General features: G+C 38.3%; 4 protein-coding genes and 1 long non-coding RNA gene across 6 annotated transcripts; 2 read left to right on the top strand and 3 right to left on the bottom strand.

Moving 5' to 3' along the window:
* Positions 1-294: 294 nt before the first annotated feature.
* pip5kl1 (phosphatidylinositol-4-phosphate 5-kinase-like 1) lies at positions 295-18,037 on the bottom strand. The gene is made up of 10 exons (XM_052095754.1): positions 17,901-18,037; positions 13,738-13,932; positions 11,863-11,913; positions 11,571-11,725; positions 9,911-10,035; positions 9,745-9,779; positions 9,604-9,659; positions 9,021-9,133; positions 8,502-8,664; positions 295-760 (listed from the first exon to the last, which is right to left on the bottom strand). The coding sequence occupies exons 1-10, from the start codon at positions 17,913-17,915 to the stop codon at positions 295-297; spliced, it is 1,374 nt and encodes a 457-aa protein (XP_051951714.1). The 5' UTR covers positions 17,916-18,037.
* A 1,066-nt stretch (positions 18,038-19,103) lies between these two features.
* Positions 19,104-22,004, bottom strand: dpm2 (dolichyl-phosphate mannosyltransferase subunit 2, regulatory). The gene is made up of 4 exons (XM_052095826.1): positions 21,970-22,004; positions 21,347-21,436; positions 19,919-20,021; positions 19,104-19,738 (listed from the first exon to the last, which is right to left on the bottom strand). Exons 1-4 carry the CDS (start codon positions 21,970-21,972, stop codon positions 19,683-19,685), a joined length of 252 nt encoding a protein of 83 aa, XP_051951786.1. The 5' UTR covers positions 21,973-22,004; the 3' UTR covers positions 19,104-19,682.
* LOC127621991 (uncharacterized) lies at positions 20,349-35,353 on the top strand. The gene is made up of 3 exons (XR_007967935.1): positions 20,349-20,913; positions 35,002-35,207; positions 35,319-35,353. It is a non-coding gene; the product is annotated as an uncharacterized LOC127621991 (long non-coding RNA).
* eeig1b (estrogen-induced osteoclastogenesis regulator 1b) lies at positions 22,452-73,103 on the bottom strand. Its single transcript, XM_052095820.1, has 12 exons — positions 72,941-73,103; positions 72,346-72,695; positions 37,149-37,269; positions 36,254-36,283; positions 30,992-31,108; positions 30,325-30,371; positions 29,897-30,051; positions 29,492-29,599; positions 27,124-27,325; positions 26,779-26,900; positions 26,518-26,587; positions 22,452-25,606 (listed from the first exon to the last, which is right to left on the bottom strand). Exons 2-12 carry the CDS (start codon positions 72,489-72,491, stop codon positions 25,561-25,563), a joined length of 1,164 nt encoding a protein of 387 aa, XP_051951780.1. The 5' UTR covers positions 72,492-72,695; positions 72,941-73,103; the 3' UTR covers positions 22,452-25,560.
* A 2,862-nt stretch (positions 73,104-75,965) lies between these two features.
* On the top strand, positions 75,966-101,139 carry slc25a25b (solute carrier family 25 member 25b). Of its 2 annotated transcripts, none has more exons than XM_052112538.1 (10): positions 75,966-76,747; positions 87,543-87,669; positions 88,978-89,065; positions 90,041-90,152; positions 90,969-91,127; positions 95,121-95,273; positions 95,565-95,672; positions 96,877-97,044; positions 97,207-97,357; positions 97,584-101,139. In XM_052112538.1, the coding sequence occupies exons 1-10, from the start codon at positions 76,415-76,417 to the stop codon at positions 97,766-97,768; spliced, it is 1,584 nt and encodes a 527-aa protein (XP_051968498.1). In that variant the 5' UTR covers positions 75,966-76,414; the 3' UTR covers positions 97,769-101,139. The 2 variants fall into 2 exon arrangements, with proteins under 2 accessions (XP_051968498.1, XP_051968507.1); XM_052112547.1 differs by lacking the exon at positions 75,966-76,747 and adding an exon at positions 85,884-86,109.
* The last annotated feature ends 20,757 nt before the right edge of the window (positions 101,140-121,896 follow it).

Here is a 121,896-nt window from a genome sequence, read left to right as displayed (position 1 = left end):
GAAAGTCATAACAGTTTGTGAAAACATGAGAAAATGATGATGGAATTTTAATTTTTGGGTGAACTATCCCTTTAGAGTACAAACATTTCCCTTAAATTACATTCTGGTGTTGGCCTGTGCTTTTGTCATAGTGCATGTACAGTATGGGCATCAGGTGGGTGAGCACACTGGCACATCTGTAATTTATTCTGTCTGGGTTTTAAATATATATATATATATATATATATATATATATATATATATATATATATATATATATATATATATATATATATTTTATTTTTATTTTTTATGTTATTTGGTATGGTTTTGAACCCACTGACATAGCCTGTGACAGTATGCTGGAGGGCTAACCGTGGAGAATGTTTGCCGTGGGTGTCTAAGTCTCTTCCACATATGTTCAAGCCTCTTTTTGAAACCATAAACAGTGAATATGTCAATTATCCCTATGAAGTAACGCTGCTCTGGTCCATCAATGACATGAAGCGGGTTCTTCAAGTTAGGAAGCAGTCTCCGGTTCTGGGTCTGGAACAGTTGCAGATCGGCTGAATCTGCTCCCACCCTGCTAGTTTGCTCAATTTTTTCTTCCTCAAGACTTCCATTGTCTGTTCCACCACTGCCATTGTGTGTTTCTGTTATGTGACACTTTGTTGTTGCACAGTTTAATTCTGAGTAGAGAAGGGTGGAGTCGTCCTCTGACATCACCCCTGGAACAGTGGGTGTATTGACATGTGTTGGACTTGAAGATGCATTTACTGACCTACAGCCGGCCAGATAGGGTGAGAGGAACAGAAATAATAGAACATAGAATACTAGCTGGTTAACTGATTACTATCAATTGAAAATGTACTGGGTTAAAGCTCTTCACTCATCAGTGCAAATACAAAATTAAAACCACCTGCCTAATATTGTGTAGGTCCCCCTCATGCTACCAAAACAGCACTAACACGCATCTCAGAATAGCATTCTGAGATGCTATTCTTCTGACCACAATTATACAGAGTGGTTATCTGAGTTACCGTAGACTTTGTCAGTCTGGCCATTCTCTGTTGACCTCTCTCATCGACAAGGCATTTCCATCCACAGGTCTGCCACTCACTGGATGTATTTTGTTTTTGGCACCATTCTTTGCTCTTTCGATCTCCTGGGATTTCCACAAACAACAGTCTCTAGAATTTACTCAGAATGGTGCTGAAAACAAATAACATCTAGTGAGGGGCAGTTCTGCAGATGGAAAAGCTTTGTTGATGAGAGAGGACAACAGAGGTTGGCCAGACTTGTTTGAACTGACAAAGTCACTATACCATTGTATGATAACTCATATAACAGCTCTGTACAATTGTGGAGAGAAGAATAGCATCTCAGAATGCTATTCTGAAATGTGTGTTGGCTCTATTCTGGTGGCAGAAGGGGGACTTATACAATATTTGGCAGGTGGTGTTAGGCATACCTCGTCTTGTTCTCACGGTTACCCTTTGGTTGTCATTTTTGTCACTTTTGTAATTCCGTAGTTTTCACTTTTGTCCCTTGTTTAGCTCCACAGTCTCCCTGTTAGCGTTCGTGTTCTCCGTTCATTGTTTGCACCTGCCCTCGTTAATTTGCCATTGGTTTCTGTTTATCCCCTTGTTATCTTGTTTGAGTTCTGTTTGTTCATTGGCCCCTTTGTCCTTTGTCCATGTATTTATACCCTGTCTGTTTGTTCAGTCGCTGTCTATCGTTGAATGTTGTTAGCCTGGTATGTGTTCCCTGCCCGTTTTCTCAGTCTTGTGTTTATTTCCCCATTGAGGGTTTTTCTTTGTGTTTGTTCATTTATCTGCTCCAATAAAGTAAGCTTGCATTTAGACCCGCTCTCCTCGTCTGCCTTCGCTGCCTCCATTCGTAACAGAACGATAGACCACCAAATATGGATCTAGCAGCTTACTTTATGGAACTGACCCAGGCGGATTTGACCATCCGTGAATACTCCCACTTCTTTTCCACTGTTGCCATCCACCTCGGCTTCGACGACACATTCCTGAAGACCATCTACCGGCTCGGGCTACCAACACACCGGCAGAGGAAATTGCCGGACTCCGGAGACCTCACGTGGAGGGAGTATGTGAGTCTGGTCTTGAGGGAGCTCGCTGCCGGGGAGCCACCTCTCTCGATCCCGGTTTCCGCCTCTGGGCTTTCCGTGCCGGCCACGGCCAACGAGCCAGCGTTGCCAGCTTCATCCACCCGGAGGAGAAGAAGAAAGGCTTCTGCTCTCCAGTCTCCGTCTGCCACGGTCAGCGAGCCAGAGCCCACGCCTGCCACGGTCAGCGAGCCAGAGCCCACGCCTGCCACGGTCAGCGAGCCGTTAGCCCCCGATGTCAGTGAGCCAGCGCCTGCCGCCTCAGCCATCAGCGAGCCAGCGCCTGTCGCCTCAGCCGTCAGTGAGCCAGCGCCTGTAGCCTCCGACGTCAGCGAGCCAGCGCCTGTAGCCTCCGACGTTTGCGAGCCAGCGCCTGTAGCCTCCGACGTCAGCGAGCCAGCGCCTGTAGCCTCTGACGTCAGCGAGCCAGCGCCTGTAGCCTCCGACGTCAGGGAGCCAGCACCTGTAGACTCCGACGTCAGTGAGCCAGTGCCTGTAGCCTCAACCGTCCCTGAGCCAGCGCCTGTAGCCTCGACCGCCCCTGAGCCAGCACCTGTGGTCTTGTCCGTCCCAGTGCCAGTAGCCATGACCGTCCAAGAGCCAGCGCCAGTAGCCATGACCGTCCAAGAGCCAGCGACAGTAGCCATGACCGTCCGAGAGCCGGCGCCGGTGGCCATGACCGTCCAAGAGCCAGTACCCCCGAGCTTTCCAGAGCTCCGCCTTCCGAGCTTTCCAGAGCTCCGCCTTCCGAGCTGCCCGAGCTTTCCAGAGCTCCGCCTTCCGAGCTTTCCAGAGCTCCGCCTTCCGAGCTTCCCGAGCTTTCCAGAGCTCCGCCTCCCGAGCTTTCCAGAGCTCCGCCTCCCGAGCTTTCCAGAGCTCTGCCTTCCGAGCTTCCCGAGCTTTCCAGAGCTCCGCCTTCCGAGCTTTCCAGAGCTCCGCCTTCCGAGCTTTCCAGGGCTCCGCCTTCCGAGCTTTCCAGGGCTCCGCCCTCCGAGCTTCCTAGAACCCTGTCTTCCGAGCTTCCTGAGCTTCCCAGAGCTCCGCCCTCCGAGCTTTCCAGAGCTCCGCCTTCCGAGTTTCCTGAGCTTTCCAGAGCTCCGCCCTCCGAGCTTCCCAGAGCTCCACCTCTCAAGCCTCTCGAGCCTTCCAGGGCTCCGCCCCTCGAGCCTCTCGGGCCCCTCGAGCCTTCCAGGGCTCCGCCCCTCAAGCCTTCTGCGGCCCTTCTCCCCGAGCCTCCTATGGCTCCGCCTCCCGAGCCTCCTACGGCTCCACCTCCCGAGCCTCCTACGGCTCTGCTCCCAGAGACTCCAGAGCTTTCTAGGGCTCCACCTCGAGCATACTACGGCTCCGCCTCCTGAGCCTCCTACGGCTCCGCCTCCCGAGCCTCCTACGGCTCTGCTCCCAGAGACTTCTGAGCTTTCTGGGGCTCCGCCTCTCGAGCCTCCTACGGCTCCGCCTCCAGAGCCTCCTACGGCTCCATCTCCCGAGCCTCCTACGGCTCAGCTCCCAGAGACTCCAGAGCTTTCTAGGGCTCCACCTATAATTTTTAAATATTTAAAGATAACTATGTATAATTATTAGGGCTGTCAATCGATTAAAATTTTTAACCGAATTAATTACATGTTGTCCCGATTAATTAATCGCGATTAATCGCATATACAAATATTTGCGGAGAAAGCCCCACAATAATTCAATATATAATGATTATACATATTTATATCAATATATAATTATACATAGTTATCTTTAAATATTTAAAAATTATATATATAAAGCACCATACGCCTACCTACTGAGCACAGTCCAAAGGATGTCGACACTGCATGCAATCACTCTAACATTGCTCCACCTGACATACCCACACTCTCAATAAAGCACCCTCTGGGGTGGTAAAGCATTTATCTGTGTCGTGCCTCCTCCTTTCCCCCTTGCCCTGCTACATTGGTGGAGAATGTGGGCAAAAGCGCAGAGGCACGAACAGGCAAAATATTTGGCGCCAACGCCTCCCAAATGGATTGAAGACGTCATCTGGCATCTTGCAAAGGTTTCAGTACGTAAGCGGCAGCTCACAGGACAATTTATTATCAGCCAGACTCGGACTGCAGAAGAATTACTTTACCTTCTAGACTGTTCCTGAGCCAAAACATTTGGCTCAACATCTCCTGACCAAACTCATGCTCAGGATGATGTTGAGGCCTAACTGCATATGTTCAAGGTGGTTGCACGCTGTGAGCTGAGTGGGCTTAAATTACTGCACCTCTTCTTATATGGGAGCCCCAGCTGGTCTACTACTCACTGTCTTTAGCCGCCATGGATGATTATGCCCTTTTGAAAAGAGAAATCTCCAACAGGGTCAGGCTCTTGCCAGTTTGCACTGCTCAGAAGTTCCAGGATTTGGAAGCAAGTGGTGAATCTTTCGTGGCTGGTGAACCTCTGGCTTCTCCCTGACAATACAACTCCAGCAGAAGGCGCCGAAAGAGTGGTAGTTGACTGTATGCTTCGGGCCCTTCCATCGTACTTTGTCGACAAGTTGGATGACAAATCAAGGGACCCTCAATGAGCTAGTGGAAGCTGTAGCATTCTCTGAACCCACCCAAGCGCAGGATGTGGGGGAGAGACCACCGCCATTCCACTGGAGGGTCCCAGGAGAGCGGTGATTCTCAGAAGGTACCATTAAATTGGTGGACCCGCCGGCACCACAGGGAGGCCTAGATGTGCTGATGCCCACAGACCCCAATCCTCCCAAAGCACTGGCCTGGATGGTGGGCTACACTAGGCACCAGAAGCCACCCGCAGGAGCCCCAGAACGAGAGGTCATGGCAATTCTGAACACTGGGAGCTCAATCGGCCTTATACAACCACAGATATTCAGAGAAGAGAAAATGAGACGTGCTCTCCTCCCTATCACTTGCATGCATGGCGATACCCGATATGTGCCCGCCCATATGGTCACAATATCAGCAGGCTCTGGCTCCTGCTCTCTAAAGGTAGGGGTGTAAAAGACTCCCCAAAGACCATTACTGAGGGTCCGTGTCCGGCCGGTCTACCTGGCTACAGAGAGTGAGTCACCAATTTAAAGCATTAATCTACTCCAATCTGTTTCAACAGGTGACCACAGAGGGTCTTCCACAGAGGGTCACTGCTGGGGACAGGTCAGAGTCATGGAGGGCAAGGAGCAACAGCCAGGCCCCTGTTCCCACTGCCAGTCATAGAGTTAGCCTTTGAGCACATAGGCATGGATCTCATAGGGCCTTTGCCAAAGACACATGGAGTTTACATGCACATCTAAGTGACTGCTGACTATGCTACACGTTATACTGAGGCTATTCCCCTCTGCAAAGCTACCTCAGCGAACAATTGCTAAGGAGCTCATCTCCCTCTTCAGTTGGGTTGGCCTCCACAAGGAAATACTGACGGACCAGGGAACCCACTTCATCTCCCGGCTGATGAAAGACCTTTGCAAGCTCTTCAAGATCAAATAGCTACACACCTTGGTCTACCACCTGCAGAGGGACGGCCTGGTGCATCGGTTTAACCAAACCTTAAAGCGGATACTGCGCCAGGTGGTAGTTGAGGATGGGAATGACTGGGACCTCATGCTACCATACATGCTTTTTGGAGTTTGGGAAGTACCCCAAGCATCCTATGGCTTTACCCTGTTTGAGCTGCTGTTTGGCTGACAACTTCAAGGATTGATGGACATGGCGAAGGAAGCCTGGGAGCAACAACCATCTCCCCATTGTGCCATCATCGAGCACACTTAAAGTATGAGGGAGAGCATAAAAAAGATAATATCTCTGGTAAAGTAACACTTGGTGGAAACCCAGCGTGCCCAGCAGCAGATATATGACCAGCCAGCTCAGTCACGTGAGTTCCATTTGAGTGACTGGGTCATTTTTCTCCTTCCCAATGCCTCATGTAAATTTCCGCTATCTTGGCAGGGACCCTATACCATTGTAGTAAACTGGGAAGACAGCAGGCTGAATAGATCTATCACGTAAATCCCATGAAATGCCCGTGGTGGATCTAGGACAAGAGCTTTCACTGGCCCAGTGGAAGGAGTTAGAAACCCTGGTCCATCAATTCATCAACGTGAGATGGGCAGACCAATGTGATCACCCATGATGTCAGGACCCCCCCAGGGATAATCATCAGGCAGCGACCCTATCACGTTTCTGAGGCTTTCCAGCAAGCCATAAAGGAGGAGGTCTAAAGGATGCTAAAATTGTGGGTCATAGAGGAATACAAAAGCTCCTGGTCTAGCACTATTGTTATGGTACTGAAGAGAGATGGCACCTTCCGAAACGACTTCCGACAACTCAATGACATCTAAGGGTTATTGGCTGGTCCTACTGTTAGTGAAGGCTCAGGAGAAGACCGCCTTCAGCACCCCATTGGCCACTGGCAGTATCGGGTCCTTCTCTTCGGCCTTCATGGGGTCCCCGCCATCTTCCAGAGTATGATAAACATAATCCTACGGCCCCACCAACAATATGCTGCTTGCTGAAGCACGGTACCTGGGTTACCATATTGGACGAGGACTGGTATTATCCCAGGAGGAGAAGATAGTGGTGATCAAGAACTTCCCATGCTCTCTAACATAGTCTCAGGTACGTTGCCTTTCTGGGGTTGGCTTGTTACTACAGGTGTTTTATTCATGGTTTCTACTCTGTGGCTTGTCATCATTGGACCTGACCAACCAGAGAAGGTCACCTGGACCGAACAAGAAGAGCAGGCTTTCCAGGTCCTGAAGATGGCTCACCTCAGCCCCTGTGCTACCGACTTCACAGTGCACTTCATCCTGCAAACCAACGCCTCTAACACAGGAGTGAGAGCTGTCCTGTCCCAGTGCACAAGAGGGCAAAAGCAATCTAAGTCATCTATATCAGCCAGAAGCTGAACCCAGACAAAACCAGGTATGCATCCATAGAGAAGGAGGCCCTGGCAATAAAATAGGTGGTCCTAGAATTGCAGTATTACATGCTGGGAAGATCCGTCATTCTCACCACCGACCACACCCCACTCCGGTGGATGGCCCAGGCTAAGGACAAGAATGCCAGGGTGACACATTGGTTCCTTGCAACATCGGGCAGGGTTAGCAAATGACAATGCGGATGGGCTCTCAAGGGTGTTTGTTGGTTGGTCAGGTCTGTTGAGAAGATACCCCCCTCCTCCCCAATACTAACTCTCTGTCTGTTTCCCCAGGGCCAGGATGAAGCTTGGGTTGTGATGCCTATGAATCAATTAGCATCGTCCGTGTCAACCACAATTGGAGGTGCTGCTATGGCTGATGAGGCACACCTGAACTCAGTCCTCTCATCAGCCAGAGGGAGATATAAATGCTGGCGGGATCATCAGTTGAGAGAGAAGGAAGAGCTAACTGTCTCTTTGTTCTCCCCCACAGGCAGAGACTAAAGAAAGGACACCCTTGCTCCCAACCCTGGTTTCACTCACCCTCAAAGTGCCTGAGAAGGGATCTCTTTCACCACCTACATTTATATATACATTTAGTAATTTGTTAATTATGAGATATTTTAGTTATTAATAAGTGTCATTCATTTGAAAATGACATTGAAGCTAAATATGGTTTAAGCTACATGCCTGTCTGCCATTGGCCAAGTGGATAAGAAAGAAAAGGATCGGGAAACAGAGGTTAACATAAACATTAATGTTTACATTAGTGAATTCACAGTCAGTGTGAAGCTTGACATCCTTAAACACTGAACCATGAGAACAATGAAAACATAATCAAACATGAACATTCTGGAGTTAATCATGTTGCTCATATTCTAAATGGACCTCAAATATTGACACAATGTAGATGGAAGCATGTGCAATTCATTCAGTTGTCTGGGTGTGACAGTGCTGTCCACCTGAAAGCATCATATATATGTATCAGACTGTAAGACTATATTTGACCTTGTCTAAAGTATGCATTTTTATACAAATATCAGGACTCCTAATGTAAAAGCCAATCACCTGTAAGATACAGACATTACGTGTCAATCAACTTAAGAATGTGCATGTGCATTAGCCTAAGCCTGGAAAATAGCGTTTCTTAGAACAATCTGAGGTAAAGATGCACAATTTATTATATCAGTGTTGTCAGATTTTACTGCTGATTTGAAATATATTCTTTGATCATAATCTTGACCAACTGTTTTGGAGATTTTCGTATTTCCCATTCAAATAAATAGGAGCCACACTTGAGTGCCACTTGTTTACATAGAAAAATAGCTGCTCGAGAATGTTCCAAAGATGACTGCCGAGTGCACTGACTTGCTAAAAAGACTTTGGCCATACTTAGAGCTAGGAAACAGTAAGACAACACATAAGAATCTCTACATGTTGATCATTGTATTGCATGATCTGTTGCATTTAAGCTCACTTTTTGGTGCGCATGATGAGCGCTGCGAAAGAGAGACTCTGGCTGAGTTCATCCTGATGGAGCGGCTGATGGGCCAGCAGAAAACTGTAGTCCAACACATTGAGCGCCTGAAGAAAGGCTGTGTCAATCTCCACCTGACGAATGAGCCATGGACGCTGCTGATCTGCCATTTACACAATGAAAAACATTTTATTTTAATTATTTAAAAATTATCTTCTTTGACTTCAAAAGGGTTCTCTTATGAAGATGTTCAGTCAGTAATCCTAAAACCACAACAAGGATGTTTATATACAACCATTCATAACAACCATTGTAGTTGTTATGTAGGAACTTGTTAGCAACTCACATTAATAAAGCACACAACAGTTTCAAAATTCATGTTTGAAGTATAAATGTGTGTAATTTATGTTGTTGAAGTAATGAAGTAATGTTTACCACAGACCTTTGTTTTCCTCATAAATTGAAAACCGATATTCCAAAAAACTATTCGAAAATCCAGAGGGAATCTATTGATCTTACCAAGCTTAATGAATTGCCCCTCAAAATTGAGATCCTTCAAAACAACAATGATTTGGCTGCCTTCAGGGGCTGGGTCCGTCCACCGGCTCACCTCACAGCCCTTAATATCATACCTAATGAAAAAATTAATGGAGAGCTAGGGGAGTTAGAAATGAGGAGATGAGAAGAAACTGTGCCACATACGTTTTCTAAGAGGAAGATGGATTGGATTTAATCTACTGTAGGAGAGGTTTATGATAGTTTGTATTAACTTAAGTGTGAGGATTAAGTTCTACTAAACCAAGACTGATGGATGCTACATGTGACCTTTAAGCGAAAAAGAGAAAAAGAAAAGTTAGGAAAGTTATTTTTAAATCATGGGGTCCATCATTCTTACCATTAGTGCCAGTCAAAATTTAAATCTCAAAGGCTAAGCAATTTTATGACCAATAATTCCAAGGATGTGGATTATAGTAGGTCAAGATGAAACTCAAATATCTCTTCAAATTTGATGGAGAGATAAGAAACATAAATTATTTACAAGTTTTTTAACAGACTCCTCACATTTTTCCATTTATAACAAGAAGCATTGATTTAGTCTTACCTAGCAGTGATTCTGTCTTCTGGGTAGAAGACACTATGCATCACAATGAAGTACTTCTGCACACAGAAAACAGTTTTATAAAATGTATCTTCACAATTCATTAAAGGTATTAATAATTAATAAGTAACTGAAAATAGTTACCATCTTCTGATGTGGAATTTTTATCCTGTGAACACCTGTGTCAATGGAACAAAAATGTTACAAGGATATAACATATGTAAGTGCAAAATCTTTTTCTGTCTTTCAAGTAATATTAGTAATATTAAATAAAGGTGTAACAGTAATTTACCCGCTTCTGAGCTCTCACCTAAAAATTTGACAAGCAGAGTGTGTGGATACTTCTCCAGATGTTCCATGTAGATTCTCAAGTTAGACAAGAGAAATCGCACTTCTCTCCTACTCTGTGTCTTTATGAAGAACCTCTTGTCATTACTGAGAAGAGAAGATGCATGAAAGTGTGTTAAAGTCATTATATATTATTCCACAAATCAGAGAACCATTGGCTTGTGCCTCAGAGCGACTGCCCACTCCAATGACACACTATGAATGACATAATCGAGTCAGTTTAAACTACTTCTCTGTTCGTACATGTAGAATATTTTGCAATAAACGTAAAATATATTGTTTCTATACTTATAATCAAAAATCCTTAAAATCAATAGTTTTATATATATTAATTTCCACTCAATGACATCATTCACAATGCTTCATGGGATTGTAGTTTGTGCCCTCATGAAAGACAGTAAGTACCTTTGTCTTTTTGTCTGAATTTCAAATACTTTTTTGACCCAAAGGATTGTAATGTTTAGATTTTTGAGCTGGTTGGATTGGGTCATGGCTTACAACTATTTTAAGATGGATTTTATGAAAAGTCTATAGGAAAAATACTTCCGGAACCCAGGTGGCTGATTAAGTGGGCGGGCACTATTGCTCTTTATTGCTGCTGGATTGTTTTCTGGTTTCAGACTTCATAAGAAGCAACTCTGTATGTAAAAACTACCAATACGAGCGTTCCAGATGGAGAACATCCATTTTAAGTGTAAGTTGCATCTGTTTAGTCTGCTCACTGGGGGTCTAAAAACCAATATTATTTACTTATTTATTTTAAGGCACAAATTTAAATCATGTTTTTTTTTTTTACTGCACTATTATGACTCTTGAGACATTACTATATTGCAGCTTCTTTTTCTGTTATAGCATAATTTTCTGTAAAGCTGCTTTGAAATTATGTGTGTTATGAAAAGCCCTATACAAATACAAATGACTTGACTTGTTGGCTGTCATAACAAATTAAAAGTAGTTAATTTGCTCAATGTAACTAATGTGTTCATCGCTTCACGTCATCCACCCATTCATTAAACTTTGATGGGTGAAGCACTGTCAAAAAACTGTTATTTTGGCACTATGGAGCTAAATGCTTTTGGGCAATTTTTACAAATTTAAAACACTAAATCATATTGTCTCCTAAACATTCACTGATGTGGATGAAAACACTGGAGACCGGAACGTGAAACATTTTTGCGTACAGGAAATGATATAGCATATGTATATAAAAGTCCCTTTTATGCAAGTCATTTAACTTGGCGGCCATCTTGGCATACATTAATTGGGAAAAATTGCCAACTGCAAAACTGCATTTCAATAACATACAGTGTTTTAATTCAGCAATAAAATCTGACAACAATGGTTCCATAAATGTATATTCTTTAGCACAAATCAAGCTAAAATGTTTATTTTTAGGTTGGTCCAGCTAATGCATATATATGTTCAGGAGTAAATTAAACAGTATTATGGCTCTATCAAAAAGGGAAATTGCTCTTTTAACCAGCTTTTAAGGTGGGACGTCCATTCTTACAGCTGCCATATTGAGCATTGCGTTTTCTATCATACAATTTTCTACAAGTGGTCTATTTCCTCCTCCTTACACTTCTATGGTGCATATGCTCCCTGCATTTGTGCTGACTCACGTTAGGAAGAAGTCCGCCTTGCTCTTGGAATTGCTGATGAATTGCAGATAGTTGCCTTCTGAGGAGAGGGATTGCTGATATTCCTTCTCTGTCATCCCAAGGGAGCGTCGCAGAGTGGCAAACACCGGCCCCGCATATGTCTCCATCCTGAAGTCCTTTAAAAAGTCACAAATACAGTACAATTTCAAAATATGCAAACAAGACGTTGCTTAGTCATTATGTCACATTTTTACCAGTCCAGTTCAAAATGTTGAAATGCAGTAAGGAGAGTCCACTTTTACCTGTAACGTACCTTATGGATTTGTGTTACATCAAGACTGTAGTCCTTCTCAGAAAGTTCATCCTAAAAACAAATAATACAATATATAACTAGTAATGATTTTTATATTTTAGTGGATAACATACTTTTGAAGGCATCTGATACAGTGTTTTTCTTTTTGTTGTGTTGAGAGATATACTGCACATTCATGACTCATACTGCTGCATAAGCAGACTGAAGTCAATGCATTCAGGGGTCTGCAACATCATCTGTGTGTGTTTATGTTAGCGAACAAGCAAATGACTATGAGTGCAACTACTCCACATTATAGTTTGAGTAGCTGAAAATCAGGGCAAGCTGCCCCCAGTTTGCCTCAATGACAGGTTGAAGCCTGGGACCATTTGTGCGACTCTCATTAAATGGAAATACGAAGCTACATGCTGGTTTACCTTCCAGGAAAAACAAAGAAACAACGTAAATAGTAAGTCTAACCATTTGTCTTCACACAATTCACTGAAATTCTGTTCAAATCCAGTTTATAATGTCTGTGTACACTCTGATTTTAATGAGTTGATTTGAGATGTAAAAGCCTTACACTGAACATATAGCTTGGGGCACTGGGAGAGACATTATAATGATACAAAAAAAATAAATAATTTAAAAACATTTGATAAGCAAGAGTGAAAACCAATGTCTTAGACATACCAAGTTCAGTTCATAGTGAAAAGGTACCTTCTATATTTTAGAATCATCGCTTAGATATACACTGCATATTATTGGTTATTAAAATACTGAAGGTTCTAATCCAGGATGCGGACTAGTTGATAGATTGTTCTAGTCATAAAACATCCACAATATAGTAACAGCTATGATGCAAAACACCTGTTGACCTATCTGCTGTGTACTGTATAGGACTATGCAGCACCCATAAAGAACATTACGGGACTATTTCTTCTAGAAGAAGGATGGCGCTAAATTAATTTACTTAGTAAAATATAATTGAATGACAGTTTGTGTCCTTAATATTTGCAGATTATTTTTATGTAGTAACCTTTTAATAACAGCAGTAAGCAATTAAGTGTATTAATTTAGCAAAATATCTCATGATTTAAAAGAAGCCACTGATTTTGTGCCCTCTCTCATGGTACTACCATGCACTGTGACGTCCAATACATTGTTTGAATTCTCTGTCCCTCCTCCCCAATGTGTGCAGTACAATGGTGTTTATAACCAAAACACTTGGTTGCTCTTCTACCCCTCTGCTTTGTTTCTCCGGAGCTAATTACCAGGATAAAAACAGCATTAATGAAACTAAATCACTGCAATAGGGTACCCCTTAAGAACCACAAACACACAGTCTCCATGGAAAAACCAGACTAAATATGGCCCTCTCACTGGAGCTTGCCTTCATACTAATTAATGGTAAATGGAACATGTCTGTCTCTTTGGAGGTCTTTTATTATCCCAAAGCTTTTGTCTACCTCATCTTTTGTTTTATTTGCTATTTAATACTAAGTATGGTTATTGCATGACCACAACTCTGTTGATTTCCTTTTGTAAATTTGTTTATAACAATTAGGAGTGGTGTATATGTTAACACTAACTGATTCTAAAAAAATATCTTCAATCAATTAGCAACAATATCAATATCACTGATGAGGAGAGCAGTCTTTTACTGTTTTATGCTGTAGCACACAATCTTGTTGGCAGCTTATTAAGGAAAAATGGCACTGGAAAATCAAAGCAATTTACAGCTGTAATGGTGATTCCTCTATAAATTCCCTTAAGTGATGCCATTTTAGAAAAACATGGTTTCAACAGTGGATTTAATCACTTCGGGAAGATGGAAGAAGTACTATTCAATAGGGACTGAATGAGGTGTAGGTTAATAAACATGGGTATACTCACAGGTAAAGGGTTGTCAATGGTGTTCTGCATGGTGGCACACAGTCCTTCTTTCATCATACAGGTGAGGCTGTAGAACTCATGCTGTTGGTCAATCTCAAACAGACCCAGCATTTTCCACTGTTGCCTCAGCCCTCCCCACCGTCTCCTCTTCATTGCACGGCTGTGTCGACTCACACTTGCCCCTGACATCTCCATCTACAACATACAGTATGATAAACATATACACTTACTGAACACTTTATTAGGAACACCTGTATACCTACTTATTCATAAGATTATCTAATCAGCCAATCATGTTGCAGCAGTGCAATGCATAAAATCATGCAGATGCGGGTCAGGAGCTTCAATTAATGTTCACATTAACTATCAGAGTGGGAAAAAAAATATCTCAGTGATTTCGAGCGTGTCAAGATTGTTGGTGCCGTATGGGCTGGTTTGAGTATTTCTGTAACTGCTGTTCTAGGATTTTCATGCACAACAGTCTCTAGAGTTAACTCAAAATGGTGCCAAAAACAAAAAATATCCAATGACCGGCAATTCTGCGAACAGAAACACATTGTTTATGAGAGAGGTCAAAGGAGAATGGCCAGACTGGTTCGAGCTGACAAAAAGGCTAAGGTAACTCAGATAATCACTCTGTACAATTGTAGAGAGGAATAGCATCTCAGAATGCCCAACACATCAAATCTTGAGACAAATGGGCTACAACAGAAGACCATGTTGGGTGCTTTATTAGGACCATAGTGTTCAAAATAAAGTGCTCAGTGAGCGTATTTGTTATTTACACTTACATAAACACATAAAGCCAAAGATTTAAGATATGCTTGTAAGATCCCTTAAAGACCACAAAAAAAAAAAAAAAAAAAAATGTGTGACTTTAAGGTTCATGTATATTAGCTTTGAAGAAAAATGTATACTATCTATATGCTGGTGCAAATAATAAATTAAAATATTTATTTTCAACAATACTTTTTATTTCTTCAACTTCAGGCATTTAGCTTTCATTATGAATCGTGCATTTATTTTGACAACTAGTTCACTACATGGCCCAATGTGATCGTTAATGTGCAAATTATGGGATTCAATTGTATAAATTATATAAAAATAAAGCTTCAGAGTGGATTAGTGCTCTGCTCTGTCATCTCTCATACAATGCAAATGATTCTCATAGTCTGCTTCAGACATTTATTTAAAGCTCATGCAGCTCATACAGACTAAGATTGCAGCTTTTCATGATTTAATAATCACACTAGGACGTATCCCGATTTTAATTTGATTAGTTGTACATTTCAGTGTAAAAGCAGCAACAGAGCACACTCTCAAATAAGAATGTGAGCATTTGAAAACAGTTGTGTGTCAGTAATACAGTGAGTGGGTATCAGACTGAGTCGGTGCTCGGTACTATCGGTACTGTAGAATCACTGGTACTGTTACATCTTTTTTATTTTTGACACACTATGCTGGTGTACTCCAAAAAGTTGACAAAATGAACTTTTAGCATATATACACACACATTTAAAACTTATTTTTCTTCTGTGATATTGGATAAAATATTTTGATGACTCATCTTGCACAATGAAGATTTTAGTCCAATGAAATACTCTTAGAATGAGCCTCACCAATTTCCTGTTTTTAGAAGAAGAAAAAAATGTAACACATGGCAAAGAAAACTGCATTCATCGACTGATTAGATTTTTTTTTTTTCACCTCCCCCTTTCTCCCTAATTTGGCATGCCCAATTTCCAGTGTGCTCTAGGTCCTCGTGGTGGCGTAGTCACCTCAATCTGGGTAGCGGAGGACGAAGCTCAGTTGCCTCTGCGTCTAAGACCATCAATCCGTGCATCTTATCATGTGGCTTATTGAGCGCGTTACCGCGGAGACCCAGTACGTGTGAGGGCTTCACGCTATTCCCTGCAGCATCCATGCAAAACTCGCCACTCGCGCCACCGAGAGCAAGAACCACACTATAGCAAACACGAGGAGGTTAACCCAACATGACTCTACCAACCCTAGCATCCGGGCCAATTGGTTACTTAGGAAGCCTGACTGGAGTCACTCAGCACGCTGTGTATTCGAACTTGTGACTCAAGGTGTGGTATTCAGCATCTTCACTTGCTGAGCTACCCAGGCACCCCTTGATTTGAGATCTTTAATGATCTTTATACACTCATATAAGTGTAAATTGTAACCTTAATATTATGACAAATGGTTGCTTGGCAAAAATGAAAAAATAAATAAATAAATAAATAAATAAACAAACAAACAAAAAAAAAATGTATACTGGATTCCTGCCCCCTTGAGGGACAAAATACAGGTTTACAATTGTTGTATGGGTCAATGACATGACACCACTGATCTATATATAGATCAGTGCATGACACTCATATTTTTGTCTGAATCTATTAAGTTTTTCAAAAATACATTAAAAAGCAATTTACAAAAAACAATTACTTGAATATACGTCTACTTTGATCAACATATTTTCAATTTCTGAGATCAATGTATTTTTTATATATTTTTTAAAGTAAAAATGTCTAAGTGGTGTAAACATCCAGAGACTTTTATTATTTATTTAAATAAATATAATAAAAGTCTCATTAAAAGCTGAAATTCTTGAAAAAAGAAATGTTGGCATATGTATTTTGGAACAATCTTTTATTATGTTTCCTTAAAAAAAAGAAAAAAGTAAAAAAGAGAGCAGTGAAACAGTTCTGTTTTAAAGCTTGTCCATCAAATAAAATCTGAAACTCTTGAAAAAAGACATTTTGACATAAATATTTTGGAATAATCTGTGTGACACATGTGACATATTTTTTGTCATTATTCTGAAAAGGCACATTTTGATCAGGTCAAATGGAGTAACCCTAAAATATATATTTATGACTCAAAAATTCATGATATTTAAAAAAAATTAAATCCTTGAGAAATATGTTTAAGAACATGTTTTTTAATTATTAAGTTGTGTAAACTCACATGTATTCAAGGTGCAAATTATTTTAACATCTTTTACATAATAATTTATTTCATTTATTTATTTTTTAATGGAAACATTAAAATTGTATGTACTTGGCATGTCTTTTAAACTAGATTTTTAAAAGATTTCTCATTTTTATCACCTCAGACAACCTCATTTGTCAATGACCGGTGTTTTCATAACACCTATTTTCTGTTCTAAAATGGTCTGATGAAGATCATTTTGACCAAAACTTTGTTGCTGTTTTTAAATCAGTAAATGGAAATAGTATAACAGTGTGCAGACCTACTTTTTCAGTCATATTTCAAAGCTTTTTGCCTCGATTCAGCACCTGATGAAAAAGTTTTGAATATGCATGCATTTCCCTCTTTTCTAAAATGACACATAGCACTTAAAATACATAATTCGTTGCACTCAATAATCATAATGTTACAATGACAGATGGTTTTGTCAAAGTAGTAATGGTCATCCACGTTATTGCAACAGGAGATCATGAACTGGTTAGTGTCTGTCTCCTTGACAACAGGAGAAGGAACAAAATCTGTTTCTCTTCAAGTGCCTCAGTTCTCTTCTGCGTAGCTACTCAAAAACGGAAATAATTCGTTATTTAAAATCCTGAATTACCAGTGAGCTCAGTATCACGATGGCACAAATCTGACATGCCTTCAGCTAAAATAAACGGACTGTTCCTTTAAGCCACAAGAATGTTGTTTGACAATAAGGAAACCATAGTAGCAAACCACTGCAGACAACTTTGGCTCATTTTCAAAGTTCAACAAATGCCCATTTGTTTACCCTTCCAGTAGTCATGTGTCTAAATAGTTTTTTAAACAGTCTTAAATGTCAGAGAAAAATGAATCTGACAGACGTGTATTTGTTTTCAATGATGGCAATAAGATGTTCTGAATAATTTCAATATCTCAATTTCATTTGAGCCTTTTTTACGCCACGAAATGCAGGCTACAGCATGGCTTATAAATAGAGACGTTAGTCATTAGCTTCTTGTATAAACAGCAGAATCACTATAACATATGTTCAAAACAATGTATATTTAATTATTGTGAATCTGGAGTACATTGAAACAGAACAAATTCAAACAGGATGCGCACGAGCCCATCAACTGTCTGAGGAACTTGGACATCGGCTGCGAGTTTACCTTGCATTCGACAAATTAAAAGAAACAACATACCTCGGTTTGACTCATTCTGGAAACGCTAATACATGTCCAAGTCTCTGTATGTCGTTGTTGTAAAAATCAGCGCATTCTTACTATCCTCGTGTGACATTACAGTGAGGATGAGAGGGAGAGATTGATGTGCTCGCGCGATCAGTCCTCTTATCTGAGTGAACGCAAGACGACTGCAGCGGCCCATCCCACACTACAGTAGGCTATAAAGTAAACCCGTCTTAGACACGCACTTTAGCAACGAGATGGGCCATGACAATCCAATTTTTTTTTTTTAAATGTAACGTAGGCCTAATTAAGATGCTCTTTGAAGGAATATTGCGGATTCCATACAAGTTCAGTTTAATAAACAGCATTTGTGGCATAATGTTGATTGTCACAACTAAATAAATAAATAGTCTATCTGACGTGCGTGTGTTTACATCTGGAAGACGTATATTTTCCAGGTTGTTTGCTAATCTGCAATACGTCTTTAAGAAGTTTGCTCTCGGATGTCAATAAGATATGCAGCACATGTCTTTCAGAACTTTATGGTTTGGAATGTTTGTTAATCGGATCTTTTTAAGATGTTTAACAGATGTCAATTAGAAAGCGGCGCTTTCCAGATGAAACGCTCTAAGACAGCAGACAGACAAGAGATGCAAGTGTGTGTTATCTGGGTCCTTTTCTTAAAAAAAAATCTGTTTAAACTAAAGGCAGAAATGTAAAGCGTATCATTTTCAGTTTAGGGTAGGTTATATGGTGTTATAACGTCATGGCAACGAAGTTCTAAAATTGGATATAACTTACACAGAAAAGGTTAGTTAGTGATTTTATTACACTTAAATCATGTTAACAGGCATACTGTTTATGTCTTGGCTATCATTTTGATATTATAGTTAGTATTTTAACATTTTCAGGTTGGCCCCAATCACTGTCATTGTAAGTGTCTCACTGTAAAAAGTTTTGCTTTTTTTAGTTATTAATTTTTGTGGTTATCAATATTATGCCACAAATGCTGTTGATCGAGCTTAACTTGTATTGAAGCCAGAATATTCCTTTAATATATATATTTAGCATATACATACATTGTAACATATATTTTGTAGTATACATGTTATAAATACATCTTTTTTTCTATCTATACTTGTCATTTCATTAAAACCATAAGACAAATTATACAATGAAAATATGAAACATATATAATATAGAACTAGAAAGAAATAAAGAAAACACGTAACATTATATAAGGGTTTGCTTATTTCCTGTATAATTTAAAGTTGAATAGTGTGTGATATTACAAAACAGTGCTCACTCACTTTCGAATATTGTCCAGAATTATTATGCAACTGTATTCAAGCATTCATCCTTTAAAATGAAGTCTATTTACAAATAAAGGAAACAGCATTTTCAAAAATGCAAAATATTGGCTTCACTGGTTCCAAAACTTAAAGAATAACAAAAGATGTCCCTTGTCCCATTTCACATTCATCCAGATACAAACTATACTTCACTGACTATGGAAAGAATTATCCAAAGATAAACACCTCATGTCTAGCACAGTCTTAAGACAAGGTTATAAACCCTGGATGGGCAATGCTCATAGACTAACAAGTAACTACATGTTTGGTACTGCCCTGGTTTCTTAATGAAATCAGATGAATTGATGAATTAACTGGAGACCAGGGTGTAGGGCAGCAAGCATTGGAATACATATCCACGTGGCTGTGTACAGGATGTGTTACATGAGTAAATTCATCACCATTTGTTCTTGTGATCAGATGAATCACTACAACCTGGAGAGTCTTAATCAACTTTTTTAGGCTTTCGATTCTTCCATGTTACAACCCCTATGAAGGTGCCTGAAAAAAAGGTATATTAAGTTTACTACAGTAGACATACAGACACATAGAAACTCTGAAAGTAATTTTAATAGTTATCTCCATTAGTGTACCTAATTTTATACTATACTATACAGACAAATGAATAAAACCCCAATGTTCCCCACATCCTTTGTAATACATTAATCTTGCTTTACTCACCAACAAAAAGAATGAGAATTAATGCTGCAACTCCAGGAAGTATGACTGAATATTCACGTGGAAAAAAGTAGCTGTGGATCACATGGTCACTGTCTACAAATGGCTGGAATAAGAAAAGAGATTCTGTCAGTGACTGACAATTTATGGGTTTGTTTTCTTGTATTATTATTTTTTAACAATGCTACTTTCATATACATAATAACATAGAACAGCTTTGTTTCTGGTGAGGCACTTACAAAAGTAAGTTACTTTTCTCTATAGTCATGGTTTAGGCTTCCCTCTCAATAATGAAAAAAAAAATAAAAATAAAAGATTTACATTATAATGTAAGTTTTACTCTCTGACTCTGGAGACTCATACCTCCTACATACATTGAAAGTTTCCAGACCAAAAAGGGAACATCAGTTTTTCAGTTACTTACACATTACATTACAAATCATAAACCACACTCCCATTTTCTAAAAAAAAAAACGTATTTTTCAATAGACACTACACACCTATTCCTGTGCTTAACAGAAGTTGAAAAAAAAAAATTCAGCAGAAATTCAGCATTTTACACAATGTGTTTGGTGGAAAGCAGAATCACCACTGATCTATATATAACATATATTTATATATATAGATCAGTGAGAATCACTCAAAACCATCACGATGTCATCACAACATGAACACGACTTCACCATGTAAATACTATACATGTTCAGACTGCAGGCAAAATCGGATTTTTTCAGGAAGACTATCCGCGCTATTAATTGCAAGTGATCAAATCAGAATTGTCCGTTCAGGCATAACCAACATATCTGCATGGGTTGCTTTGGTAACGACGTAGGTGTATTATTTATTTTTATTTTTATTTTTTTTAACGACGTAGGTGTACCCCACGTGACGATGCTATGGAGGTGCATCATCTCGCTCTCCAGATAAGCGCCCTGTCCAGTCACGGTGCAGAACTCATCCGTCGTACTCGCACAAGAAAAACTCAGCGGAGGAGACAGGTAAATATTGTGATGTTCCGTGCTGCAGTCACCGATTTTTGACGTTATCGTTGTGTGTCGCGTTAATAGTGACGCAAAAGTCCATTTGAAATCCGAACTGAGCAGCCAGAGCGTCCCGACTGAGACGCATCTGAAAAAAAAAAAATCTTATTTCAGTAGCATTTGAAACCACCTCCCGATGTGGTTTGAATCAAATTCGGAAAAATTAGATTACATGTGTTTTTTTGCTGTCCATACTATTAAAAACGCATCTGGATACGCAAAAAAAAAAAATCTGATTTTTAGTGGCAGTCTGAATAAGGGAGTTCTGTGCTTTTGTAGCTACTGCAGTAGCACATTACAGAGTTAGCGCTTGAAAACCGTAATTTTTTTGTAGTTAGATTCCTGACACTTAAATTTTGCTTAAGTTTAAGCATTTAAAAAAAATACTGACCAAAACTATGACCCAAATGGTGTAATATGTAAACAGCAACAGCGTAAAGCCGACAAGTCCCAAGCCAACAGCTTGATCTGCCCCGGTTGCCTGAAAAGAAATGTATGTTTTATTTAGGGGTAAGCACACATTACACTAGAGAACGAGACTGAATGCAAATCATCTAAAAAAAATATATATAAATATATATATATATATATATATATATATATATATATATATATATATATATATATATTGTTTGGTCATTGTCCTCCACACTGAATAAAACAGTGTAATGCAATCTTAAATCTCTAATTTAATTTCATATATGGAGTGTATTTGAAGAGCCGTAAATGAAAGTAAGCTGGTATTGAGATCTGGATGTATGTGGCAGTTGTACACAAAAGCTATTGTAGCTACGGCTAAACGACTTATTTGGTCTAACTGCCTTCACGGGCTCTACAGAGTTCAGCATGAATGTTGTTGTGTAAACTCTTGTGTAGCAAATTCATTATTTTCACAAGAAAGTTAAATAGCACACTACAATTAAGAACTACACGGTGGCCTATAAACAAGTAGAATATTTATAGGTATAATATCTGCTTTCGCATGGAAACGACAAAAAAATGATTCACTCTTACCATAATGGACGTGCCACTTCCTGATTACAAATGGAACTTCCGGGTAAGAAGGGAAGTCGTACTGGGAAATGTAGTTTTTATTTAACCTGTCTTCTGACTTTAGGCCTATTATTCACCAGACGAGGGTGCTAAAAGACAGTTATTACAAATAAGCTGTAATGCATATAACAGGTGGTTCTGGTGAATATATTTATAAGTATATTACAGAACTAATATTTTCATAAAGTCTTTCTTTTGTGTATTATATATTTTACCCTTACAGATTAATTACTGCTAAATGACAATATATCATCAGTGCTAGGTCTGATCTAAACTGGTTATTTATTTTTGATTTATGTGGGATACAGTATATGTGATTTGTCTGCTGACAATAAACAATACATCATTTAAAATGGTAAATTATTGTTCATGTGGATGAGTAATTAGGTATTGTGAGTTCATTACCAAAATAAGTCAGACAACACTGATGTATTATTATCCCAAACATTATCTTTATTTCCCCAAAATAACATATACACCTGACAGTTACTTTAAAGAAAGAAACATTCACATACAAGTGTAGAAATATAATTTAGGTCCATCGAAAGACAGAATTCCTCTCATGCACTGAACCAAACATTAGACCAAGAAAACTTTGAAGCAATATGACATTGCTTATGTGTGATCTTAAAATATAAATATATTTCACCATTTCAGAAAAATAAATTCATTTCCATAGTACTTTAGTGGTAAATTAATTTATATATGTTATGCATTTTTAAAGAAATCAAGAGAATATTGTTTCTTTTGTTGTAATTAATATGGATGCTGAAAGCATTCTGTAAGACTCAAGTGCATAGCTTGCATCTTTTACAATGGTAAAGGACAAACAACGATCACCACTCTGAAGAATGTGTAAGTGAAATTAGTTACTTTTCAGTATTTAAGTGCTGTTGTAGTGAATATATATATACATATATATATATATATGTATGTGTGTGTGTGTGTATAATCTAAGGTTTCAGTATTCTGGAGCTTTCTGTTTTTCAGTATTTCTGTGCTACTCAGTGCAATTATTCCTAAAGATTTTTAGAATTTTTTGCTAAATATTTCAAATCTATTTTGCTTAAAAATCAAAATGTTCTTTTGCTTAATTTCGGATTCCACTTCAAAAATGTCAATGTTTGTGGACTGAACAATATAACACTTTTAAATAAAATAATATAAAAGTAAAGCTCCAGATTACTGAAATGTACATATAACTCTAAATGATAGGGGAATGATAGTCCCTCTTGCTTCCAAAACAATGTTGTTGTTTTTTTATACATAGACTACAATCAGCTTCCTGCAACAGCATCTTAAACCAAGTATACATCTACTCCTCTGCATTAAAAAGATCACAGATTACAGTCAATTGTTACAACAACAAAAAAATAATTTTAAGAGTGAGTAGAGAACGACAATAAGAATCATAGATGAACATTTTTTCATGCCATCTCAATGTTAGACATTATAGAATTATTTAACAACAAGGTTGAAAAAATCCCTCCAGAAATAGTAAAGGTTCCAATGAACCAGCCTGCTGGTTCAAAAATACAGGATGACAGGAAAGAGTTATTATTAGTACAAGTTGCTAATAGCTTCTTTTTTTGGATAGACTACAGAGGTGCAAAGAGTAAACAATGAAAACAATTAGATAATTTTTTCAGTGTCTTCAGAGAATCCCTTTATACTAGCTAAGCGGAAACTTCCAAAACACTAGGCTTTATAGGAGAGCATAACTGTAATTTATTTCTCCCTTTCGAAAATAGTGTTATTTTACATTTCCAGGAGTACTAAAATAAAATATTATTTCGTAATCCTGTAGAAAAGCAGCTGGCTCATGCCACAGACTCAGATGAAGTGTTAATCCAATTTTAAAATGGTGCATGAATAACAAAATGTCCATTAATATGGATTTACTACACTTACAAATGTAACCAGCCTCACCTCTTTATTACAATAGTGAACAGTGATTCAGTTTATGCATGCCATTTTAAGTCACTGAAAAGAATAAAAACATTTTAGGGCAAATTTCCCTTAAAGTATTCATTAAAATGGACAAAATAACAATAACAGGCCTACATTGCACTTTTCTATACTGACAAAACAAAATGTGTGTGAAATGAGTACAGAACTCACAACGTCAGTTTGGAAATCTGCTGAATTCTCTCAGATCAACTGAGAAAGATTCTTCTCAACAATGATCATGACTAGCTAACTAGATAACAAAAAATTAACACAATGGACATGATACAGAAACACAGAATGGAAAACCCAGCTGTATCCCAGTGCACACCAGGTGCTGGCCAGAAATACAGAGTCGGTTATCTTGTGACTACGAGTCACTGTCTCTGATCTAACCCTACAAACAATTCCTCTTTAGAGCTTTGCCCTGTAACATATACAAAAGACATCTAGATAAAATAGTCTTTTGCTCTTTCTCTGTGCCACTTAGCTATTAGCGGCGCAATGTCTTAAAGTGTATTTCTGGGCTGTAAATATGATTATTGTGATACTGACAAGACCCTAACAAGAGAATACCGTATAAATGACTTTACTGTACTGTCATGCATTCAGCTGCATCCAGCTGTATGCTAATAGTGACAATACAGTGCTGTCATAGTCACATGAACATTCACAGCTGAAACCAGCAGCATAGTAATTTAAACAGTGTAACAGAGAGATAAAAAGGGAGACAGAGACACAGATGGGGTATTGTAAAATAGTAGGGAGAAAATGAAAGAAAAAGAATGAGTAAGAAAAAGAAAGTGGCCTGTATATTAATGTCATGTTCACCAGTCCAGCTGGAACATGCAAGCAAACTATTGCCCGGCCCAGACATTTAGGATACTTAAAACGGGTCAGTATGGGGGAATGGCCAAAATAATTTTTCCTAGCCTGACATGTTTGTATGGCCAGCCATATATGACTTCAGGCATATTTTTCAATGTTTAAAACAGGCTAATGGGCTGGCTACAAAGTAGAGTTGACTAAACTGCATCAGTTTTACAAAGTGTACAAGGCAAATAGATTCGAGTTGTTAGTAACCTTAACTGAGCATAAAATACAGGCGTGAAATACAATGTAAAGAAATAAAAATAAAACATTCTACATTCAAATTATTAAATAATATCAGAAAGACTATTTTTAATAAAACGTTGCATTTTTAGTCTAAACCCTTGGGACTGCCCTCAAATTCATATTTCACAGTGTTAGACTGAAGCTCCCTCACGCCTCACTTCTTAAGGCATTTCAAGTAGTTTATATTCCGCAGTAAAACATTAATGAATATTTATTCTTAATTAGAGCAACTGTATCAACAGTATAAAAGTACCCACCTCTATTTTCTACATAATAAGGGTGATAATGTTGTAATATGTGAGTACACCGATTTAAATTCAGTTGAAATAAGAAAGAAAAATCAAATCAAAACCTAAAGAGAAGCAAGATGTTAATTCAGATGCCCATTCTGAATTACACTTCCTGTCTTGCTCTTGTTATCATTTTAAAATAAGAATTGGCAGTGCCTGTACGTGAGAGAGAAAGAGTGACTGCTGTGCCTCCAGAGATCTAATGGCTCTCAATCACCACTGGTTCAAACACACCCGCAGACACCCTGCCAAAAAAAACATGGAATAAAACAATGGTAAAACACACATTTTCAAGATAATTAACAATTTCTTTCAATATATGAGGCATAATATTTTTTATATTATTAATTTATGAATGAATAATTGCAATTCAACCTTAAAATTTCCAGTGTAGCTACTCAAATTAAAGGGATAGTTCACCCAAAAATGAAAATGCTCTCATAATTTTCTCACCCTCATGCCATCTCAGATGTGTATGACTTTTCTTCTTCTGCAGAACACATATGAAGATTTAGAAGACTATCTCCATACAATGCATGTGAATGGTGACCAGTATTTTGAAGCACAAAAAGCAACATAAAAGTAATTCCAGTGGTTTAATCCATGTCTTCTGAAGCAATCCAATCGATGTTTGGGTGAGAACACACCAAAACATAACTTCTATTTTACAGTACACCTTGCCATTGCAATCTCTAGGCACGATTGTGATTTCAAGCTTGATTACACTTCCTAGTTTTTGCCGCTTGCACAGAGCTCTAGATGGTGCTAGGAAGTTTAATAGATCTTGAAATCATGATCGCCAAGGAGACTGCTGTTGTCAAGATATAGTGTATAAAGGAGTTATATCTTGATCTGTTCTCACACAAAACTGATTTGATCGCTTCAGAAGACAGTAAACTACTGGAGTCTTATGGATGACTTTTACGTTGGCTTTATGTCCTTTCTGGAGCCTCAAATATTTGGTCACCATTCACTTGCACAGTATGAACCTACAGAGCTGAAATTCATACAGCCATACACATCTGGCTTGGCATGAGGGTGAGTAAATGATGAAAGAATTTTCATTTTTGGATGAACTAACCCTTTAAGAGTCACATATTTGAACAATGTGTTCTTTACAACAAGAGGTAAAGGATATGAAAGAGCACCAATTTACCTGTTGACCAGCTGGATACCACTTAACGCTGTGGTGCCATCCCTACTAATGAACAGTGTTAAATTGCTGTCTGTGAGAGAAAGAGTGACAAAATATACAGCTTTAGAAATGGGAAGTCTTCACAAGTGGATAATAAGTTGGTAATGCCCTCACAACTGTATCAGTGCTTTAATTGAGAATTAATTACTAACTGATGACTTGGCCACAGTGGAGTTAAATAACACAAAGTATTAAATACTTCTTGATTGCATCTTAATGCACCTTCATTGTTGCTGACATCAGCAAAGTTCTGACTCTGGACAATCTTCTCCACAATATCATCGGCATCAATACGAGTGTCATCCACCCAAGAGGGATGGCTCTCCACAGAGTCCTGTTTTCTCCTATATATATATGTAACATATATACTTAATATACTGTATTTGAAATCAAGACTCAGATTAGTGTCAGGTTATACTGTGTATCTAGCTATATTCCATTGCTGCTAGACTAATATCATTGAATAGATAATATAAACGATTGACCATAATAATTATGTAAACCTTATATAATGATATATCTGCCAGCATTAAAAGTAACCTATGAGTGCTGCCATTAATTCTGCACCTTGCGGGTCTGTTCGGGGGCAGAGCAGGGCGGGGGGGACGTGGGCGTCTCTCTGGTTTTACCAGCTCTTTCTCAGGCTCTACAGAGCTCTCAGTAGCTGTAACCGTCCCACCTGATGTGCTGCTGCTGCTGGTCGAGGTGTTGCGCCTGTGCTGGGAGAGATCCGCTGGGCTGGATGAGCGAGAGTACTCTGTGCTGTAGCCTGTGTGAAGGACAAGCATATACCACAAGACAAGTCTGTGAGTCACTTCTTTGGATGAAGGTCAAAAAGTATGTGAGCTGTTCTTCTCCTTACAGGGTTCTTTTGACCAATGAATATCCATGATTTTTCCAGTCACTTAGAAACCTGGATAAGGAATTATTTTAAATAATTTTCTAGAGATTGCACACACACAAAGAACAATTTCCAGCCAATAAAATATGTTAGAGAGAGAACTATAAAACTGTATATACACAAAAACACAAGACTTTTTCATGGCCTTTTAAGATTTAAAGGAGTTATGTCATGAGAAATTTAATGTTCCTTGATATTTTGATATAAGAGTTAATTCTACTATCAAAACATAATGTAAATTTCTCAACTCAAAACTTAATCCCCAATGCAATAAAAAAAAATTATGAAACCATGCTGCAGAAACTCCTCGTTTTCTACTTCCACGACCTCCCAACGTCATTTGGGGGCCTGGTTATTCATGACCAACTCTACAGCAATAACATAAACGCCTATTTTACGTCATCGCATCCTTGGACCTGCCTACTGGTGCTTCAGATCGTAAACTGAGAGAGAACTAATCAAACAGGCGTAGTATGGCCTCATTATTCCTGAACACCAAAGTGGACCCATCTGGACTATTTTGAATTATTTTTGTATATAAACATGCACTAGACAGACGTCTTTGAACACTGTCATCTATACAATTTTGAAGAGGAGAAGCCATTCTCTTTCATTCAACTGCTGCCTCAGCACAAACTGCTCAACAAACTGTTCTTTCGTCCATCTGCGCTATTTCTAATTGTTGTTGTATATAAACATGCACTAGATGGACATCTTTGATGCATTCCCGGCTTTAGTGCACAATGATACTGTATACATGTGCATTTCACTGTGCTTTGTACTATGAATGTGCGGTTTCTCGGCTCATATCAGCATGGATTGTATTTTTTCAGCTCATATCAGTGTGGATTGCTTGTGAACCAGTCATCATACAATTCAAGCTTTGCAAAGGAACTGTTATTGAAGGATGGGGCAGTTCAAAATAAAGGCCCAGTCGCAAAACTGTGAGAAAACAGTTATCATGACTGTTTGATATTTAATGGCACTGCTGTGCTCACAGTGCGCTATGAGTAAATCCTGAAAAGAAGTAGTATAATATTGTGGAGATGGTTCATTCTCTTCCAAATGAGTTTCAAACATATCTGTATTTGAGGGGATGCATGATGTAAGCCAACCAGATGCTTAGGCCAAAACCGAGGGTTTCAGACAGAAATGACTAAATTCTGACAAAATTATGTAAATTATGTCCTTGTTGCAAAAACACTTTACTAAAATTATCAGGTGGACCTCACTGGAGATAATACAATTAAAAAAACTAAGTCATGACCCCTTTAACTCATTTTCATGACTTTTCCAGGCCTGGAAATACCTTTTTTTAAATTCCATGATTTTTCCAGGAACCCTGTCTTAAGGTTTGGGAAAAAATGAGACACAAACAACTGTCAATTTTCTTTTTTATGCATTTGGTTCAATTTAATGCATTGGTGAGATTAAACTCAAGAATTTATATTCACATTACTTTTGAAAATCCAAGTATTATCCATTATACTTTTTTAAAGTGAAAAAGTACAGTCCCTTCACTTTCCTGAAAATGTATCTCAACCTTTCCTCATTTGTCGCTTTGGATAAAAGCATCTGCTAAATATTTAAAGGTGCTGTAAGCAATTTATTTATGGAATGGTATGCAAATCATTTTCCTTCACCCTGAAAGTTATCATGAAATAAGTCCCTGTGACACCACTAGACTGTAAACAGCAAACAAAGATTTGACCACCGAACATTGATCAGCCAATCAGAAGACTGGATCATTCTGGTTCATAACAACTGTCAGCTGAGGGCGCTATTTTGCTACTGTTGTGTTCGACAACAATGTGAAGAAGCTAAGTCTCAATGCTATCTTTAGATTGAATTTTATTTTAAAGAGGAAGCATGTCTAATATAACGTCTCAGTCTCGTGGTAGTTCCAGAATGGCAAAAATAGCTTACAGCACCTTTAAATGTAAATGTTAAAAGTCTAGTTTGATGCTGCTTTTTTTTACTTTAATCAGCTATAATCTGTACCTGATGTTGCATTGATCGTGCTCTGAGTCCCACCTGAGATTTTGCTCTGCTGGCTAGCAAAGCTGGAGTTCCGTGAGTGTCCTGTGTGAAACACTTCATCTGGACTGGACAGGTTCTCCTCCAAACCCTCCTGAAGACATCCTGAAGACAAACAGTCTGAGTTCAACACCGGCAAAAATATTCTCATCCAAATCGGAGTACTGCAGCATTATTCTGTCTTTATAGGTAGCCCAAGAGTGTAATGGTTAAAGAACACTAATTTAAAAAAGTACATTTAAATGTGTGTGCTTTAATCTGCAGCAGTCTACCTATCCAATTTCATCCAGAGAACATCTAAATTAATACTGTAAATCATTCATTTCTACTTATATTAAGGTTCTTTAGATAATCAGGATCTCAGCCGAGATGGCCAAGGTACAGTTATTGCTGGTGTCTTACCCGAGTTGTTCACAGAAGGTCTGTTTTTGAGTGATCGGCGAGAGTTGCTGCCAACAGATGGCACTGAGTGATCAGCAGTGCCCTCTCCCTTGCAGTCCAGCTGCAGAGAGGGGTCCTGTCCGGCTATGGCAATGGTCTTAGCTGTGCTCACAGGCCTGGGGAAGATGAGAAAGTCATGTTTATATGTAACATATCAGGCAGCAATAGGCACCTATTCTCTATACCAATTAATCTATGTAACACACTACGTTAAGTAAAAAAGAGAGGGGTGCTAAAAAATTAAGCATGGATTGAGACACCAAATTTCCCATCAATGCACTTTCAACTAGAGAGATCCAATCTCCAGTAAAACTTCAGCCTGGAGGTTAAAGGGTTATTCTAAAAAAGTTGAAAAAGTTTTTGTAATCTGACAGAACCAACACACTCACGTTTTAAAGCAGGGATCTCCAGAGAGAAGAGTCATATCAATGGTAACCTGGGAAGAGAGTAGAAGAGATCAAAGAAGAAGATCAAATACCATTATCATAATCATTTATCATTACAATGAGCTTAAATCACTATATAATCTTAAATCACTCTGATTGTGAGAACCTAGACATAAACTCTAGTTAGAAATGAATCAAAATAGCCCAAAATATCCATGATTAAATGTTCTCATGTTTTCTTTCTTTCTTTCAATATTTTCCTTCTGACACATCTCAGAGACAGTGAGTCAGACTGTCATTAAAAGGGACTCATGATGACAGGGTTTGGCCCTTCACATGTCGCCCACACAGTGTGGTTGCTCTAGGTGATTGTTGTGTTTGTGGTGGCGTTGGTGATTCTATACACTATATCTCTATAAACAATCCCACTTCTGATGTCCTTTCTTGTTTTATAATAGATTATTATCTGCTAGGAATGAGAAAGTGGTGGCTGACCCTTTAAAATGAAGGTGAATGGAAACTGGTTAGGCTGGCTTGTTAATGCATTACTGGTTTCATTTATTAAACTGGACATATAGTGTCAATTTTGAATTGAGATAAGGGACAGATATTGCACAACCCTCAAATACACATGCCTAAAAACAAACACCTACACAAAATACATACACACCTTGAGTATGGAGTTGTCCTGTCGAGTGTTCTTGGTGTCGTAGCCCTCCAGTATACAGCAGCGAACAGTGGAGCCTGAACCAGCAAACTCCGCCAAGTTGAGGTCAGCAAAGCCCAGCTGAAGATAGGAGAAAAATATTAAAGCATGATTTCAGCCATACAACAACAAAAAGTGAGCCATGAACTTCCCAAAAGCAGCCCTTCACGGAGCCCTTAAGTTGTTCAACAGTTACCATTAGGTTTGAGTATGACACCAAGAATTGGTCTTGACACAAATCTAGAGCTTAAAATTAACATTATTTTCAACCCATATAGTGCTTTTTCAAGCAATCTTGCTTCTATCTAGCTTTTCTCCCCAACTTGTAGATGATTTACATTTTATTCAGAGTAAAAACAAGAAACAGATGTTCATCTTGGATAAAGACTTGAGAACTGTTAAACTGTAGAACCATTCTGTGTGAACACAGCTGTGCTGCTGTGAGGGTAAGTGTATGGAGAAGAAGGAAAGGGTTAACTCTAAGAGCGCTCTTACATAACTACAGGGATGTGAGTCAATCATGCATAAAATCTTGCCCTGCTCAGTCACTCAGTTAAAGATTGCCTATCACAGAATTGCCATCATGCATTCTCTTCAGCCTCTTCATATATTTCTCTGATCTTCTACGTCTCTTCTTTCTTAATGGGATATCACCTTTTCTTGGTCAAAGGCTTGCATTAACCTTGGTAAATGATTTAAAGGTAGACATAATTTTTCCATTTCCTTTAATGGATAGATGCCCTACACAGAAACACTGCCAGTACTGATGCACGTGACCAACTGGCCTTTAAAAATCATTGATGTGTGATATTGCATCGTGCTCAAGGGATAAAGAATTTCACCACAAACATCCACATTAGACGCATACACATAGAGACTGATATGTTTTATTATCAAATGTTGCCAAAATTTGGAAATAGTGGAAATAGGGTGGAGAGCAGTGTTTCTCAACTGATGGGTCACGACCAAAAAAATGGGTAACAGGTCTGATCTAATATGGTTGTGGTAAATGAATATAAATGCAAATAACCATATAATTGTGCACAGTTAGGATAGCAAAATATGGGCTTATTAACTTTTAAAAGGGAGGAGAAAACACTTTACAAATCTTTTGTTGTTGATGCCAAAGACATCCAAACAAATGCCAACATGAACAGGATACGTGACATCCTCAAAAAACATGGGGGAAAAAACATGCAATGTATTACAAAATCTCTGTGTGTCTAAATAAATGAATTTAAAACTTTAATCAAATGAAAATATAACAATACATTTTCAACATAATATTGTAGTATTTTTGTCAAATAAAGTGCTGCACAACAGCATCACAGTTGTGAGATATTGCTTGAATACAATACAATTACTATTGATTTATTATTATTATTAGTAGTAGTAGTAGTAGTAGATTACAGTGAACATTACTTAACGAAACATAGTGATATATTTCTGTCGTACCTTTTTCCATTTAAATTGAGCTTTTGTTTTGAAGCCCTTTCCATTTTTGTGTGTTTTAAGGGGCGTTCCACCTCCAGAAACTCCAGTCACTGCGTGACTATTTAACTGTAAACAGCTGCTGTTTAAAGAAATAAATATGTAGTCTGTATGAAGTAAATTAATGCTCTGCTCGCGGTCATCTGCTACAAACAGAGCATGCGAGTGCGAGACAAGATATCCAAGTTTATAGCCAAATAGAAAATGTACCTGCATTTGGAGGGTGTTAATTTCAGACCCTGGCCAGATATTTTTTTCATTGGCAGCCCCAAAGAGTTGGAATAATCTCATATTTTTCAATTTGATTCAGTGGGGTTCAAGAACATGTGTGCATTATTAAAAGCAAACAACTGTCGCAGAACATTAGAATGGCTACCACAACAAAGGTACTCATTATTTCTCCCTAAAGGTTATATCCACCCCTCCTTGTGTTTCTCCCTTAATCCTGGTTACAGTCCACAGATTTGACCTTCCTCATTCTCTGATTCTGCTGCTTCAGCAAAGTGTTGTTTCACACTGCTCCTGTTCAGGACGTAAGGGATCATTAAATAAAGAGTAGAGGACACGGATGCACCCTCCCAAACAAAACATCCTCCTGTTACTCAGTCCACATTCTCTGTGCAGTAATTTAGCTATGATGACCCGACCTGTTGATGTGTCAGCAACATCACAGTATATCACATGTATAAACAACCAGCAGCACAGCCAAGTATAAGTGGCATGCTTCACCTGACTAACAAAAACATACCAAAAGTACCATGGCATTACCATGTACCATGTAGTATATTCTTTAAAAAGTACTGTAGTGGTACTATGGTACCTTGATGGTATCATATACGGTATGTAACGTACCATGGTATTTACATGGTAAGTACCAAGGTACTTCCATAATACAACAGTACCTGTCCAAAAGTATATGGTAGTGCCATGGTACAAGTCCAAAAATCATGGTAGTACAAAAGTAATTTTTAGAACTTTTTTGTATATGTATGAATGTTGTAATCTTTGAGTACAATGTTAAATATTAAAGTAGCACTGTATTTCCATCCGATTCAATCACTGTAAAAGTGCACTGCCAGGGTGTGTTTAAATCAAAATAATTAAAAGTTTGTAATTTATACAACAGTGGTTCCAAAATGTTTTTGCCGTAAGTACCCCACACCAAAATCGGTTAGTACCAAGTAATTACTATTGTTGCTGTAATTATAAAATGCGTAAATGTAGAACAGTATAATAAAGCGCTACCGCGAAATCAGTAAGGCTCAAGAACACGGAGCATAAAACCAAAGATGTGTACCAAGGGCTACATATCATTTAAAGTTATTACTAATATATATATATATATATATATATATATATATATATATATATATATATATATATATATATATATATATATATATATATATATATATATATATATATATATATATATATATATACACCAACTAACTGTAAAGAACAGAAAGAAGTATTAAAAGAGATATTATCAATGGCAAATGGATTGCATGGATCTCGTCTTTGGACACACATTAAACAGAAAGAGTCAACTCAAACTTTTACACTCAAAACGCAGTGAAAGGATCACTGTGCTTAACTTTGCAAATTAAAAGATCAATATTGGTATTTTAAGAATCGATATCAAGGTCATTTACATGAAGAATCTAAGAATTAAATGAAAATCTATATTTTTATTCAGCCATAATCCCTGTTATTTTTAACTCCTACATTTTGCTTTATAGGTTTAACAAATTAAAATCTTTTCAAATAACCTCCTTGCTCTGTTGGGAATACAGTATATTATTTAGACTTTATGTGGGGTCTTGTAACTCAAATGGTAAAACATGGCACTACCATTGTTCAGATCTTGGCTTTGATTCCCAGCCAGGGAACACAAAAACTGTATGGCTTGCATTCACTTTGGTCACCATGGGAAAAAAGGTTCTGAAATTGTTTTACATTTGCACTATATGACTAATATATATATATGTATCTTTTGCTTGTCATCATTAAAAGGTCACCTTTTGAGTTAGGCTTTAATTAAGAGGTGTAATACATGAGAAACATCAGGTGACTCAGGGCTATGACTGGTATAACAGTTAAGAGATGTGTTTTCCCACGTCCATTGTTTGTTGACACACAAAAGGGACAGGATGTGTCAGCGGCTCGTGTAATTACTCAAAATATGTGAAAAGCTGGTTATAGCTGAAAAGCTATAACCATTGACCACTTGGATATTTTGTACTATTACAGTAGGATGGCAGCAGGAATGTCTGCTTCTGAATATCCTCAAAATGTGGAAATATTGGAATTACACTTAACTGATTCCTGGGTGGGGCTTGTTTCTATGACAGGCCCAGGCCAGATCATTGAGTTGTCTGTCCTGTGTAGCTAAAATCCCTAACCTCCTATACTCTAGTCACTCATTGCATTACACCCTTTAAACTTGCTTATGCAGTATTTCCTGTATATGTGTGTGGCAGGGCGGAGGGTGGGGCAAGGTGTGCAGCATCACGTCCACCCCAACAGAGCAGCTGTGGCCATCCGCCAGATGATAGAGGATGTGGCGGGGCGTTCCGCCTGCCAGGGTCCGGAGGACTGCCTCCAATCTGCCCGGGGAGGCACAGCTGTTGTCCACTAGAGGGTGGAGGAGTGGCAGAGGACCAAGCTACGGCATATCAGAGAACCGGTGGGTAAAATAGTTTTTTCACTCTCTCCTGGCGCTCCATTGTTAGCCTTTCCCTCTATTTTTAAATATTAGTATTGTTGTTGTGTTTCCCTCCCCTTGTCACCTCCTCAGATCCAGAAAGGTACCCCGGCCTGAAAGAACCTGGGAGGAATGTGGCAGGGTGGAGGGTGGGACCGGGCCGTGATGCTGCACACCCGGCCCCTAATCAGGGTGATCAAGCCAGAGAGAGATAAAGGCGAACGGAGGTGGCAGTTCGAGAGAGAGAGAGAACAACAGGCAGCTTCTCTGTATGTGTTTGTCTTTTTGTTTAAGTTCACCATTAAATATTATTTATATTGTTAAGCTGGTTCTCACCTCCTTCTTTCCCAACTTTTATCCTTTGTTACAATATGGTTTCCAGCTTAGATTGTGTTTATAAACATGTAAGGCCCAAGAAGAAATAGATCTTCCTTAAAACGTGCTGTAAGCATTTTTAGCCATTCAGGAACTTCCGCCAGACCAGCTGTTGAATTAGCCACACACACTCTTTATGCACAGACACAGACACACTAGAAATTATTGTGTTGGAGTAGATGGAGGTTGATGTGTCTAATCATCTGACCCGGAGCATTTTGCAGGAGCAGAACACTGTACCGTCACTTATACATGCAGATATGGGCTGTCCTGTTAATGTGCACAATGATTGACAGGCAGAAAGTCTTCTGATTGGCTAAACAAATAGTATAAACAAAAAGTTTTTTTGTACCTGACCGCAGCAGCAAACATCTTTAACCCTGTCTTTTACTGAGCCTAGAGCTGTTTCAGAGACATGTGTGATATATTTTACTGCACATCTTTCAGTGTTATCAGACAGGTAATAGGGAAGTTTTCTGTATGTCATTTCATATAAAAAGATAATCACTTATAGCACCTTTGAGATTGTGAGAGAGAATTCTGTGATGGATGACACAGTGTTCCCTTAGTGACAGTATGAGAGAAAGAAAAAAATGTGTAGAGAAAGAAACAAGGGAAGAGAGGGAGTGAGAGAGAAAGGGGAAAGCTCCTACCTTTGAAAATGTCTTTCCACCTTTAAGCTCCTGCAAAGACAAAAGAGAGGGTTGGATAGAGAGCAATCTGTTATGCAATATGTTTGACATTGCTATGGTGACGCTATGAGGCAAAGTGAGCAAAGGAAACCATGAGACAGCAGCTACCCTGTATGGAGTAAACCAAACAACAGAGCTCACTGAATGCATGCACAATCTGTTTGTTAAAGGATAGTTCACCCAATATGAAAATTCTGTCATCATCAACCCCATGTGGTTCCAAACCCTATGACTTTCTTTCTCATGTGGAACACAAAAGATGTTAAGCAGAATGTTAGCCTCAGTCACCATTCACTTTCATTACATTTTTCCATACAATACAAGTGAATGGTGACTGAGGCTGTAACTATACATAACATCTACATTTGTATTTCGCAGAAGAAAGTTATACAGGTGTGGCAGGGTGGAGCCGGGTCATGATTCTACACACCTGGTCCCTTATCAGGCTAATTAATCCTCCGAGAGGGATAAAGGCAGACTGCGGAGGATGGTGTGGGAGATAGAGATCGTTTACAGACATGTCCGTCATGTGTGTGTGTTTGTCTTTTGTTAAGTTTCTCATTAAACTATTATTTACATTGCCAAGCCGGTTCTCGCCTCCTCCTTTCCATCGAACTGCTTCACAACAGGTTTAGAAAAATATGAGGGTGCGTAAGAGACAGAATTATAATTTTTTTAGGTGACAATCCCTTCAATCATGACAAATATCCAAAGGCCTTTGAAAATGTATCCATTATATTTTAAATCAAATGTATACATTTCTTTGTAGGACTTTTGGCTAAACAATTGGTTGATCTTTGCTCATTTATAAGAGGTAGTATGGCCGAGATGTAAGTTGTGGGTAAATGTGACTAACCTTACGCACAGACACTCGGCAAATGCAGGGGTCCAGGACCCCCATATTAGGACTGGCACTCATCTTACACACAAAGGAGAACTTCTTTCGCCAGCGAACACAGTTCTCCTGTACCTCTTGTCTGTAGAGAAAGAAAGAGAGCAGGAGAGATATGAATGTAGAAATACTATAATTTTCCTGTAATCATTCTATACATTTGTTAAATTCATCAATGTCATAAAAATTAATTCGTCTTTATGTAAATGATACAACTGTATACTTGCAATCCTCGTAGGAATCATGCACTGAGACACTGTAAAAGCAGTATGTTCCATCAAAACTGTGAAAACTGTTTAATTTGGGTGCTAGCCAGTGTGTACATAAACATAGAAGAAAATGTATTAATTCCAATAACTGTATTGTAGCACTCTTTGGCATTTGCACTCATGTCGAGTCGTGATTATACACATTGGCCAACATATAAACAGCACCAGTAAATGCAGCCAATGGAATATTACTAAGGTAACCACAGATAAAACAAAAAACACAATGAATCAAATGAACAACACAAGCGGATTGGCAACTTAGAGCTCAGAAAATTCATAGGGTCACAGCCCATTGTAAACGACTGGCCATATATGCTGAATAGTTCTGCGCAATTTCGACTAATCACTGGGACTAAATCTCTTTTCAAAACAGTCCATCTTTGCAAAACAACATGACTTTGTCCAGAAAACTAGAGTCCAAAAGAATCTAAAGATCAGAATACAGATGCTGGTCAGACTTCAAATCACAGATCAAGCTGTACTGTGGCAGAAGTCTGTAGTGTGATTGCGTGGCATGAAATGCCAAAGTAATATGATTCATCATCCTCATACTCATCCTTTCATCTCTCTTGCTCCATCCTCTTCTCTCTTCTGCTGAGCTCTTCGATGAAAGTGGGTCAGTGTGTTCTAATTCACTCCTTTCACATTCTGTTTTAGTTTCAATCACATCCTCCTTTATTTCTGCAGCTCTTTTGCATTCCGCCGCACCCTTAGATCTCCCTCAATTTCATTAAGACTCTACAAAGGGTCTTTATCACGTTTCAGAACATTTAAAGAGGTAGTTCAAGCTAAAATTTAAATGCTGTCATTTTTTACTTTACATATTGTACCAAACCCATATGACTTACTTTCCTCCGTGGAACACTGTGTTGACACTGCTCTTTTTCATACAATGAAAGTGAACAGGCACTGAGGTTGTCAGTCCATTTAATTCTACCTCACATCTCCTTGTGTGTTCCACTGAAGGATGGAAGCCATATGGGTTTGAAACGACATGGATGAGTAAAAAACAGAATTTTCATTTCTTTCAATAGTACACCTTTACTAGACCTGCTCCTCAGAATCAGAACCAGAATTTGTTAACAAATTTTGCATCCAGACACAACAACAATCTGTAGAAGTATTATGTGGCCCCTAATATGGAGACTGTAATCACAAAGCCAAGCAATGTTGTGCCTGTCCCACTAGATATAAGCTCTTTTTCTTCATATCACATGGTGATTGAAGGCAGATTTGATGGCCTCCCCCTGTCCTTTATTTACCCTGGGCTTGCTGCCAAGCATCTGTCCCTGATAACCGTCGGCGTGCCAAGGAATATGAGTGCAGATAACAGCATATCCATTACTCAAGTGTGACCCTGAAGAGGCTGTACCACACACACACCAACTATCCATGGGGTGCAAGTCATGTTCAACTCAACTATATATGTCTGACAAAGCAGGTTTCCTACACTTGTATCCTAGACTAAACAGTTATTAAGCCATCAGTTATCTGACCGAGATAGTCTGTCCGAGGCATTTCAAAGCATACTGTTAATAATGTAACCCAAATTATTTCGTGTTTTTACTTGTATTAAATATATTGAAGCTGAGGAGGTCTTCCAATCTCACTTCACATGGCACACAGACATGTCTGGAGGTATGGCCCCTGGCTCAAAGTTCTCTAAGAAACTGAGAAACATCCAATTTCTTTCTTCAGTTGAGTGAGAAAGTGCTTCCTTCCTGTTCTTTTAGCAACACCAGAACTTTACAAGGTCTTCTGCAGCACTCAAGCACCTGCCGCTGCCACACAGCTGGCGAATGACTCATAAAAGATCACAATTAAGACTTTACTGGTGGTCTGAAGATCTGAGAAGAATACATTGCATTGTTTCATCCCTAAATGTTGGAACTAGAAGTAGAACAGGGCCTGGTAGAAATACCCATGAAAAAACAAAAAACATGCACATGATCGTTTTACAGTAATTTGGGATGATGAATCATCAAATGTTCACTAATTAGCTAGCCTAAATCTTTTTCAGTCTTCATGTTTTGCATCTTGATCCATGTCTATTGCCACAACAAGTGCAAATTGTAGTCTGTAAAACCACTATGAAAAGCATGACTAATAATACAAACCAATTAAATCTGATAAGAGCTTTGTGAGGCAGTACAGTTCAGTTTCCTGGTAACTTTGAATTACTGATGCTGAAATCAGTCAGGCTTACAAAAACTCATCTTTCGTTCTAAGGCTAAAGCTCTAAACTGGAACAAGTGCACAAGACAGAGGGATAAATCTCTGTTCCACATTCAATTCATTTGTTAGCATGTCTTTACTTTTGTTTCTTTTAGGGCAAAACAATGATTGTGTTTTGCCCTGACATTATAATCAGCCATTGAGTCAAATGTGTTAATGAGGACATAAAACACACGTGAACCCATAAACAGAGATATGTGTTTTCAAAGATCACAGAGAGCCTGCCTGTGTCTTCCCAATCATACTTTCAGCCATACATAATTTTTTGTTTCCTCTTTTGATTTTCTTTTGTTGCACGGGCAACTTTTGGACAGCGAGTTGAACATGACCCTTTGTAAAAATCCTATGATTACTCTAATTTCTATTGTGAAATTATGTGAGAAAAAATTAATATTTTTTTGGCCGGGGATTCCTCTTGGCCAAAGAGCTTGTAATTTGTGCAACTCTGTTGTGTAGTATGTGTGTGGCTACAACAAGAAGACAACAGATGACAATAAACCTTGTTGTGTAATGTCAGCAGTACAGCAATTCAGGTAGTCTGACATCTACGTAGTGAAAGAGCGTTTTCCACTGAGGTGAAAATCGTAAGATGACTTGAGTCACAACAGATGTTCTTCGTTTATGGTTTATACACTCACCTAAAGGATTATTAGGAACACCATACTAATACTGTGTTTGACCCACTTTCACCTTCAGAACTGCCTTAATTCTACGTGGCATTGATTCAACAAGGTGCTGAAAGCATTCTTTAGAAATGTTGATGGGATAGCATCTTGCAGTTGATGGAGATTTGTGGGATACACATCCAGGGCACGAAGCTCCCGTTCCACCACATCCCAAAGATGCTCTATTGGGTTGAGATCTGGTGACTGTGGGGGCCATTTTAGTACAGTGAACTCATTGTCATGTTCAAGAAACATGGTGGCCATAAAGGGATGGACATGGTCAGAAACAATGCTCAGGTAGTCCGTGGCATGCCCAATTGGCACTAAGGGGCCTAAAGTGTGCCAAGAAAACATCCCCCACACCATTACACCACCACCACCAGCCTGCACAGTGGTAACAAGGCATGATGGATCCGTGTTCTCATTCTGTTTACACCAAATTCTGACTCTACCATCTGAATGTCTCAACAGAAATCGAGACTCATCAGACCAGGCAACATTTTTCCAGTCTTCAACTGTCCAATTTTGGTGAGCTCTTGCAAATTGTAGCCTCTTTTTCCTATTTGTAGTGGAGATGCTGTTGTAGCCCATCCGCCTCAAGGCTGTGCGTGTTGTGGCTTCACAAATGCTTTGCTGCATACCTCGGTTGTAACGAGTGGTAATTTCAGGCAAAGTTGCTCTTCTATCAGCTTGAATCAGTCAGCCCATTCTCCTCTGACCTCTAGCATCAACAAGGCATTTTCGCCCACAGGACTGCCGCATACTGGATGTTTTTCACTTTTCACACCATTCTTTGTAAACCCTAGAAATGGTTGTGCATGAAAATCCCAGTAACTGAGCAGATTGTGAAATACTCAGACCGGCCCGTCTGGCACCAACAACCATGCCACGCTCAAAATTGCTTAAATCACCTTTCTTTCCCATTCTGACATTCAGTTTGGAGTTCAGGAGATTGTCTTGACCAGGACCACACCCCTAAATGCATTGAAGCAACTGCAATGTGATTGGTTGATTAGATAAATTGCATTAATGAGAAATTGAACAGGTGTTCCTAATAATCCTTTAGGTGAGTGTATGTCATTTGATTTGCTCACGTCTCTTACATCATCATCGAGCATCAAATTATCATTCATTTGATACAAATTTAACCATGTATTGTGCTGCAGTTCCTAAAAAAAAGAACTGCTGAATGGCGAGTTGACTACTCAAACTCAAACTTGATTCTCCCCTGATATGCCACATCTACAGAGCCAGAAAAAAAGTTATTTGGCTTTATAATAGATTTGCCAATGCATAGAACACATTTTATATGAGCATTTTATATGGTGGCTCAGTCGTTAGCACTGTTGCCTCACAGCAAGAAGGTCCCGGGTTCGAGTCCCGGCTCAACTGGGCCTTTCTGTGTAGAGTTTGCATGTTCTCCCCGTGTTCGTGTGGGCAAATCCAAAAGCAGGTTAAGTGAATTTTAGACTCTAAATTGCCCCATAGTGTCACCCAGCCACTGAGGGTTGAGTCAGGAAGGGCATCGCAGATGGTCTGTCGTGGCGACCCCTAACGTGAGCAGCCAAAAGAGGAAGATAACAGTTTTATGGAGCCAGAGTCGAAAGTATAGTCCAGATTGATGGTATTACATCTAATTGTGATTCAACAGACAGTTCAAACAGAATGAGAGCAAGTGAAAATATAAAATTACTAAACGAGTAATGAAAAAAACCCACTACGTCCTGCAGCTTTCACGGTGTCAATCACAGATAAATGGCACAACGCCAAATGTGAGACCAGGGCAGCCGTCGGAGAGCTCACAAACGAGTTGCAGTGTAACAACGCTTGAAAATGTTTTGAATTAAATCCAATAATGTCCATAATTGGGATGTTTGTTGTATGATATGGAGAAAAACACAGAAGATAATCAAACATCTTTGGTGTAAATCGGCAACGTTAACTAATCAAACTCCCAGAATCCATGATGATGGGGGTCAGTATAGAATCCAAAACTACAAGTACTACTAGGGCTGATGGGACGAGTAAGAGTAATCTTACTGAGTGCACCTTTAACAATACAATTTTGTTGTAGTTATTTATATTTGGATTTTACTTGGTGAATTTATCCTCATTCTCTTTGCCTCTCTTTACATGCACTGGCGCCTTCCAGTTGGCCCCAGAAGAGTACTGTAAGTTGCTTTGGATAAATATGTCTTTTCAATGACTACTTACTAATTTAATGATCTCCACAATATCTGATACATGTTATGCAGTGGTTTAAAGATTAACAGCTGACCTTATATCACATTTGATAACTGCCATAATAATGTCATGAGACACAATTATGTGACACTCCTTAGTCATAACTTTAATCAAGTGACAACAAGCTCATGAAAGTTTAAACCCTCATAGACCTCATTAAAGTTCAATAAACAAGAATTGGCCCTCTCTGGACTCACGGTTTAAAACAATAATTACATCATTAGGTTGCTCAAGAAGATTTGTTTTGAAATCCCTGCCATGATCATCTGTGGTGTATAGTTGGGTCAGTTATCATGTATTTTGTTCGACTTCCTCTGCAGACGTTGCTCTTAGGCCAAACAAAAACATGCTGTTATGTCTTCCCTTTTATATACGGTCTATAAAGGCCAAGAAGAATTTGAATCAATGTGAACTATCAATGTGAAATTAAATTCTAATTTAGGTATTAACAATGAAATGAAGGTTTAAATATATCCTGCCTCAAAAGTCACTCCTCCATCATCAGGCCAAACTGTTCTTGTTGTGGAACAGGGCCGTTCCATACCAATCTGGGCTCGTTGGCACCTTAATGGTTTCTTTCCATTGTGATGCTGCGAAAACAGGATGAGAATGGACTTACTAAGCATGTGACCAATCAAGAGTCACAACATCACTAAATCGTTCAACTAGCACCGTTTTCTGTTCTGAGCACGGTTGGCTAATCCGGGCTGGGAATAGTTTGTAATGCACTGGACCAAACTGTGCTCAAGTGCAAATGCTACTGGAACGGATACTCACCATGCACAGAACCATTCAGCCCTGATAGAGGACATTTTTTTTAAGTGAGTTTAACTTCAGATTTACATAAAAATACAGGATTGTTACTTGTAAAAAGTACAGCTACCTGTCTGGTAAAGAGTTGATCAGAAGGCAATACTTTTCCTAGTTTATGATGTATGGAAAGCGTGAGTTGTAAAGTTGAACTTGAAGGAATGGACAGAATAAAAAGAGAAGGCAATATGAAAGAGAAGATCTGATTACTGTTTGCCAGTTGTCTTAATTTTGAACTATCATATTAATTTAAATCATAACACATCATAATTCATTTAACACTCCAATATACCTGCAAAAGCTGGAACATGCTTTAAACAAAACAAAAAACCTTTTTCCAAACAAGTCACATTAGGAATTAAATGGAAATTTAGAGAGGTATTATATGACCAGGTCTTTAAAATGTGAACTTTCCACTTGCATTTGTGGCAGACAATTATTGTGTGAAAATCTGAAATGATTCAGGCAATCCTAAAATGTGTCCGAGTGGCATTTCACACCCAATCAAAACATTTGAACTGATATAAAATACCATTAGAATAAAAGCTACCTAAGGCCTCTGACCTTATATGCAAATTACATTTCACACTATTGGCTACATTTCATTGGTTTCTATTCAAGTTTTGCTACTGTTAACATTGGCCTTCTTTGGAATTCAACCATATTCTGAGCAACACTGAAATACTGTGTACACATATAGAGTGTACTCATACTGTATATAAGTGCTATGTATGGAATGATGTAAGGCAGTGAAACAGTAAACCAATGCTTCAAATAGAAAGTAGCCCAATTTCAATAAAATACTCTTCTCCACACACACACACACACACACACACACACACACACACACACACACACACACACACACACACACACACACACGAAATGTAAAGTCAGTCTCTATTGTTATGCAAGACTGATCTCACAGGTGTAACTGTGCTCTGTCATGTCACTGAAGGAAGTTGAACTTTAATGTTACATAATCAAGAGTCCTGTTTCCTGGGACACTCCACTATTGCCCATGAAGGAGGCATGAGCATGCTCAGTGATGTGAGTGCCAATAAGAGCTATTCAACCCAAAGCAAACAGAAACACACTGATAAACTAAGAACAGACACACACCCTCTATCTCTCCTGTCGCTCTCTCTTTGGATCCTACACCCTCAAACTTGTAAAAACCTCAAAGCATGCAGACAGGTGCAAACAGGCTCTGAATGAGCTCAGACTGATGACATGACGAGACATGACGGAGGAAGTCTAAGACACCTGCATGTGAAGAACATGTGTTAATAGAAGACAATGCAAATAATAGCTCACCGCTTTCATAGATGCGGTTTACTTTCTTGACCTCTCCCTCTTAGCAAATTATATTTAAAGGGGCCATATTCTACACTTTTGAAGCATGCCACCGGTTTTATTCAACACTTTTGAAGCATGCCACTGGTATTATTCTACACTTTTGTGTCATGCTCAAGGTTCAGTCAAGATTTATTATTTCATGACTATTTTCCTCCCTCTTTCTGACTTTTAGAATTTAAAGGAATAGTTCACCCAAACATTTAAATTCTCTCATTATTCACTGACCCTGATGCTTCCCAGATGTGTATGACTTTCCTTCTTTAGCAGAACACAAATTAAGAATTTTAGAAGAAGATTGAGCTCTGTCAGGTCCTTATAATAGAAGTACACATGTGCTAGCACTTTGATGGTCCAAAAGTCAAATTCTTCATTTGTGTTTGCTGAAGAAAAACAGTCATACACATCTGGGATGGCATCAGGGTCAGTGAAAATGAGAGAATTTTTATTTTTTAGTGAACTATTCCTTTAACTAGCTATTTTTTCTGTATAAGACACTGATGACCTTTGGGGTATGAATGTTTTATAAGCTTAAATTCCACCACGTCAAAACTAATCCAAAAGATGTAGGCCTATACAGATTCTGAATGCAATAGGAGGAATATATAAATAAATAATGGATGCGAAACTTGACTTTCATCAAGTGCAACACATAGATATCTGTAACATTTGTAATCACCAGTAAACAGAGAGGCAACAGATTCATTCCTCATCTGAAAAACGAGAGAACAGAAATGGTAAAGGGAGTCAAGTTGGAGAGAAGAATAAAAATATGAAAATTATAGAACACACAGGTGATACATTCAGTGGGAAATACATAACTGAGTCCATAAGAAAGAGAGAGGGAAGAGAACAATGAAGTGAACAGAACATGAAACATGAACCAAAAGGAAAATTACACAACATTCAATCAAAACAAGCTGATGACCTATTTCAATGATATACAAATGTCATTCTGTTGCACTGAGGTCATGTAGACTGCAGTAAAGAACAATGGATGTGACAGTGATCACTTGTAAGGCGAGCTCACCAGTAGTGTGTAAAACAGGTGGATGTAGAGGAAATGTACTCACATTTACATGTCAAGTCATTTTAATTTGTATATTGCTTCAAAGCATGTTTGCATATCTATTATGGTGGGGATTTTTCTTTGTCTTTTGTTGTTTTATTCTGAGCTAATCATATTTTCTATCCCTAAGCACTTAGAGCGCATTGGGAATTGGGCATTCCAAATTGGGGTGAATATATACAGTATATATATTTTAATAATTATCTCATTTACTCACCTTTATGCAGTCTCAAACTTATTTGGCAATTTTTATTTTTTTTAATGGAGACACTTGCTCAAGTACGAGGAGGTGTAATCAAGCTTGAAATCATGATGTAATGATGCCAATGAGACTATAATGTTAAGATTTATAGTGAAACATGTGTTACATTTCTCACTCAAAACCAATTTTATTGCTTCAGAAGGCATGGATTAAAACCTTTTTAAATTACCTTTATGCTGCCTTTATGTAATTTTTTGTAGCTTGGAAGTGTTGATCCCCATTGATTTGCATTGTATACATATGCATTCACATCATATGTCCATGTAAAGATCTTCGTTTGTGTTCCACAGAAGAAACAAATTAATTTGAGACAGCATAAAGGGGAGTAAATGATGAGGGCATTATCATTTTTGGGCAAACTATTCTTACAAGACACACTTTGGTCCATTTATTAAGCCATTTTTCAACTATTGGCTGATCTACTCAATATAAGCATAACCAGAACCCCACACACACATATGCTTTTTAATTCATGACAGGGACTTTGTTGATATTTTTCTTACACTGAATTTGATCATTTATATCAACCCTAATATATAGCTACCCCTACCCCTACACCTAACTTACTAATAATATTTTAATGAAAATGTAAAAAATGTATCTTTATTTAGTCATTATCCTGGTGGGGAATATTGGCTATATATTGGCTACAATATAAGCAAACCCTGACCAAAACACACACACACACACACACACACACATGTTGTGTTTCCATGTTTTATGGGGACTTTCCATAGACATAATGGTTTTTATACTGTACAAACTATATATTCTATCCATGACCTAACCTATCCTAAACCTAACCCTCACAGAAAACTTTCTGCATTTTAGATTTTCAAAACATAATTTAGTATGATTTATAAGCTGTTTTCCTCATGGGACTGACAAATGTCCCCACAAGGTCAAAATTTCGGTTTACTATCCTTATGGGGACATTTGGTCCCCACAAAGTGATAAATACACACACACACACACACACACACACACACACACACACACAATGTATGGAGAAACAAATTCCTCACAGTGCTCTTGTTAATGAGATTGAGATGTAATGAGGTGAAAAACATTTCATGTAAATGTCATTCTCTTTTTGTGTGGGGGTTTCTCACAACAGGATGAGGAGACACCGTAGCACTACCGGTCTCGTTAACTGCACCTGGGGTTTATTATTATTTTTATTAATACTGCAACATTCCAATAACCGTCTGTTTTATTATATGTGGCAGTATGTGGGACACAGACACGTGCAGCATCTTAAACGTGGCCAACTCGAGATTATCAATTAATTATTCACAATTCTCTCCAACATGTAAAAAAAAAACGGAGAGAAAAAGAGACACGTGGCTAGGAACTAGAGCGTTTGATATATATTTCATCATCTGGCAGAGTTCATTAGCTTAGCGGAGCATCTTGACTAGAGGAAACTGATCCCTGAATGTGAGCACAGTCACTGACATCAGTATCAGTTATACAGGGTTCCAACTCTTTATAATCAATTAATTTCCATAACTTTTCCCATTACTTTTCAATGCGAATTAATTGCAAAGAAAGAACTCAAAAGATTTATCTAAATATATACTCACTATAGAATTTTTCATGTCATTTTCATGACTTTTTACCTTGTATTAATTTCTATGGATTCTCCATCCCTGGAAACAGTCTGGTTATGACTGTAACCTTGGTTCCCTAAAAGCAGGGAAGGAGATGTTGTGTAAGCTTTAAGCACTACTGATTTCTTGAGAATTAAGGGGCCGAGAAGCGAGTTTTCTTCCCTTCAGTCAAAAAATCCTGATGAAATGGTGCTGTGCTCCAGTTTATATGCCCGCGGTGAAATGCATATCGGGAGCAGAGCATCAAGCACAATCTTCCAATAAATTGGCTTGATTTTAAAGGGCTTCAGAGATCGTCACTCCTGGGAGGAGCTTCCCATAGCATCAGCTACTGACGCATCATCGAAATGAACGTCTTTTTTTATTGTTTTCCTCTTTAAATGACCTAATATTTTTCACGAATGTGGGAACCATGGGGTTAAAATGAAAGATGAAAAGAGATGCATTGGTTCCTGCAACAATTGCACACAGGAAAACTTAAAAGAATGTTCTGGGTTCAATACAACTCATCTATCAACAGTAGCATTAACCACAAAAAGGTTCAGTTCTCTTATAAAAACAAACACAAATCATGTTGACAATAGTGCACTCACAATCTAAGTGTATGGGGTAAGGCAATCTGGAGAGTTTAAAAGCAGAAATGTGAAGCTCATATTTTTGATAATGTGCTTAGAAGTTTTGATAAAAATATTGTTTGTTTGTTTTATCAAACTGAAGGACACATCTAAATTATTAATGCTATAGATGCTTTCGATATATTTTAAGTATTGTATTTATACCAGACCATTCCTTTAAATGGGGGTTAGGTTTTTTTGTTGTTGTTGTTTGGAAAAGAACATATTTTATTTAAGTAAATATGTAAAAGTTACATTCTTGGGTGCCTTTTGGGGCATTTTTTTTTCTTCTAGAATCTAGATCCACAGAGATCTCTACTTGTGTGTAAGGGTGAGGTATGACATTCTCTTGGCGTTAATACAGAACTAGCATTCCAGTCGTTCCAATGAGACCATTAATCTTCTCCCAGAGCAAATACTGCTATCATTCCTCACAAACATCTACACTGTGACTGTTCAACCCCAGAATGAACTATCTCTCTGGGGCCAAAGTCAGAAGACTGACTGACAAAATACAAAGACTATAGAAAATCTGGAATTAATATTGTTGTAATGATGATGATTAAAAAAAACACAGCGAGTGAGTGTTGAGCTTATTCAGTGTTAAGCTTTATTCAACCTGGTTACAGCTACTACTGATTCTACTGCAGTAGATTGAATCAATGCTTGAAACAGAGATATTGTTCAGCAATCTCCCTGGTGCCATTCCATCTTTGCCCTTGTAAGTAAACATAGTGACTAATGCTTTTCGAAATCATCTCATTAAAGTGTATTATTGGTTTTGCAATACCTGCAGACTCAGCTATAGCCTAAATTCCAACCCATGAATGAGTCCATCTGCTTATACAGACCCTTAATCTAGGCCAATCCCATTCTCCTTTTACCTGTTTTGCCACCTACACTCTACACGAAGATGTCGGATCGTGGTACCGTTCACATTACACAACTGTCTGTTTTGTCACTGAAGTCATAGCGTTTTCAAATTACACAACGAATCGGTGACAGGGGTGAACACATTACAAAACATTTCACTATTGACGAATCCCCAACGTAACTGCCTGGACTCCAAATTACATTTCACAACAGAGTACACTCGAGAAGTGATACGAGATACAAAAACAAATGCATGATCATATGTTATGCCTTTCAGAATATGATGTGTATGTTTTTAATCTTATATTTTATTGGTAACAATATGAAAAATTACCTCCTACTGAAAAATCTACCTATTTGCTAACCTGACTGTACAAGAGAATTGGCAATTTCTCTCCAACTCTTCTCTTTCTCCACCCGGTTGTGCTACAGTTCAGATGAAACATTAAATAGGCACTGGTGCTCGTGCCAATGTTCCACAAATTTTTCCTCCATTTTTCGGTCCAATGAGACTTTCTTGATACCGCAGCCATGCTAGTTGATATTCTGTTGCAGGTACATCAGGACTCCTCCCACTGAAACTTCCCGTGCCCCGCTTCCTGCTCTCATTGGCTGTAGGTCAACGCTGCAGTTGTATTCAGTCAAAACATATTTAACATTGCACGATTTGGAATCGCAGACAGGTCCATATTTAACAGTCTAGATATCTCGCCGACACCGGCGACACATCGACGCTTCTCTCAAATCGTGTCTTTGATAGTTCATATATTGTGTTCGTCGCTCATGTGAGCGAGCTCGGATTTGCCTAAAATTTCAGGCTTTTGCCGGCGATCTCCTCAAAACTGTCATCGAGCGAAAATCGGGCTTAAAATCGTGTAGTGTAAACTCAGCATTAGGGAAGGATGCCAAGGTGGTTTTGTAATACAACCCAACCCTGAAAGACAGAACACCAGAATGACTCTTGAAATAGACTTCTCACATGTCCAGGCAGTGACTGACACACACACACACACACACACACACACACACACACACACACACACACACACACACACACACACACACACACACACACACACACACACACACCTCCCAGAAACGTCTTTAAAATGCTGGCATAAAGTACCATATGGGGTGATAACCAAAACACAAATCTACCTCTCTCTCCAGTTGCAATGATCTTAAACATGTTCTAACCAATCTTTTTAAGCCTTCAGCTATCCAAAAGTCAGGATAAATTGGCCTTGCCTGGGGATGCAAAGATTGTATCATACATAGATTGATTGATCTGCACTAAAATTTGATTAATAATCCATTCACCTTGCTGTGAAAGAGAAAGCATTTCATGTGTATTTACTGGCCTGAAGAGAAAAGGTGTATTGCGAATGCCATGATGCTATTGGCTGACCAAATTAACTCCCTTATACACTGAAATTATTTAGTTCATTAACCTTCTGAAATCTCAGAGCTAAATAAATAATATAGCATGCATTATTATTGTTACACACAAAAACACACAAACTCATGTGATCAATAAGTAACATTGAACTATAAATGGATTATTCTGTTCCCAAGGCTGCTCAGTTTAATTAGTGGTCAAAGAGATTTGCGTTAATTAACTACTGAAAGTAAAACTAACAGGAGTTTCATTAATTGCTAACAAAACCTAGTTTATATCCATAGCACAAGCTACAAACCCAAATGCAGATTTCCATAATATTAACCACATTAATGGAATGATTGATCAGTATATTAATGTCACTAAAATTAGGTGCAATTAACCCAACAACTAATGACCACAGAAATGCTGTTGGCACCTCGAATTAAAATCAGCCTTAGAGAAAAAAGACAATTGTCCCCATCTTTTACACTGTTTAGAGAAGACTGTTAAGACTGAGATTGAGCTACATATTTTATGTAAGGCAGCCTGCACAATTGTGTTATCGCAGGGATATCATTCACGTAGGCATACACAAATACACAGACACACTCACAAAAGGCAAAACACAGGATTTGACACGCTGGTGTCAAGAGCACAACCTCTCCCTCAACGTCAGTAAAACCAAGGAGCTTGTTGTGGACTTCAGGAAGAAAGACGGAGAACACAGCCCCATCACCATCAATGGAGCACCGGTGGAGAGAGTCAGCAGTTTCAAGTTCCTCGGTGTCCACATTGCTGAGGAACTCACATGGTCCGTCCACACTGAGGCCGTTGTGAAGAAGGCTCACCAGCGCCTCTTCTTTCTGAGACGGCTGAGGAAGTTTGGAATGAACCACCACATCCTCACACGGTTCTACACCAGCACTGTAGAGAGCATCCTGACTGGCTGCATCACCGCCTGGTACGGCAATAGCACCGCGCACAACTGCAAAGCCCTGCAAAGGGTGGTGCGAACAGCCAGACACATCATCGGAGGTGAGCTTCCCTCCCTCCAGGACATATATAACAGGCGGTGTGTGAAAAAAGCTCGGAGGATCATCAGAGACTCCAGCCACCCGAGTCATGGTCTGTTCTCACTGCTACCATCAGACAGGCAGTATCGCAGCATCAGGACCCGCACCAGCCGACTACATGATAGTAGTACACGACTACTTTTTCCCCCAAGCAATCAGACTGTTGAACACTTGATCTATCAGGATCAATAATTAGCACTGCACTTTATTCAGCTATAATCTCACACTGGACTGTCAACATATTCTCCTCAATATACTACTTCATATATATATATATATATATATATATATATATATATATATTCATATACTCCTTACTTATTGTATTGTATATTGTGTATTCTATATTGTGTGTATTGTCTATAATTATCGTGTTGTGTAAGTATGTTGTTTACTGTAACTGGTATATGTCTCGTCACTGTCATGACTGCTATGTTGCTCGGAACTGCACACAAGAATTTCACCTACTGTTGCACTTGTGTACATGGTAGTGTGACAATACAGTGATTTGATTTGATTTGATTAAAAGGTACAACAGGAAATGGTTCTTTTAATTCAAAAACTGAGGTTTTATATACAGTAATTATGGACACACAGACTCTCCCACAGACTGAACATTGGAACATTGGTTCTTTTACTCTCTGATAAGATATGCAAAAACTAGCCAGGGGCCTCTTGACATCGTCAGTGTTGGCTGTTATGTATGAGACAGGTGTCAATGGAGACCATGCATTTGATATTAAACATGTAACCAACCTTCCAGTGAGATTCACTACTCTCTAGTGCTCATCCATAAAGTTAAAAATATATATATTTACATGTAGTAGTAACAGCAATATTAACCTAATTTTTTTTTTTACTAAAACATTTGATATGAAAAATGAACATGTTTGAGTGATGCAAACTAATGATTGATTTAAAATTTTAAATCGACTCACTTGAATCGACAGATTGAACTGATTTATGGAAATTAATTAAACTTACCAAGTTGAATGCTGTTTTAGCTAGTGAAGTTTAGATGAGAGATGCTATTAAAACATCTGTCTCAACATGCTCATACTCACAAGTTGGAAGACTAAGGAAGCATCGGAAACAAATCTAATGACACACTTTTTAGAAAATTGACAGCCAAATAAAAAGTGAATTAAAATCATCACAATATTTAAAATCACAAAGTTGCTTAATTTATATTCAATACATTAACAAGTCTTACTCTACATACAGTGGCAAGAAAAAGCATGAGAACCCTTTGCAATTACTTGCATTTATGTTAAATTTGTCTTAAATCTGGATGATGTTCATCTAGGTTACAATAATGAACAAACACAATCTGTTTCAACTAATAACACACAAATTATTGTGTGTTCTGGTACATATTTAATACATTATTCATACATTCACAGTGTAGGTTGGAAGTATTTACAGTGAAGTATTTGAAAGCCAATTAATAAAATGAGATTGGAGGTGTGGGTTAGAGCTACTTTGACTTATAAAATGCACTCAAACAATTTGAGTTTGCTATTCACAAGAAGCATTTGATAACATGGACCATGTCTCGCAAAAAAGAGATCTCAGAAGACCTAAGAACTGTTGCTTTGCATAAGGATGGAAAGGGTTTGCAAAGTTATCTCGAAGAGCTTAGATATTCATCTGTCCACAGTTAGACAAACTGTCTATAAATAGATACGATTTAGCACTGTGTTTACTCTCCCTAGAAGTGGCCATCCCGCCAAGGGGCACACAACAGAATGCTCAATGAGGTAAAAAAAAAGAACCCCTGAGAGACAGCTAAATACTTCAAGGAAACATTGAAACTGGTTAACATCTCTGTTCATGAGTCTACTATGCGGAAAACATTAAACATGCATGGTGTCCATTGCAGAACACAACGAAGGAAGCGGCTGCTTTCCAACAAAGACATTGTGGTGCACCTGAAGTTTGCCAAAGACCACATTGACACTCCACAACGCTCCTAGGAAAATGTTTTGTCGACTGATGAAATGAATTGTTTGGAAAGAACATGCAGAACATATGGAGTGAAAAAGGGCACCAACATGAAAACATAATTCCAACGGTGAAGTACAGTGAATGGACCATCATAATTTGGGGCTGCTTTGCTGCATCTGGGTCTGGACCACTTGCCATGAGAGGGAAACATTTTTTTTTTTTTTTAAATGAAGTTTATCAAGATATACTACAGGATAATATCAGGGAGGCTGTGTGCCAGCTGAATCTCAGTGGATGTTGGGTGATACAGCAAGACAATGACCCTAAACATCCAGTTGCCAAACGACCCTAAACAACCCAGTGGCCCTATCAGAACCCAGACCTTAACCCAATAGAGATTAGTGGTCGACCGATATGGTTTTTCGTATATCTGATGCCGATATACAGAGAATAGGGTGGCCGATACAATGCTGATCTATCAAACAATTGATTATAGTAAATAACACAAACATAAAATTACACAAAAATTTTTTATAAACTCTTATTTAACACTATATTTACAAAATTTAACTTTGTAAAAAATAATCTAAAAAAATGATGTATTACAATTGGTAGATTTCTGTTTAGTCATAACATTTTTGTAATTTAATTGCACATGAAGAAATTGGTAATATATTAGGACGGAAATAAGAGTACACACAGTAGTCCAGTAACCATGGATGGCATGTCCATGTTAGCAATCGCATTTTCTCAAAAAATACAGAATCAAACCAATTGTACATACAGTGAATAGTGAATAAGATATTTACTCACAGCACATGTGAAGCACCTTTACTTTGAAGTTGCAGTCACGTGCTCGTGTCCGAGCAGAAATCTCATGACAGTTAAAACTGCCTGGATCACCTGCTTGGTGACAATCATGACTTCAGATATTAGATGAGCGCTCAACGGGGAAAAAACACTGGATTTTCATGAGGTTCATGAATTACATCTGTTTAAACGAGATATCTGCATATTTGCAAATAGTATAATAGAAGTTTTTATTAATATTTGCCTTTTATCATTAGAAAAGAAAGTTGCAGGGAACTGCTGAGGAGAGGCTGATAGAATATGTGCTTTAGAACTAGATATATGAGCACTCCACATGATGCTGGATTTGCTCAAGTTTTGTTGAAATCTGTTTATTGCATCGGTTTAAATGAGATATGAGCATATTTGCAGAACGTATATGATATTAGTTTTATTGATATTTGCCAATTTATCATTAGACAAGTCAGTTAAAAGTTACAAGTTCAACTGTTGAGGAGAGTGGGAATGAAACACTTTAACATTATGAACTCAAATGCGTCTGTGTCGGCTCTGATATGCGGACTGTTCAAATGAGACTGTGTTGCACACTGGTCTATTATTGTAGTAACACATGGCACATAACAACAAAACGAAACATGACTGGTTGTTTACATGTCTCAGTCTCTTCACATGAAAGCAGGTAATTCTCGACACCCTCAAGAAACAAATCGTCCAAACTAGAAAATGTATTGGCCAATGGCGATAATTAAAAAAGTCAGAATATCGGCAGATTTATCAGACTGCAATATATCAGTCAACCACTAATAGAGCTGAAGTGGAATGACTTCAAAAGAGCCGTTCACACCAGACATCCGAAGAATATGGCTGAGCTAAAACAGTTCTGTAAGGAAGAATGATCCAAAATTCCTACTGAACATTGTGCAGGTCTAATCCGCAGCTAACGGAAACACTTGAGGTTACTGCTGCCAAAGGAGGATCGACCGGTTATTAAATCCAGGGGTTCACTTACTTTTTACACAGCACTGTGAATGTTTAATGGGATGTGTTCAATAAAGACATGAAAGATTATAATTGTTTGTATGTTTTAGATTAGTGTTTGTCTATACTTGTGACTTTGATGAAGATGAGATCACTTTTTATGACCATATATGCAGAAAACCAGCCAATTCCAAGTCTAGGTCTCTGCAGGACAGTAATGGGTGTTGTCCAATCTGTGGGCATTTTAAAACCGGGATGGCGTTTCTAAACCATCCAAAGAAAGTAGGGAATCTCAATGTAGTAATCATTGGGCTTTTTAAAACCAAGATGGGCATTTTTTCTTTTTTTCCTTCTATTTATCCCCTTTTCTCCCTAATTTGGAATGCCCAATTCCCACTACTTAGTAGGTCCTCGTGGTGGCGAGGTTACTCACCTCAATACGGGTGGCGGAAGACAAGTCTAATCCGCACATCTTATCACGTGGCTCGATGTGCATGACACCGCGGAGACTACCAGTATGTGGAGGATCATGCTACTCTCCGCGATCCACGCACAATTTACCACGCACCCCACTGAGAGCAAGAATCACTAATCGGGACCACGAGGAGGTTACCCCATGTGACTCTACTCTCCCTAGCAACTGGGACAATTTGGTTGCTTAAGAGACCTGGCTGGAGTCACTCAGCACACAGGATGGGCATTTCTTAACTATCCAATGAAAGTAGGGAATCTCAATAGTTTGAAAATGTCCACTGATTGAGAAAAGCCCATTTTTGTTCTGCAGAGACACAATTTTCGCCAATTCAAAAAGGTTCACATAATTTTTCTTGCCACTGTGTCTATGGAATGGGATTCAGAATCACAAATCAAAAGGTCAAAGCCTCTTAAATGCCATATGTGGACCCTGTGGACTTTGCTTGCCAACAAAACCTTGTTTTGATTGATTTCTGTTTGAATACATGTTGTACGATGTGTTCATAAGGTCAGAGTTCTAAGAACTGTTGGAAGGTTAGTGTTGGAACTGTTAGAAGGTTAGTGTTGAGAAGGCTGAAGATCAAACATAGAGGGATGGGACAGTATATCGAATTTCAAAAAATCACTAACCAAAATAATTGACAAATCTCAGAGGCAAAACTCAATATTTAGAATTCTGCAACATGTTTATCTGTCCATGTGCCCATAAATGAAATTACATCAAAATCTCTGTCACATTTTATACACATGGGTCCTTGAAGTACTTAAAGTGCTAGAATTGAGCTTTTAGAAAATTAAGTAAAAGTTTTGTTGAAAAGTGCTTGAGAATAAAACAGAAAATGTCTTCAAAATGCATTACATCCACGCACTCCACTTTCATTGAATAATGTGTCTTTTAATATCCTTTCTGTTCTTTACAGTCAGTTGTTGATAACAAAAAAGTACAAAGAAACATTACGCAAACCTACGCATCTCACTGGTTCACAAGCGCATTTAAAATACCCTGTGTGGTTGAGACCAGTCCGTGAATTACCGCACCTGCTCTGCCCTCATGCTACTATGATTAAGCAGTGTTGATAACTGACCGTGTAGCGCTGTTTCATTCCGCTTTTTAACCAAGCAAAATGCGCTCCAAATCATACAGATGACAGGGGAAGGCTCATTCATATTCACGAAAAAAGTGCAAACTGATTGTTCAGTGAAACATTGCGATCCTCAGCATCCTATGTTTCAGAAATTAGCTCTCAGGCCACTTGAAATTAAGCGAGTTTGACACATGCTGTTATGCGGTGACATCACTGTGAGTAAGTGCATATATTTGTGTGAATATGGTGGGGACTCTTTCAGTGTACAAAGCGCACAACATTCTGTTGCTGGCAAGCGTTATGTTGTGTCAAGAATATTAGATGAACCATGAGAAATCCCAACAGCACGGCTGCATATAGGGAAAACACTGTAATTTATGTATACATTTTTTTCGTCATACTTTGTCTTTTAAGTGTTATTTTTATTATTATTTTTTTTTTTATAAATAAAACAAAACATGACTGGCCTTTTTTGCCACTTCCAGTTGAAAAGCTTTTTAGGAGAGCTTTTTGTTTGTTTTGAGATTAATCTCACTTATTGTATTGTTTGTGAGTGTGATCCTATTTTTACACTGTTTATAGAGTTCTCGCTCTCACCGCTCTTTTACAGCTGTATTATGCACCCCTGTTTTTGCATAATCAGTGGTTTGCTGGGGTCAAAGTTCAGTTGTCTGATGTGATTCAGGTTTTCACAGAAAATGTGTAGTTTCCCCACTTTGATTACCTCTCTCCCTTTTCAACCCCTTTCATACTTTCCTACATTACTCAGTACTACATGCAGACATTCTAGTGCAAAAGACTCTCCACACTTCATGACCGTTTAATAAACACATCTCCCTTCCACCCCATCAGTCCATTGCTCTTATCATTTTCAGCTCTTAAATCTTTAGTCATCTTGTTTAAAACTCTCCGAAACAATCAAAACAGTGTAGAAAATCCTAAAATGTGATGAACATTATCTCTCTGGCATATGTCCACATCTTCTACAAAGAGACCGTATTTCAATTACAAGCCTGATACAGTATATAATCTTCTATTATGTTAATATAGCCACACCAACCAGCTGCTTGTTTTTTTTTTTGTAAGCTTAGGGCAAACCTTCTACAAAACATACAGTCCCGAACAGGATGATACATGATATTGTCAAAGTTTTTCTCCCAATTTGGAATGCCCAATTCCCACTACTTAGTAGGTCCTTGTGGTGGCATGGTTACTTGCCTCAATCAGGGTGGCGGAGGACAAGTCCAAGTTGCCTCCACTTCTGAGACCGTCAATCCGTACATCTTGTCACGTGGCTTGCTGTGCATGACAATGCGGACTCCCAGCATGTGGAGGGTCATACTACTCCCCGCGATCCACGCACAACTTACCATGCGCCCCATTAAAATTGAGAACCCCTAATTGCGACCATGAGGAGGTTATCCCATGTTACTCTACCCTCCAGCAACCGGGCCAATTTGGTTGCTTGAGAGACCTGGCTGGAGTCACTCATCATGCCCTGGATTCAAACTCACAACTCCAGGGGTGGTTGTCAGCGTCAATACTCACTGAGCTACCCAGGCCCCCCAGATTCTTTATGTCAGTGTACTTGGATAGCCATTTTTAACTATAAAAATGTGGGCGTGTTTTATAGCACAGTGTGGAACTAATACTGTCTGAAGGATTTGGGTTATTTGAAATGAAAGCTCACACCATCAAAGCACAACGTAGGCATCTGGATATTTCATCACTTACACTGAGCCTGAATCAAAGCCTTTGTTCAGCGAGTACCTATGATAATATGAAGAAAACTCTGACACTTAGCAGGCTGTAATGCTCTGCCTGTATTTTTATTGCTGCTGTTTGCCTCAAGTGCCCATTTCTGTTATATTTGCTTTCTGGCACTGAAACACTGAAGAGAATTACAAGAGTGCACCCCACTGTGAAACTAAAAAGCAGGATTTTTGTTTTTTAAATGACTCCCCTCGCATTCTTTTCTCCATAAAGATTTTTTTCCATGTCTTTCCAATGATGGATTTTTGGTTTTGCGTCTTTCTGCACATTAATGCGCCAATCATTGTGCTTCTATCTTGTTTTTGTTCTTCAATCCGTTTCTATCCAGTTCAGATGCTTTTGATGTCATAAACAACAGCAGTGCTCTGATTGCTATATAAGAGCGGCAAATCCGACGTGCTACTCAGAATTTGGTCTGTGCAGCAGACACATTCATGGACTAGCTTGGAGAGCTCTTAAGATCAAAGGTCAAATTCTTTTAAAGTCATGAAATAGGCTGCTGCTCTACAGGGTTGGTCTGCTCAATTCCTCTTTACCACGGAGTCATTATCCCAACCCCCCACCTCGACTCCTGCATATGATCAAAGACACATGTGTTAGCTTGTACCTGGATTTGAGTGCATATGTAACTTGTATACTGTGTCTATGCAAAATAAACATGTGCTATTAAAGTTGAAGTGTGTAATATCTACACTACTAGTATAGGGGAGGGGTAGGCGATATGACCAAAATCTTAGATTATGATATGAGTTTCTCATTTTCTACATTTTTTTCTAAAACAAAATCTATAAAAATATTTTTTATATTAAATAACCATATTGTAATGCCTATTTTTGAATACTTTGTAAATGAAAACTACTTAATCTTACATAATTTTCTCTTTATTTGAAACTTTGTCTATTATAGTCAAAGTAAAAAAAAAAAAAAAATATTTGGTTTTAAATCAACTTTACCAGAATGCTAAATTTCACATTTTGCCACATTTCCATCTGATGTTTGACTAGTATTGTTCTTATTATTATAAGCATTCCTCAAGAAACTCAACATCTTCTCAAAGCAATTCATCAATGTAAATAATACAGATGTAAAAAAAATATCCAATGAAAATTAACACTTCATTAGGCTCTTAATGATTCAAGTAATCTATTTAGAGAATATCGGAATATCCGAAGGCAAAAATGGCCGGTTTGTTTCCTAATATCTAATTCCAGTTTCCTAATAAATAATATCATTCGAACAGAATTTTATTAAGATGATGATGTGTAGTTTAAAAACCTGCAAGACCAGGGTCCAAAATTAACGTTTTAGCCCACCAGCGAAGGTAGATAAAAAAATCTACCAGCCATTCAGATTTCTTATCACTATTTTTTTCTGCATTTTACAAGTGGATTTTACAGACATGAGAGACAAATAAACAATTCTGTAAGGATCTGTAAAAGTGAACTGCTTTTCTAAAGAATTTTATTGTTTTATTATTCATGAAATATTTAATTGCCAGATATTATAATTTTTCATATTATTCACTTATTATAACAAAACTAAATTCGGCGTCAGCACAAAACCGGCTCCACACATTCACAGGCGCTCACATTTAAAGAGCATACAGTACATGCAAACTACATGCAGTGTGTATATATATATCTGTACATATATATATATATATATGTACAGATAGTCCCATCTCAAACTCAAGCCATTAGTTGAGCCAATAGTCCTGTGTCGGGCTGCTCAAACAGCAATGTTTTGAGTGTTATAGAGCCACAGTGTTTGCACCTATCTGGGAAATCAATCGATGAATGTCTTCTAGTTTTCTCTGCATATTAAGCTGAGATGGGAGCAGATTTTTACACCAAAATTTGCTAATTTACTAAACTACATCATTAAATACTGTTAATTAAATTAAGTAACATACTGAAATGCTGGAATGTCAGTCAGTGCTCAATTTCTATTCTGAAATTTCGAGCATTGAAATTTGCTCCCAGGCACACATAACTCAAAAGAAAATGTTAGGCTGTTTAGCATTCCTCATAACAAACACAGATTGGTAAATGACTGTAATTACTGAAGTGTTTAGCCATTCGCTACACTGAGAACATTATTTTTAGAGTATTGGTTAGTTTGGTCTAACCCATCTTTATGGGGAATGCCTGATATAGAACACAACTGGGATACCTAATTTCCTATAGGATTAAAACCACCTGGGTCTACATTAGTATCATGCCATACATTTCTGACATATTAAATAAAGTATAAAATTCAGTGTAATTTGCTAATTATTCATTAAGCCTTTGCAGTAATACAGTGCATTCCAATTGATAAGAGTTTTGAATTAAACTCAAAATGGGCTCAAATTGACAAGCAGAAGAAAACTTGGATCCTTCTCTAGATCAGTAACAACAGAAATGCCTCCTAATCTACAAAAAACTCCACAGTTTCCCAGAACCATTTTGGGAACCTGTGAATAATCAACTAGTAAAAAGTACATGTACAGAGGTCAAACTGTCTGTATCTCTCAACCCCACAATTTGAGCAACACTGCTATTCTCTCCAGCCAATTCTTTTTCTTGATTTGTTTTTCTTTTTGGGTTTCTCCCTATTTAAGTCAGCTGAGTGTGCCTGAGACAGACCATCTTGCTCCAACCGCAAACGTGTGTTTGTGTGTGTGTGTGTGTGTGAGTTAGAGAGAGTTGGTTAAAATTTGCCTGTACAGGCCAGGATATCAGTAAAAATGTGACTAACATCAGGAGACAATGAACATGCCAGTCTCTTTGGTTGCTATAAAGATGCAGAGTTGATTTCAGTTTTTTATTATTCCAGATTTTATTATTTTAATTTTGTCTTGTAACTCTGCACATTTAACTCTCCACTTGTTTGTATTGTTTTTTTTAATCATCTGTTTCCATCAGTATTTACAACTTAAATTGTCTTTAAAGCTTATTGGGGATGGAGTGTCTCTATTTTTGTGTATGAGTCTCTATCTAGTAGGGATGGGATGATATGGTTATCTCACGATTCGGTTCGATGTATGATACGAGGTTCATGATATGATATAATCTTTTTTCCATATAATAACACTTAAATGAGGGGGCCTGGTAGCTCAGAGAGTATTGTTTCTGACTACCACCCCTGGAGTCGTGAGTTCGAATCCAGGACTTGCTGAGTGACTTCAGCCAGGTCTCAACAAATTATCCCGGTTGCTAGGGAGGGTAGTCAAATGGGTTAACTGGTCGCGATTAGGGGTTCTCACTTTCAATGGGGCGCGTGGTAAGTTGTGCATGGATCGCGGAGAGTAGCATGAGCCTCCACATGCTGTGAGTCTCCGCGGTGTCATGCCTCTGCATGAGCCACGTGATAACATGTGCGAATTGACTGTCTCAGAAGCAGAGGAAATTCAGACTTGTCCTCCGCCACCCGGATTGTGGTGAGTAACGAGGACCTACTAAGTAGTGGGAATTGGGCATTCCAAATTGGGAGAAAAAATTTGACAATATCATGTATCATCCTGTTCGGGACTGTATGTTTTGTACAAGGTTTGCCCTAAGCTTACAAAAAAAAACAAGCAGCTGGTTGGTGTGGCTATATTAACATAATAGAAGATTATATACTGTATCAGGCTTGTAATTGAAATACGGTCTCTTTGTAGAAGATGTGGACATATGCCAGAGAGATAATAATGTTCGTCACATTTTAGGTTTTTCTACACTGTTTTGATTGTTTCGGAGAGTTTTAAACAAGATGACTAAAGATTTAAGAGCTGAAAATGATAAGAGCAATGGACTGATGGGGTGGAAGGGAGATGTGTTTATTAAACGGTCATGAAGTGTGGAGAGTCTTTTGCACTAGAATGTCTGCATGTAGTACTGAGTAATGTAGGAAAGTATGAAAGGGGTTGAAAAGGGAGAGAGGTAATCAAAGTGGGGAAACTACACATTTTCTGTGAAAACCTGAATCACATCAGACAACTGAACTTTGACCCCAGCAAACCACTGATTATGCAAAAACAGGGGTGCATAATACAGCTGTAAAAGAGCAGTGAGAGCGAGAACTCTTTGAGAACTCTATAAACTGTGTAAAAATGGGATCACACTCACAAATAGGGTTGCAGCGGTATACCGGTTTCACGGTATACCACGGTTTGAAAATTGACAGTTATCATACCATGTAGGCTACATTTGCTTATCTACGGTATTGAGAAAAAAATGCAACTGGACGGAGATTCTCACATGCACGTGCGCATCTCCTTTCCTCCTTATCTGCCTGTCAGACTCGTCAACTTGCGTCTCACACACACAAACATGCAGCAGAGAAAATGTCAGAGAGAAGCAAGGCGAGGGGGTCTGACATGAGTGTGTGTGTGAGTTAAAGCAGTGTTTATCAACTGGTCTATTCGGACTGGGTCGCGGACAGCAGGGAAAGAACAATGCCATGGTTCTCCCATTGAAGAAATTTTGGCGGCCGCACAAGTGATCGACTATGTAGGACTGCCGAGGCAGATTTAATGATAATCTTGCAAACAGCTAAAACTTCTCATCTGCACTTTTGCGAGTGTAACGAGCTCGCGCTAATGATCTGCTCTTCTCTCTGGCGCGTGCATTCAATAACTGGGCTTCCCTCGATATTGCGGAGCGCAGACATCAAAACTGATGCGACCAATTTCAATTCTAGTGAGACTTTTCTAGTTTGAAGTGTTACTCAGATTGACAACTCGAACCTCTCAACAGTAGCAGCCCTGACATGCCAAACAGCACTGAGGAGGAAAAGAGCAACTGCGCTATGTGCCCAAAAATGTTTTTTACATGAGTAAAAAGTAACTGTTATAGATTTATTTGAGATAATTTAAAGGTAGACTCTATTACACCTTATTTTATATCAACAGTGGCAGTTGTAGTTAAAGTTTCAAGATGTGTTTCAGCTAATATTTATTTTTCATAAATACTTTAATTTATTATTATTATTACTATTATTTAAGACTAGCACACTGACCTAACCATGGTAATGAGGAGCCTTTCCTTCTGTGTAATATGTGTATAAATATTTAATATTAGGCAACAAACGGGATAATAATGGGCCCATAGAAGTAAATATGCTCTTCAATTTTTAAAAGGGGGGAGAGAAAACTTCCTGTAGGTTTTGACATCAACAACAAAAATAATGTCACTTGATGCATGTCCTTGTACTGGAAAACCATGAACAAAACTATACAACATAAAAGGAAATGCAACCCAGGATACATTAAATACAAGTTATGTTTAATCTATGGCAGGTCGACACTTGATTTCCAATGTAAAATCTGTCCTGAAGCAAAACCAGTTGAGAAGCACTGAGTTAAACGTACAGACAGGAGTAGTGGGTGTGCTGTCGTGCACCTACAGTATATGTTAGCTGTTAATAATCATATGACATTACTTCAAAAGCTCACACAGCTGATGTTATTTTTCATTTAGTAGTTCATTTAACATGCTATGCTAACATGTGAACTAACATGCTTTAGTTATATAACATGTTATAGTTACAGGATATTTTTTATCATGTTTATAATTCTGTTGATTATAATTCTGTTAGCTTTCTTATTTTTTCTATATATTTTCTTTCAAAAGGGAGACTTTTTTTACACATACTTCAATAAAATAAATGGTTTCAAGTTTCAATTATAATAAAGTGTTTGCTCAAAAAAAAAATAATAATAACCCTTCTGTTTTCATAATAGTAATTGTATAATACCGTATACCGTGAAACCGTGGTATTTTCTGAGATGGTTATCATACCATGAAAATCTCATACCGTTGCAATCCTACTCACAAACAATACAATTAGAGACATTTATCTCAAAACAAACAAAAAGCTCTCCTAAAAAGCTTTTCAACTGGTAGCAGCAAAAAGGGCCAGTCATGTTTTGTAAATCAAGCCCTCTCCTCATTTCCCACTCTCTCTCCACCATTCTGTTCCCCCAGGACTTCATGTACCCTACTTCTGTGTGGAACTTTAATTCCAGATGGTGCTCACATGTTTATCTGTCTTTCCTTTTCTTACCCAATTTCCCACAATAAGCCCACAAACGCATGACTGCATGAGTAAATGAGTGACGAAACATGACTCCAGTGTTTAATCAATGTCTTCTGAAGTGATCCAGTTGGTTTTGGGTGAGAACAGACAAAAATGTAACTCCTCTTTCACTGTATCTAGCCATTGCAGTCTAGGCTCAATCATGATTTAAGCCTGATTACACTTCCTAGTGTTTGACGCATGCATGTAATCAAACTTGAATTCATGATCGCGAAGGAGACCGCTGTCAAGATGTATACTGAAAGAGGAGTCACATTGGTCTGTTCTCACCCCAAAATCAACTGGATCGCTTCAGAAGCCATTGACTAAAACACTGGAGTCTCATGGATTATATTTGTGCTGACTTTATCTGCTTTTTGGAGCTTCAAAGGCCTGATAACCATTCACTTGCATTGTATGGACCTACTGAGTGGCGATATTCTTGAAAAATTATTTGTATTTTGCAGAAGAAAGAAAGTGAAACACATCTTAGATCACATGAGGGTGAGTAAATTATTAATAAAATTTTTGGGGGGTGAACTAACCCTTGAAAGCCCATCAGAGGCTAGATTTCACCCACTGAGTAAATAAAAACACTATGCCTGTACTTGATTGCATATAGTTATAGTAATGTTCTTAGTTGTAGTGCAATTAATTAATTATTATAAATGCAATTTGTATTGATTTCCTTAGTCAAATCAGTAACAAACTTTCTATAGCAATATAATTATATAACAATATAGTTAATTATAGGGCATTGTTAAGACAATACAATCGGCTTTGCCCCTTAAAAACAATGTAGATGTCCTTTGAAGCGGACATGTCATGATGAAACAAACTTTAATTGATATTTTGACACATAAGATGTCATTCTACAATAAAAACATACTGAAAATTTCAGAAGTAAAAACTTAATCCAAAATGCAATAAAAGCAGTTATTGAAATCAAGATGCAAAAATGCCTAGTTCTCTACTTCCGTGACTTCCCTATGTTATTTGGGGGCCCATTAATTCATAACAGCCTCTACAGCGAAAAAACATCAACACCTACTTAACATCATTGCATCCTTGGCCCCGCCCACTGGAGTTTCATTCATACACAGAGAGAGAGAGCAGGACAAACAGGTCTAGCATGGCTGAACTATTACTGAACACCAAAGGGGACCCATCTGGACAATTATGAATTATTTTTGTAAATAAACATGCACTAGACAGACGTCTTGGACCACTGTCTTGTATCTTGCTGTTTTTAAAAGATGCAGTGTCAAGTTACTATTCTGAAAAGGAGAAGCCATTCTCTTTCATTCAGCTGCTGTGCCACGTTGTTTTAAGCACAAACGCATCATGGACGCGTTCTTTTGCTCATCTGCGCTATTTAAAATTTTTGGTGTATATAAACATGCACTAGATCAAGGGTCCTCAACAGGGGTGGTACTGGATTCTTCTTAAATTAAATCGCAGGTTCAATAATCAGACTAGGACACATGTACAACACATTTTCAAGATCAATGGAAGATTTAGTGACAAGGCAGTACTGGCCAGAAAGCGCGAACCTCTCACACTTGCCCTGGGTCAGCGGGCCATACTTACTGTTGAACCATGTTAATAAATGTCTAATTAGGACTCTGTAGTTCTCAATTTAGACTAGGTTACACAAAATGCTTAGCTAGCCATCAGTAAGTGCTTTATTATGACATTAATTAAGTGTTAATTGATTTAATAGTGTGTTCTTAAAACATGAATATAAACAATATGCAGAAATGTGTATCCAATTCATTACATATTTAATATATTTATTAACTATGAATTTATGCTTTCTTAATGTTCTCACACTAAACACTTCTTTACCACTGGTTTGCATCAACTCAAATACATCAGTTTGGTATGATTAACAAGTTGTTTACTAAGGATAAAGAAACATTATGAAACTGCCTATAAATGAAATTATTAAACAATAATAAATAATTTGCTAAATTGAACAGAATCAAATAACTTATTATTTTTATGTAGCTTATTAATGTATTAATAATGTAGGAACAATAATTTATAAATTATCAATTAACTACAAACTAATGCTTTACAAATAATTTATACTGTATAGTTAGTACAAAGTGTTACCAACAAACCTGTTTGCAGAATAAGTTACATGCCTTTGTAAGCACCAATAAAAGTCTCAGTTATAAGAGATCTCTTTAAAACAATCGCTGACATCCAAAGGGGGATAGACAATGTAAAGTCCAGTTTTTTACTTTCAAGACGCTACAACTCTTTACCGACATCTGTTTGGTTTCCAGCAATCTGTTGTAAGGAGTGTTTACAGGAGTCTGTTCCTGCTGAGAGCAGGTGCACTGCTTTGAATCTCACCTGCTAATCTCATTGAGCAGTTGTAGTCCAATGACATGCTGGCATGGACAGGATAAGATCCTTGTCCCTCTGCTTGCATGTGCTGTGTAAGCAGCCCATGAGCAGTGGCAGCAGCAAATGGCAGAAACTGAACTAATCACAATAAGCAATGAACTTCAGATGCCCTCTCCAAAACCCTGAGAACGATCTTATAGGATCTTCATAGATCGCTTTATAACATGTCTGTATGTGTACGTTCGTGTGTGTATGTGATGCACTGCTCAAAGTCAATCAAAATCTACATCAATTAGCCACAATATTAAAACCACCTACCTAATATTGTGTAGGTCACCCTCGTGCCACCAAAACAGCACCAACATGCATCTCAGAATAGCATTTTGAGATGCTATTCTTCTCACCACAATTGCACAGAGCAGTTATCTAAATTACTGTAGACTTTGTCAGTTTGAACCAGTCTGGCCATTCTCTGTTGATCTCTCTCATCAACAAGGCATTTCCATTCAGAGAACTGACGCTCACTGGGTGTTTAAATTCTAGAGACTATTGTGTGTGAAAATCCCAGGAGATCAGCAGTTACAGAAATACTCAAACCAGCCTGTCTGGCACATAAATGTAATTGAGACAATACATTTAATTTCTGGCTCTCTGTGTGTGTAAGAGAGCCAGAAAAACAGCCAGAGAAAGCCTTACCATTTAGATGCAAACACGAAGTCTGAATAAACTGAATAAATCCTGTTTACTGGGGCTCTAGTTTTGATTTAACCAGAGAAGATGATTTATTGACCATTTACTCACAAACCATAGTCATATCTCACAATCCACACACACACACAAAGGCTGGAGTTGAAAAGGCGTGGAAAACATTTACTACACTTTATACACTTTTATCTTAACATACTTGCCCATGAAGGGTGTGCATGGGCGTAGGAATCTTTGTGGATGTGTTTTCATGCATGTGGTGTATACGTAAAATGCCTCAGGCTCGTATTAACTTGTGGAGCACAATTGGTGTTAATTCTTTCAAAGGCTCAAAGGTTTAGTTACAAACAGTCAGGAATGAACGTGAATGGGTTCTAGCCAATGATATAATCATTAATTTGTTTTTATAATCTCACATTGTCATTAGTATTATCAGTGTGTCTGCTCCGGGGTGTCACTCTTCTAGTGGAATCTTAGGTATGAGATTCTGCTTGATTTATCAAAACCGACATGGTCCCAATAACCCAAATGGAGCACGAAACATTTTGGTTCCCATTTTCATTTTTTTCATTTAAAAACACCATTCAGCAGCAAAAGATTGCATAAAAAAGGCAAAAACAGTTGTATATTATAATGGTCAACCAAAATGGAATTTGCAATGGCTGATGCCAATATCTAGGAATTAAGGTGGCTGATGGTCACGAATTATAATTCACTGAAAAGGCAGTCTCTAGATTTTGCAAGTGATTCAAGGGGAACTTCTGTTAAGAAGTATTATCAGCCAAGGCCGAGAATTAATGGTTGACCAATAGCCTATTTCAGAGGCTGATAATTCAGCCGACATCTTTTAACATTTGGCTGATTTGTTTTGCAAATGTTTTATTACCATTTTGCTAATTCAAATTTCCTTTAATTTGTGGCAATTTTATGAACATGCCACTTCTATAATATGAAATTGTGTGATATCATATACACTCACTGAACACTTTATTAGGAACACCGGTAGTACACTTACTTATTCATGTGATTATCTAATCAGCCGATCGTATGGCAGCAGTGCAATGCATAAAACAGATTTCATGTCAGGAGCTTCAGCTAATGTTCAGACCATCAGAATCTGAAAAAATGTGATCTCAGTGATTTCGACCGTGGCATGATTGTTGGTGTCAAACGGGCTGGATTGAGTGTTTCTGTAACTGCTGATCTCCAGTGATTTTAGAGTTTACTCAGAATGGTGCCAAAAATATCTCAGGTTACACATGTATCCTCGGTTTTCTGAGATGAAGAGAGACACTGACGTAAGCACTATGGGGAAAGTAATACATTTTAATAAAGATGTTTGAATTATACCCCATCTTGTATTCTGCGTTATTATTATGATACATGTTCCTTGCAGAGACCGAGATGCTGCTACAGCAGATAATAATAAAAATCGCTGCATGCAGGAAGTGCCAGTTTAGTATAAATAATGCGTTTAGAGCACGTAAGCAAACGGAACCGAACTCTGAGCACTTCTTTTACTCTTAAGTATGAGAGGGAGTTGGAGCACAGAACCGCTCTGAAAACACTATAACAATGCGCTAATTTAATATAGACTGGACTGAGCAGTGCAAATAAACTTTGAAGGGAGCAGACTATTTATTTAATTAAATCGCAGCCTTTGCCATTTAATAATCGCAAAAGGTCATATTGCGGTTTCGATTTAATTTCGATTAATTGTGCAGCCCTAATATATATATATATACATATATATATAAACGAGGGACAAGACATTTGGCCACAAATGCTGTAAATTGAGCTAAACTTGTAATAAACCTGGATTGTTCCTTCATCCTGCAACATCCAGGTGAAGAGAACTATACCTCATTGGTTACCTAACTGTGAACTTAACTGTGAACCTATCAGTGATCTCCTCAGCTAGGATATCAACCAGCTCACTGCAATTGGAGAGCTCACTCTAGTCAATCAAGCTCTCCATCAACTCAAGATACACCGATAAAGGGGAGAATAATGGAGAAAAGTAACAAAATGAGAGAAAAGAATGAGAGAGAGGAGGAGGGAAGAGGGAAACTGGACCATGGCTTAGTCAGACAAACAGCTCTCTGTCTAGACAATCACTGAAGCCTCTGTACTGTTTCATTTTCTCTCTCACCCTCTTATTCCCCTCTTTCTTCTCTTCTTCATGCATTAGACCCCTAATCCATCTTGCATTCCAATCCATCTGGCATTCCATTCCCTGTTCCTATCGCTTTCCCTGTCTTATCGTTTCATTTTCTCTTTACAACACAGTCTGTTCCCACCTCTATCCAATCTAATCTCTTTCTCTCCCTCTCTATCGGTCCATGTAGGGCATGGTGATGTTGGAACATTCGTGTCATAACACTCTTCTGCCTCCTCACGATAGACACACAAGGCATTGTGCAGAGTGAAATGTAGAGGGCATCTCAGTGCAGGCACTCACTGTGCCCTGTGCCTGGCACCACCAGCAAGTTAATGCACCCACACAATACGCCATCCCCAGCCATATGCCACTAAAAACAACTTCAGAACACAAAAGAACTTCAAATAGATTTGACACATTTTTGGACTCTAGAGTTGAGGTATTGTTTCTTGTTTGCTCTACAGTGGACATTATATCATACAAGCTTAGTTTTCGGGGTTCACAACATCTATTTCATATGGCTACAAAACTTTGAGTTCTGGAAAAGGTAAAACCTAAAAGGGATAGTTCACCCACAAATTAAAATTATCTAATCATTTACTCACCCTCGTGCCATCTCAGATGTATATGACTTCCTTTCATCTGCTGAACACAAATTACAATTTTTAGAAGAATATCTCAGCTCTGTTGGTCCATACAATGCAAGTGAATGGTGACAAGAGCTTTGAAGCTTCAAAAAAAAAAAAATCACATAAATGCCACATAAAAGTAATCCAAAGACTTCAGTTGTTAAATCTATATATCTTCAGAAGCGATAGGATAGGTGTGGGTGAGAAACTGATCAATATGTCCTTTAAACTATAAATCTCCACTTTCACTTCCACATTCTTCTTTTGTATTTGGTGATTTACATTCTTTATGCATATCACCACCTACTGAGCAGGGAGGAGAATTTATAGTAAAAAAGCATTTAAATATTGATCTGTTTCTCATCCACACCTGTCATAGTGCTTCTAAAGATATGGATTTAACCACTGGAGTTGTATGGATTATTTTTATGCAGCCTTTATGTGATTTTGGACCTTCAAAGTTTTGGTCACCATGCACTTGCATTGTATGTACCTACAGAACTGAGATATTCTTCTAAAAATCTTTGATAGATGATAAAAAGTATTACACATCTGGGATGGCATGAGGGTGAGTTAATGATGAGAGACATTTTCTATTTGGGTGAACTATTCCTTAAAATGTATTCTGCAATGATGATATTCACACAGCAAATTATGATTTCCATGCAATCAGTGTCAATTTTGCATTCGCATGCTGGAATTTCAACCTATTGGTACACTTATTCACTCAATGTACCATGCAACACCATTATTTTAATTGGGTTAATCAGTCTTGCCCACCTGTGTGTTTAACTTACAAAGGACTTAAGCATCTATTTACAAACACCCTTATGGCTGACATCTGTTTGTTATCATCTTAGACCACAGACCAAGTGCAGCCCTGTTTAAGAATTACTGTTAATGGAACTAAGGAATGAAAAAAAAAAGTTAAACATGACCTTAACAGAGTGAAAATGGATATGATTGTGGAATTTAACCTGTCTGCGTATCATTATTAAAGAAGCAAATCCGTTACCTGGGTAAAGAATGAATTGAATGCCATAATGTTTTGACCCTGACCCTAAAAAATGTCTAGGCTTTAGATGGAAGACCTGTTGAAGAGACCCCGCCACAACAACTTGTGTGGTCTTCCAAGTACAATTTATGACTTAAAAAACCTGCAGTGCTGGCTAAGTAAAACCGATGATCTGAAGAAGTGCTCCTCATGAAACCTACCCCAGAGGCGACACAAGGTGCAGGCCATCTCAAAAGAGTTACAAGAGACATTACTTTATAAATCAACATTAATAGATTACAAGACAGAGTCTACCAGACACCAATAAAAAGGTTTTAAAGAGCATTTGTTCTCCCTCCCATCGTCCCTATAAAACATTTAACATAGTAACCATTGTTTCTACTAAGATACCAGTCATTACATTAACATGGACAGCAAAATATAGCTTTTATGAAGCATTATTTAAAGTTTAAATATTCTATGTAGTCTCTAGATGTTGTTCAAATGAATACAAACTTTATGCATAATTATTCAAGAATTACACAAATTCAGGGTATTAGATTTAATCAAACTGCGCTGTCATGTCAAATACTGTAGATGACTGTAGATTCATACATTCATATGGGATGAACTTCAAGCTTGAAGAAACATGGAATTTGATTTCCTGTTTCAAAAAATTGCATTTTTGGCGGCAACTGTTGCTATAGTAGACATTTTTGCATGGTTCAACTCAAATCGTACCTGGATGAAGAAATGGAAAAGTCTCCTCCGTCCAACAATCTGATTTTGCAGAAGAGCATCCCATTGACAAACGGCACAGCCGTGAGCTCTTCCAGAGTGAAGTGTGTCTGAAACTTGAACTTCTTCTTTTTCATTAAAAACGCCATGTTCTTTTGACACTAGACTTTGAATGTTTGAAGACAGAGGTCGACAAATACAAAGAGACGGCTTTTTAATCTGGTGCTTGGAAGTCCTTGTCAATTGGTGTGTTTTGGTTCAGCATCTCTGAGAGGACTCAGCTGTCCAGAGAAACCTACGGTGAAATACAGCCTGCCTCTCCTCTGTGCAGCACCGTGGAAATGATGTCTCTCCTGAAATACAAACACATTCCCTAAAAAGTTACCTTGAAGAAGTCTATTATATTCAGGTGTGAGCAAAATCCTCTGGTTCCAAATGACCAAATCAATCAAATAAAGCAGCGCCAAATTTAGCGTGCCCCTGGAATATCTATGAAAACTGAAATGACAATATTATCTCTCTTATAGTCCCCGGTTGTTACCTAATGCCGAAACAGAACATTTGAATAGGGACAGTTGCATTAGAGTAGGCTACTTACGTCGATTAACTGTTTTCATGTGGCAACCAGGACTAAAATCATCCGACGAAACTACTAAAAAAACAACCCGTGACACAATTCAAATGTCGACAGAACCCCATCGACCGATCTAACAGAGGACAAAAGTCAACAATTAAGCGTTGAGTCAAAGCCAGACTGAATGAATCTGTCTTTAGCTCTTTAGTGAACTCAAACAAGCGCCGCCTCCATGTACGCATGCATTTCCCTAAATACAGCCAGAAATGTACATTGACCATTTTAAACTCCCGTTACATCCACCATTTCGACTCATAACACACAATGCACTCATTTTGAGATCAGTCTTATTGTTTAGATTTGTCATGACGCAGTAGGGGATCTTACTGACTTTACGGATTGATCGATATTATATTCACTTTGAGTAGTCTCTAGGAAGACCAACACATTTCAGTAAAGAAGTGTTAAGTGCTTCAAGGCACAAGGCACATTTTAATGGAAAAGTATGAATTTGCACGTATGTGAATCATAATGAATGATGATAACTAGATTTACTTGCGTTTAACTCTGAAAGTGACATAGCGCCATCTCGTGGTCAAAATAAAACAGTATATATATATTGAATGTTACAGGTTTGACAAACACAAGTCTAGTCTAAATATTTCAATACATTTCAATAAAATCAGTTTAAAGCGGAAGGTTGTACATTTTTTATTTGTTGCATTCTTAAGATTTCTTGTGTTCAAATCTTAAAATATGGAATTAACCACTGGAGTCTTAAAGATTGCTTTTATGTGGCCTTTATGTGATTTGGAACTTCAAAGGCCTGGTCACCATTCACTCGCACTCTATGGACCAACAGTGCTGAGATATTCTTCTAAAATGATTTGTTTGTGTTCTGCAGAAGAAAGAAAGTCATTCACATCTGGGATGCATGAGGTAAATGATGAGAGAATTTTCATTTTTGGGTGAACTATCCCTTTAAATAAATAAATATTTATTTTAGTTAGTTAGTTTTCAGTCAATTCTCTAAAAAAAATAACAAGGAACTCTAGCAGTGGTGAGCTCACATGGAGACAAGCAATTTTCCTCCTGAGTGAAATCAATTGTACAGACACACCAGATCATAGAGTTATAATGTGTATGGATGGATCATAATTTGAAACTTGGACAATGATAATTAATTTGCTAAACCAGTGTTTCACACCTGGTATTGGCATATGGGTACAATAGTGAGACATATAGGTGAAGTACATATTAAAAATTGTGTGGGATAATTGACAACCTGTGTTGGCTTAACATGTTTGTCTTTGTGGTTATATTTGCAGTCATAAGATCACTGTGGCCTAGTTCTAGAATTTGTGTCAAGTAATAGGCCAGGAGAGATGACATTTCTTCTGATTTTGAGAGGCTGAGATACATAAGATAGAGGTGTTGCAATATGATTTCCAAAATGTACATAATTGTATCCAAAACAGCCAACAGGGACATTGCAGGTGGAGAGGAAACTAGGCCACTGCAGAACAATGAAAATTGATACTGTATTCAGCTTTTCAAAAGGGATTGTTCACGGAGTCATAGTTGGTCAAAATGTAAAGGACAAACTTCAGTACAGATGTTTCAAAGGTTCACAAAGGAAAACACTCTAGCAGTTCTGATTATGGACATATAGGCGAGCCAACTCATTAACAACAACAGAATTGCTAAGATCTGCTACCATAATGTGAACAGCCAAGCTCTCATCATTTATAGAGTCTCAAGCGTTGATCTCATTCAATCGGTACTAAATGTTTGCTCTCCCTACTTTCAGCCAGCCAGAACCGTATCAGGAAAAAAACTGTTTGATTTCTGGAATTTGTGATTTCAGTGAAGTCTTTTCTTGCAAATGCAAGATCAGAAGCATCAGGTTGCTATAGTGTTCATAAAACCCTGACTTTCAAGCTGCATGCAATCTCGCATTCTTCTTTTGCTTAAGTTTTCCATATCTGAGTTTGATACAGTTCTTCAGATAGTGTCCTTCATTCCCTTGTCAGTACTTAACACTCAAATATGTCTTAAAAACAAACCAACAAAAATAAAGATATTGTCACTCTTGGTATGTTAGAATTCTTCACATATCTGTGTCTTTCTTTCTGCTCACAAGCAATAATGTAATAACTTCCCCCATGTAAAGTATTTTGGGAAATTGCCGTCAAGAATATAAAATCCTAATTTTAACGGCAGAAAACTGTACTGTCTTGCCTCCAGCAGATGTTCCTCTTCTATCAAGCCTGTGAGGTACCTTTAAGGGTACTTTAAATACATTATAAAGTTGCTATATTTTTTTTTAAAACTGTTTTCTGTCATATCTTAAATGTGTGCTCAGTAACTTTTTTGTTTGTATAACCTTAAACTTACACTGACACCAAGAGGTTTTGATGCACCATCATTCAAAATCAATTGTTTTCAGTTTCAGATGACATTGTAGAAATGTACTATTAACATTCAGTCATGATTACTTGAATCCATGAGTAAAAGTGACAAATAACAGGGTGACTACTGAGATTAAGTGAGTAGTATTCAGCTGGTCATGTGATTCAAACATGGCAGCCCCCATGTGTGGACCCTCACCATTTAGATTAAAACAGCTTTTATAAAGTTACTGATATGACTGGAGCCTTCATCTCATGTGAGTGGTAATGATTTCATACATCATATAACATAATATATTTCAAAATGACAATTAATTTCTTTAGGAGTAAAAATGCAGAGTGGATCTTTAAAAGCTATTGCAATGGATGCAAGCAATATTTTAATACAAACTATATGTACTGAAAAAAACAATACTTTGCTGTTCCATAGTGGAGAAATATGTCAATTATAAAAATAAGTAAGCTTTGTTTATTGGAGAAAAAAAACATTTAGATTTAGATAACCTGGATTGAAGTGATTTGTGAGTCAATGTGTCCATCACTTTCAATCTTAGTCCCTCCCATCCCATGGCCCCTCCCCTCTCAGTCAAGTCAGTTACTCATTTCCTGTCGGGCACGAGTCTTATCCCGCTAACGTGCTCTACCGGCATTTACGTTGCGTCAGCTGTCAGACAGACCGCCAATTCAAACTGGATTTCTTTTAAAAAATCACAGATATATGGATTTATCTCCAAAACGAGATTTAGAGCGATGCATATGAAAGATTTCGCTGATTGGTCTGCGCGGTTTCGACACAAGCATTGGTGGAACATCCAGCTCATCACGGTGACCGTTAGTTCTCGATTTTCAACCTCTAAGCAACATAAAATACAGCTATTGTTGAGTAAAAGAGTCTCGAATGAGGATAGATAACCTATTAGACGGGGTTTGAATCTTATTTCGATGCAAATCTGTCCCGCATCTTAACTGAAATCGATAGTCGCCGCTCCGAGTGGAAATACGTGACCAGCTCCTTGTCCGAGATCACACGTACACCATACGAGTGTTTTTGTGTTTAGCCACCAGTCTGGAGATCAGCCCGTGTAATATGCATAATAAAGGGTCGTTCGTCTCTCCGTTGCTCAGCGGTGTTTTCTGTCAGTGTCGCTCGGAGGAGTATCAGGGCTCTGATCCCGGTGGAGGTGGTGGTGACCGGACTCTAAGCTCCACGCTTCACGCAGCATCAGTCTCCGAGCACGGCCACGATGACTGCTGCGACTCCCCGCATCAGTGCCCGGTATGCGGCGGACCCGAGCAAGAGCATCGGCTCAAGGTGCTCTTCCAGATCCTGGATGTCAACAGAGACGGGGGCATCTGTGTCAACGACCTGACCATAGGGCTGAAAAAGCTGGGCGTCCATCGCACTGAACATGAACTCATGGTGAGTTATCTACACTTTATTTAATTATATGTCCGATCAAGAGACGCTGGTTTTTCTGTAGATATCTGGACAACATACTTCAGAGACTTAGACCTAATGTAAGCCATTATGTTTATGGTTCATAATAGAAAAAACATTAAAACCTAAACAGTGCTTAGGACATACACAACTGCTATTAAAGGTACACTCAGTATTTTGTTTTCTCATTAAAAAAGTTTAACTTCTAAAGACATGAATTGTAATTTTGCAATATATGTAGGAAATCATGACCACTCACAGTAAAATGAAGACTCCAGTCATATCAGTTACATTATTACAGCTGTTTTATTCTACATGGAGAGGGTCCGCACATGGGGGCTGCCATGTTTGAATCACATGACCAGCTGAATACTACTCACTCAGTAACCTTCCTGTTATTTGACACTTTTACTCATTGATTAAAGTAATCATGGCTGACTGTGAATACTACATTTCTACAATGGCATCTGAAACTCAATACAATTGATTTAAATCTAAATCATGTTAACAGGTTCAAGGTTTAAGTCCTTTGCCCATACTTTTGAAACGGCATGTATTTGAAAGTTTATGGACTGGCCCCATTTACTTCTATTGCCTTCAAATTATGTTTTGTGTGTTCAATACAAGTTAAGCTCAATTAACAGCATTTGTTGCATAATATTGATTACCACACATTAATTAATTTTGACTTACCCCTCCTTTTATTTAATACAAGCAAATATCATGGTTCCACTGAGGCACATATAATGGAAGTGAATGGGGCAAATTGGTAAACGTTAAAATACTCACTGTTTATAGCAAAAAGGCATAAACAGTATGCTTGTTAACATGATTTTAGTGTGATAAAATCACTTACTAACCTTTTCTGTGTAAAGTTATAGACAATTTAACAATGATGTAATGCCAACAAACCCTAAAATGACTGCAAAAATTATGATTTAAACAACTTTACAGCTCAAATAATACATTTGTTTTAAAAGAGGAATTAATGTAAGTGCTTTTATAAAATTAGAAGCTTCGTATTTCTTATATCCTTCAACAATTGGCCCCATTCACTTCCATTTCAAGTGCCTCACTGTAATTCATTTATGTATTTTTTTTGTTAAGGAACAGGGCTGACAAGTTGAAATATGTTTTAGTGGCAATCAACATTATGCAACAAATTTTGTCTGTTGAGCTTAACTTGTATTGAACCCAGAATATTCCTATAACTCAGCAGGGAGTCCCTACAGTCAAGTGATTAACAACCTCCTGCTGGCAGATGCTAACACCTGAAAATCACTCAAAATTGATGTGTGATGTGTGATGCCGGCTTTAGATGTAATTCTGAAAAATACCTCACTGACTGAATCAGCACATTTGCCTTAACACTGTGCCATAAAGGACAACTGTGAAGATGATTGGTGACTTTCCTAGAGGAGATTACTGTTGTTTTCAGTGTGTTTGATGTGGACGTATGGCTAAAAAAGGCCTCTATTGTTGGGTGACACACTAGCCATTCCCACACATTCTGCCATAAGTAATTCTATTTACAGTAACATAGTCTCTATTTTGAGGCAGGTCTCTGGGTATCAATCCACCTCACTTTTTTAAAGAGATAAAAACAGATGTTGTTGGTCATTTAGTTTAAACAACAGCAGACAGACTGAAAACAAGATTATTGAACTCCAAGTAATGTTTTTCTTCCCTTTACATCAGATATCCACATACAGATAAATGTTATTTGACTAATCTAAATGTCAGTACAGAATAATTTAGTAGTGGAATGTGGCTATATTATGTTTATTTTATACATCTAGTCATGCAATTGCGCAAAGGACCAGGAAATGCGTAACTAGACGAGAGTCTCTTGAGAACGTACTCCAAATCAATTACCACAGGCAGCGTGTTTTCATCCAGCAAATCAGGGAATGCAACCTGGGATACTGTTTGTTTGGAATGTGTATTGCTTTTGTAGTCACTAGACCTAATTGTCATTTATGATTTACAACTGTGAAGGAGCTCCTCTCTCCCTCCTCCTTTCCTGTCTCTGTAAGAAGGGAAGGGGGGATGCTGATTAAAGGACAACTTTGATCCTTTTACATGTAGCATAATGTTAGTGTTTTCAGAACATAAATTGAGGGACCGTTTCAGAGATGGTTGACTTATTTCCTTATAATGAGACAAGCATGTTCTGCATACCATATTACTAATAGTTTGCTTTCAGGGGTGTGATTTCAGTTTAACATTTTAAAAAGCAAAGAGCTCGGTTTTAGGTTACCAGGTTTTCTTAAAGTCTGACATTTTTTAGACCGTAGCAATTTTGGTCAAAAGCCTGGCTACAGAAATTTTGCACATCAATAATTCCTTACTTGCTTACTAAGCCTGCTGAGTTTTGTTGCCAATACTCAAAATGAACAGCACTGTAACAGTGTTAATACATGTTTATTTATTAAGGTCAAAGAGTTTACTGCTTAATATGCAACCTGCATACCATAGAACAACATTTGCTTCACTTACAGAGGTTACACTGACACCTAGTGGCGTGGATGTTGCATCATTTTCAGTTACCAGTGCCATTGTAGAAATTCACTATGCAAAGTAAACCAGGATTAACTTAATCCATGAATGAAAGTGTCCAATAACAGGGCAGTTACTGAGAGTAGTATCCAGTTGGTCATGCGATGCAAACATGGCTGCCCCATAAAATGCCCCTGCTCCATGTAGATTAAAAGAGCTTTTGTAAGGTTACTTATATGACTGAAACTTTCATCTCACATGAGTGGTCATGATTTTATACATAAGTTTCAAAATAACTATTAAATTCTTTAGAGAAAAAAAAAACCTTTTAAATGAGGAAAAAATTACTGGGTGCACCTTTAATTTGTATGGGACATTGCTATGCAGTCCAGTTAAACCAAGGAAGTCTGGAGGAAGAACTTTAAAGCAAGTTCACATCCACAATAGATGTATGCCCTCATTGTCACACCTCCTCTTCTGTCCACAAAAAACCAGTGCCATAGGGTATATTATTTCCATTTGTATATTAACTTGTAGCCAAAACAGATTTGTAATTAAATAATAAAACACTAACACAATACAGACAGGACAGAGCAGAGCACATAAACTTGGAAGCAATTGCAATAAAGCAATTTAATTAATTAAATCGTACCAATTTGCGGTTTAATAATCGGTCATATCGCAATTTCGATTTTACTTTGATTGTGCAGAAAGTTTTATAGTTCTAAGGGCTTTAAAATAAATCTTAAGTTGGTTAATGGAACCGCTTATGTGGGCCCATGCATGTACACTAAGTGTACTGTATACTGAACCATTCACTTTTATTCTGCCCAGGGACAAAAAATTGAATGTTTTTCATTTCGGTTCGTTCTGAGCAAAAATAATTTTTTCATTCCGGTTCAGAAGTTCTGCAGCCTCTTTTCCAAATGGTTACCAGTTAGAACAAAATAAATGAATGGTTAATAACCTGCCATGTTGTCAGGTCCTGCAACAGAAACCTGGTCTGGAAAACAATCTCACAATAAGCCACTTGCCTCACCAAAATAAGTGAAAATAGGCACACAAACATTGTGGTGGATTTATCAGCAGGGAAATCATAACAAGCATACAGTTAATTAAATTAGGTATAATTTTAATTACAGATCTGCTTCTCAATCAAATTTCAGCTGCATCAAATCTGCATTAATGCATCATATCTAACAATAATTCAGTAAAGACTTGGAAAGGTCATTTTACCTCTATTGTTTTTTTCTTTAAATCTGGATTAGCCTGGCATTGCATATGTAGTAATTATACATAGTTGTTAAAAAGGCTTTCAATTACAGGATGCAACATTTACAATGGATAATTGACATTTCGCTAAGCTCTGCCCTCCTTGTTTACGGCTGCTAGCTCTGACAAGCTCTGCAAAACTCCCCATAGGAATGAATGGTAAATTGCTGTAAACGGCAAAATATTCTCATAAATGGAATTGACAATATTATTACATGGGCTGGATTGAAGAGTGACATTGTAATACATACACTGTAAAAAAGAAATCCTGTACAGAAGAACAACAAAAAAAAAACTGGCAGCTGTGTTTGCAAGAATAATTATGTACAAAATACCGTACAAATGTAAACAACTTTACAGAACATCCTGTAAATTGTACAGTTTAAAACTGTTGTCATTTACATGACCATGCTGGTTCTGAAAGAATTCAGTTAAATTTACAGCAAAAAAAAACTCATAAATGTGATATTAACCTTCTGAAACTGTAAAAATTAGCTTTTTGCTTTATAAGGTATTGTTAATCACCGTAAAAATGACAGAACAAGGAGGAAAATCACTACTTTTGACTTCTGAAGATTTGAAGACACCTTAACTTGGGCTATATTACCAGGTGACCAGTGTGTTTGATTAGAGGAAGTTTGAAGATGAAAAGTAAATGCATAGTATATGTTGAGAAGGTAAAATTTTTTATTTTTTTATTTAATCCACCTTTCTACCAAATTGGAATGCCCAATTCCTACTACTTAATAGGTCCTCGTGGTGGCACTGTTGCTCACCTCAATCCAGGTGGCGGAGGACATGTCTCAGTTGCCTCCACTTCTGAGACAGTCAATCCGTGCATCTTATCACGTGGTTCGCTGTGCATGACACCGCAGAGACTCACAACACACGAAGGCTCATGTGACTCTCTGCGATCCATGCATAACTTACCACACGCCCCATTGAGAGCGAGAACCCCTAATCATGACCACAAGGAGGTTACCCCATGTGACTCTACCCAGCCGTTTGGCTCCTTAATGTTTCAGTTTTGGAGTCAATGGCTCCTAAGTCATTTTTTTTAGTCTGGAGCCCTGTAGTGATTCACCTAAATGAAAACTCTTGGCCAAAACACAAGTTCTGGACACACTGAACTGAAAAACTAAAATTATTATTTTAAAGTAGACTTTGTTTAGAATAAATCAATTCTAAATGTTATTATTTGGGATGCCCCAAAACCATTTCTATACATTTACATTTCATTTTAAAATAGAGTTGACGAAAACAATTACAGAAAAAATGTGGACCTGAAATGTGGAAGGGATTCTTTAGTAGATCTCTTTTGTGTTCACTTTAGCTGTGATAGAAAATCACATTACTCTGTCAATTTAAATATAATTGTCATTTGTAATATATTATTATTATTATTATTATTGTTAATAATATAGTTATATTATACATTAATTCAGTTTCAGTCATAATTTCTTAATTTTAAACCCTCTGGCTTTTATTTTGGGAGAACATTCCAGGAAGAATGTCAAATGTCTGTCTATAGTCTAGTTCACAGTTGTTTAAATATGCTTCTAATTGCAAATCATTATATATGCAAATCTTTAATGCCTCAGGAATTATTCAGATTTACACAACTAGCTGCTCTTACACATCTAAACTGCACTTAAATGTTAGTTTGGAATGCCACTAACAAAAGCAGAGTGATACAATCAGTAAAGCGTCCCAGTGCTGGTGGTCTGAACTATCAGCACACTTGGAATGCCCCTCGTCCAATCCGATTAAGAGTTTCTGTCTTTTCCACCGTAGGTATCAGCAAAATCCACTATCGGGTGACCTCTATAGGGCACTATTTGACTCACTTTCTAACTCATTTAATTGTGGCCCACAAAGACATGCATATGGTAGCACTGTCTGTTACTACATATATATAGTGCAAAGCATTTAAATTATTTTATATGTATGCACTACGATGGAGCTAGACACAAAAGCAATCAAGACCTAAGTTATGGCCCTGGTCATAGTAATAGTATGTTATGCTTTTTATCAGAAAGTAACAAAAATATATAGAGATATTCAATTTTATTCCAATGTATAATTTATAAAGTGAAATAAATTGCAGCGGTACAAGTTTGTCACTCTGATCAATATAAAGGATTTGTGCTGAAATGAGCCGTGTAAAATTCTGACATATTATACCAAAATAAGGGAGGGAGGACTAAATTTACATTGTATGCATTTGCAAAGGATGACTCATTGATGAAGGCATAGAAACCTTTATAGAATACAGTTATAAACCTTTAATGAAGTATAGGTCTGCTCTTGGGTTATCCTGATTTTTAGCGTGTTTGTGGGCTTATTTTGATTCCAGCAAATTAGTAAAAAAAAAAGGTAAAGGATCATTAATGAATAAGGGATATTGTAAATTGCACTGTTTGCAGTTGGATTAATTTATTAAGTATTTGCCGTGGAATCGCCCTCAAAACATTGCCAGGGGGATCCTGAAGATGACAGAATACCTTAAAAAAGAAGAGTACAGAAAAAGCTGTCAGCAGAATTTCCTCATTGCTGTGTTGCTGAGAGATCACTATATAAGTTGGCTGTATTTCATGCTTTGATTGGCTGTCTGTCTGTTCTCAGGGCAGGGACAGCCAGTGTGGTGCACTCTGATTGGCTGAGACACAGCTGCAGTGAGGTTGCATCTTTTTTTCACTGCATCACTTTTTGCCGGCTATCAATGCAGTCAACATGCAAGTGTCCTGCAGCAGCAGCAGCTTCGTGACACCAAGAAATACTAGCAGTTTAAACATAGAATCTGTTTCTAATTCTGATTCATTGTGGAGATTTCATCCTCATTTACTTAAGGTGTCTTTTTCTCTTTCTCGGATACTGGCAGTGTGCACATTAACAAAAAACTGAGGAAGTTCTGGAGAAGTTTGCTTTGGAAAGACACACAAAAATTTGAAATTAATTTAAAAGATTCAGTGGAACTTATTATTGGCGGCATTTCAAATTTTAACATTGTCACTGGGTTACTGTGGAAACAGTGTTGGATATGAGATTGTTTGCCAGTGGCCTCATCTACACTTATCTTCCTGGCCTTGCATACAACTGCCTAAGCTGTTCTTCTTTCACACACACTTACTCTAAAATGTCTGTAGACTTTTTATAATCTATAACAACAGAGCTGGTATTTGTGATGATCAAAGACACAAACTCACCATAAAACCCCTAAAATCACAAGCACGAACAGACTTGGAGAATCTTGATGAAGATGCTGAAGAAAATTTGGGCATCCTTGTTCCAGTGGTTTCTGGGAGTAACGACGTGGGAGCATGGTACCACAATGCCATCAGATGGAGTTAAGGAACTAAGTGTAGAAGACTCTGGAATGAAGACAGAAAAAGGTATACAGGCTGATTCAGTCAGTCAAGAAGAGAGCAAAGGCAAAGTAGCTGCAAAGAATACAACAGTGCTGATCATGGTGGCGCCCCCCTAAGGATCTCCAGAAGGTACTGCAGAGAGAATTATTAAGATGGAAATTACGTGAACATTCTAAAGTCTTTAAAAATTAGGAAACTGATGCGTTGTCTTTACTGTGTTTGCAGTTTAAATTGATCATAAGTAAAATATTTGGACTTAATTTCAGATGTCAGATGTCTGTCAGGAATGTGGTAGCAACTTGAATTAATGAACTGTATCTGAGTGTGCATCTCAATCTGCTCCCTAGTTCAGTAGTCAGGGCACTCTTGAGGGAGTTGGCCATTTTCTAGGGCTGTCACAATGGCACAATTGTTCCAGTCCACTGAAACATTCGCTCCCAAATAATTCCCATAATGCACCATAAAAACCAGTGCGCATCGTTGCTCACTATGTTCCCTTACCGGATATGTCATCATGTCTTCTGAAGTCTCTGAGGTCGTTAGAGGACGAACGCAAGAGTAAATATTCAATGTCAAATCTTATTTTCTCTTTAAAAGAGATGTCTCTAATGTCTTTCATCCATAATAACCATGAAAAGGAACCCATCTTTGGGAATATTGTTAGAGTTGATAGAAAAAGATTACAAAATATTTTTTATATATTTATTTCTTCATTTGTCATTCATCTTTCATAATAACACTGTACATTTTAATATTCACAACAGAAATGCACAATAGTGTCCTTTATACTGATTATTGATTAATAACCGCTGCGTTTATAAGCGCAAACTCGTAATTGTGTTGCATGCAATAGTCAAAGTGTCCCAAGGCTCAGTGGATCAATACCCTTGCCAGTGCCCAAATTCGTGTATACAATATGCTGATTCACGACAGCGAGTTCTAGGGAGCTGATTCAGACACACCGTGAATATTTGTAAGCAAAAGTGAAATTATTGCGCTTTGTTTTTGATTCTTGATCTGAGGCTTTTCAGCTTGGTTCGTTAAACACTGAGCTGGTAAATCATTTATCAGAACACGATTGATTGCTTTGTCATTTGATGGAGGTGTCTGATAAAACAAGCCCTTTTAAATGCAATAATTTCAAGTCTTACAAGTATGTTCAATCCACATATGAGCTAGCTTCAGAAATAGTCCAAATTGATTTGGATAGTAAGAGATTACGGCATTTACTTTCAGTGCCGGCTGGAGTCCCAAACACATTTTTTTTGTGATATCGCAAGGAATGGGTGTAAGAATTTTCAGACTTCAGCTAGTCAGAATTCTCCTATGTGTATGCATGTAGCTCTGTCCTCTCCATATTATTGCTTCACGTCTTTAGTGGATCCAAGTCTCCATTAATCTTTAAACATTTTGATTGTATAGTCTGTCCCCCATGTCAAGAATGTGTCACCTGGTCAGTGTGGGAAAGATCATATGCTATTGACAGGATTAAGCTCATTACATTGGGTTATATTTATCAGATTAATTTATCAAAGGGGCAAACAAGATTACACATACACTGCTTAGTCTACTATAGCTATTGTTTTTGTTATCATTGAGCAGCAAGTTAAAGTAGTAGTTGCTAAGTTTGCAGATATCTTAAGTTAAGAATATTATTACCAACTAATTAACAGCTTCTGCTTGTATTGGCCTTTTGGTTTATCTAAAATAACAATATAATCAAGATAATAATATAATCAATAGTCACAAGTGCTTTCTAATTACCCTTTTGTATGGATGTAAACGTCTTAAGTGACCAATCGCTTTGAAGACCCAATAAACCAATAACTACAAGGCGACGTGAGCCAATGATAATGCAGTGTGTAAAGCCTTGAAGGGAGGCATTTAAGCCTTCTCCTAATCCCGTGTGTCAGAGATACTGGCATTATACTTCTGAGCATCTCATTAATAGTCCAGGACTGTGTTCATATGTCTTAATTTTTAAATTTTCTTTATTATTATTATTATAATTTTTTTCTTATTTTTTATTTATTTTTTTAACAGAGCATGTTGTCTTTGTGTTTTTACGTGCCTGAGTATACCTCAGAACAGATAGAATTTGAATATTTTGAGTCCGATAGTTTACCAGCACAGTTGAAATCTCTTTTCAAGTTGAGTTTATTTCTTCCATCGCACGAATACACTTCATACAGAAAATGGCGAAAGGTATGTAATTTTTTGTAAAAAAAAAAAAATAAAAAATGTTTCTAGATTTTGCAGTTGTTTTTGGCTAGCTCAAAATTAATATCTGGGTTTGGTGTTTTTTAGAAAGGAATATTAATTCCTAATTTTAGAAATTAAATTCCTAATTTTCAATAAATTTTATTCAAAAAATCTAATTTGAGCCCAGGGGAAGGGATGAATGGTTTTAATCCAGATTATATGATTTCCGGGGGAGTATTTGAAATGCCTATCATAGTCATTTCCTGTCTTCTTTACAAAGTTAGAGCACAGTTTAATGTGTATACAAAACTTTATTTGACAGCAAAATACATTTTTGCACACGGTGTAAGTACAAAATTCCCACTGTCATGGAAAACCTGGTAATATCAGGGATTTTTAAAACTGTGATTTCCGGATCTGGATAAGTTACGGAAATTTCTATAGTAAATATAAATTTTTCTAGCTGTGCTCTAATGTAATTAATTGGCTAGACATTGTTCTTAGATTCGCATTCTACAGAGAAAGACTTCCATGTTGTCAAAGACATTTGAACTTTAGGAGGCTATTAACCTCAACCCCAAAATCCTGTTTCCATATTTATGGCCCACTTGTCTGCTTTTGAGTCATTGCAGTGTCCGGACTAAATATGAGAATAAGGTGGCTATCTTTAACCTGCTTTATACTGGCAGTGCTATTTGAGACTTGGCTGAAGAACTATGATCTTGACAATCCTACATGGTGCTCATAGGACTGTCAGACACAAGGCAAAGCTCTGATGAGTTTGGTTCAAATTACCTGTAACTGTCATAAGGTATAGTTATACAGAAGTTCATAATCTCTTAAATGATCTGATTCATCTTTAGAAGACTGCATTTGACCTAAAGTATCTGTGGCTTTTAACACTGATGTCTGGTTTTCAGTGACTCATTTAAAATGCTGATCTTACTGGGTGCTGTATTTATTATGTGTTTGAAAAAATTCAGTAGTCGACAAACCAAAACTTTTCACGTCATCCCAGTGAAATATGCATACTTTCAGAGCAAAGACAGTTAGGATTCAGCTTTCAGGTCTATTTTGCTGTTAAAACTAGATACAAATTTCTTTTTTTTTCTATTCTGCGAGAACATTTCGGGTTATTGATTAATTCTTCTTCTCTGTCCTGTCCATTACCTTCAATTATATGCTGCTCAATGGTTCAGACAATGTCAAACATGGTCAGGATTGGCCTTATAATAAAGCTAATGCTGATGATGAGAATGTTCACCACAGCCCTTTCAGTGCTCTCTTCAGCAAACAAAGACCATATGTCTGTGTATGCTGCTCTGTTAGCTCAACATCCTGAACAGCACAGGCTCACTTACATAAAAAAAACCTCTATTCTGTCTTGAGGTGTTGATGTTGCTTCCTCTAATATGCTGTGTTTTTGTGATTTTTAGAAAGTCGTCAAGGCAGGAGACAAGGACTTGGATGGCCAGTTGGACTTTGAGGAGTTTGTCCACTACCTAAGGGACCATGAGAAGAAACTGAGGCTGGTCTTCAAGAGTCTGGACAAGAAGAATGATGGTATGAATGCTATGAATGCTAGAGTTTTGGTGAACCTTTAACAGCTTTGTTACGTTTTAAAGATATGTCTGACACAAAAGAAGCTAATGAACAAACGGCTGATTCTCATGAAACCTGTCAAGAAAATGTTCTGGTAATTTTATATTTTTTTTGCAACAAGAAATCAATCCTACTTTTGGACTGTTTTGATTTTTTGCATTGTGATTTTATTTTCAAGACACTTAAGTTCCCAATATACTTCTGGAGAAGTTATATGTTATAATGTGACATTAAAATGTATTATCAATTACTTAATGCATCATTCTATGAGTAGAATTCACATGAGGTCAGGAAAAGAAGCTGTTTTAACAAGTCGATGATGATTTAAAGTAATATATATGTAGTAAAAATGTTTGATCTGTGTTGTTTACATTCTGAAATCATGGAGCTAGCTATCTAGTGAACACACTATATGTGGCCATAATATTCACTGATTAAACTCTTATTGTAATTTATGATGCCACTAATAATAGATGTGAGTTAATGGGTAGAATACAGACAAAAGAGTGGTGATAGAGGCATATCTTACTTCGGGCAGAATGCTTTCGCTGCAAATAGCACAAGAATGAATTGGCACTTGAGAGTATTTAAGTAGATTTATTCCTTTTATTGACTAACTAAAGAAAAAAAATCACATGACATGGTCTTGGACAATGTCTTTACGCGAACAATTGTACAGATGTGTTAATTTGCACCATTTCGCTAATAACTCTGCACTGTGTGTTCATTTTGACTGAACTTGACTGACTGAACAACGTAACTGGAATTAGCCATCAGCCTCAAAGTAGGTGGAGCTACAGGTCACACCTACTGATGATTTGAACCAATGGCATTAAGAAGTTGTTTAACAGCCGATAAGAATTTTCCTAAAAGTTCACCCTGGTGTGCTGTTATGAACCACCGAAACAAACACAAAAACACCTTTTTTGCCAGATTTTGTTCTAAATGACTTCACACCTGTTCATTCTACGATTTCGTATGAAGTATATCGGGCCTTTAAGCACATTCTTCCCAATTCTCATTACTTTAAAGCATCTGGATGTTTTAGTTTTACTATTCCTTTTGTTTTGCTGATAATACTCATTACTGTAAGTCTAATTTTTTTGCTGTTTTGTTTTTTATGAAAATCAGCAAAAATTAAATCAAATCAAATACAGTATCAAGAAAGGACTACTATGATGTATAATGTGTTCAGATTTCATGTTAAGAAAATTGCTTATATTAGTAGTTTTACACTTGTATGTTTTGCATTTTGATCTATATCTGCAGGTCGAATAGATTCACAGGAGATCATGCAGTCATTAAGAGACCTTGGGGTTCATATGTCTGAAGAACAGGCTGAAAAGATCCTCAAGAGGTGATTTGTTTTATTAATCTGTAAATCTCCCTCCTTTCTCTCAGTGTGTCTTATACATGCACTGTAATACAATATGTTTCTTGGTCTTCATGTTTGTTTGTTTTTTTATAAGAATGCTGAACAATGAAGTCAGTGCCAAAGAGATTCTTAGTTGTGGAACTCATTTAAAAGGCCTCCCGAAAAGACAAGATTAGCAACATGTGTATACATTTAACACAGCACATACAATAATCAAGGTTGTTTTTTGTCCTCTGTCTGTGTATTTTTGTATTGTAACAGTCTGCGTATATGTCTTCGGTTGTACTATTTCACTCTCTACTCTTTCTTTATCACTCTGTCCTACTTGTGATCCCACCCCCCACTCTGTCTGTCTGCTCATCCTATCAGAATAAGGAGGGGCCAAATTTGGGCCCCTATAATGTAGTAAGTAGTGATCTTCTCCCTACATGTTTGGCTTGTTTTCATTTCATATGATGTTCATTTGTGGTGACATTTTGTTGTTTAACCTTGCATTATTAAGGTAATTTGAAGTCAAATTAAGTCAATTTGCCTCATATGATGATTCTTTTGAAATATTAGTTAGTTAATGATTGATTAGATTTTTATTTTTATCAGTGATGGCCAATAGCACAGCAGAAGAGGCATTTTCTAAATGATTAAAGAAGGAATTTGAAATATGGAAATTCGTATCTTGTGAAATAGAAAAATTCTTGTACTCTTGTAAAGCTTAGTAGTGAGATGTGTTTGCATGTGGATGATTTGTAGCTGCTTGAAACAGTGAAAATAATTATTGTTTTAAAATTCTGAAAATTAAAATATTCTGACATTTTAGTGCTTCAGCAATGTGTTTCAGAAATTGTAAGCTGGTCTCATATAATTTCAAAATAGGTAATCTCTACCCAGAGCCAAAAGTTGCCTTGAAAATATTGACGTTTTATTTAGTTTTGGTTTCTGTTTGTCTGTTTCTCTGAACAGTATGGATAAAAATGGTACAATGACAATTGACTGGAATGAATGGAGAGACTATCACCTGCTTCATCCTGCTGAGAACATTCCTGAAATCATACTCTACTGGAAGCACTCAACGGTAAAACAAAACCACAATGTACTGTCATGTGCTTTCAATCTTTAAAGGTCAATCTGTCAAAATTCCAGCCTTATTTTTTGTGGCTATTTGACTCTCATTGCCCCTTGTAGCAGGTTATGGCACTTTCTTATAGTCTTGTTATAAGTAACCATAAGACTCTTCATTCTGTGTAAATTGCCTTTACTGGCATATCGTAGGAAGACATTTACTACACATCTCATTAAAACCGGAGATGTACTTCCTCTTAAAGGGTCACACACGCACCTTAGTCATTCAGTCCCACTAAGCCAAAGTAAATATTGCTGCCTTGCACTTGAAATACTCCTGAATGGGATAAAGGGAGTCACTGTGATCCAGTCTGATCCTGTTAAACAGATAAACAGGTTTTGACGTCAGTGACATGGCCTTTTGACATGGTCCCACAGGACCTTGAGAGGTAGATGTATTCTAATCTACACACCTTAACATCATGGATGTGACAGATTTGGATTTGAACATCATGAATTTTATGTTAAAACTGGATAAAATACAGATGTGTTTTTTTTTTTAAATACCCACGGTGAAAAGTTAGACAGATCTTTTATGTAATCTCAGGGCTCAGTGAGCAATTCTGCCTGCTGACAGCCACATAGAACTAAACCGAATTAAACTAGGAGTTTTTCTCTATACTGTATCATAGTACTGATGAGAGATCTGTAACCTAGCTGATTGATTGCCTAATCATTATGCTCTGAGGTTCAAATGAGTTTCTAATATAAAATAAGGCAGATTTTTCCATGTTATCTCATTTCACGTGATGTAATTTCCTTTGTACAGATATTTGATGTTGGAGAAAGTATGATGGTCCCTGATGAGTTTACAGCAGAGGAGAAGAAGACCGGTATGTGGTGGAGACATCTGGTAGCAGGAGGAGGAGCAGGTGCTGTGTCCCGTACCTGTACTGCACCTCTGGACCGCCTAAAAGTTATCATGCAGGTATGGGACCCAGTGAAATATGTCAAATTATTGGATGATATGTATTTAGTGCTGGACATTCTCGAAAACAACATTAGATGTCTATCAGCATATATTTAGATGAATATATTTGGATTTACTATATAGATATATATACATACATATACATGCATTCAGTAGTTTATGTATGTTGTCTTAGACTTACCGGTACATTGGCAGCTAGGGTCATGGATGTAACATCACCAAAATTCAATAGTTTTTAGTTGGAATAGTTCTTAGTTTATGTAGAAATTCACTATTCACAGTGAGCCATAATAAATGTTACTTGTGAATGAAATTGTTCAATAACAAAGCAGATAAAGAGATTAAACGAGTAATATTTGGCTGGCCATGTGATCCTAACATGGCAGCCTCCGTGAGTGGACTCTCTTTCATGTAGATTTAAACAGCTTTTATAAGGTTACTGATATGACTGGATTATTCATCTAATGTGAGAGCTCATGATTTCATACATATGTTTAAAAATTACAATTAATTTAAGGATTACGACTTTTTAAATGAGGATAAATTACTGCGTTCACCTTTAAAGAAATGCTTCATCTAAAAATGAAAATGCTCTCATCATTTACCTACCATCATGTTGTTCCAAATCCATATGACTTTATTTCTTCAGTGGAACACAAAAAATAAATGTTAGGCAGAATGACAGCCTCAGTCACTATTTATTTTCATGGTATTTTTATTTTTTTCTCTCCATACAATGAAAGTAAATGGGGACTGAGGCTGTCATTCTACCTAACATTTCTTTATTGTGTTCCACAGAAGAAATAAAGTCAAATGGATTTGGAACAACATGATGGTGAGTAAATGATGAGAGCATTTTCATTTTGGATGAAATATCCCTTTAAGATTATATTAAAATAGATAATTGTCAAATACATTGGATACAAATATATTTGTGTAGGGTTATTTTTGTAGGGTTCAATTTTAATTGCGATTTAATCACATCATTTTTTGTGATAATTATAGATTTTGATAGTGCTGAAATTTGACACTATATAGAATTCTACTGTTGTCAAAATGTGTTTATTTCCATCTTAGGAAGAAAACAAAACCAAATGTAGTCATATAATGCTTTATTAACATTTTCCAAACCAAGCTCCCCACAATATAAACATAGAAATGCACTAAAATATCAGCAATTCAATTCACATCAAATGTTTCCCAAAGTCTAAGTGAGAGTTTGACTAATTGAAAGAACTAGTATGCCTATTAGGTCTGAAACGTCAATAAAAAAAATTGTCAACAAAAATGTTCATTGTCGAATAGTTGTCTGATTTCATTTAACACAACATGAGATCTTTTGAAATGCTAATGATGATGCGGGAGAGCAGCACTTCAGCTTGTATTTGATTGAGGAGAGGAAGAAAGAACAGCTCACAGTCCAGACACACTCCAAACGTTCCAAACAGATTAAGGTGATGAAGATCGCAGAGTATCATAATACAAAAATGCAAAAAAGTAAATAAAGAAGCAGTGTAGTCGTGAAATAAAGCTGAGCTGTACCTTGTGTTCCACTTGAGCAAAACTTGCCTGTCAGTGAGACTAAAAGGAAACACTGCACCGTTATATACTCTAATGCATCCTTTATTAAATTTCAAATTATAAGGAAGCAGGCTGTTTAAATAAGCACAAACTCCGAAACTAACATTTGTCTGTGTGGTCAGAGTCATAGGGGTCACGTGAAAAACAGCATGAGAGAGTTTCAAACTTCCCCTGGCTGATACACTGTCTCGCGCGGAGCCGCTCATCACTGGCACGCGCTTGCTGCAGATTTTGTTTATAATGATTGCTCGCAGCATAGTGAATTATAATATGAGTGTCACGGTGTGTATCTTATGGTGAAGAAAATCGCCCATACGCAGCTCTATAAAGAAGAAAGAGTTTGTTTTTTGTGAGTTAAAGGTGGATTGAAATCAAGTGAACAAAGAGGTCTTAGCCCATTATACAATGCAAAATGTTTTTTATTTTTTGGGTTGTTTTCCAATATAAATATCTAAAACTCCTTATGTACATTTACTTCAGCAGATATACTGCAAAAGAAAAAAAATGTATCTGAGAATTTTGAGTATAATATTTAATTAATTTTAATATTTAAATATTTTAAAATATTGAAAACTCCTTAAAACAAGATACATTTACTTGAGAAGCAACATATAATATATTTAGACTTGCTTTTAGAGCATTTATGTTGAACATGAGTAGATTCTCTGGCAGAAGTATGAACAAGTGAAAAAATACACATCAAAATACACTTATATTTAAGATACATTCTCTTAAAGCAAGTGTAAATATCTTATATGTTGCTTCTCAAGTAAATGTATTGAGAATTAAAGTTTTAAATTAAAGTGTACTGAATTAAAGTTTTTCCACTTTAATTCAGTGAATGTCATTTAGAGGTATTTTTAAAAGATGATTTTGTCCTCTTTATTGTTAGTAAGCACGTTTAATACAACCTTTTAAGTCAGGGCACAAGCTGAATAGTCGGTTAAGAGCCAATGATTAATCTTCGCAATTATCGGCAGAATAGTCGAATAATCGTTAGATTAGTCGATTATAAAAAATAATAATCGTTAGTCGCAGTCCTAATGCCCATAGGTTGCATATTCATTGTAATGTGCATTGAATCTCTTAAACTCTCATCCTCCACAATATTAATCTAACGGAACACTGTGACTATCCACTTACCTACAGCAATCGTGAAGCTGCGTTCATGATTCGCATCAGGGAGCTCTGGTGCAGTGTAATGACTCCAGGCGAACACATTACAAAGGTTCTGCCCTTCACACCAGTGTTTATGCTGTATTAACAATCAATGCATTAATCGTGATAAAGAAGGATTAACACATTAAACTGTCATTGAGACATTAAATGCAATCCACTTAAATTTGTAAAATGGAAGTTTACTTAATCCATTTGGGTTGGAAAACATAAATAATTTTCATTGTCCGAACTAGAAGAACATTTGCTGTCCGGTTACCAGCATGCAATGTGGCATGAGTACAAATTGTGAATTAATGTTTTAGTATTTACAATTTTTTTCAGTATTTGCACTAGTGGTGTTGAGATTATTGCTCCTTTTGAGTTAAGTGTCATGAGGTGTTAGCTCAGAGTCTGTTTCTTTTGGTTGTTGAGTGTCACTGTCATTGTGGTCTGTGGGTTGGATGTTAAGTACACCATATGTCTGTAAAAAATGTCTAAACTGATGTGCAAGATTTTGTCTCCTTATGTGAGACTATGAGCTCACAACTCTGTACATTTGCAGTAACAAAAGACTGGTCAAAAGCTACAAATGGCAATTAAAATTTTTAGGCAACATAAATTTAAGTTCATACAACATGAGTTGATCAAATCTTCAAATAAATATTTTTTTGTTGAAATAATGCAGTTTAATTGCAAGGAAAAGTTTTCTTCAATTTTATTACTTTCATTCAATGTTTTTTTGTGAGTGAGTGAGGTACTTCTTAAAGGTACTTCACCTCTGATTGCTCTAGGTAGACTGCTCCTGTAGTGTGTGCACTGTGATGTCACTAGGGTTTGTGATCTTCTGTTCTTTAGATGAATGCTTCGGTAGCTGACATTAGTTTTTTGTTGTTTTAGTTTGAAACACTCAATTCCCTATTTGTGTGAAAAATATTATGAGTTTATAACGCTAAAGAGGACATCGAACCTTTTGTTTGGAATAAGCATACAAAAAAATTTCAAATGTACACTGTCACAAAAGAAGGTATTGTTAAAGGTACACAACAGGTATTTAGAGTACAATTAGGTATCCAAAATGAGTTTTATGGACTAGTTCTATTCTGACTAGAGGTACAAAAAATGGTCCTCTTGAGGGTACTACCCCAGTGATGGCCTTTTGTACCTTGATAGTTACAGTTTAGTACTTTTTTCTGAGAGTGTAACAATTTACAAGCAAACCGAGATGTGTCATGGTATGAATTGTGTTGCCAGGTTCATGCGTCACGCAGTAACACCATGGGTATCACCAGAGGATTCGCCCAAATGATCCGTGAGGGTGGACTTCGATCACTATGGCGAGGGAATGGCATGAATGTTGTGAAGATTGCACCTGAGTCTGCTATCAAGTTCATGGCCTATGAGCAGGTAGTTTGTTGTATAAGGGAAAGCTCTTGGTAAAAGTAGGATAGAAGTTGCAATTTAGCATCCTGCATATTTGCAAACATAAAATTAAAAAAATGTAAACTATATACAAAAGTTTAAAATAACTCAACATTTTATGAAAACCACAATGTTAGACTAGTTTTTAAGTTGCTTTATTGAAATGTTTATGTAATCATGCATGAATGTTGTTCTCAAAAAACACTGTAATGCTCTTTGTACGTTTAATTGGGGAAAAACTTTATCTGTGACCTCTAAAGCTCTTTTGACTTCTAGATTAAGCGGCTGATTGGCAGTAATCAAGAAACATTAGGTATCCTGGAGAGATTTGTAGCTGGGTCTCTTGCTGGAGCTATTGCTCAGAGCAGCATCTACCCCATGGAGGTAAGAACAAAAACACTGCTACAACCGATTGATTGACAAATACAGTTTGAGCACTGCTTAGACGTTTACATAATTATTATTAACCATTTACCAGACTATCCTTACATTCTTTGTGGCATGTTATGGACCACTTTAAAAATTATGATTCTGTCATTTTAATAAGGGATGATACAGTTTCCTCACGGTTCGATTTACAATATATTCACGATTCAATATAATCTTGATTCGATATAATTACACTTAAATTACAAATTATTACAGAAAAATTTGTATTTCCTGAAAAAATGCTCATTATAATTTCTCATCAAAATTAAGTTATTCAATATACAAAATGCTCAAAGTTTAAATAATAAGAGTTGAACATAAATCTCTATAAGAAAAGATTACAAACAAATAAACTTTCAAAAAATAGTGGGGTACATTTATGCTGATCAGGTGCAGAACAAACAATAGAACTGAACAAAACCTGTCCAGAAAAAGTATGTGAAAGTGTATATTTTATCTTTTAATATTTTTTTTTTTAATTCTACATTATATTAATTAATATATATTTATTTATATAAATATATATATGAAATTGTATATACAGTATAATAATGATGATGAGCTGTCACTGTTTGAAATAATGTGTACAATTTACAAGTAATAACATTGTTTACATTTATTTGTATAATGAAAGTCACTTTAAGGGGCAACGAGCAGCTCACATGCTGTGTGAGATTCAATTAATATTTCTTTTTTACTTTTATATCTGACTGTAAATGAAAGTGGAGTTGACTTCATTTTCCAGGTATTCCAATACTTTTCTAAAAGCTAAATTCAAGCAATGTAAGGACCTTGTGAACCCTGTATACAGTGTAGAAAAAAGCACAGTAGTCATAAAATCACGTGATAGGGAGACTATGATTTTTTGATTGGTCATTTAATTTATGATTACATGGACAGAAAACAATTTTACAAATTTGGAAATATTGCGCGGTATGCCACAATATGGTTCATAATTTTTTGGTTCGTAAAATATTGAAATTCGATTTATTGTTCCATCCCTAATTTTAATATCTAGTCATTTTTAATAACTGTCATCTCTGAAATGAAAGGATTTTTAATCAGGCTTTGATGATAACAAGCTACGCTGAACAACGCATTGCTTTATTTAGGTCTCTTAGAGCTTTAAACAAAGCGTGTGTGTGTGTGTTTAATTAAGGTTTTAAAAACTCGACTTGCCCTGGGAAGGACGGGCCAGTACACTGGTATCGTGGACTGTGCTAAAAACATATTTAAAAAGGAGGGTCTGGCAGCTTTCTACAAGGGTTATATTCCCAATGTGCTGGGTATCATCCCTTATGCTGGAATAGACCTGGCGGTCTATGAGGTAAGCTTCTGTTCTACACATTAAGATGAATGGGCTTCATATACACAAAACAAATAAAGTCTAGTGATTGGTATTAAAAGGTTTTCAGTTTTTACCTCAAAAAGACATTTTAATTGTACTCATGCAAAATGTAACTCATGCTTCTCTTATTCCTGTCTTTAGACTCTAAAGAACTCGTGGCTGCAGAGGTTTGCCATAGACAGTGCTGATCCGGGCGTGTTTGTACTTCTAGCTTGTGGTACAATGTCTAGTACTTGTGGACAGTTAGCCAGCTACCCCTTAGCCTTAGTGAGGACACGCATGCAGGCTCAAGGTAGGGTATTAAACTCTTAAGGCAATAGTACTTTAAGGCAAGGTTTTTAACTTGCACTGCATGATTAGATTCACTGCTGAATTATTCCTAAATGTTTAATTCAATTTAAATGCTGATAGTTTACATATTTAGATTGAATTTACTTAACTGTTATTTGGTTGTCTTTTATGGTCCTAAGTGTTTTGTCACTTAAATATATATTTTTTCCCACTCCATCGGTGTGCAGCTTCTGTGGAAGGCAGCCCTCAGATGACCATGAGTGGTCTCTTCAGGCACATTGTACAGACAGAGGGCGCTATTGGACTCTATAGAGGCTTGGCACCCAACTTTATGAAGGTTATTCCAGCTGTCAGCATCAGCTATGTGGTGTATGAGAACCTGAAGATCTCCCTTGGCGTCCAATCCCGGTGAGGGGAATCAGAAGACTAATAAATCCTTAATGATTTTTTGGTTTTCCTCTAATTTTTTTTGGACTAAAGAAAGAGATTGTCCAAGAGGGCCAGTTTGTACTCAAGAGGAAGTGTAGCATCAGTTGGCCAAGAAAGAACTTGCATACTGGGAAGGGGAAACCTTTGTGTCAAAGACCTGAGGTTTACTTGGATCAATGAATGACAAAGCAACTGGAATATATAAAAGTAGGGACATCATTAAAAGCATAGAAAGACTGAGATAAAATTGATATCTCTACATAAAATACAATCATAGCTGTGAGTAAAATGTGGCATTCCAAAATGGGGTCTGTATTGAATTGCAACACTGCCCTTTCCCACCCCTGAGGACATATGAAAGGTCAGGGTTTTTTGTTCTCTGGTCACAAGTTGGTGTTTGCTGCTTTTTTATTATTAGGGAGCAATAATATGCAAGACTTCTGCTTTAAAGGCTTTAAAGTTAATCCACAAATGAATATTTTGCCATCATTTACTCACCATCATGTTGTTTCAAACCTGTATGAATTACTTTTTTCTGTGAAACACAAAAGTTTTTTGAAGAATGTTGATGGTGCTCTTTTCCATACAAAGGAAGAGAATTGTGACTGTCAGTCAAAATAATTCTGCCTTAGATCTCCTTTTTTGTTCCATGGAAGAAATAGATTCTTGGTGCAACATGAGGGTGACAGAATTGTCATTTTTGGGTGAGCTATGCTTAAGCAAGGGCCAGACACCTGATAGATTCATAGAGCAAGATTTAGTAAAGCATTTAGTACATGCAATATATATATATTGTTGCGCAACGGGAATTTTGGCGCCAATTTACTCACTACTAAATATTTGAGCGTTGCGCCCTTAAATTTAGCTAGAATGTAACCCTATGTATAAACAAAATATTTATGGAAGCCTCTGACCAGCAGTAACGGATGGGATTAAAAAAAAGCAGACTCAATTAATGACATCAATGAGCTCATGTTTTGTTTGACAGGCTTCAGTCCTTTCCACATATATGATGGCGTTGGCATTAACACTCGTTTACATTTACGGGAGAAAACATTATGTAAAAAGCTTAACCTCTTCAGCATGAAACAGACCTAATGGTGCACTATCCTGTGTACTCCGCCTAGTGTTAATTTTCAACATATCTGAAATAGGTATTAAAATGAATAAATGTCTATTTTTCCAGCCTGTTGTATTAGTATTTATTTATAGTCCCTTATTAATTTTAGATACAGTTATTGAATATTGTTATTTATATACGCTAAATATTTTATTAATGAAATCTTGTTTTATTACATATCGTATTTCAATGGGGATATCATTTATTACAGCTGACAATTATGAGTAGACACGAGTTTAACACTTTGGTGTTCAAATTTGAAGGCTGTTTATTGGATCAATACTGGTAAACTTCATTTTATGCAACTACAGATCACTTTACAGAGAGCTTACGACCTACTAGTTAAGTCTTGCCTTAAGAACAGGTGGTGCAACAATTATGATCTGACTTCGTTACAAACTAACTAATAGTTACTATGCGCTTAGTGTGAACTTTACGTCTCAACTTAAGTGAGACCCTACATACAGCTAGTGCAACCCTACCCGTATCACTGAATCATCATTAGGAATGACAAGTTTTAGTGACACTATGTTATAGGTATTGCCAACATATTTAGCATTTTGTTTATATAATTTATTATTATAATTATTAATCTGATGTCTCTACTTTTAATATTAGATTTGTTGATATGCCATTGTCTCAGATTAAAATGTTATGTGTTTTAGAATGTGTATGACAAGTAGAATACAGGGAAATATTGAATAATTTAAAGATTGATGTGTCTTGTCCATCAAATGGTCCAAATAATATTGTTGAGGACCTTTTGTTATTTCAATGTTAATTTATTTTTCTATGTTGTTTATTTAATTTTGATTGATATGGTCAATATAAAAGTAAGACTCCATAAATTAAAAAAAATCTACATTTGCACACACGCTCCATGTGTTAGCAAAAAAGTGTTTTATTCATCAATATTGTTGCTTAAAGCAATAGTTCGCATAAAATTTAAATTCTCATCGTTTAGTCACCATTATGCCATCCCGGATGTTTGACTTTTCTTTCTTCAGCAGAACAAATTTGAAGATTTTTAGAAGAATATTTCAGCTCTTTTGGTCCATACAATGCAAGTGAATGGGTGCCAAAATTTGAAAGCTCCAAAAATCACATACAGTAGGTCAGCATAAAAGTAATTCATATGACTCTAGTGGTTAAGTCAATGTCTTCAGAAGTGATTTGATAGGTGTGGGTGAGACTCAGATCAATATGTTAGTAAATTTTTACTATAAATTTTTCTCCCTGCCCAGTCAATCTCCACTTTAACTTTCAGTTTCAGATTCTTCTTGTGTTTTTGTTGATTCATATTCTTCATGCATATGCCCCCTACTGGGCAGGGAGAAGAATTTCCAGCAAAAATGGACCTTAATATTGATCTCATTCTCACCGACACCTATCATACCACTGAAGGTCTTATGGATTATTTTATGCTGTCATTATGTGCTTTCTGGTGCTTCAGAGGTCTGGTCAACATTCACTTGCATTGTATGGACATACAGAGCTGAAATATTCTTCAAAAAATCTTCATTCGTGTTCTGCAGAAGAAATAAAGTCATACACATCTGGCATGGCATGAAGGTGAGTAAATTATGAGAGAATTTTCATTTTTGGGTGATCTATTCAAATTCAGCTGCTTTGGGACAGATTAAGTCCTGTTGTAGATCAAGTTAAATCCATTTTTTCTGTTTAGTTTAAATTTGATGTAATATCGTGGGTTGAGTGCTATGTCTATGTTGATACTGTCCATTGTTGAATTCGAGAAAGATGTGCAACTATATCATTTGTCTTATATATTTTTTTTAAATGTGTTCATTCAGAAATGTGTTCATACCAGTATTGGTTTGCAAGGAATTCAAACATCAATATAATGCTCTTAAACTCACTTCTTGTCAAGGAACGTATTTAAGCACTTTATTTTAATACAAATAAATCAGACTTGAATTTTCCATAGAAGGGTTTACAGTGGAATGGATTAATAGTGTTCAGTAGTTGCAGTATTTGTGATAAAGTAGACATTATTTTCAGCATTTATGCTTAATGTATCAGTTTTAGGGCAGGTTTCAGGCGTTGTAAAGAAAACACTACAAAAGTATCTTTGTTTTTGACTGGGACATGTGATATAATGGGTCTACTTTGCAGCAGGAGATAAATATTTTATATATTTGGAGATGGCATAATTCAGGATGGGTACCCAGATGTTTAGAATGTACATTTTGATGAACAATGAAAATAAAAATGTGTTTTCCTCACAGCTATTGCATGTCAAGTCCTGCAATCCACCAGTTCAATGGGATGTTGCCTTTTGTAATTCTATAAGACCATAGTGTTGAAGTAGTTGCCTTATCCTTTTTTTTAAGATGCCTTTAGATGGTTTGGGGAAAAATATGAGGAGATTAAGTGACAAACTGAAATATTTTTCTAATGACTTGTTTTTCAGGCAGAATTGAATGGTCTCAGACACTCTTGAGCAGGTATAGCTTGCATATTCTTCTGAGACTTTTATCCACTGAGCTCTGGAACAGATGTCTGCATTTATATTACTTGTATGGAAGTTTCAGTTTCTGAAGACAGTTTGCCTTGTCCATATACCAACCTCAATTAATATAAAATATTGGGTTAGATTAGTTAAAAAAAAAAAAAAAAAAAAAAAAAAAGGCAAGCAAAATCACTACACTTCCATGCCCTACTACTACTACTACTACTACTATGGCCGTTCATGTCGAGTACAACAAACTGCTTCCCGTTTTGAGCGTCTCTCTTCCAGAAATGACTTGTAGGCCTCCTGAGAGTCCCTGCTGCCGTTGTTAATTGCTGTGCGCCATTTGGTTCTGTCATTTGCAAGTGCCTCCCAGTTGTCCAGGTTGATGGAGAAAGCCTGAAGATCCCTCTTAATGACGTCTTTAAAACGTAGATGGGGGCGACCATGTGTGCGGAGGGCATTTGCCAGCTCGCCATAAAGCAAGATTTTTGGAAGGCGAAAGTCATTCATTCGATATATATGCCCAGTCCAGCGGAGGTGGCGTTCACAGAGGATGGTGTACAGGTCACTGGAACCAGTTCTCTCAAGTATGACAGAGTTTGGCACATGATCCTTCCAGCATAGACCCAGTATGGAACGAAGGCAGCGAAAATGGAAGGCGTTGAGGCGATGTTCGTGCCTCCTGTATGTTGTCCATGTCTCACTTGCATATAGTAAGGTGCTCAATACACATGCATGGTACACACGAACTTTGAGGAGCAATGAGAGGTTCTTGTTGTGCCAGACACGCTTGCTCAGTTTTCCAAACGTTGATGATGCCTTCCCAATGCGCATGTCAAGCTCTGCGTCAAGGTTATTGTTGTTTGATACGGTGGAACCCAGGTAGGTGAATTTGTCTACCACAGATAGACATGTGTTGTTAATGTATACTGTAGGGTTTAGGGTTGCAGGTTGGGCAAGAATAACTGTCTTTTTAAGACTAATCTGCAAACCAAACTCTAGACATGCAGCAGCAAAAGATGAGCAGAGTAGTTGTAGATCTGCCTCTGAGTGGGCAACAAAGGCAGCATCATCAGCATAAAGCAGCTCACGTACCAGAACATGGCGCACTTTATTCTTCGCCCGCAGTCTGGCCAGATTGAAAAGTTTTCCTGAGCTACGGGTATGTAGAAGAATACCCGAGTCACCAGGGAAGGCACGGCGTAGTAGTGCAGAGAAGAAAATTCCGAAGAGGGTAGGAGCAAGGACACATCCCTGCTTTACCCCACACCTTATCTGGAACTCATCAGAGCGAGTGCCTTCAGACTGTACAGTTGCCTTCATGCCCTCATGAAACTCAATGATCACCTTCAGTAACTTTGGAGGGCAGCCAAGTCTTTGTAAAATGAGGAAAAGTCCAGATCGACTAACGTAGTCAAAGACCTTGGTCAAGTCTACAAACACCAAGAACAGAGGTTTATGCTGTTCTATACACTTCTGTTCTATGGACTGTTCTATGGACTGGTGCCTTGTCGTGGCGGAACAGCTTGTGAGTCTCAATGACCCTGAGAGCTATGCTGGCGGGGGCCTTTTGTACCCCTGGTAGCTTCAAGCAAGCCAGACAGGTCAAAGGCGAGAGACCAGACGAAATCCAGTCCACCCTGCCAGCCCGGCAGCAGGGGCTGGTATGCTGAGTCAGCATCATCTCCAGCTATAAAAACAAGGGGGCCCGTGCAGACTGTAACAACTTCAGAGGAATATCTCTGCTCAGTCTTGCTGGCACTACTATTCTACCACGTCTACAAATCCTTGCTGACCGTATCCTCCCTGAAAGCCAGTGTGGGTTTCGTACTGGCCGCTCCATAGCAGACATGGTTTTCTGTGTCCGTCAACTACAGGAAAAGTGTATAGAACAGCATAAACCTTTTTCTTGGTGTTTGTTAGCCCCAATGGTAGTTAAACGAAACTAAGCTGTGGCATGATTCTCTTTGAATCACTTCAGTCTTTGTAATGCATCTAAGAATCTTGTCTGAATATGCTTTGAACTGTTGAGTCTTTACAGGGCTTTAAAAGCTGTACTGTCTGCCTCATAAATTATACAAGATGAAGATTATTTTTGTCAAAGTTTCTTGTTTTGCATTTTGCAACTCTCTCCCCACCCACACACACACACTTATTTTTTCTCTCAGAAGAAATCTTTGGACTTGTGTGTTAGAGCCTTATATTTTTTATCTTGAGACTAAAGGCTTAGAATTTGTATGTGTTTATGGCATTCTACACAATAAAGGAATGCTGCTCTATCAGACTGATTATATTTATTGCCTGACCGTTTGGCTGTTTGATAGCCATGTACACCTTCTGCATGTTTAAATGCACACTGTTTGCCACATGTATATATCACTATATACTGTGGCTGGGTTCCTCTAAGTATCATTAACATACATGCAAATCACATCCAAATATTTCTACTGCAAAACATCAAGATGTAATGACACATCTGTAAAGTTTTAGTTGATGTTGAGATGTGCAAATCAAAGGAAAAATGTTTATCCCCCCAATTTATGAAAGACCCCAGGTCTTCATACACCCAATCTCTATAATTAATTTACATTTATAAACAGTACATATGTTAAAAAAATTAAAAGAGTAATTATTAAAGTAATTATAGTTCCACATGAACTTACAAAATGTTTATCAGGGTAAGTTTCTTGTTGGCATGGTACAATGCTAAGAAACATAGTATGGTAACTTGATGTTAAATGTTTTTAAATTAATGGGTGTCATTTATGTTCATTTTATTAGGCTACTATAAACATTGTTAATACTTTATTATTACTATATTGCATATTTTGAATTAGTTTAACTGTTAAGCACTGTAGCTAATATGAGTGTAATAATGTTTACGTTAAGACAGCTTGTATTACCATATATATCCTATATAAAAATTAATTGTTGTTTGTTTCATTTGTGTACTTTATGTGCTTTTCTGTATATAGTGAAATGTGTTCCTACTTAGAAGTATACATTTTAATTATTTGATATCATGAGACACCGGCAGCAGTAAAAGGCAAAAAAAAAAAAAAAAATACTAACAGGGGTGCAACTGACATTCAGTATTTTCACAAAGTTGAATTGCACAAGTTACATTTAAATGTGTGTGTGTGTGTATATATATATATAATTTACGTTTAGCAGGGAAATACATTTACAGTGCAGGTTATGGTTACACCAGGCTTGCTTACAGACGCTGGAAATGTTCCGCCCTTTACTGAAACAGAAAATATGATTGGCTAGAAAATATCCAGTCGCGTCTGAAATGAACGTTCGGATTGGTGGATCGCCTTTCCTATGCTATCAGTTGTGCTCCTGCATCTCTGTGCACGTTGAGAATCTCTTTATACACACATACATACATACACATACATATATATATAAGCGTAAAGAGAGTATCTCTTAACGTGCACATAGATGCAGGAGGAGCGCAACTGATAGCGCAGGCAAGGCGATCCACCAATCCGAACGTTCATTTCTCTTGATATATATATATATATATATATAGGCCTATATATGTATGCGGCATGGCATTCACTAAAGCACAGAGGTTTCAGTACAGCGACGCACACTGGGCGTTTCTGAGGGTATGGCCATGACATAAAATTTTTTTAAAACAAATTCAGTTCAGCGCAAATGCGCGTAAGGACAAAACAGAGTTGTTGTATTATTATGATACAGAGGCAGATGATTTTGTAAAAGATGCGGTAGCATTTTAACGTAAGGAACGAGTAACGATAAACCGTCTGTTTTACCGTTTGTGATATATGTGCATATGAACGCAAGATTATTAAAGGGTAACTAAACCCTAAACCAACTATTTTTAGTTAATGATCTGTAAGAATGGGGCTTTATTAGTACTGGTCAGTGGTCATTGATTCAAGTAATTTTTTTGACATTTGTGTATAAAGTGTTTTAATTCTACAATATATGGTGTAAAAACGTCTGAGTGCTGCCCTCTTCAGGTTGAACGGTGGCTACTGCAGTTGAATTTTCCTATTGGCTGTTTGCGGTACTTCGTGATGTAAGCGGTGACAGCTGACGTAAGCAGGTTCCAGCTCACCACGCCCTTGGTACCACTGTAGGGAGTCAGGAGTTGGAATTGCGAGTATTGAAAACGATCAGGATAGAGTATTTTAGCATCTATTTAGCATAGCATTTATATAGTTATTTAGATTATTTCGTGTAGCCTAGGTAGTTAATTAGCATATTTGTTAGTGTAGTATTGTTAGAAGCATAGTTAGTTAGTAGCATAGTATTGCGTCAGTTAGGATAGCTTCAAGTTAGCGTAGATTATCTGTATTTAGTACAGTGGTCAGGATGGTGCGTAGGTGTAATGTTGCTGGTTGCAACAGCACTGCAGGACTGTATTACTTTCCATATAGACTTGGAAATTAGAGCCAGGGGTTGCACGTCCTTGTTCTGGAAGACCATGAGTTCCGCCTAGAGCTGTAGGAGTGTGCAAACTGCATTTTACGCGGGATTGCTTCTCCAACGCAATGGAGGTGGAAATGGGCTTTTCCAAACAGCTCGCGCTGAAAAGCGACGCAGTGCCAAACGCTGCTCCTCCTGCATGGACTCTACCACCTCAGCGGCATCTTGAGGTGAGTGATCATATATATTTGAATCACAATTTATGGTTAGGCTAAAGTTAATCCTCTGGGGCCGACAAACGCGCGTTCGCGATGCGGGAGTGTTAAACATATTGCACCCTTATACATTTTATTACGGTATTGACTACCTGTATAGTTTTATTTGGAGGTATATGGTTTTGTACATGATGACGTTACGCTTTACGTCACATTCTTCTAAGTTGAGAGAACAGCTAACTGATGTTATGTCACACTGAAGGGAACGCTGGTGCGTTTTGGTTGCCGCTCCTAAACTGTTTCACTATTGTTTGTTTTTATGTTGATGCGGTTTTTCTACCTGCTATTTTTAGTTCTCAACTTGTTGCTATGTCGCGGGACTATTTTACATTTGCTGGATTATTGTTTATATCTGCCTGCGTTTTCTGGAGGACCCTGGATCCCTATCCGAGGAGTTTACCCTGTGGCCTTACTTTGAACTTTTCGCTGCCTTGAGACTGTTGCGATCCTGGATCCAAGAAGCATGGCTTTAAGGTACACTGCACACCAGTTGCTGAACTTAAAACAAAACTACTACTTACAAAAAGATGTTTATGCACTCTGTCGAAACGCCGGTCTGCTGAGACGAAGACGGTACATTCATCGGAGTTTTGGCCGTAGATATGACCTCTTTCCTTTTAGCAACATCTGCGTGCCAATGTGTTGGCGTCATGCTAAAAGCGTGTCTCGTACTGGTGCAGTCCTGAGTAATCTATCCTCGTTTGTTCGGTCGGAGTTGCACTCTGTGATGTACCAAAGCCCCGTGAATGTTGGGTTGTTTAATGCACGCTCAGTAAACAATAAAGCCCTGCTTTTATCAGACATTATCGCAGAGCGAAAACTGGACCTATTGTTTTTAACTGAAACATGGCATAAACAAAATGACGGTCTCCTCTTCAACCAGATCACTCCTGAGGGGTATGGACTGTTTGATTTACCGCGATCTACTGGTCGAGGTGGTGGAATTATTGTGGTTCATAATCTGCAATCTAACATCAGCGCTGTGAGTGTACCACAGTTCTCATCTTTTGAATGCCTTGTTTTAAATATTTCTGCTCCAAAGGCAATTACCATCGCTACTGTCTATCGACCACCAAAGGCAAATGAAGCTTTTATGACTGACTTTGCTGACTTGTTGTCAATGTTGTGTTACAAATTTGAGAGAATCCTCATTCTAGGGGATTTCAACATATACATTGATGAAAATGACTGTGCGATGGCAAAAGACTTCCTATTTCTATTAGACTGTTTTAATCTTAAACAGTTTATCAGTGGTCCTACACATAACAAAGGTCATACATTAGACCTTGTGATTGCAAACCAAGCAATTATATCACATCAGTGCACAGTTGATATTGGTCTTTCTGATCATCTGGCAATCTTTTTAATATGGAACTGCCTTTTCCTTCTACGTCTTCTTCACATTCTGTTCATTTTCAGTAAATGGAAATCAATTAATCCGTCAGATTTTGCAGACTCTGTTGTTTCCTGTCTTAGTGGTCCACAGTCATCTCATCTGGAAGATAAGATTTTACATTTGAATGCTGTGCTTGCCTCTAATTTTGATTCTTTTGCTCCCTTGAGGTCACGCAGAGTCTCTTTTTCTCGTTATGCCCCATGGTATAATGATGACCTGCGCTTTAAGAAAAAAGCTTGCCGTAAAATGGAGCGTAAGTGGCGTAACTTCGGGCCTGAATGTATTTTACCAGGCTTGGAAAGATCACTTGGCGGAATATAGATCTGAAATTGAGTCTGCTAGGTCTGTTTATTTTTCCCAGATAATTGATGATAATCTAAGTAATCCAAGACATCTATTTCATACTATAAATAGGCTTCTTACAGCCAATGTTGGCATCTCTCTGCCTGTTTCAAATCAGGTGTGTAATGATTTTCTCAATTTTTTTAGCTCTAAAATTGAAAATGTTTACAAAATGATTCATGCTATACCGGTTTCCTCTTCTATACTACGCTTGCCTTCTTTCTTTGGCACATCCTTTACTATCTTTTCTGAAGTTGACTCTGAGCTGCTTACTAGGGTGGTAACAGGTATGAAAGTTACCAATTGCATACTTGATCCCTCCCTACAAGCCTGTTTAAATCCTGTTTTGATTCATTGTGTCCAGTTGTTCTTGGCATTGTCAATGAATCTTTGTGTTCTGGTGTTGTCCCTGCAGCATTGAAAACTGCTGCTGTAACGCCTGTTCCGAAGAAGCGTGATGCAGAGTTGGATAACATAAATAACTATCGCCCTATATCAAATCTTCCTTTTCTGGCAAAAATTTTGGAACGTGTTGTGGCTTTGCAGCTACATAGTCATCTCTCAGTAAATAATCTATTTGAGCCCCTTCAGTCTGGTTTTCGAAAATTTCATAGTACTGAGACAGCCTTGGTTAAGGTCACCAATGACCTGTTAATAGCCTCAGATTCTGGTTCTCTTTCCATTCTTATCCTTCTCGATCTTAGTGCCGCTTTTGATACTGTTAATCACAATCTTCTACTAAACCGTCTGGAAAATGTCTTTGGTGTTTCTGAGACTGTATTAACCTGGTTTAGATCTTATCTCTCGCATCAGTAAACAGTTTGTTTGTATGAATGGTTTTCGGTCTGAGATTGGTTCTGTCCGTACGGGTGTTCCCCAAGGTTCAATTCTTGGTCCCTTACTTTTTAGCATTTACATCTTTCCACTCGGACTGCTACTAAGATCACTTGGACTTAATTATCACTGTTATGCAGATGACACTCAGATTTATATTCACTCTAAGCCTGGTCAAAATCTGGATGTTCTTTTTTTAACACACTGTATTTCTGAGATAAAAACATGGATGTCTCAATTTTTTGTGTCTAAATAATGATAAGACTGAGTTCTTGCTTATTGGCACTCCTCATCAGCTTCGTAAGGCTGGTTCACTAATTCTGAACATAGATGGGACTGACTTGGAGGCACAGACTAAGTTAAAAAACTTGGGAGTTATATTTGATTCTAGTCTGTCCTTCGACTCTCATGTGCGGTACATTGTTAAGAACTCTTATTTTCATCTCAGAAATATTGCCAGACTTCGCTCTATGTTATCCCTCTCTGTGACTGAAAGGCTTATCAATACTTTAGTTTTTTCTCGCATTGACTATTGCAATGCACTTCTTGCTGGAGTTCCAAAACCACACTGAACAAATTACAATGTGTTCAAAATTCTGCTGCTAGGATCTTGACTGGAATCAGAAGAAATGAGCATATTACACCTATTTTAAAGTCTTTGCACTGGCTCCGGTCAAGTTCGAGTCGATTTTAAAATACTTATGCTCACATATAAGGCACTGCATGGTCTGGCACCGCAGTATTTGTCTGCGCTTTTAACTTTATACACACCCAAGCGTCATTTACGCTCTTCACAAGCTGGTCTATTGGCAGTCCCACAGACTTCGGTTGCGTACTGTAGGGGATAGGGCTTTCTCATCCTATGCTCCTAGACTTTGGAATGCACTCCCTTCAAATATTAGAGATGCACAGTCTTTAAGTAATTTCAAATCTTTATTGAAAACGCATTTTTTTAGGCTAGCTTTTATTTGACTTTTATTTTATTGTATTTTATCTTGTTTTTTTTTTTTTTTTTTTTTTCTTTCTGTGATGTATTTTTGTTTTGCTTGTTTTATTATGTAAAGCGCCTTGAGAAGCTGCTTTAAAGGCGCTATATAAGAATAAAGTTATTATTATTATTATTATGTTCAAGTGAAGCTTGCTAAATAAAAATCCTGCTAAAAGGATAAACATCACTGAACAGCGTTTCGTTTGTTTTTCCTGCACGCGAGTGAAGGTGAATGCGCACTCGGATGCTCAGCAGGGAGTTAAAACCGCAGTTTGAGCCAGCGGCTCGAATTGATATGGCTCCGGCCCTGTGTCCACAGACAATTCACCCTCCTCCACTTCAGGTGAAGGTGGGGGAGAAAGGTCCTCGACTTCAAAAGACCACTCCGTGGCAAAGCTACTTGCGTCACTCTCCATTTAAGAGTCTGACAGCAGCTGTCAATTAATCTGTCACTACGAGTCTCAGGTGCATGCACCCCCCGCTCATCCCTGCCCTCGGTTCGTCCCCTCTATCCCCGCTGGGGTCTGCCCACTTTTCGAGCATTTTTCAAATTTTGCTAGTGGGTGGAGTCAGACTCTGAGCATGGGTTTAGTTACCCTTTAAGTACCTTTCTGTGTTTACGGGGGTTTCGAGCGATACCTCCCCACTAAATTACATTTACATGAAATAGGCTACCTGTCTGTGTTTACATGGGTATAAAAACAAGAATATAAAAATTTTTTCTCACAATTTCAAAAAATATATAAATATTCAGTTAGATAATGTTACTTTGTGGATAATTTAAAATTAAGCAGATTTTGCAACAAATTAAACACTTTACAGAAATGCATATGTTTGCATTGGAAGGCACAGAAACACATTTACAAGATCAATGAATACCACACTTAGCAAAGAAGCAACAGTGACAGTTTAACAGAACAGCCTGTTGTCTAGTAGTAAAAATACTTTCAGAATTTATTGGATCCAGTGTAAATTGGTGCTTCACTGTTGAGATAAATTTGGAATAATAAGTAAAACAATTAGATGTTCATCCACTATGTTATAGGACCATGTTTGTTCAGTCCCAAATGAATACGTGTTGTCTGATTTAGTGCCTGGCCCTTGAAATGTAAAACTGATTTGTCTTTCAATCTGCAGCATACTGAACATGAATATATAAGCAGAAGATTTCACATTCAAAGCATCAAGAAAGTTGATTGCCCAGACAAACACATGTCAGATACATATTAAGGTAAATTTGACATTGTCATGGCCCATTTAAATGCACACAATATGTAATGTTATGCATATAGTCAGGAATTTCCCATATTTCAAAAGAAATTCAGGTCAGCCAAACAAAGGTAATTTCTCATTCAAATGCATGCACATTGTTAAGTAAATTTTTATTTAATACAATTATTTCTAATTATTACAATACATTTAAGATTTTGAATACAAATATCTGCTCAACTTTGTGCAATGATTCTCAAATGGTTTTGCTTAAGAACCCAGTATATGCATTTGACAAAGTGATGGTGAATCATCCTGACTATACATTAGGTTACACCAACTAAATACATTTTTGAAAATAATTTTTAAATAAAAGAATTTTTGCCCATTCTTCTCTGCAGATTTGCTCCAGGTTGGCCAGCGTTATGCAGTGCTCTTCATATGTTTGACTGGTGCACCATTACTCCACTCCCAACCATTGAACTCTGTAGCTCCTTCAAAGTGTTTGTTGGCTCTGACTCCTTTTTGTTAGACCTCAGAGTTTTGAGGCCTTTTCTTGGCAGTGGAGCTTCCATTTCCTGATTATTGATCCAACACTGCTCACTGGGATATCCAAACATTTGGATATTATTTTGAACCCTTTCCCTAATCTATGCATTTTTATTACCTTATCTCTAACTTCTGTGGAATGCTCTTCGGTCTTCATTTTCCTTCAGATTCACAACCTGACCAATGATACTTCAACAATGGGTTTTTTATCCAGAAAATTTGATTGCAACTTTACCACTGACATCCACCTGTGAACCATTAAAGTAATTGTGTCCTTGTTAGGGCAATTTCTTTCAATTTGTGAGATAATTGGTCAGGGGTCTGAATACATTTGCAAGGCACTGTAAATGTATTCACAATATATCACAATATATCACAATATAGTTAACTTTTTCTAACAATAGATTAAATAACCACATTGTGTAATGCCTATTTTTGGATAATCCAGTCAGTGAATTAAATACTTTAAAAACAAACATTATTTCCTCTTATATTATTTTCTCTAAACATTTGTTTAAAATCATCTATAATGTTAAATTACATATGCCACATTTCAGTCTGGAGTTGGATTGTGGGGCAGCCAAGGGGTACTCGCCGATGCCCCCAGTGGATAAGGCAGAAAACTGTGGTGCCACTGAAACTGTTTCAGAGGCTCCTGGGGCATATGACGTCCTCAGCGGTGGCCTCACAGCTCGGGTTGATGTATATGAGACCGCTTCAGCACTGGCTCCAGTCTCGAGTCCTGAGATGGGCATGGTGCCACGGGACACATCGCCGTGGCCATCACGCCGGTCTGTGGCTGCCTCTTCAACCCTTGGATCGACCTTACATTTTTATGGGCAGGTGTTCCCCTAGAGTAGGTCTCCAGGTGAGTCGTGGTTATGGCAGACGCCTCCAAGACGTGCTGGGGTGCTGTATGCAATGGGCACGCAGCCGCCGGCTCCTGGACAGGAGCCAAAAACTTCTTCGAGTTTTTGGCAATACTGTTCGCCCTGCGGAGGTTCCGGCTGTTGATCCAGGGTAAGCATGTGTTGGTTCGGACAGACATCACAGCAACAGTGACTTATATCGACCGTCAAGACGGCTTGTATATCACAACTCGTCCGCCGTCTCCTCCTCTGCAGTCAGCAGCACCTCAAGTTGCTGCGAGCCGCTCACATCCCTGGTGCCCTCAACACCGCAGCTGACGGTCTGCCACGATAGGTTACCCACAGGAGAGAGTAGAGACTCCACCCTCAGGTGGTCCAGCTGATTTGGAGGCGATTTCGTCTGGCGCAGGTAGATCTGTTCACTTTCCCATAATCCTCCCACTGCCCGCTTTGGTACGCCCTGACCGTGGCACCCCTCAGTATAGGCGTGCTGGCACACGGCTGGCCCCCTGCACTGTGCAATTATGCGTTTTCCCCAGTGAGCCTACTTACTTGTGCAAGGTCAGGGAGGACGAGGAGTAGGTCATCCTAGTAGCACCCTACTGGCCCACCCAGACTTGGTTTTCAGACCTCATGCTCCTCGCATCAGCACCCCCCCCCCCCCCGATCAGTTCTCTGGAATCTCCATGGCTGGACCCTGGACAGGATGTGGACGACCTAAGTGGCCTACCACCCGCCGTGAGACACGTTCACTCAGGCTAGGGCTCCTTCTAGGAGGCGCCTGTTTGCCATGAAGTGGCATCTATTCGCTAAGTGGTGTTCTTCCCAACGCGAAGACCCCCAGACATGTGCAGTCGGATCGGTGCTTTCCTTACTGCAGGAGAGGTTGGAGGGACGGCTGTCCCACTCCACCTTGAAAGTGCATGTAGCCGCTATAGCAGCACACCACGACACAGTGGACAGTAAGTCCTTAGGGAAGCACAACCTGATCATCAGGTTCCTGAGAGGCGCCAGGAGGATGAATCCATCCAAATCATGCCTCGTTCCCTTATGGGACCTCTCTGTATTCCTTCAGGGTCTATGGGGAGCCCCCTTTGAACCTTTGGAGTCAGCTGAGCTTAAGGCACTCTCTTTAAAGACTGTCCTCCTGACTGCGCTCACTTCCATCAAGAGGGTAGGAGACCTGCAAGCGTTCTCTGTCAGTGAAACTTGCCTGGAGTTCGGTCCAGGGTACTCTCACGTGATCTTGAGACCCCAACCGGGCTATGTGCCCAAGGGTCCCACAACTCCTTTTAGGGATCAGACGCAGAGCTTTAGAGTATCTGAGCAGCACTTTGTCTGCTTTGATAGACAGCGGAAAGGAATAGCTGTCTCCAAGTAGAGGTTCGCACACTGGGTCATATACGCCATAGCGATGCAGCCCCCCGCAGGGCTAAGAGCCCATTCTATCAGGAGTGTGGCGGCCCCCTGGGCCCTGACCAGTGGCGCCTCTCTAACAAACATTTGCAGAGCTGCGTTCAGGGCAGACTCAACAACTTTGCAAGGTTCTACAATCACAGGGTGTGGCAGGGCAGAGGGCGGGACCGGGTGTGAACTGTTATAACAGTTTGACCCGGATCAGATAAGGAGAAAGAAAAACCAGGAGTCAAGAAGTTCAATCAAAGAATCCAAAATTTACTGAAGAATAGTTTGCAGTGAAATTGGTACAGCCAGCGGCAAAGTCTCATGAGGAGATCGAAAGCTAACTCATACCTTACACAAAATTTTACATCAATTATACCATTTGCAAGGACGTATATTCTATTATTTAACTCCTGATTGGCTAACAGAGCATAAAGTCACAACATATAGATAGCTATAGCACATCAACATTAATCAGGGCAATTGTCGTCCTGGCCCGAGATTTACATCTGAAGTGACCTCGCAGATGGTCTCGGGCGTCTTCGAGTCTGCCTGCTGTGTCTCCCTGGGTTCAAAACCTGGGTAGAAGGTCAATACGCACACACGAAACACTGACTGAGCGACAGTGTTTCTCTGCGCACAAGGGAACCAGAGCACACATTTATCAGGTCATTTTAACCAAAACAGTGAGATACGAAATATTCACCCCTCAGGCAAAGGAGAGGAAAGTGATAACATGCATTCCTTCCCTTAAAGAAATAATAAGAGAAAATTTACACTTCTACTTATTCAAGTGCTATTACATAGGATTTTAAATCATATAATTAGTCATGGACAGGTAAAAATCAACCACAGAATACATCTGGAACATATGTTTAACATTCTCCCTGGTGTCTCATCTCAAGCTTATTCCCAAGACGACCTTCAAGTCAGCCTCCGTGCAGAACAGAGAGAGAGGCTTCAAGGAATGTGCATGAAATCAAAAATTAACTCTTAACACACATATGATTCAGCGTATATTTCAGTTATGCATAAGAAAAATAAAATTGATTATGTGATCATGCATATAGTTAATTCATCATTTTATTAAAGAAGTTAAGCAACAGAATATAGATAGATATTGATATAAAAGGATATATATATGTATTGATATATCTGAAGAGACAAGGGATTTCGACCCTCACCCTTCAGTCCCCGTTTTAGACCAATGTGGGGTCCAATACCACCACGTCTGGTCTACCAAGTGAGGTCACTAAGGAAGGTGGAGTGGTAAAGCATGCTTCCCTGATGGGTCACACTTGTCTCTTCGCCTCATAGCGGACATGCTGGATACTAAAAATTCCCAGTCCCCACGCAAAGGCTCTCCCCCCTTCCACTCGCAACAGGGCATTGATGTTATCCTTCTTAAGTTTCTCTTCCAAGCGTATTGTCTGTTTTCTCAGTCGGTTCTCCTCCTCGGAAGGGTTCAAGTTACTGCAAGCAGACCTGCATACATAAGAAAAACAGAAACGAACACACATCCACACACACAGACAGAGGACACCCACTCCCCATCCACCGACCTCTTTGCATAATGAGGGTAGTATCGGGATAATTTGGGGAGTGACCAAGCCAATAGGTCACTGTCTCATTTCCGTCCAGACGATAACAACGATCATTTACCTTTTGGTACATAGTCGGAATTAAATTTAGACCCTCCGTTGAATTTAGACATGGGTATTGTACCCATGATGGACGGTTATCGATCTCCTCGCAATCCCAATGCGTTGAAAACGCATGGAATCTCCCTTTCCAAATTGAAATTTGAATCCACATCAAAAATGATAAAGCGATCAGAATTAAAAATACCAACGAGAGCGGAAGTACCAATCGGATGAAAGCTTGTTTCACTTTCAGTCGTCTCTCACTACGCACTTCTTCTTGAAGAATTAGCAGCTTCAGTATGTCGTCGGTTTCAGCCATCTGTAATGATAAAACATTTGTTCTAGAATTCTAAAATTTTAACATACACGACAGACATTTAATGATCCCGAGGTAGTACATTGTTACACTTTTCAAGTGGTTTCACCTGTGACCAATGTCTCCATACTGTACCCAAAACACCCCTGTCCAGTAGAACAGAGGTGTTAGTGGTCAATACCACCTGATAAGGCCCATCAAATTTCGGACCTAAGGGGAAACTATCTCCGCCGTAGCATTACATTGTCACCTATTTCAGGCAAAGCAGGCATGTCTTTTTGCTCAAAATTATCTCGATCTGCTTGTAGTGTGCGAACACTAACCCGTGTGTCTCGCAGACTGTCATCCAAAGCTTTCAGATAATTTTGTAAAGCGTCTTTCAAAGGCCCGGATGGTCCCTCATGTTGCAAGGGGGCATCCCAGGGCAGCCGCATGTAGCGACCTGTCATTACCTCAAAAGGGCTGAGCTGTGTAGTCTTGTTAGGGCTGGCTCTCATGCTTAACAAAATCGCTGGGACAGCCGCATGCCACCCTTTTCCCCACTCCAACAATCTCTTTCTCAATGAAGTTTTAAGCGTACGATTAGTGCGTTCAATAGATCCACTAGATTGGGGCCTAAATGGAATGTGAAAGTGTTGCCTCACCCCCATCAACTTCATGACATTTTTCATCACCTTCCCAGTAAAATGTGTACCCTGATCTGAATCAATTTGTAAGGACAAACCCCATCTTGGGAAAACTTCATTCAACATAATCTTGGCGGTTGCATCTGCGGTGCAGTTTCTCAGTGGAAATGCCTCAACCCATCTGGAAAACAGATCAACAATCATTAGAATGTATGTAAAACCTCCACTAGGGGCAGTGGACCTATGAAATCAATTTGGAGGTGTGTCCACGGCCCTTGAGGTCGAGGGGCATGTCCTAAGGGAATTTTCAGTTTAGAAGAAGAATTAACCTTAAGGCATACTAGACATCTCTTACAAAAATCATTGCAAGAAGCCCTCAGTCGTGGCCACCACCAGGTTTTGGAAATCATTGCATGTAGTTTTTCAGGACCTGCATGTGCCAAACCATGATACAAAGACATTAGTTCAGTTCTAGCAGAAACAGGACAAACAAAACGCTTATTAAATTTCCACAGTCCTTCTGCATTCTTCTGAGCTCCTAATTTCGATCCATTGTTCTATCTCTTCCGAGTCGTCTTTATCATAGAGTTTAAAAATGTCTCTGGGGGTCTCACTCTCCTGAGGAGCAAGAGCCATAACACTCACGCAAGTCTCAGTCCGTGTTGCAGCCTCTCTGGCAGCTGTGTCAGCAGCTCGGTTTCCTGTGGCCTCAGGAGAATTGTCCGTTGCATGTCCAGTGACTTTGATAACTGCTCCTGTTGCAGGAAGATCACAGGCATTCATAAGTTCTTTTACCTGCTGTTGATGAGAGATCGGCAGACCGGCAGTGGTTAGAAATCCTCTGCGTCTCCACACAGGGCCGAAGTCATGAACAGCACCATATGCATAACGGCTGTCAGTGTAAACATTGACTCGTTTCCCCTGGCCATACTGCAATGCTTGTGTTAATGCGACCAGCTCGGCCACTTGAGCCCCTCCTCCTGAAAGAGAACCACAGTCAACAGTTTCACCATGTTCATTTACAACAGCCCAGCCAGTGAAGCATTTTCCCTGTTCATGAAAGCTGGAACCATCCACGAACAGCTTCATGGCATCGGAAAGTGGTTCAGATTGAAGAGGGCTCTGACTGTCCGTCTCGATCAGTCGGGCACAGTTGTGTGCAGTTCCTTCTTCTGGAAGTAAGGAGGCAGGGTTGATAGCAGTTTCTATGTCAATAGTTATATCCACATTTTTACTCAAGAGAGTGGTCTCCCATTTAGCTCGTCTTTGATTAGAGATAGAGCCTAAACGAGTGTTTGTTAACAGTTTCAAAATCTGGTGTCTAGTGTACAGTATCACCTTCTGATGAGTCACAATGTCCTCTGTAACCTTTACAGCCCATTCTGCACAGTCGCATATCAACAGGCACGGATGCTGTCCTGCCATTGAAACAGGAATAGGAGCAGAATAATATCCTACCATCCCATAGGAGTTTCTTCCTGGAACCCTTTGACCCAGGGCCGCTGAATAGGATGGAGTTCCCACCCATGTCCATAGATGGAACGGCCTGCTGGCATCGGCATGACGTAATGCTGGGGAGGTAACAAGAGTTTCTTTGATACTCACAAACGCCTCCTCCATCTCCTCAGTCCAGTCGATCAGCCTCGATCCAGGTTTTCCTCCTTTCAGCGCCTCTGTGAGTGGTTTAGAAAGTTCAGTGTATTCAGAAACATACTGGCGGCAATAATTCAAAAGACCCATTACTTGCCTTAGACCAGTAACCGTGTTTGGTTTTGGAAGTTCAATGATAGCTTTAACTCGTTCAGGAGTGATGCGTCTGCCGTGCACACCCACAATTTGCCCCAAATAAGTCACTTCAGGCAGTGCTAGCTGTGCTTTCTTCAAGTTTACTTTGAATCCCCCGTTTTGGAGGGCATTCAAAACAGTCTGTACAGCAGTCAAATGTTTGAACTTGGTTGGACTAGCAATTAAAATGTCATCCACATATTGTAGAACAACAGATCCGTCATATTCAAGTTGTTTTCTTACCGGATCGATGAAGGATGCTAGTACCTGATGAAACAGTGTTGGTGAGTTGCAGAAACCTTGTGGCAAACGACTCCATGTCCATTGGCGACCCCTGCTGGTGAAAGAAAATCTGCCTTGATCCTCCTTGGCTAGGGGACAAGTCCAAAAACCATTAGAAATGTCTAAAGCAGTAAAAAGACAATGTTCAGATCCTATCTCATGTAAGATAGTTGTGGGGTTGGCCACCAGAGGGTGCATTTTCTCAGACACTGAATTCAGAGAAGTGTAATCAATGGTCAAACGCCAGCTCCCAGGTGGCCACGACTGAGATAAGCGAATTGTTTCATTGCAGCCAAGCACCCACAGAGAATAATAAAGAGAAATAAACTCAAAATGCCTCCAGTCAATATTCATAATTAAAGAAACAATGAGCCAAATTGTTAAATCTGCACTTATCATCTGCAAAGTATGCAATACAGTGGCTTTTACACAGTGTTAGAAGTGATCTCAAGATCGAGATCTGTAATTGATACAGTCAGCCCGTGTCAATCAAAATAAGGCATCCTTCACACTCATCATCGGCTAGCTGGAATACAAAATGAAATGTTAAGAAGCTTGCTAGAGACTGATCACCTCAGACCACATTCATCTTCATAAATGCTCCTATACTTTTGCTGTGTTTCACGCCTGCATTTATTTAGCCCAATCTGTTGCTTTAATGCATTTTCTCACACAGGGGCCCACATCTGCTCACAACAGACCACATTCAGTTTCATTGTGTTTTTTTTTTCAATGAAAGTGAATGGTGACTGAGACTGAACGCTCTTTGGCCTTGATCACTGATAAAGTGTCTCAGTGTTCCCTGCTAACAAAATAGAACTGCATTTGTTTTTCTGTCAGGCAAGCTGAGAGCACACACACTTTTTCCCAGAAAATCTTATCAAATTTCACAGTCTCAGTTTTCACACACCATTCATAAGCCCACTGCGGTTCAAATTTAGAACAACATATTTACTTCCAAAGGAAGTAAGGGTCAAATTTAATTCACACATTAAATCTCTGGCCATTAGAGGTACCGGACAAGATGGTGAACACAAAAACACATGTTTAAATGTTCTACCCTTCTCCTTTGACTCATACTCTAAGGGCACTGTGAATTTTTTTTTACAGCATTTTTCTGCCTTTTCACAAACAGCCTCGAAACCCCTACACAAACTACACAAATCACAGCCGACTTCCTGCCCAATAATTTTTGCCACGCTGGGCAATCAAACTAGACCATCCGTCCATCATATTTGGAATTGCCTTTTCATGGTTTAACGGTATACCACCCAGTTTACAAATCCATGAATAGGCAAACACGGATAAATATTTGGCCCTATCAGCGTCTTTTTCGTTCTGCAGCCAGTCAATCTGCTGCATGACGTTCCAATCAGAATCAAACCCCTGACTGACCATTTTCTTAATGAGTTGTGCACATTTCTTTGATTTGAGCTCGTCAGAGCAGAGCTGTTTACAGCGTGTGCCCTGCTCGTTTTGGTCAGAACTACTCATAAAATTCCCTTTATCAGACATTTTTCTTGGTCACAGTTGAAAATCACTACCGAAAAGATTTTAGCAGCAAATATTTTACGTGGATAAATTAACTATAGCAGCAACAATACTGGATTTCTACCAATTTCACCACAAAGTATTCTTCACAAACATCCTGGTCACATATACTGATCCATACCAATTAGGGTCACCATTTATTTACTTACTTGGGACCGCTCCTGATGCATCCCTGGCAAAACAATCCCTATTGTATTTTATTTTATTTTATAACTAATATCTGAATCCCTAACTGCCTGATTCACTAAGCTCGGGGTACCCCTATCTGAGTTGGAAGAGACTGAGCAGGTTTACGGTGCCACTGGACCTCTCGTCCAGGGACGCACTCTGCCGGGGTGGTGCTTCACCCATGCCCACCTGGGCCCCCTCACAGAGCACGTTTCACTTGCGCTGTTTGCTGTTGCCACTTAAACAGCACTCTCAGCGACTTCACTTGCGCTGTTTGCTGTTGCCACTTAAACAGCACTCTCAGCGACTTCTTATACTCTCAATAGTATAATTAATTACTCTTCACACGCCTCGTCGGAGTGAAGCTCTCCCACTCCCCTTCAAATTCTCTTCCAGTCAGACAGCCCTAACAATTAAAAAAAAAAACTTCCTACCTTGTTTGCTGATTTGCCAGAGATGCCACCACGGAGTGATTGCCCGCATCCTCCACCAAACTGTTAGGGGTATAACAGTTTGACCCGGATCAGATAAGGAGAAAGAAAAACCAGGAGTCAAGAAGTTCAATCAAAGAATCCAAAATTTACTGAAGAATAGTTTGCAGTGAAATTGGTACAGCCAGCGGCAAAGTCTCACGAGGAGATCGAAAGCTAACTCATACCTTACACAAAATTTTACATCAATTATACCATTTGCAAGGACGTATATTCTATTATTTAACTCCTGATTGGCTAACAGAGCATAAAGTCACAACATATAGATAGCTATAGCACATCAACATTAATCAGCGCAATTGTCGTCCTGGCCCGAGATTTACATCTGAAGTGACCTCGCAGATGGTCTCGGGCGTCTTCGAGTCTGCCTGCTGTGTCTCCCTGGGTTCAAAACCTGGGTAGAAGGTCAATACGCATACACGAAACACTGACGAACGACAGTGTTTCTCTGCGCACAAGGGAACCAGAGCACACATTTATCAGGTCATTTTAACCAAAACAGTGAGATACGAAATATTCACCCCTCAGGCAAAGGAGAGGAAAGTGATAACATGCATTCCTTCCCTTAAAGAAATAATAAGAGAAAATTTACACTTCTACTTATTCAAGTGCTATTACATAGGATTTTAAATCATATAATTAGTCATGGACAGGTAAAAATCAACCACAGAATACATCTGGAACATATGTTTAACATTCTCCCTGGTGTCTCATCTCAAGCTTATTCCCAAGACGACCTTCAAGTCAGCCTCTGTGCAGAACAGAGAGAGGCTTCAAGGAATGTGCATGAAATCAAAAATTAACTCTTAACACACATATGATTCAGCGTATATTTCAGTTATGCATAAGAAAAATAAAATTGATTATGTGATCATGCATATAGTTAATTCATCATTTTATTAAAGAAGTTAAGCAACAGAATATAGATAGATATTGATATAAAAGGATATATATATGTATTGATATATCTGAAGAGACAAGGGATTTCGACCCTCACCCTTCAGTACAATCACGACCCGGCCCCGCCCTCTGCCCTTCCACACCGGGTTAAGCCGGTTTCATCCCATGTCTTGACAGGAATGAATAGATAAGTCCGGGACTGCTGGACAGGTATATCGCTTGCGCATATTGCCTTTCACCTCCACTGAGCTGAAGACGTGCGCTGCTGACTTCCAGTAGTGTTCCAGTAACAAAATGTGTTCCCTTGATGACTTCCTCCTAGCCCTGTGTCAGACAAGTTTGCGGAGAAACTCTGGGCGTGGTGTGGTCTACGTGGTGTCTTCCCCTTGGGAGTGACACCCCCCCAGACGTGGACACTGGCGGTCCCAGTCCGTTGAGAAACTTTCACTCTTTTTGGGGTGAAAAAGAAAAAAATAGGGAAAAAGGCAC

The sequence above is a fragment of the Xyrauchen texanus genome, chromosome 3 (genome assembly GCF_025860055.1).
Source record: "Xyrauchen texanus isolate HMW12.3.18 chromosome 3, RBS_HiC_50CHRs, whole genome shotgun sequence".
Taxonomy (NCBI): Eukaryota; Metazoa; Chordata; class Actinopteri; order Cypriniformes; family Catostomidae; genus Xyrauchen; species Xyrauchen texanus.
The sequence above is the reverse complement of the archived record's forward strand: the minus strand, read 5'-3'. Positions and strand labels throughout refer to the sequence as shown.

Coding starts and splice junctions, on each gene's coding strand:
- pip5kl1 (XM_052095754.1), bottom strand. Junction 11,914..13,737: donor CCATTGACAACCCTTTACCT/GTGAGTATACCC, acceptor ATTTGTTTTTAG/GATGAACTTTCTGAGAAGGA. Junction 10,036..11,570: donor AAGGCGGACTTCTTCCTAAC/GTGAGTCAGCAC, acceptor TTCTCTTCTCAG/TAATGACAAGAGGTTCTTCA.
- eeig1b (XM_052095820.1), bottom strand. CDS start 72,491: ATGGCGTTTTTAATGAAAAAGAAGAAGTTCAAGTTTCAGACACACTTC. Junction 36,284..37,148: donor GCCGAGTGTCTGTGCGTAAG/GTTAGTCACATT, acceptor TTGTCTTTGCAG/GAGCTTAAAGGTGGAAAGAC. Junction 29,600..29,896: donor ACCTTCTGTGAACAACTCGG/GTAAGACACCAG, acceptor GTTTGTCTTCAG/GATGTCTTCAGGAGGGTTTG.
- slc25a25b (XM_052112538.1), top strand. CDS start 76,415: ATGCATAATAAAGGGTCGTTCGTCTCTCCGTTGCTCAGCGGTGTTTTC. Junction 76,748..87,542: donor GCACTGAACATGAACTCATG/GTGAGTTATCTA, acceptor TGTGATTTTTAG/AAAGTCGTCAAGGCAGGAGA. Junction 90,153..90,968: donor TCTACTGGAAGCACTCAACG/GTAAAACAAAAC, acceptor TCCTTTGTACAG/ATATTTGATGTTGGAGAAAG.
- dpm2 (XM_052095826.1), bottom strand. Junction 20,022..21,346: donor CCATTTGGGTCATAGTTTTG/GTCAGTATTTTT, acceptor TTCTTATTCCAG/CCATTTGTAGACAGTGACCA. Junction 19,739..19,918: donor AATTCTCATTCTTTTTGTTG/GTGAGTAAAGCA, acceptor CCTTTTTTTCAG/GCACCTTCATAGGGGTTGTA.